At 43.0% G+C, this 121896-nt stretch overlaps 2 protein-coding genes, 1 long non-coding RNA gene and 1 pseudogene across 15 annotated transcripts; 1 reads left to right on the forward strand and 3 right to left on the reverse strand.

Annotated features, from left to right (window-relative positions):
• Positions 1-7659: 7659 nt before the first annotated feature.
• On the reverse strand, positions 7660-35072 carry LOC106560220 (vascular endothelial growth factor receptor 2-like; annotated as a pseudogene). The gene is made up of 20 exons (XR_014378953.1): positions 34692-35072; positions 33427-33514; positions 33012-33226; positions 32595-32782; positions 31773-31827; positions 31382-31518; positions 22365-22697; positions 22066-22202; positions 21823-21954; positions 20443-20532; positions 16109-16222; positions 15472-15560; positions 15067-15229; positions 11490-11590; positions 11279-11406; positions 9815-9920; positions 9525-9680; positions 9277-9411; positions 9103-9188; positions 7660-8972 (listed from the first exon to the last, which is right to left on the reverse strand). The product of XR_014378953.1 is annotated as a vascular endothelial growth factor receptor 2-like (transcript).
• A 6533-nt stretch (positions 35073-41605) lies between these two features.
• Positions 41606-51057, reverse strand: LOC123724403 (uncharacterized). The gene is made up of 2 exons (XR_006756936.2): positions 50886-51057; positions 41606-47431 (listed from the first exon to the last, which is right to left on the reverse strand). It is a non-coding gene; the product is annotated as an uncharacterized LOC123724403 (long non-coding RNA).
• On the forward strand, positions 50287-58136 carry LOC106560271 (putative divalent cation/proton antiporter TMEM165). Its single transcript, XM_014122987.3, has 6 exons — positions 50287-50661; positions 51162-51390; positions 53823-53998; positions 54116-54298; positions 56040-56145; positions 56462-58136. The coding sequence occupies exons 1-6, from the start codon at positions 50512-50514 to the stop codon at positions 56536-56538; spliced, it is 921 nt and encodes a 306-aa protein (XP_013978462.1). The 5' UTR covers positions 50287-50511; the 3' UTR covers positions 56539-58136.
• A 2518-nt stretch (positions 58137-60654) lies between these two features.
• Positions 60655-117486, reverse strand: LOC106560272 (circadian locomoter output cycles protein kaput). Of its 12 annotated transcripts, none has more exons than XM_082956947.1 (24): positions 117386-117481; positions 101420-101525; positions 99870-99936; positions 99416-99517; positions 93598-93689; positions 76700-76762; positions 74422-74570; positions 74203-74294; positions 73950-73979; positions 73776-73865; positions 73556-73676; positions 73252-73365; positions 72984-73102; positions 72731-72813; positions 72185-72291; positions 71906-72053; positions 71653-71734; positions 71096-71249; positions 70891-70985; positions 70639-70797; positions 68970-69116; positions 68326-68765; positions 67924-68164; positions 60655-67828 (listed from the first exon to the last, which is right to left on the reverse strand). In XM_082956947.1, the coding sequence occupies exons 5-24, from the start codon at positions 93615-93617 to the stop codon at positions 67565-67567; spliced, it is 2718 nt and encodes a 905-aa protein (XP_082813073.1). In that variant the 5' UTR covers positions 93618-93689; positions 99416-99517; positions 99870-99936; positions 101420-101525; positions 117386-117481; the 3' UTR covers positions 60655-67564. The 12 variants fall into 12 exon arrangements, with proteins under 12 accessions (XP_082813073.1, XP_082813072.1, XP_013978465.1 ...); XM_082956946.1 differs by having other exon boundaries at positions 99416-99660; XM_014122990.3 differs by having other exon boundaries at positions 99416-99660; positions 101487-101525; positions 117386-117457.
• Positions 117487-121896: the final 4410 nt, after the last annotated feature.

The raw sequence follows: 121896 nt of genomic DNA on the forward strand, positions 1-121896 counted from the left end.
CCATGCATGCCTCCAACTCAATCATCAAGTTTGCAGATGACAAAACAGTAGTGGGCTTGATCACCAATAACGACGAGACCGCCTACAGTGATGAGGTGAGGGCACTCGGAGTGTGGTGTCAGGAAAACAACCTCTCACTCAATGTCAACAAAACAAAGGAGATGATCGTGGAGTTCAGGAAAGAGCAGAGGGAGCACCCCCCATCCACATCGAATGGACAGCAGTGGAGAAGGTGGAAAGATTAATTAAGTTCCTGGGCATACACATCACAGACAAACTGAAATTGTCCACCCACACAAAAGCGCCTCTTCAACCTCAGAAGGCTGAAGAAATTTGGCTTGTCCCCCAAAACCCTGACAAACTTTTACAGATGCACAATCGAGAGCATCCTGTCGGGCTGTATCAGTACAGCAACTGCACCGCCCTCAACCGCAAGGCTCTCCAAAGGGTGATGCGGTCTGCACAACGCATCAACGGGGGCAAACTACATGCCCTCCATGACACCTACAGCACCCGATGTCACAGGAAGGCAAAAAAGATCATCAAGGACAACAACCACCCGAGCCACTGCCTGTTCACACTGCTATCATCCAGAAGGCGAGGTCAGTACAGGTGCATCAAAGCTGGGACCGAAAGATTGAGAAAAAGCTTCTATCTCAAGGCCATCAGACTGCTAAACAGCAATCACTAACTCAGAGAGGCGGCTGCATACATTGAGACCCAATCACTGCACACTTTAATAAATGGATCACTAGTCACTTTAACTTATTTGGGATAGGGGGCAGTATTTTCACGGCCGTATAAAAAACGTACCCGATTTAATCTGGTTACTACTCCTGCCCAGAAACGAGAATATGCATATAATTAGTAGATTTGGATAGAAAACACTCTAATGTTTCTAAAACTGTTTGAATGGTGTCTGTGAGTATAACAGAACTCATATGGCAGGCCAAAACCTGAGAAGATTCCATACAGGAAGTTCCCTGTCTGACAATTGCATCTCAGTATTGACACGGCTGGATAAAAAACATACCCGATTTAATCTGGTTACCACTCCTACCCAGTAACTAGAATATGCATATACTTATTACTTATGGATAGAAAACACCCTACATTTTCTAAAACTGTTTGAATGGTGTCTGTGAGTATAACAGAACTCAAATGGCAGGTCAAAACCTGAGAGATTCCTTTACAGGAAGTGGCCTGTCTGACCATTTCTTGAACTTCTTTTCCATCTCTATCATTTACTAAGGATCTCTGCTCTAACGTGACACTTCCCACGTCGTCCATAGGCGCTCAGAGCCCGGGAAAAAACAGAATGTCGTCATTCCAGCCCCAGGCTGAAACACATTATCGCCTTTCTCAAGTGGCCGATCAAGGGACACAGGCTTATGCGCGTGACCCCGACCGCCCCCGCCTTTGGGATTTTTTCCTCTGTTTGCCGAAAAGGAGATTCCCTGTCGGAATATTATTGCTTTTCTACGAGAAAAGTGTCGTAAAAATTGATTTTAAACAGCGGTTGACATGCTTCGAAGTACGGTAATGGAATATTTAGAATTTTATTGTCACGAATTGCGCCATGCGCGTGACACTTCTTTACTATTTCGGATAGTGTCTGGAACGCACAAACAAAACGCCGCTATTCGGATATAACGATGGATTATTTTGGACCAAACCAACATTTGTTATTGAAGTAGCAGTCCTGGGTGTGTATTCTGACGAAGACAACAAAAGGTAATCAAACTTTTATAATAGTAAATATGATTATGGTGAGTGCTAAACTTGCCGGGTGTCTAAATAGCGAGCCCGTGAAGCCTGGGCTATGTACTTAGAATATTGCAAAATGTGCTTTCACCAAAAAGCTATTTTAAAATCGGACATATCGAGTGCATAGAGGAGGTCTGTATCTATAATTCTTAAAATAATTGTTATGCTTTTTGTGAACGTTTATCGTGAGTAATTTAGTAAAATGTTAGCGAATTCCCCGGAAGTTTGCGGGGGTTATGCTAGTTCTGAACGTCACATGCTAATGTAAAAAGCTGGTTTTTGATATAAATATGAACTTGATTGAACAAAACATGCATGTATTGTAAAACATAATGTCCTAGGGTTGTCATCTGATGAAGATCATCAAAGGTGAGTGCTGCATTTAGCTGTCTTCTGGGTTTTGGTGACATTATATGCTGGCTTGAAAAATGGGTCTCTGATTATTTCTGGCTTGGTACTCTGCTGACATAATCTAATGTTTTGCTTTCGTTGTAAAGCCTTTTTGAAATCGGACAGTGTGGTTAGATTAACGAGAGTCTTGTCTTTAAATAGCTGTAAAATAGTCATATGTTTGAGAAATTGAAGTAATAGGATTTTTAACGTTTTGAAAATCGCGCCACAGGCTGCCAGTGGCTGTTACGTAGGTGGGACGAATTCGTCCTGCCTAGCCCAGAGAGGTTAACAGACTGGAAGCTTCAAAAGGAGGGTGGTGCATGGAATCATTGTTCTTCCTCTGTCAACCATGGTTACCTGCAAGGAAACACGTGCAGTCATCATTGCTTTGCAGAAAAAGGGTTTCACAGGCAAGGATATTGCTGCCAGTAAGATTGCACCTAAATCAACCATGTATCAGATCATCAAGAACTTCAAGGAGAGCGGTTCAATTGTTGTGAAGAAGGCTTCAGGGCGCCCAAGAAAGTCCAGCAAGCGCCAGGACCAGCTACTAAAGTTGATTCAGCTGCGGGATCGGGGCACCACCAGTACAGAGCTTGCTCAGGAATGGCGGCAGGCAGGTGTGAGTGCATCTGCACGTACTGTGAGACGAAGACTTTTGGAGGATGGCCTGGTGTCAAGAAGGGCAGCAAAGAAGCCACTTCTCTCCAGAAAAAACATCAGGGACAGACTGATATTCTGCAAAAGGTACAGGGATTGGACTGCTGAGGACTGGGGTAAAGTCATTTTCTCTGATGAATCCCCTTTCCGATTGTTTGGGGCATCTGGAAAAAAGCTTGCCCGGTGAAGATAAGGTGAGCTCTATCATCAGTCTTGTGTCATGCCAACAGTAAAGCATCCTGAGACCATTCATGTGTGGGGTTGCTTCTCAGCCAAGGGAGTGGGCTCACTCACAATTTTGCCTAAGAACACAGCCACGAATAAAGAATGGTACCAACACATTCTCCGAGAGCAACTTCTCCCAACCATCCAGGAACAGTTTGGTGACGAACAATGCATTTTCCAGCATGATGGAGCACCTTGCCATAAGGCAAAAGTGATAACTAAGTGGCTCAGGGAACAAAACATCAATATTTTGGGTCCATGGCCAGGAAACTCCCCAGACCTTAATCCCATTGAGAACTTGTGGTCAATCCTCAAGAGGCAGGTGGACAAACAAAAACCCACAAATTCTGACAAACTCCAAACATTGATTATGTAAGAATGGGCTGCCATCAGTCAGGATGTGGCCTAGAAGTTAATTGACAGCATGCCAGGGCGGATTGCAGAGGTCTTGAAAAAGAAGGGTCAACACTGCAAATATTGACTCTTTGCATCAACTTCATGTAATTGTCAATAAAAGCCTTTGACACTTATGAAATGCTTGTAATTAAACTTCAGTATTCCATAGTAAGATCTGACAAAAATATCTGAAGACATTGAAGCAGCAAACTTTGTGGAAATTAATATTTGTGTCATTCTCAAAACTTTTGGCCACGACTGTACAGTGTTTGCAAATGGCGTGAGGAGGTAAGGCAATAAATTGGCCATAGTAGCAAAGTAGTTACATTTTAGCAAATTTACACTGGAGTGATAGATGAGCAGATGATGATGTGCAAGTAAAAATACTGGTGTGCAAAAGAGCAGAAAGGTAACTTAAAACAATATGGGGATGAGGTAGGTAGATTTGGTGCGCTATTTACAGATGGGCTATGTACAGCTGCAGCGATTGGTTAGCTGCTCAGATAGCTGATATTTAAAGTTAGTGAGGGAAATATAAGTCTCCAGCTTCAGCGATTTTTGCATTTCGTTCTAGTCATTGGCAGCAGAGAACTGGAAGGAAAGGCGGCCAAAGGACATGTTGGCTTTGGGGATGGCCAGTGAAATATACCTGCTAGAGCGCGTGCTATGGGTGGGTTTTGTTATTGTGACCAGTGAGCTGAGATAAGGTGGGGCTTTACCTAGCATCGACTTATAGATGACCTGGAGCCAGTGGGTCTGGCGACGAATATGTAGCGAGGGCCAGCCGACTAGAGCACACAGCTCGCAGTGGTGAGTGTTACAAGGGGCTTTGGTAAGAAAATGGATGACACTGTGATAGACTGCATCCAGTTTGCTGAGTAGAGTATTGGAAGCTATTTTGTAAATGACATCGCCAAAGTTGAGGATCGGTAGGACAGTCAGTTTTACGAGGGTATGTTTGGTGGCATGTGTGAAGGAGGCTTTGTTGAGAAATAGGAAGCCAATTCTAGATTTAATTTTGGATTGGAGATGTTTAATATGAGTTTGGAAGGAGAGTTTATAGTCTAGCCAGACACCTAGGTATTTGTAGCTGTCCACATATTCTAAGTTAGAACTGTCCAGAGTAGTGATGCTAGTCCGGCAGGCGGGTGTGGGCAGCGAATGGTTGAAAAGCATGCATTTGGTTTTACTAGCGTTTAAGAGCAGTTGGAGACCACGGAAGGAGTGTTGTATGGCATTGAAGCTTGTTTGGAGGTTAGTTAACACAGTGTCCAAGGAAGGGCCAGATGTATACAGAATGGTGTCGTCTGCGTAGTAGTGGATCAGGGAATCACCCACAGCAAGAGCAACATCGTTGATATATACAGAGAAAAGAGTCGGCCCGAGAATTGAACCCCGTGGCACCCCCATTGAGACTGTCAGAGGTCCAGACAACAGGCCCTCCAATTTAACACACTGAACTCTGTCTGAGAAGTAGTTGGTGAACCAGGCGAGGCAGTCATTTGAGAAACCAAGCCTATTGAGTCTGCCGATAAGAATACGGTGATTGACAGAGTCGAAAGCCTTGGCCAGGTCGATGAAGATGGCTGCACAGTACTGTCTTTTATCAATGACGGTTAGATATCGTTTAGGACCATGAGCGTGGCCAAGGTGCACCCGTGACCAGCTCAGAAACCAGATTGCACAGTGGAGAAGGAACGTTGGGATTCGAAATGGTCAGTGATCTGTTTATTGACTTGGCTTTCAAAGACTTTAGAAATGCAGGGCAGGGTGGATATCAGACAGTTTGGGTCTAGAGTGTCACCCCCTTTGAAGAGGTGGATGACCGCGGCAGCTTTCCAATCTTTAGGGATCTCGGATGATATGAAAGTGAGGGTGAACAGACTGGTAATAGGGGTTGCAACAATGGCGGCGGATAATTTTAGGAAGAGAGGGTCCAGATTGTCAATCCCAGCTGATTTGGATAGGTCTAGGTTTTGCAGCTCTTTTAGAACATCTGCTGTCTGGATTTTGGTGAAGGAGAAGCTGGGAGGCTTGGGCAAGTAGCTGCGGGGGGTGCGGAGCTGTTGGCCGGGGTTGGGGTAGCCAGGAGGAAAGCATGGCCAGCCGTAGAGAAATGCTTATTGAAATTCTCGATTATCGTGGATTTATCAGTGGTGACAGTGTTACCTAGCCTCAGTGCAGTGGGCAGTTGGGAGGAGGTGCTGTTATTCTCCATGAACTTTACAGTGTCACAGAGCGTTTTGTAGTTAGAGCTGCAGGATGCAAATTCCTGTTTGAAAAAGCTAGCCTTTGCTTTCCTAACTAACTGTGTATATTGGTTCCTGATTTCCCTGAAAAGTTGCATATCGCGGGGACTATTCGATGCTAGTGCAGTACGCCACAGGATGTTTTTGTGCTGGTCAAGGGCAGTCAAGTCTGGAGTGAAGCAAGGGCTAAATCTGTTCTTAGTTCTACATTTTTTGAAAGGGGCATTGTATTTGTATTTATTATGGATCCCCATTAGATGCTGCCAAGGCAGCAGCTACTCTTCTTGTGGTCCACCAAAATTAAGGCAGTTTATACAATCTTAACATTACAATACATGCACAGATTTCACAACATACTGTGTGCTCTCAGGCCCCTACTCCACCACTACCACATATCTGCAATACAAAATCCGTGCGTACGTGTGTGTATAGTACATATGTTATTGTGCGTATGTGTATGCATGTGTCTGTGCCTACGTTTGTGTTGCTTTACAGTCTTGCTTAGCAGGACAGAAAATGGTCCAATTCACACACTTATCAAGAGAACATCCCTGGTCATTCCTAATGCCTCTGATCTGGCAGACTCACTGAACACAAATGCTTTGTTTGTAAATTATGTCGGAATGTTGGAGTGTGCCCCTGGCGATCTGTAAAAAATATATTAAAAAAAAAATTAAAGGATTGTGCCGTGTGGTTTGCTTAATATAAGGAATCTTTATTATTCATACTTTTACTTTTGATACTTAAGTATATTTTAGTAATTTCATTTACTTTTTATACTTAAGTATATTTAAGACCAAATACTTTTAGACTTTTCCTCAAGTAGTATTTTACTGGATGACTTTCACTTTTACTTCATTTTCTATTAAGATATCTCTACTTTTACTCAAGTATGACTATTGGGTACTTTTTCAACCACTGACCAACAAACACATTTGCGTCGACACATTTGCAGCTTTTCTTTTAGTATTTTGTATTATTTTACCAAAAAATAGACATTACCGGAATTCTGACATAATCACAGACAGACAGACAGACAGACAGACAGACAGACAGACAGACAGACAGACAGACAGACAGACATGGGTTCACAGACACGCACGCATGCATGTGCACTATAAAATGCACACCAGTTCCTCACAGGACCAGAGTAAGACATGTACAGTAGATGTGTGTTCTCCATTAAAACTGCAGAGGTACAGAGGCATCTAGAGTCAATGAGTGGAATTGCATACAGTTGCCTGAAACCCATAAAACGGAACTACCAGATCCTGCAGAACTACGGCTCAGAGTTCCGACTAACGGACGGACGGATGAGAGTTTTGAGGTTGTATATTTATTCCACAGTAGTTTGTGTGGAAGTGGAAAACAAGCTCCTCTTAAGCTGCAAAACATTTCCTCTGGTATGCTATAATTAAACAGAGTGCTGTCGTTGATTGAGGACAAATATTCATTCATGAACACTTACACACACTCCTAGGGAAGCACCTCTATCCTCTTTAACAGTTCCACGGTCACCAGCAGCTCTGACTGCTGTGGTAGTGAGAATGCACTGTTACAAGAGTGTGTGTGCAATTACATGCTCTGAGATGTCCTCAAGGTTATGTAGAGATGCTGTTCTTTGAACTCATCCTTAATGGTGGGTTGTAATAAATAGTCAGAACATTTTCAGCTTTACTTCCTGGCACATTGTGGGTCAGAGGTAAAATAAACCTCAACAGATGCCAGTAAAGATGCCCACTCCCAACAAATAACTGAACACAAAACAGTTACAAACTTGGCACGTTTAGTATCAAGGCTCCAAAGTAGTTGTACAGGTATTATATCTGCATGAATTAAAATGTTTTCTTTACATTGCCCTCACCATTCTGAGCTGTGCCAGCAGAATACACATGCAGAATAGCCTAGGCTGGGAAAGTATTGTCACCTCAGGATAAATTTGACAGACAGTACACGAACGCACATACTGTATATTTGTATATATTTATTTTATAAAAATAGTTACATTTACAAGTTTAGTAAAGTAGATATTGGTTTCAATAAAATAAGCTAATAACTATTACAAATACAAAAATAATTGTAATAAAACTGTACAATTGAGAGGCAAGAACAATCTATAAAAATGGATGAAACCACATGATGTAGACTGGCTTCGTCCAATAAGACACAATTGACAGAAAAGGAAAGAACATTTGCTTATTCAATTGTCCCAAATTCGAGTTGCCATTTCCTGCAATAGAGGAAGTGGGCGGATTGCTTCTCAGGAAGTGGGTGTGGCCCTGTGGCTAGGTTCCACTGACTTTCCATTTTTTGTTTAAACATGATAGTATTCCAAAGGCTCGCTAAAAACAGTGGTCTTTACAAACATGAATTAGCACATATGAAAAAGAGCACCATGTCTCCGAAAGAGGTGTGTGTTAAATAGAGGTACAATCATCCCGATGCCTCTGTTTGAAGGCGTTGTAATGACCAGTAGGAGATGGACGTACAGAACACACATAACACACACACACACACACACACACACACACGGGACGAGTAGAAGTGGTTTGCACTAACGCTAGTGTTTGTCCTCATGCTGTCACTGCTGCTGAAGGTTATGAGAAAGAGGCAGGAATTGGGGATCTGCGACCCCAAATTACTTCCTGTGATTAGCTGACCCCACGGTGTGATAACAGAGCCTAGCAACAGAGGTGTGAAGTGCCAGTTTCTGACCCGCGGGTTTAGGCTCCAGCGGGGGTGGGGTGTCTACTTCGTGCAGTTAGAAGACACAGAGTTGTCTCTGTGTCCCAGGGCCATAGAGAGGGTTTTCTACAGCATACATCTTTTATCATTCCCATTTAATATATTACATTTGTCTCTTATGAAAATACTGCGACAGAATAAACAATTCAATATATAAGGCACTATTACATGTGATGAGATTGTTCCTGATGGTCACCCGAGGGTCCTGCCTAAGGGGAGGGTAAAGACATAGAAAACTGTACAAAAACAGGCTCAAGGAGAGGGGTATATTTTGTGTGCATTCAGAGGAACAGTGCTAGTGATGGTGACCATTAGGGAATAAAAACAGGGGGGGCACTGTGGCGCACCTCAACACTGAACTTGTCTGCTGTTTTGGGCGGCAGCGGCTTCTTCTGGATGCTCCTCTTCATGATCATCTCCTCATTAGCATAATTGGGGGTGTCAATGTCATCTGAGTGGTAGCCTGACTGGTACCCACTCATCTGATTGGATGACTCAGAGGCCAGGGACTCCTTACTCTTACATCGCCGGATGTGGCTGGGGGAGGATGTGAGGAATTTATAACCCAATAAACAAATATAGTAACAAACAAATATACCAACACCATGAGAGTCCAGAGAATCACGCAACACCATTAGGGTTGGGGGTTATGGTCCTGTGAACTCACCTGAAGTTAGGCGTGCGGTGAGGCTGATGGTCCAGACTCTTCATTTCCTCTGGTGATATGCTCATACCGCTGTCTGTCTGACACACCTGTAGGAAACACCCACATGGACTGTTCATTGACTGTTGATATGTGAGGGAGGGGGGGGACACTGTGTGTGACCATGGAGACACTCACCATGACGATGCTATGCTCTACAGGGATGTTGTCAAAACTCTTCACACTGAGAGGTTGATTGCACCTGTCACTCTGCTGGGAGAGCCTATTAGTAGCAGTGAGGGGAGGGTCAACAGCTAGGCCCCACAAGTTAATCTAACAACTAGAAAGTGTTCATACAAATTGTGCAAATTTAGTCCATTAAATGGGGGTTTAATTTGTGACACATCAATGTGATGCTTGGTGTTAATTTGAGCGAGTGTGCATGCTTGCTGACCCGAGGATGATGGGGGTGCGTTGTCATAGTGCATCTGGGGGTCGGGTGTTTCCTCTCTGATGATCCTGGTGAAGGGGTTCCTGGGTTCAGGTCTGAGTGAGTTCCTCTCCACCTCCACTGCTGTCAGAGGGATGTAGTCCTTCCCACCCTAAAGATAAAAACACACCGATTACACTCTCAATCCTCACTCTCTCACCTCATATACACACACACAATAAGATGAAGACACACACATACCTCTTATACCCTAAAAAAGTAACTAACACATGTACACACAGTCACCTGATGAGCGCTGGCCTGTAGGAGGTTTCCCAGATGTTCTACGAGCTCTGTGAAATTTGGTCTCTCTGTGGGTTTGTCCAGCCAGCAGTCCAACATGGTTTGATATCTAAGAGAGCAAATCGCTACATTTAAGCAATAAACGCCCAAGGGTGTGTGGTATATTTCCCATATACCGCAAACCCCTGAGGTGCCCTATTGCTATTATAAACTGTTTACTAGGGATGTGCAAGATTATTCGAATATCCAAACTGACATTAGTTTTCGAATGCTTGCGAGAGTATACATTTTTTTGAATAAAAAAATCATAGGCCTATTTTATCAATTAAAAGTCTTTGTCTAAATTAAATTATTTATGTGACAGGATATACCATGACATTTGAAATTCTCAATTTAATAAAACAAACATTTGAATGTAGTTTTTATGACTTATGGTGCACCCCATAAAAATATATACTCTAGCCTACACGGATTTCACATGTTTGTTGTTATTGTTGGCAAATCAATATGGCACTACAGTCAGAGGCTCCATGTGTAGGAAGGAGACGTGGGAGATCTCTAATCAATACAAATTGGAATAAAAATGACATATTTAAGTTAGCTAATTGAGAAGGAGTAGGCTACAACGAGCAACCATCAGCTATGTTGTTTAATCTGAATGGATTAAACAATGAAACTGAATGGATGGGAAACACAGCAAAATAGCCTCAATTAGCCAAGATAGCCAGGCATGTTAGCCAGCTAACTATCTTAGCTAGCTTCTTTAGATCGATTTGATGCAGTAAAGACAGGCACTACAAGATGGGATGTCTAACTATTGCAAGTCTGTATGGGTAATCTCTCTCCCTCCTGTGTCAAACACACTGACCCCTGCCCATCTCCCGCACTGCTCCAAGCAAACGGAGCTGCACCTCTCCCAAGTGGTGCAGGCTGCGCAGCAAGATAGTTCCCCAACTTATTTTTACACATATTTAAACTTTTAGGATATCTGAAAACATTTCATGATATTATTCAAATAGTGAAATTATTTAAAATGCCCATCCCTATTGGTTGCCAACATAAATAGAACAAACAATTATTTTTGTGTCATACCTGTGGTATATTGTCAGATATATACACTGCTAAAATGCAGTTTCAGCCAATCAGCATCCAGAACCAAAACTACCGGGTTTATAATGCACTATAATACACTAAGTCCACATCAAGTTATCTATAGCCTCATGCAACAATGTTAATATACAAAGTAGGATTCTGTATGTAATAACTCATTAGCCCACTCACATCTCAGTCGTGGCGTAGTCTGGCGCTCTCATCCTGGTCCATTCCTTCAGCCTCATCAATAGAAGGCCTCATCAATACTAACACCAGGGTAGAGCTGTGGTGGAGAGAACAACCATTACAATATCAGTTACAGTTAGGGTTAATCAAATCAAAGTTTGTCACGTGCACAGGACACAACAGTGGTACTGTTGGTAACCTGGCTCACCTAGAGAGATCTCCCAGAGCAGGACCCCAAAGGACCCCACGTCACTCTGTGTGGTATAGACCCGGTCAAAGATGGTCTCAGGAGCCATCCATTTCAGATGGACCCATACCTGTAGAGAGAATCACAATTTATAGCACAGTTTATAAGACATATGTTAGTGACTGAGGTTACGTTGTGGTCTTAGTAACATACTTCTCCCTTGCGGACGTAGTCGGGATCTTTGTAGACGTCTCTGGCCAGACCAAAGTCACAGATCTTTACAATGTTGTTCTCTGAGAGCAGGATGTTCCTAGCTGCCAGGTCCCGATGGATGCACTTGCGAGAGGAGAGGAATTCCATGTCAGTGCCTCCACGGTCAGGTGCTCCTCTCACTCACAACTCTCTGCATGGGGTTAAATTGAGCATTTAGTAAAATCATACATATCATAACAAATACAGTGGTGAGTTTACATCACATCATACATTTTGAAGCGCAGTGGTGGATATACAGTTGAAGTCGGAAGTTTACATACACCTAAGCCAAATACAGTGGGGGAAAAAAGTATTTGATCCCCTGCTGATTTTGTACGTTTGCCCACTTACAAAGAAATGATCAGTCTATAATTTTAATGGTAGGTTTATTTGAACAGTGAGAGACAGAATAACAACCAAAAAATCCAGAAAAAACGCATGTCAGAAATGTTATAAAATGATTTGCATTTTAATGAGGGAAATAAGTATTTGACCCCTCTGCAAAACATGACTTAGTACTTGATGGCAAAACCCTTGTTGGCAATCACAGAGGTCAGACGTTTCTTGTAGTTGGCCACCAGGTTTGCACACATCTCAGGAGGGATTTTGTCCCACTCCTCTTTGCAGATCTTCTCCAAGTCCTTAAGGTTTCGAGGCTGACGTTTGGCAACTCGAACCTTCAGCTCCCTCCACAGATTTTCTATGGGATTAAGGTCTGGAGACTGGCTAGGCCACTCCAGGACCTTAATGTGCTTCTTCCTGAGCAACTCCTTTGTTGCCTTGGCTGTGTGTTTTGGGTCATTGGCATGCTGGAATACCCATCCACGACCCATTTTCAATGCCCTGGCTGAGGGAAGGAGGTTCTCACCCAAGATTTGATGGTACATGGCCCCGTATATTGTCCCTTTGATGCGGTGAAGTTGTCCTGTCCCCTTAGCAGAAGAACACCCCGAAAGCATAACGTTTCCACCTCCATGTTTGACGGTGGAGATGGTGTTCTTGGGGTCATAGGCAGCATTCCTCCTCCTCCAAATACGGCGAGTTGAGTTGATGTCAGAGCTCCATTTTGGTCTCATCTGACCACAACACTTTTACCAGTTGTCCTCTGAGTCATTCAGATGTTCATTGGTAGACTTCAGATGGGCCTGTATATGTATTCTTGAGCAGGGGGACCTTGCGGGTCCGCTGCAGGATTTCAGTCCTTCACGACGTAGTGTGTTACCAATTGTTTTCTTGGTGACTATGGTCCCAGCTGCCTTGAGATCATTGACAAGATCCTCCCATGTAGTTCTGGGCTGATTCCTCACTGTTCTCATGATCATTGCAACTCCACGAGGTGAGATCTTGCATGGAGCCCCAGGCCGAGGGATATTGACAGTTCTTTTGTGTTTCTTCCATTTGCGAATAATCACACCAAATGTTGTCACCTTCTCACCAAGCTGCTTGGTGATGGTCTTGTAGCCCATTCCAGCCTTGTGTAGGTCTACAATCTTGTCCTGACATACTTGGAGAGCTCTTTGGTCTTGGCCATGGTGGAGAGTTTGGAATCTGATTGATTGATTGCTTCTGTGGACAGGTGTCTTTTTTACAGGTAACAAGCTGCGGTTAGGAGCACTCCCTTTAAGAGTGTGCTCCTAATCTCAGCTCGTTACCTGTATAAAAGACACCTGGGAGGCCAGAAATCTTTCTGATTGAGAGGGGGTCAAATACTTATTTCCTTCTTTAAAATGCAAATCAATGTATAACATTTTTGACATGCGTTTTTCTGGATATTTTTGTTGTTATTCTGTCTCTCACTGTTCAAATAAACCTACCATTAAAATTATAGACTGATCCTTTCTTTGTCAGTGGGTAAACGTACAAAATCAGCAGGGGATCAAATACTTTTTCCCCCCACTGTACATTTAAAATCAGTTTTTCACAATTCCTGACATTTAATCCCAGTAAAAATTCCCTGTCTTAGATCACCACTTTATTTTAAGAATGTGAAATGTCAGAATAATATTAGAGAGAATGATATATTTCAGCTTTTATTTCTTTCATCACATTCCCAGTGGGTCAGAAGTTTACATACACTCAATTAGTATTTGGTAGCATTGCCTTTAAATTGTTTAACTCGGGTCAAATGTTTCTGGTAGCCTTCCACAAGCTTCCCACAATAAGTTGGGTGAATTTTGTCCCATTCCTCCTTACAGAGCTGGTGTAACTGAGTCAGGTTTGTTGGTCTCCTTGCTCGCACACGCTTTTTCAGTTCTGCCCACAAATTTTCTATAGGATTGAGGTCAGGGCTTTGTGATGGCCACTCCAATACCTTAACTTTGATGTCCTTAAGCCATTTTGCCACAACTTTGGAAGTATGCTTGGGTTCATTGTCCATTTGGAAGACCCATTCGCGAGCAAGCTTTAACTTCCTGACTGATTCCTTAAGATGTTGCTTCAATATATCCACATAATTGTCCTTCCTCATGGTACCAACTATTTTGTGGAGTGCACCAGTCCCTCCTGCAGCAAAGCACCCCACAACTTGATGCTGCCACCCCTGTGCTTCACGGTTGGGATGGTGTTCTTCCACTTGTAAGCTTCCCCCTTTTTCCTCCAAACTTAACAATCGTCATTATGGACAAACAGTTCTATTTTTGTTTCATCAGACCAGAGGACATTTCTCCAAAAAGTATGATCTTTGTCTCCATGTGCAGTTGCAAACCGTAGTCTGGCTTTTTTCTGATGGTTTTGGAGCAGTGTCTTCTTCCCTGCTGAGCGCCCTTTCAGGTTATGTCGATATAGGACTCATTTTGCTGTGGATATAAATACTTTTGTACCCGTTTCCTCCAGCATCTTCACAAGGTCCTTTGCTGTTGTTCTGGGATTGATTTGCACTTTTCACACCAAAGTACGTTCATCTCTAGGAGACAGAACGCGTCTCCTTCCTGAGCGGTTTGACGGCTGCGTGGTCCCATGGTGTTTATACTTGCGTACTATTGTTTGTACAGATGAACGTGGTACCTTCAGGTGTTTGGAAATTGCTTCCAAGGATGAACCAGACTTGCGGAAGTCTACAATTTGTTTTCTGAGGTTTTGGCTGATTTCTTTTGATTTTCCCATGATGTCAAGCAAAGAGGCACTGAGTTTGAAGGTAGGCTTTGAAATACATCCACAGGTACACCTCCAATTGACTCAAATGATGTCAATTAGCCTTTCAGAAGCTTCTAAAGCCATGCATCATTTTCTGGAATTTTCCAAGTTGTTGAACGGCACAGTCAGCTTTGTATGTAAACTTCTGACCCACTGTAATTGTGATACAGTGAATTATAAGTGAAATAATCTGTCTGTAAACAGTTGTTGGAAAAATTACTTGTGTCATGCACAAAGTAGATGTCCTAACCGAGTTGCCAAAACTATAGTTTGTTAACAAGAAATGTGTGGAGTGGTTGAAAAATGAGTTTTAATGACTCCAACCTAAGTGTATGTAAACTTCCGATCACTGTAGGTGACATGTACAGTATTTGCATGTGGCTAGTATGATTTAGAGCTGCAGTACCACCTTCCTCCTCTATGTGGCTGACAGCACTCTCCTCTCCCTGTCTGGAGCAGACTGCTGTCCCAGTGCAGATATCCAGGTGGGTGCTGGTCCCAAAACCCAGGTCCCCCTCAGTCATGTCCTCCCCCATCCGCTCCAACTGACCACACCGCGGCCTCCTCCTCTGTTACCATGGAGAAGTTGCATGTTAATGGATCAAGGACCAAAAGTCCAAATGAAAAACTGGGCTGGAAAACTCCTATCCCTAACAATACAACATAAAATGGAAGCTATAGTTCAGCGGATCAGGCAGACAATGTGTAGGTGTTGTGGAGAACCGTTGTGTAATGGTCTGGGATCAGTGTAACCACATCAGAGGCTAGCTGGGCTTTATAGGCTGTTGTAGCTGGCGCTCTGCACATTTACTTTGAAGGGGCTGTACTCTCCACGCTTGCTTTGTAAGTAGCTGAAAAGGTTGATCTTTTTACAGTACTCCATAATCACCATCAATGGACCTGAGGGGAGAGGGAGGGACAAAGGGAGATGGAGGGAGAAAATGTTAAATATCAGAGGAAGATCATCACTTCATTGGAGCACTGTAGAATGTTTGTGTGGAGCAAATAAGGAAAGCGAAGAAGTGAGAAAGAGAGAGAGGCCATGGAAACAGAGGCCCTCTTCCCCAATTGCCGGAACATGGCTTCATCTCTGGGGTTGAGGAGATGTACAATTAGGACAGACAGAGCATGCTCGTTAAACTCTGCCTCTCACCGCTAATTAAGTAGATACTTCGTGATGAGTTCCTCTTCTTGAACTGCACTGTTAAGGGCTTGTAAGTAAGCATTTCACGGTAAGGTCTACACTTGTTGTATTCAGCACATGTGACAAATAAAGTTTGATTTGATTTTGATTTGATGAACACAATGTGTAGAACACAAGTGGACGAGGAGCAGGAAGGGGGGTGAAGAAAGGTACAACCAGAGTTGGCGAGAGAGAATATAAATACAAAAGAAAGGTGGAGGGTATTGGCAGGGGAAAAGTGAAATATGTGAGTGTGAAGACTCACTCCCTGGTTTGGTGCAGGCCCCCAGCAGGTTGACCACATTGAGATGGTGGCCAACGTGGATGAGGATCTTCAGCTCTGACATCAGCGCACGGTACTCACTGGAGGTGGCTCCCTCTGTGGTGGGCAGAGATAACACTCAATCAGCTCATTCAGTGTGTATGTTGCTTTCATGTGTGTAGGAGATTATAAGGAGTTGTACTCACCTTTCAGCATCTTGACTGCCACTGTGGTGCAGGTACTGGCCTTCTACATTTACATTTTAGTCATTTAGCAGACGCTCTTATCCAGAGCGACTTACAGTAGTGAATGCATACATTTCATACATTTAATTTAATGTATTTTTTTGTACTGGCCCCCCGTGGGAATTGAACCCACAACCCTGGCGTTGCACACACCATGCTCTACCAAATGAGCCACAGGGGACCAGTACTTCTCTATGCCAAAGGCAGCTGCCTCTACTACCTGTCTAAAGCTCCTCGCCCCAATTGGTCCCCTTTAAAACACACCATATATCATTTCAGAAGTTAGTTCTTCATGTACTCAATGTGATCACACTGTACCTCAGTTATGTCTGGGGTGAGATCGTCTTGTTAACATGGTTGTCTTGTTAACATTTCATAAGGTGTACACCCAATACCTTCGTTAAGGCTGCTGCGCATTTTCATGAGGACAGGAGGTAATCCCTCTACCCATATCATTCCTGTAGAATGGCATAGTTTGGCAAGGGAGCCTTTCAGGGTCTGATTAGCCCTGTCAGTAACTCCCGTTACTCCGCAGGTGATAGATGGACACAAACTTCTGGTCAACACCCATCATTTTGGCTACTTGGGCAACCACATCTCCTATGAGATGGGTCCCATTGTCTGCAGACAAAACCTCAGGCACTCCGGACCTGGGTATGATTTCCCTGACTAGTAATTTTGCAACTGTTCGCATCACAGTTGGTAGTGGGATTTACTTCCACCCACCTGGTAAACCTGTCAATTATCACCAGGCAGTATCTCTTTCTTTCTTTTCGCCCTACCATGTCTATGAAATCCATAGCAATGTGGACAAAAGGTGCTTTTGGAGCGGGGAACTTCCCTGGTTGCAGTGGAGTTCCCTTGTCTATGTTGCATAACAAACATGTTGCGCAATGATAAATGAACTGTTTTACGTGCTGATTCAAATTTGGGCAAAACCATTGGGACAAAATCTTCTCCTCCATTCTCCTCCTCCATATCCCCCCTTGACGAATGGCTCACTCCATGAGCCAATCGGCAAATAGTAGAGATCATGATTGATGGTAAACAGGGCATGCCATACAAAAGATGTAGCCATAAGCCAGACCTAGGACAGAGAGCACACCCTTTCTCCCTCCACACTTGGTGATTGAGAATATCAGCCTGCTGCTGTTTCTCAAGATCAGTAGTTTCAGATGACACAAACGACAAAAAACAAAATGCATGTGTGTGACAACGGGAAGCAGCCATCTTGGCCGCCTCATCAGCTATGCTGTTACCAATACTTAGCATAATCACTCCAACCGGTGTGTGCCTCAACCTTAACAAAAGCCCATGTGTTAGGTTTTCACATAGTTTCAATCAACTGTTCAACATAAGGTCTGTTTTTAATAGGTGTGCCTGTGGTATTAGTAAACCCTCTTGTTCTCCAAACCCCAATAGCATATGCTGTGTCTGAGTAGACAGTAAAGGCTTTCCCTTTCCCCAATTCACAAGCTGTGTTCAGAGCTAATAAATCTGCCTGTTGCGCTGATAAATGTTCTGGTAGGGGCTGTATAACCTCAATATCACCTCCCACATCTACTACAGCAAATCCTACATGTTTCTTCCCTGTGCTTTGATCTATATAAGCAGAACCATCAACGAACAGCACCATGTCAGAGTCAAGCAGAGGTTCATCAAACAAGTCTTTGTCCAGAACACATTCCTGGGCTGTCCCGATGCCCCTGTTATTGTTACAGGTGAGCCTGCAGAAACAACTTGAACAGATGTCTAGGGTCTTCCAGTCTGTTCCTTTTTTGTGAGTTGAGTTGGGGTGGCGAGGGAAATCTCCCTCCAGGAACTGTGCCCCTTTTTTTCTTTCATCCAATTCTATTGTTCTCATGCCGCTTGTTGCTGCTGTTGTGTCATCGACCTCCTTCATCAGTGTCCCCTTGAGGATAATTCATTTTCTTCTGTCAGTGGTATGAGAGGGTAGGTCTGTGTATAGTCACCCGGGGTCCTCTGGGTTGATTTTCATACGGTGGCGCAGTGGGGAGTACTCCTGTTCTGCCTCTGTCCTGACTCATTTCTTTCCTCCCACACTCTATTGTTCTCTCCAGCTTTAGTTTGGTCATGGTAGCCTTGTTCATGAAGATCTGTCCTTCCAGCATCATCATTCCTATCACAGTTTCTGATACAATGGTACTTTTCTTCATCCCCTACTTTTTGTCCATTTTTCTTGTCTTAATTATCTCCTTGACTAAATCCAACTTAGTCTTGTTGAATGAACCATCCCTTGGATATCTATTTTCTCCTGCCATCTCTGTCCAGACATGCCATTTCTTAAAAGTTAATGTAAATTCCACAGCAGGAAACGTCTTTTGCATATATTCAACAGGCATGACAGGCTTCATTGCTCCCATCTCCTCATTCTGGTTTGACTGTGCCATGGTGCTCTGGCTTTTTATTTAGATAGTCTGCATGTAATGTGTTGTCCAATTTCTATAGGGTTATCCTAAAGTGGGTGTAATATGTAGGAATATGCCTATATAAATTATTCTCTATCTCCTTTCAGTGTGTTTTAAACAACAGTGGGTGATACTGTAATCCTAATTCTACTCTCACTTACTCCAGGCTATAGTAAATGGTTCTACTAAACTCAAATATATTTCACACACAGCCTCACAGAGACAACCGCATGATAGACTTAAATTCCTAATATTATATCTTAAGGGTGTAGAGTAACAGTAATATGTTATACACCAGTGTCCCTGGTGATAGCATCACAAAGTAATTTTCTATGAAAATCTCTACAGAACTTCCTTGTAATACTTTTACTGGTATACTAAGGGTTGTACATTTCCTATATGTCCTATGGTAGGAAAGTGTCACTAAAAAATATGTTCAACCTTTTATTCAAATAACTTCTGTCCTACTCCTAACTTTTTATTCCACCATTGGGCCATTACCCAATAAACCCTGCCATAATCCACAGACAAACAAACAATGAAACATACAACGCACTATTCATAACAACTCAACTCATTCACTTGGTAAATTTCACACAGAATTACCACTATTCATAAACAACTCAACTCATTCACTGGGTACCTCTACAAAAATAAAAAATGAACCACCCTCCCATAGGTCAAGGTAGCCTGGGTAATTGTCGCTGAATTACCTCTACAAAATAAAAAATAACTAGTATTCAGTAATGGTCGCTGCATTACTACCCGAAATAAAATAGATGATTAACGCTGAATCACCTCTGCAAAACTAACTAGTATTCAGTAATGGTTGCTGCATTACTACACAAAATAAAATAAAATAGATGAACCACCTCTTCAGAACCAAAGCAACTAGTATTGGGTAATTGTCGCTGAATTACCTCTACAAGAAAAAAAATATATGATTATTATCGCTAAACCACCTCTCCAAAATAGAATAACTAGTATTCAGTAATGCTCACCGCATTACCACCCAAAATAAAATAGAAGAGATGATTATTACAGAACCACCTCTCCAAAACCAAAATATTATTAAGTAATGATCACTGCATTACCTCCCAATATATAATGTATGATTATCGCTGAACTACCTCTTCAAAACCAAAATAATTAGTATTGGGAAATTATCACTGAATTACCTCTACAAAATAAAAAATGTATGATTGTCACTGAACCACCTCTCCAAAATAAAATAACTAGTATTCAGTAACGGTCGCCCGCATTACCACCCAAAATAAAATAGAATAGATGATTATTACAAAACCAACTCTCCAAAACCAAAATAACTAGTATTCAGTAATGGTCACCTGCACTACCACCCAAAATAAAATAGATGATTATTACTGAATCACCTCTCAAAAAATAAAAAACTAGTATTCAGTAATGGTCACCCGCATTACCACCCAAAATAAAAATTAAAATCATCAATCATTCATCATATATTAACATCATGCATTTCACAAATAGCACGTTAAGTAATTTCTCAATTAGAATTCGACTATATCCGATTCAAAGTGTATGTATATATTTTAGAGTGAGTGAGGTGCCACTTACTTGTTAGAGGGAAACCACACCAGTGAATGCCAATTAATTACAGACTTAGATTAAACAGGTGTCTGCTTACCTTGTTTAATTTGGAGCTCTGGCACCATGGTGTAGAATCTCACTCCTGGCAAGCTTGCCAAATGTTGGGGTTCGTTCCTTGTTCCTTGTCAATCATTGGCTCAAAAAATTTGCATTCAGAAAATATATTTAAGTAAATCAATCAAAAACCTTTATTAATGCAATTGCAGACAGAAGTTGACAACGAGAACATAGCACACATGTTTCCGAGGAAGTTCTGCAAAATAGGAAAGGGTCCAAGTAGTTTTATTATGCTTTCAGTCAACCCCTAGTGATGTAACTGCCTACGTCAATACCTTCTACTCATGTGACCAAGCCCATGCATACACAGCTATACAAACAATAGTTGCAGTGTTATCTAAAGGCTCAGCAGTAAATGTCCACTCCCCTAGTCAATTTATAGTGGTATGTCTGACTAGTCTCATCTCTTTCACTCCCCTGCAGGGTTCTGTGTCTATGAATCTCTTTTATCTTTGAGGCGCTTTCTCACAGACACTCTGTTTTGACTTCAATAACTCACACATCTCTCAGACCGTTTCTTATAAGAAGCAGAGACTAGAAAAGAACTGTTGAACAATATTATACCTTATATGCATATATATATATATATTATACCTTATAATGTATATATATATATATATATATATATATATATATATATATATATATATATATATATGCGTCCTCCGCCCACGTATAAGATTAACTTCTCGTTAGTGAGCTGAGGCAGCCTCTGTCCTCTGTCCTTCCTCATTAGTGAGGCTGGCTGTCTGGCGCCTGAGAGACCCTGACCTCTGACTGGGTGACGGGCAGGTGGCCAATGGCCTTTGGCGGGGCCCGGGTCAAGTAACCCCAGGCTGCTCACTCTCTGCACGTCTGTTTGTTTGTTGCTGTGTCCCAGTCTTCTAAAAGAACAGGGGGAGATGAGAGCTGTAGCAGGGGGCCAGGGCCGGCCTCTCCCTTTGTCTTTGCTGGGATTCTCATTGTTTTGTATTCTGAAACTACCAGGAGGATGTGCTCTAACAGGGCCCGCTTCCTGCCCTGTGGTGGAATAGCTATTTATACTCGTAATCTTTGATAGAGCAAAATGTCTTTAGTGGTAGGTGAATCAGGGAACACTTGAGTGAATGGTCGAGCTATATGGGACATTTTGGGTAAGACTGTGAGTTTATGGGAAAGACATCCTCAGTAAAACTTAACAAATTCATTGTGGTATGAATCCCACTTTGGTTAAGGCTGTGCCATCTTTTGGTTATGGTTACACCACCAGAGAACAGAAAATACAGGCATTCTGTAATACTGCATCATGTCTGCAGGGTGATTAGTGGTGTTTCCTGTTCTGTGGTGCTGTGATTCAGTTTCCCGTAGTGGGATCACTGACCTTCAGTGATTAGGTAGGCCTGAGATGCATCGCAGCCACGGCTGTTACAGGCAGTACAAGTATACAGACCACTGTCCTCCTTCTTCACACGCAGGATGGTCAGGGTACGGTTCAATCGGCTCAGAATCACACCTGTAGCAAAAAGAGAATCTGGCATTAATACCAATATCGTACTTGACGTAACACAAAGTAGAAGTGGTAGTAGCAGAAGTGGTATTATTAAAAATTGGGTCATCCCCTTACCTGAGCCCTCCACCAATGTTTGGTCCACGTCATTGTCAGGGTGGGTGTCCCGGTCACCTCACATATTAGTATGGTCGTGGCACTGACATTCACTCTCTGGTCTGTCAAATTGTTCAATATCCTCGCAGCCTCAAGAGCTACAAAAACAAGGAGAAAAGACTAAAGATTCTCATAAACACTAGACTAGATCTGGAAAGATGTGGTGCCCATGAAAGAACTTTGGTTAAGGACTTGTTAGAGTGGTCCAAGTAATTGTGGAGGAGATGATTGATAAATATGGTCCAGGTACAGATCCGTACCTCTGAGGGTGAGGTGTCAGAGGAGGCAGGTCCTCTCCCCAGTCTTGATGTTCTCCACCTGGCAGGCGTATACCCCCTGATCCTCCCGAGACACGTTGGTTAGGGGCAGTTCCAGTGTGACGTTGGTGCCCTGCAGGCCAGACAGGACAGCCTGGGATAGGGGCCCCTGGGACAGGAACAGTGCCTGATAGCGCTGCATGGATGGGACCTGCTCTCGGTCAGACACATTCCCACACGGAACCAGGCTAGCTTTCCATAGATCAGCCTGTCTGCCTTACACCTCAGAACAACCTGGTCCTGCTCAATGGGCTACTGGGACGGAGACACACTCAGCTAAAGACCACCTGTAGAGTCAATAATCACATGCACAAGCGCACACGCACACACACACACACACACACACACACAATCATGAGGTGTTCTAATGCAAGATCAGGCACATGCACAGATAGAGGTCTATGGGTTCTGAACACCTGCCCTTTTGCCCTCCTTTAAGAAAAGTGCACTTTCAGATTGGAGGTGTTTTTTATTATTCAATTTTTAATTCACTTTTAGTCTATGTTCTCTCTGGTTATTTAAATGAATTGCCCATCAAACTAGCTCATTTAGATTGTTCCAACAGCATAGCTAGCTAGCTTGATGAGTGTGATTTGGCAGAAAATAAAGGCCTATGCTAAAATATATATATGCATAAATGTGGCTACAGGACAATTTGATTATTGGGGGGGGGGGGTCACTTTGAGCACCTGCCCCTCCAAAAGAACCGAAGACACATAAAAGGAAGCTTACGTGTCAAATGGAAAAGGATGATTCGTAATCTTGTCCCGCTTTGTTAAAGTCAGGCATCTGTAGAGGGCGTGGAACTTGGCTTTCTGGATCGTTAGAGAAATCACAGTCCGCAGATAAACATGAGCTTTACTGTTATTTTACTTATTCATTGATATCACAAATTACTGAGGTCCCTTAGAGAGGAAGGAATGGTGTTGACCTTATGAAAGTGATCTGTGTTAATGCTAATTCCATCGATAGGATTCTTCTGCCCTGTGTTATTGCTGATGTCCCTCCATTTGGTACAGCCCTCCAGCTTGACCCCAGAGTTCACCACTCCTGACCTGCAGGACAAAACCAAGATCACTCAACTGACACACTGCTATAATCAGACACAGAAGGTCCATATAAGCACATCCCTGTACATACACAAACATAAATAAACATTCACACACAAATGTAAAAAGACGACTAGGATCTTTATTAATACAATATGTAGGTCGCTGGTCTATTGGTTTATTGGTCCCTTTTCTCAGATGGTTATTTCAGGAGAGTTATGTCATTCATTTACAGACTGGAGTGGGTAGGAACGTCAACAAACACATACCACTACAGTAGAGACCAGAACGCAAGCAAAGGAGCAGGAGAAAAGAGTAGCATAGAAATAGACGATAGAGAGAAAGAGAGGTGAACATGTAAATTATCTGTAAAACGGGGAGCCAGAGATGATTGTTGTGATGGTGGTAGTGAGGATGGAGGGAAGATGAGGTAGAGATGGGGTTTCACAGGAAAAAGCCTTTAGACAGAGTAGTGCACTGGGAACAACAGGAAACCCTGACCAGGACTCACGAAGTGCTTGGATGTGCGGGCTGAAGATAAGGCCTTACTGATGGTATCTGCTGTGGACCATACACTGCAACCACTCTATTAACAATCCTCCCATTACTGCATACCTGAGGGGCCCATTCACTAATCACAACCCATTCTTAAGCTCCAGCTCTACCCAATCACAATCTTCCTAAGATACTCAATCACCAAAGTTCTCTTGAATACAAGGCTAAGCATAATCCATGGAGAATACTGGGATCATATGGAAAACACATACAACATCATACAAACACTCCCGAGATAAGGTTGGTCTTCATGTTTTTCTCAGTCTAACTCACCCTGGTGTTGTTAATAACCTGATATGGATAGGGGGCAGTATTTTCACGGCCGGATGAAAAAACATACCCGATTTATACTGGTTACTACTCTTGCCCAGAAACGAGAATATGCATACTATTAGTTGATTTGGATAGAAAACACTCTGAAGTTTCTAAAACTGTTTGAATGGTGTCTGTGAGTATAACAGAACTCATATGGCTGGCAAAAACCTGAAAAAAAGTCAACCAGGAAGTGGAGGATCTGAGAATTGTAGTTCTTCTTTCTAGTCCCTTTCGAAACTACAGTATCTGTGCTGTTACGTTGCACTTTATAAGTGCTGTCTAAAGCCTTCAGAAAGCGGTTTGAGCCTTTTCCTGTCACTGGGCAGAGTATAGGAGCTCAGTTACTGAGTGGTCTGCCTGGTAACAAAGGGATTGGATATGCGCGGTCCCGCGAGCACGCTGTTTTTTATTTTTCTCCTTGAATGAATACGCTATTGTCCGGTTGGAATATTATCGCAATTTTACGTTAAAAATACCATAAAATGTGATTTTAAACAGCGTTTGACATGCTTCTAAGTACGGTAATGGAACATTTTGACTTTTTGTGTCTCGAATTGCGCTCGCGCGTTACCCTTTGGTTAGTGACCTGAACGCACGAACAAAACGGAGGTATTTGGACATAACTATGGATTATTTTGAACAAAAACAGCATTTCTTGTGGAAGTAGCAGTCCTGGGAGTGCATTCTGACGAAGATCAGCAAAGGTGCACTGGGAACAACAGGAAACCCTCATATTTCTAATACTAATTCTGAGTTTAGGTTGCCCCGAACTTGCCGGGTGTCTGTATAGCTTGCCGTGATGGCGAGCTATGTACTCAGAATATTGAAAAATGTGCTTTCTCCGTAAAGCTATTTTAAAATCTGACACAGCGGTTGCATAAAGGAGTTCTGTATCTATAATTCTTAAAATAATTGTTATGTATTTTGTCAATGTTTATGATGAGTATTTTTGTAAATTCACCGGAAGTTTTTGGTGGGAATACATTTTCTGAACATCAGACGCCAATGTAAAATGCTGTTATCCTGTTGAGGCTCGGGGGCAGTATTGAGAAATTTTGAAAAAAATATGTGCCCATTTTTAACTGCCTCCTACACCAACTCAGAAGCTAGGATATGCATATTATTAACACATTCGGATAGAAAACACTATGAATTTTCTAAAACAGTTTGAATGGTGTCTGTAAGTATAACAAAACTCATATTGCAGGCAAAAACCTGTGAAAAATAGATTAAAAACATTTTGAATTTTGTGACTGTACTATTTAGTGTCATTGTTTTATAGATACCATAGTGAGAAAGGATTCATTTCGCAACTCCTACGGCTTCCACTAGATGTCAACGATCTTTATAAAGTTGTTTGAAGCGTCTATGATGAACAGAGACCGGATGACAAGGAAGAGAAGTTGACCTCCCTGGGATGTCGTCACTTCATTATTGGCTGCACCTGCGCAATCATGTGATGCGATACATTTTTCAAAGACGTTTTTCAAGACACAGGAGAGGTCGGGTTGAAACATTACTGATGTTTCACGTTAAAAATGGCTCTAAAGATTGATGCTAAACAACGTTTGACATGTTTGAACAATGTAAATAGATTATTTTTTTTACTTTTCGCCGTGACTCCCCCCCCCCCCGCGCTACTTTTTAGTAGCCTACCGAAGCGCTAACAACATGGAACAACTTGGAGTTATTTGGACATCAATTATGAACTTTGTCAAAAGAAACCACATTTGTAGTGGACCTGGGATTTCTAGAAGTGCCAATGGATGAAGATAATCAAAGGTAAGGGAATATTGACAATAGTAATTTTGATATTACATGGTTACAGATGGTGCTAACCTGTATAGCCTAGCCTATTGTTCTTAGCACAGCACCCGGTTTATTGCAAATTGTGATTTCCCAGTAAAGTTATTTTGAAATCTGGCATTGCAGTAGCATTTACGAAATGTTAAACTATGAATATTTGAATGACAATAATATAATTTACCAATGTTATCGAATAGTAATTTTGTGATTTGTAACGTTGTTCACCGGAAGCATTTGAGAGAAAAAAAAATCTGATTTTCACCGCTTCGGTAAAATGCTGTTTTTGGATATAAATATCAACTTGATGGAACAAAAAATGCATGTATTGTGTAACATAATGTCTTAGGAGTGTCATCTGAGGAAGATTGTCAAAGGTTGGTGCATAATTCTAGCTGGTTATCCGCTTATGGTGACGCCTGTCTTTGAATTGACAAAACATTACACACAGCTATTTTCAATGTACTCTCCTAACATAACCTAACTTTATGCTTTCGCCGTAAAGCCTCTTTGAAATCGGACAATGTGGTTGGATTTAGGAGATGTTTATCTTTCAAATTGTGAGAAATAGTTGATTGTTTGAGAAATTGAAATTATTAGATTCTTGCAGTTTTTGAATTTCCCGCCGTGGTCTCTTGACAATGAATCCCGATATCGGGATAAGATCCCCAACAGGTTAATGGATATAAATATGAACTTGATTGAACAAAACATACATGTATTGTGTAACATAATGTCCTAGGAGTGTCATCTGATGAAGATCATCAAAGGTTAGTGCTTCATTTAGCTGTGTTTTGGGTTTTTGTGACATATATGCTTGCTTGGAAAATGGCTGTGTGGTTATTTTGGTCTATGTACTCTCCTAACATAATCTAATGTTTGCTTTCGCTGTAAAGCCTTTTTGAAATCGGACAATGTGGTTGGATTAAGGAGAAGTGTATCTTTAAAATGGTGTAAAATAGTCGTATGTTTGAGAAATTGAAATTATTATAAATTGAAATTAATTTTTTACATTCAGCATCACTCTGTCAAGGGAAATATAGTATTCTTTCCAACAAAGATACCTACATATATTTTAGGAGGTTGTGTATTCCTGGAAATAGTATGAATTCATGTAAACATTACAGTTTTGAAAACATAGCTTGTCCCCAAAAAGTTGGTCTCTTGGCACAACTTACCCTGGGTTTGGGGTAAGATGAGCCGTGGGACAGGGTAAGTTAAGCTGCATACAAATTTCCGTACTGAATTAAATATTACTACTCCCTTTTTAAAATCATGTGTATTTTTATTTCCCAAACACAATTCAACACAATCACAATCGTTTTTTGGGCTTTTAATCATTTTAAACATATTTTAACACAGGCTTAACACCGAACAAACACTTTGTAGTTTTTTAAACACTTTTAACATAGGCCAAGTCCTGTTGTTACCTCATATCCATCAGGACAGAAGAAAAAGGATATCAAAGTGAAACAGTTCTCTAAAGACACAAGAGACAATAATACAAGAAACAACACTTCTGTAGCTTGTCAACTATGTGTCTGTCTATCCCTGTTCTCTCCTCTCTGCACAGGCCATACAAACGCTTCACACCGCGTGGCCGCTGCCACTCTAACCTGGTGGTCCCAGCGCGCACGACCCACGTGGAGTTCCAGGTCTCCGGCAGCCTCTGGAACTGCCGGTCTGCAGCCAACAAGGCTGAGTTCATCTCAGCCTATGCTACCCTCCAGTCCCTAGACTTCCTGGCGCTGACGGAAACATGGATTACCACAGATAACACTGCTACTCCTACTGCTCTCTCTTCGTCTGCCCACGTGTTCTCGCATACCCCTAGAGCATCGAGCCAGCGGGGTGGTGGCACTGGAATCCTCATCTCTCCCAAGTGGACATTCTCTCTTTCTCCCCTGACCCATCTGTCTATCTCCTCATTTGAATTCCATGCTGTCACAGTTACCAGCCCTTTCAAGCTTAACATCCTTATCATTTATCGCCCTCCAGGTTCCCTTGGAGAGTTCATCAATGAGCTTGACGCCTTGATAAGTTCCTTTTCTGAGGATGGCTCACCTCTCACAGTTCTGGGTGACTTTAACCTCCCCACGTCTACCTTTGACTCATTCCTCTCTGCCTCCTTCTTTCCACTCCTCTCCTCTTTTGACCTCACCCTCTCACCTTCCCCCCCTACTCACAAGGCAGGCAATACGCTTGACCTCATCTTTACTAGATGCTGTTCTTCCACTAATCTCATTGCAACTCCCCTCCAAATCTCCGACCACTACCTTGTATCCTTTTCCCTCTTGCTCTCATCCAACACTTCTCACTCTGCCCCTACTCGGATGGTATTGCGCCGTCCCAACCTTCGCTCTCTCTCTCCCGCTACTCTCTCCTCTTCCATCCTATCATCTCTTCCCTCTGCTCAAACCTTCTCCAACCTATCTCCTGATTCTGCCTCCTCAACCCTCCTCTCCTCCCTTTCTGCATCCTTTGATTTTCTCTGTCCCCTATCCTCCAGGCCGGCTCGGTCCTCCCCTCCTGCTCCGTGGCTCGACGACTCACTACGAGCTCACAGAACAAGGCTCCGGGCAGCCGAGCGGAAATGGAGGAAAACTCACCTCCCTGCGGACCTGGCATCCTTTCACTCACTCCTCTCTACATTCTCCTCTTCTGTCTCTGCTGCTAAAGCCACTTTCTACCACTCTAAATTCCAAGTATCTGCCTCTAACCCTAGGAAGCTCTTTGCTACCTTCTCCTCCCTCCTGAATCCTCCTCCCCCTCCCCCCCCCTCCTCCCTCTCTGCGGATGACTTCGTCAACCATTTTGAAAAGAAGGTTGACGATATCCGATCCTCGTTTGCTAAGTCAAACGACACCGCTGGTCCTGCTCACACTGCCCTACCCTGTGCTTTGACCTCTTTCTCCCCTCTCTCTCCAGATGAAATCTCGCGTCTTGTGACGGCCGGCCGCCCAACAACCTGCCCACTTGACCCTATCCCCTCCTCTCTTCTCCAGACCATTTCCGGAGACCTTCTCCCCTTCCTCACCTCGCTCATCAACTCATCCTTGACCGCTGGCTACGTCCCTTCCGTCTTCAAGAGAGCGAGAGTTGCACCCCTTCTGAAAAAACCTACACTCGATCCCTCCGATGTCAACAACTACAGACCAGTATCCCTTCTTTCTTTTCTCTCCAAAACTCTTGAACGTGCCGTCCTTGGCCAGCTCTCCTGCTATCTCTCTCAGAATGACCTTCTTGATCCTAATCAGTCAGGTTTCAAGACTGGGCATTCAACTGAGACTGCTCTTCTCTGTGTCACAGAGGCTCTCCGCACTGCTAAAGCTAACTCTCTCTCCTCTGCTCTCATCCTTCTAGACCTATCTGCTGCCTTTGATACTGTGAACCATCAGATCCTCCTCTCCACCCTCTCCGAGTTGGGCATCTCCGGCGCGGCCCACGCTTGGATTGCGTCCTACCTGACAGGTCGCTCCTACCAGGTGGCGTGGCGAGAATCTGTCTCCGCACCATGCGCTCTCACCACTGGTGTCCCCCAGGGCTCTGTTCTAGGCCCTCTCCTATTCTCGCTATACACCAAGTCACTTGGCTCTGTCATATCCTCACATGGTCTCTCCTATCATTGCTATGCAGACGACACACAATTAATCTTCTCCTTTCCCCCTTCTGATAACCAGGCGGTGAATCGCATCTCTGCATGTCTGTCAGACATATCAGTGTGGATGACGGATCACCAGCTCAAGCTGAACCTCGGCAAGACGGAGCTGCTCTTCCTCCCGGGGAAGGACTGCCCGTTCCATGATCTCGCCATCACGGTTGACAACTCCCTTGTGTCCTCCTCCCAGAGTGCTAAGAACCTTGGCGTGATCCTGGACAACACCCTGTCGTTCTCCACTAACATCAAGGCGGTGACCCGATCCTGTAGGTTCATGCTCTACAACATTCGCAGAGTACGACCCTGCCTCACACAGGAAGCGGCGCAGGTCCTAATCCAGGCACTTGTCATCTCCCGTCTGGATTACTGCAACTCGCTGTTGGCTGGGCTCCCTGCCTGTGCCATTAAACCCCTACAACTCATCCAGAACGCTGCAGCCCGTCTGGTGTTCAACCTTCCCAAGTTCTCTCACGTCACCCCGCTCCTCCGCTCTCTCCACTGGCTTCCAGTTGAAGCTCGCATCCGCTACAAGACCATGGTGATTGCCTACGGAGCTGTGAAGGGAACGGCACCTCCATACCTTCAGGCTCTGATCAGGCCCTACACCCAAACAAGGGCACTGCGTTCATCCACCACTGGCCTGCTGGCCCCCCTACCTCTGAGGAAGCACAGTTCCCGCTCAGCCCAGTCAAAACTGTTCGCTGCTCTGGCACCCCAATGGTGGAACAAGCTCCCTCACGACGCCAGGACAGCGGAGTCAATCACCACCTTCCGGAGACACCTGAAACCCCACCTCTTTAAGGAATACCTAGGATAGGATAAAGTAATCCTTCTAACCCCCCCCCCCCCCTTAAAAGATTTAGATGCACTATTGTAAAGTGGTTGTTCCACTGGATATCATAAGGTGAATGCACCATTTTGTAAGTCGCTCTGGATAAGAGCGTCTGCTAAATGACTTAAATGTAATGTAAATGTAATATCCCAGTGCCAATGCCTTGCACTACTTCAACCAAAACCTCAACTTACCACAAAGCAAACATTTTGACTAATTTACCCCACACAACAGCAAGGCTGCACTTTCATGCTAGGTTTAGGACCTCATATTGAAGCTTATAGAGACCCCAACTGATATATAGAACAATCTTACAATTATCTACGTTGGTTTAGATACAAGCACCACGAAACCTCTAACACAATAAATTAATTTGTCTTGGTGAATTTTTTTTTTTACCTAACTTGCTTACCAATTTGTCCATGTGTTTCTTCCTTCACATACTCCATGAAATTATGACTTCTTCCTAAATATTTGTTCAAATTATACATTTTGTGTATGGTTTCCTAAAATCAAGGGCGGCTCAACTTAACCCATTTTTCGCAACTTACCCCAGTCTCCCCTAAGTGTACATGAGAATATGAAACCATTAATTACATAACGGCAGCCTTGAACTGAAGTTGTGTTTTTTTTAAAATCTGAAAGCAGTGTGATGAGTAACATGTCTGTCAATAAAGCCTGAGTCAGTGATTTCATGTTAATTTACTTATCTGTCGGTCTATAAGAGTGGGCAATGCAGGGTACTGACCAGGCTGAGAGGGTGTGTCCAGGTAAAGTCAATGGCAACGTTGAGCTCTGTGTTGGCAGTGCAGTTGAGCACCAGTCTCTCCCCCACAGACAGCCTCTCATGTGGCGGGGTCAGGGTGAGGTTATGGATCTTATGTCCTGCGGAGAAGGGAGGGGAGACACAGCGGAGTGTTGAGCAGACTATTGTTCTACTGAGACTCACAAACACACGCACACAGGGTACATGCATGCAGAGAATACACTTAGATAAACACACACATGCATTAAGTTATGTAAACACAAATAAACACAAACTTACATTAACACTTTGAATGACACCTTGGCATATTTAAGTGATGCATACAGTGGATCAAACAGGATTCATACACTAAATGAAAACCTAACCCACTTACCAACAACTGCAACAATGTAGAGAGGTGACTTGTAGGCCTCGTTGTGTATGTGTGTCTGACAGAAGACCACTCCAGTGTAACTGGAGTGTAACTGATCAGGTGACTGGGAACGGAGAACTTCATACTATCCCATAAAATGTCCTTCCTGTTCAGATAGAGTTCTTTCTTGGGAAACTTCTGATGAAAAGTTCATTAAAAAAAAAAAAAAAAATACAGTTACATCACAACATTGCATCGATTTGACAAGACTAAGTAAAGCAGGTTCTATGCTGGTTGACTAAATGTAGTGATGCTGACCGACCAACCCTTACATGGAAATTATGAGTGATGTTTTACCACTTGGTCAGCACTGGCTATGTCAGAGGGTGTTGTGGTTTTTCCAACCTTCATTCTCAGTGAAATGTCCTATGAACTATACAGGCCATCAATGAGGTCCCAGAGATCAGATATTGACTGATGTGGCCAGAAGAAGAGGTGGGAACAACCCAGACATGAAATGGAAACTCAGTTTATTATTTCCCTGATCTGACATGGAAACAATGCAACAAACTCTATTCAGAATCAACATTATCTGCCACTCACATAGCCTGCAATCTAACAAAACATACCTGAGAGAGCAAAGTCTTTACCAACTGGCTTTGTTTGCTATATTATGCAGTTAGACTAGAGGAAAGTTGGTTTGGAAGTGAAGGAGACTTAGTTGTCAACTTTAGACACAATAACGCACGATAGAATACCTTCAGAAAATTTCACTCCATTCAGAACAGAATCTATTGCATGTATCCCATACTGTAATACTGTTCTGTGTTTTAATGTCTTTTAAATATAACAAGTATGCCTTAAAATTTCCCCCCAAAAGGACAATAAAGTCAATGGATCTGTCTTTAAGGTATGTAGCGTGATGTTGAGATCGTCCCCAGACCCTCGGCATGGGATAACCACCTGCACTCCCTCACTGATAAGCACAATCTCATAGTCCTCGTCAAAGGGCACAAATGGCACTTTATAGTCTGAAATAAAACACAAATACATAAAGAAGTTATAAGACATGATGAGAACCAACAACATTCAGTATGTAATTCATGGGTGGAGGTAAAGATCAGGTAGTCCTGCAGCCAATCGTAATTAAAGAAGCTCTACTGTAAGCAGCTCTTGGGTCAGATAGGAAAGATCACCCATTGAGTCACTGTTCAGAGATTCGGTAAGCCTATTTCAGAGTGAGGTAATGATGATTCACACCTTGGACATAGACATAAACAGCCACAGAGGTTTTGCTATCCTCCACTGCCAGGTCTCTGTAGGAGCATCGATACTCTCCAGTCTCGTTGACAGTGGCCAAGGAAATGTGTAATGTGGTGCAGAAGAATCCTGACCCACTGCAGTCTACAGTGGAGAGACGACTGCCGGCATGTATGTGAGTATAGGATGTGGTCCATTCCAGGTACTGACGGCTACTGTAGAAACAAAGAACGGAGTGACAATGATGATCGTTAGCAGGGGAATATTTTGATGGATGGATGACTTGTATGGAGTCTCATTATGTGACGTATCAGATGTAGTTGATATCAGTTTTAAGACCATTTGAGTTACGCTCCTGGCCGTATTTGCCAGACTTCTGTGGGAGAGAGGCCCATCAGGTTCCAGTTTGTCTCACCTGCAGGTGATGTCCAGCGAGTCTGATGTGTTCATCCTGAGGACCTTGTCCTGGATGCTCAGTGTTGGGGGGTCAGGCACTTCTAACGCTGTAGGAATGAAGGGGTAAACAACCAGTCAATCACCCTGATGATTGACTTATCTCAACAGTTCAGTCAGCATTACCACACAGTGGAGATCAATATGAGACTGCTTACTATCACGTCAAATCAACCTTAAATCCTGTGTTTAGAAATGTGTTGAGTTAATGTTTCCAACTATGGTTATTGCTCTCCTATCAAATCCCAGAATCCATGTATAGAGTTGCACTCTGGTAGGGTGATGTCAGACTCCTCAAACATAATAGTTTATTATCTGCAATTAGATTGTTGATAGCCAGAACACAAAATAATACGTTTGTAAGTCAATGATAAAATACAGTTTATTGAATCATCCCAACAGTAGAAACCACAGAGAGGACAAATGTTTTGCACCCATGGTGTGGACTCTATTTACTCTGGGGCTATTCTGCAGCAAATGGCAGAGCGGAGCTGTGTCAAAACAGGAAGCCAAGGCAGATGGGCTGGGTCAGGCTCAATAGCCCAGCTCTGTGTCACCTAAGGTGGGGTTCCTGTTCTAGAGGATACAGCCCTCCAGCCAGTGAGGGCCTGGACACATACGCTACATGCTGAAATGTGGAATATTTAGCCCTTACTGATCAAAGAATATATAAAAAAGAATTGTAGCACCAGACTATTGCGGGGAGGAACATGTGTTGCCTCAATGGTAATTTGCTAAATGCCTCAAGTGAAGTGATTTCCCATCAGAATGGATTGTTAAACGAATTGAGGGCCAAGGCCAGGGGGAATGAGGGCCACAACAGAATGTGGGACCAAGAGGAATTGTAACTGACCTATATGTACAAGAGAATCATAAGACAACACATTGCAATGATCTAATGCATCACATTTTATACCTGGCATGTGCACTGGTGGATGTTACCAATTATTACACATCTTCCACTAATTGATGATCAATCATTCAACTATGTTCTATTATATTGTCTACTGCCCTAGTGAGATAGATATACAAGTCTAAAATCTCAAATGTTCTAACAAAAAAAAATTGAAATTATTATTCTAATAAACATCTAAATACAGTTGTTAGTGTTAGTAACCTTATAATAAAGCACAATTGAAACACATTAAAGGAGCCGTTTAGATGCCAATTTTTTCAGGACATATTAAACTGAATCAATTTGACCAATATTCTTCTGTGTTATCTTACCAATCACCCTGCTGACTCCCATAATAATGCCTATGAGATGTAAAGTCATGACGGATAATGCCTTTGCCATCGTCCTACAATAGATATGGACTGTCCCCACAAGAAAACGCAATACAAGTTCAGTCCAGAAGTAATCCAAGGCTACCCGTTCATAAATCCTCTTGACGCACACGGACACTATTTCTATTCAACTGGACAATGTGACAAAATGCCGAACCAAAAACACACGGAACTGAATAAAATAGGTAAATCTCATTCACAGCAGTGCACTGAGGTCAGTTTGGCGCCTGAGTCAAAGTGGAGTTGATGGTTCGCTCTGAGGAAGGACGGAGCGCAGCTAGGAGCGGACAGTGGAAATGCGCTGTAGCAGAGAGAGGAGGTAGGAAATGCAAGGGAGGAGCAAGCGTCCCCATCTCCTCATCCACCTGCCCGTTATCACTCGACTTAACTGACTTGTTTCAAAGAAACTTGGATAAATCGACCCAAAGAACGAGGACAAATGCTAGATCTATAGCCAAGGTGTATTTCCACACAGTAAGCTACTCAGACGCCATCACTCCACTCCGCACATGTATATGCCTGTATTTTATAAACTCACTTCATAAAATAATTGTTCTATTTACTTTACAAACACACTACATACACATATTTTACCCCTTCAAATGTTTGCTCATAATTACCTGTTATCTATTGAACTAAGAAATTAGGATTTGGCAAAGGTTTAAATCTACTCAATGGGCCTATACTGGAGGGAAAATAACCAAAGTCCATTTGATTGGTAACATGATGAAATAAAAATACTGAGGAGAGGACATGGGAAGAGTACAGGAGTAAAAATGTGCTTAACAAGTCACATAATAAGTTTCATGGTGATTAATAGTGGTTAACATGATTTTTTCATGGACTACCCCATCTCTGTACACCACACATACAATTATCTGTAAGGTCCCCCTCAGTTTAGAACTGAAACAAAGTTTCAACCACAATGCCTCACAAAGAAGGGCAGCTATTGAATACCCCTTTGAGCATGGTGAAGTTATCAGTTACGCTTTGGATAGTGTATCAATACACCCAGTCACACAAAGATACCGGCGTCCTTCCTAACTCAGTTGCCGGAGATGAAGGAAACCACTCAGGGATTTCACCATTGGTGTCACCAATGGTGACTTTAAAACGGTAACAGTGTTTAATGGCTGTGATAGGAGAAAACTGAGGATGGTTCAACAACATTGTTGTTGCTCCACAATACTGAGCTAAATGACAGATTGAAAAGAAGGAAGCCTGTACATGTCACGCCGGTTGTGACAGAATATCCCACCAAGCCAGGACCAAGCAGCGTGCCCAGGAGGTGAAGGAGAGTTGGTCATGGGAAGAGATACTAGGTGGATGCGAGACCCTTCCTTGGCGGGAGTTACCGAGGAGTAAAGGAGGACAGCGACAATGCCGGGGTCCGCGGCAACCCCAAGATTTTGTTTTTTTTTGGGGGGGGGGGGGGGCACAAGGGGTGGTTGGCCAAGCCGAGGAGAGAGCCAGAGACTGTCTGGGAGTCGATGGAGCAGTTTGAGGAGGGATATCGGAGAGAGATGTTGGCTAGGAGTATGCTGCAGCGCAGGCGTTTTGAGGAGCGTGTCATCAGTCCGGTGCAACCTGTGCCGGCTCAATGCACCAGGCCTACAGTGCGCCTCCCCAGCCCAGTACGCCGTGTGCCGGCTCCCCGCACTCGCCCTGAAGAGTGCGTCCCCAGCCCGGTACGTCCTGTGCCGGCTCCTCGCACTCGCCCTGAGGAGCGTGTCATCAGTCTGGTGCAACTTGTGCCGGCTCCATGCACCAGGCCTCCAGTGCGCCTTCCCAGCCCGGTACGTCCTGTGCCGGCTCCCCGCACCCGCCCTGAGGAGCGAGTCATCAGTCCGGTGCAAACTGTGCTGGCTCCACGCACCAGGCCTCCAGTGCGCCTCCCCAGCCTGGTACATCCTGTGCCGGCTCCCCACACTTGTCCACCAGTGTGTGTGTACAGTCCGGAGTCTCCAGCGACGGTCTACAGCCCGGAACCTCCAGCGACGGTTCAAAGTCCAGAGCTTCCAGTGACGGTCCACGGCCCGGAGCTTCCAGTGACGGTCCACGGCCCAGAGCTTCCTGTGCCGGTGCCATCGCTGGAGCCTTCCACTGCGCCGGTGCTCAGTCCAGGCACGGCGTCCAGTCCCGCTCCATGGCTGGAGCCTTCCTCTGCACCGGTGCTCAGTCCAGGCACGGCATCCAGTCCCGCTCTATGGCCGGAGCCTTCCGCTGCGCCGGTGCCCAGTCCAGGCACAGCGTCCAGTCCCGCTCTATGGCCGGAGCCTTCCTCTGCGCCGGTGCCCAGTCCGGTCCCGGCTCCATGGCCGGATCCGCGGTCTGAGCAGGTGCTACGTCCCGCACCGGAGCCGCCACCGACGTTAGTTGCCCACCCTAACCCTCCCCATCTAGTTTCAGGTTTTGCGGTCGGAGTCCGCACCTTTGGGTGGGGGGTACTGTCACGCCCTGACCATAGAGAGCCCTCTGGGTTCTCTATGGTGTTTTAAGTCAGGGCGTAACTAAGGGGGTTTCTAGGTATTATATTTCTATGTTGGTGTGTGTGTGTGTGTGTGTGTGTGTGTGTGTGTGTGTGTGTGTGTGTGTGTGTGTGTGTGTGTGTGTGTGTGTGTGTGTGGTTCCCAATTAGAGGCAGCTGAATATCGTTACCTCTAATTGGGGATCATACTTAGCAGGTGGGAAAAAGGACACTATGTGGGATATTGTTTTGTATGAGTGCCTATGTGCGCTACGTATTTCACGATCGTTATATCTTTGTTGTTTTGGAAGTTTCATTATCATTAAAATGTGGAACTCTACTCACGTTGCGGCTTGGTCCAATGATTCATACGACGGTCGTGACAGTACAGAATAAAAATATTCCAAAACATGCATCCTGTTTGCAACAAGGCACTAAAGTAATTCTGCAAGACAATGTGGCAAATACATTTTTTGGGTCCTGAATACAAAGTGTTATGCAAATCCAACACAACACTTCACTGAGTTCCACTCTTCATATTTTCAAGCATGGTGGTGGCTGCATTATGTTATGGGTATGCTTGTCATCGGTAAAGATTAGGGAAATATTTAGCATAAAAATAAACCTAATAGAGCTAAGCACAAGCAAAATCCTAGAGGAAAACTTGGTTCAGTCTGCTTTCCAACAGAGACTGGGAGACAAATGCACCTTTCAGCAGGACAATAACCTGAAACAGAAGGCCAAATATACACTGGAGTTGTTTACCAAGACAACATTGAATGTTCCTGCTTGGCCTAGTTACAATTTTGACTTAAACTGTCTTGAAAATCTATAGCAAACCATGGAGATGGCTGTAGCTCAGTTGGTAGAGCATGGTAGAGCATGGTGTTTGCAACGCCAGGGTTGTGGGTTCAATTCCCATGGGGGGCCAGCACAGAAAAAAAAAAAAAAATGAAATGTATGCATTCACTACTGTAAGTTGCTCTGGGTAAGAGCGTCTGCTAAATGACTAAAATGTAAATGTAATCAGCAACCAACTTGACAAAGTGATAAAAGAATTTGTATGTTTAAGATAATGACTAAAGTATTCCACTGTGTAACTGTGTGAAATGTGTTAGAATCAGAAGAATATAATCTGGTGATGTCTGTAGCTTGGTTAGAATTATAACTAGGGCATTGTATTCTTTTGTAGCTATGCAAGCAGGGTGCAACTGTGAGACAAGATAACTATGTATGGGGGTAGTGGGAAAAATATTGCCTGCCTAAGCAGGGAGTAGCCTATGATAAGAAACATGTGTGTGCGTGTATAAAAAGACTGGCTCTGCATTTGAGGGGCAGAGCGCTCTCTGAATAAAGTATTGATCTATTGCAGAATCTAATTCTTCATTAACCAGAGCCTTACAACCTCTGGGAATTGGTCAAAGCTTGAGTGATAGTTGAGTTCAACCATTGAGATAGCAAAATTCTCGTGACACAAAAGCTTGAAGATTTTTTTAAAGAATAATGGGCCAATATTGTACAATCCAGGTATGCAAAGCTATTAAAGACTTACCCAAAAACACTCACAGCTGTAATCGCTTCCAAAGGTGTTCTAACATGTATTGACTCAGGGGTTAGAATACTTATCTAATCAAGATATATTAGTGTATTATTTAATTTTTTTGTAAATATAATTTTTCTTCCACTTTGACATTACAGAGTACTGTGTGTGGATTGTTGACAAAAAAGGACAATAAAATACGTTTGAATCCCACTTTGTAGCATAACGACATGTCGTCTCAAAACCAGTCACTATGGTCTGACTCGGAGTAGGCTATGAGGAAGAACATGACTAATTGAAGAAACATTGGTAGTGCTGTCATCTGCCGCATAACTTAGATCCATGTTTAAGATCTCGTTACTGATGATTTTGCAGTTGGAGCTTCAGCCATCCATGGGACAAATTGTTATTTGAAACCTTGTTTTGTTATTTTGCCTGATGAAGCTGATGGGGTGGTGGGATCTGAGCCTCTCTGCTGTTTGCTGTTGGGGGTAGATGTGGGGAGTTGGATGTCAGAATATAGGTCTCCTATCTCCATATGTTTCCTGTCCCGGTCACCTCTGCTAGGACTCTCTGCCACCTGAACTGCCTGCCATCCTAACCAACACTTCCTGGTGGGCACTCAAATCCCGACAGAGCACTTAGAACAGGATCTTTTCTTTTTTTTCTTCTTGTGTTGTTAAATTCACAATAAGAGGTACTAATTGTTCACTCCTCAACAAAGAGAATGAGAGAGAGCTTAAAAGAAGAAGTGATGGTGAAATAGAGAGGGGCAGGGGGTCTTGAGTCTTGAGGGAGAGAGAGAGAAGTTGTACCAGAACAGCAAGATCTTCTATGTTTATGAGGTATTTGGGTGTTGCTGGGTGGCGAACACATATTTCACAGTGGAAAAAACAGGGTTGTGATTCCTGCTAGAGATTTGTGCAAGGTCTTCCAGTGGTTAAAACAAAGAGCACAGCCCTTGTTCTGAATGTGCACTCTGGTCTTCCATCCCTTTGTCACCACTGCCATGTGTCAAAGTCAGACAAAGGTGGGACTCTGCTCCTGTTCGCTCAAGAGACAGGCCTCTGGAGAGGGAAAAAAAGGGAGCAGTGGAAACTCTCAACACTGTGAGGGAAATCTTCTGTTAAACCCTACTAATGCTTGTGTACTAAAATATCCTTCTTTAAGCCTAGGCGTTGGGCTTGAGATAGTTTCTTTAACTAACTCATATAAGATAAGAAAAGTGTGTGTAGAACGACCCATGATGTCTGGGCACTCAGCCAAGAATATGACAGAAACTGACTGGTTCCTCTTGATCCTAGACAGAGTAAAGGTTATATCCTGCACACCGTAACAGAGCTATTGTTCTGTTTTGGAGCCTGTTTCTGGGAAAAAGGTGTGTGTGTGTGTGTGTGTGTGTGTGTGTGTGTGTGTGTGACCAGTACGACCATACATCATCTGGGCCGACAGTCAAAGGCGCTTACTTGCCCAACTTGGGGGAACTGTGGAGCTACAGTTAGAGGAAGCATGTCTGGTTCCTGTCATTCTGGCCCGTTGTCCTCACTCAGTTGTGACAGGCTCACACACACATACACATACACATACATAGGGTCACATGTTTTGCAGATGCTTGCATGGGGTAGCTTAACTATATAATGCTCCTGTACTCTGTCTGTTTTTAGGCTCTCATTCCATCTCACCTGCAGGGGTGGGGAGACCATCCTCCTAATTATAATACATTTTTAATAAAAGTAATACCTTGATTGATTACAGATTTAGCCTCTTCTCGTTATTAGTTAGAATTTCCACCACAACACTAATACAATTTACGTGGGGATACTATAAAACAGATACTGACAGTACTGAGTGGGATAGTAGAAGGACTTTTTCACCCCTTTCAATAGTTAGTTGGTGCAACACACCTTTTATCCAGGCTGTGCCTTGGTCTCTATAAAGGAAGTACACTGTTGTGGGGTCATGGGTGTGACATTAACAGCTTTCATGGCTGTAGAAAGTGTTCAATTGATGTACCCTATGCACATGGCATGTACAGTACAGTCAACACAGACCGTACAGTGCATACCTGAAATGTAGTCATATAACTCTAGCTTGTAAATGAAACTTACTCTACAGTGTTTTACTGTATTGTCCTGGCTTGCATTAGTACCGCTAAGGTTTAGGGCTTGGTCTGTGACTGGAGCCACAAGGGGCCTTTCAAATGTCAGCATCACACTATTCAAAGCGTTGCTGGTGGCGTCTGTCTGTCTGTCTGTCTCTGTGTGTGTGCGTGTGTGCGCGCGCGCATGCATGGTGCGTGAACATGTGTTATAACAATGTTAACAATATCCATGACTTCAGGCAGGAACTTGCTGAGATAGCATTCATCTCAAACTTCGCCACAACGATAAACTGCTAAGAACCTCAAAACACCTTCCACACCTTAAGTTTGGTAAACTTGTGATTGTTCAAAAGTTGCAGTGTGTTTGCTACATCTGGCTCTCGGGCTTTTGAAAACATCATCTTAAGCTTTAATGTTCCTCATACCTCCATAAGTCAGATCAGACAAGTGAAAATAGCACTTTGATCCAAGGTTAGGTCTAGGAATTTTGTTGTTTTAGTACAGCATGCCTTTCATAGGCTATACTAATATGGCACCACTACAAAACACACAGTAAACCTATGACTCTGTACACTATGTCTGGTGGCCCATTCAAACTGTGATTACTATAATTACAGTACAGTTTTATACCTAAGAGATAAAATAGGATACTCCTAAACCTCTGACACACACATTCATATATAGGCTACCTTGCTCAACTGTTAGGAGTGTGTATCGGAGGCGAAGTCAGGTGCAGGACAGCAGAGTGTAGTGAACAGGCGCACTTTTTATTCCGGTCAAAATGACAGCACAAAAGAATAATAAATGTGCCCAAAACACGGAACAAAAAGTAATGTGCGTAACAATATCCACAATATCAAAATACACGTAACACAAACAATCCTACACAAAGACATGATGGGGAACAGAAGAATAAATACATATGAATTGATTGGGGAATGAAAACCAGGTGTGCAGGGAACAAGACAAAACAAATAGATATATGAAAAATGGAGCGGCGATGGCTAGAAAGCCGGTGACGTCGACCGCCGAACGCCGCCCTAACAAGGAGAGGAGCCGACTTCGGCGGAAGTCGTGACATCAACAAACTGCAGAATGTTATTCAATGCCAAGAAAAACTCATTACAGTTGTTTTATCAAGTTTATGTTGGCAATATTCTCCATGAAAAATCGACTGATTCATTGAGCTGAATGTTTTCTAACAACCTATCTTTTAAGACGGACTTCACCTTGTTGCCTCAATCAGATGTTTTGTTTTGAAAGAAAATCTAAATATCAAAAATTGAACATGGGTTCGGGCATTGGATTGATATTGAATAGTTAAACCCTGTACATCAACAGGGTTTATCACAGCCGTTTCTTAAACATCAAACATTCCATATATCCAGTAAAAGTCTAAATGTTACAGTCTTCTCAAACTTCTCATAGTCACATTTTCTGTCTGACTGCACTGGAAAGCTGATGGCTCTTTTCACAACAACAGACTCCAGACCAGTGCCCAAGAGCCTGCTCTGCTGTTACGAAAGCAGAGAGGCAATAGCAAAGCGAGGGAGAGCAAAATCGACCCAATACTCTCTCTCAACTTCATATCCTCCAGTCTTCCCTTAGTCGCTCATCAGGACTGCTGATCCCCAGTTTGTGGTTCTGAGTTCAGTGTCATCCCCGTGTCATGTGTAATTAGGGATGGCTCTCTCAAAGCTGATGGTGGAGGTCTATGAATGCACAGGACAGAGAGATGGCAAATGTGGGCATGGGGCCTAATGAGGCTCCAACTCTGGGCACAATGAGGAGGGTAGGTGGAGGGTAGGGGTTTGGTGGGGAGGGTGTGGGATTGGAGGGCAAGGGAGAGAGAGGGGGACAGGAAACAGTCCACTCTTCCTCAGACAGGATACTGCATCCTGGAATCAAACACTTTAAAGGCAGAACTCTTACACACAAACACACACACTGGCCCTAAACACATTGTCACACTACACAAGGGAGACACATTTGATACAAAAAGATACGTTAAATTCTCTCTCTCACACACACACATAAACACACACTTTCAAACCATGGGGTGAGCTGAACTCTGTCAAACCTAGCAGAGTGATAGTACATATCAATAATTAACCAATCAATAAATAAAAACTTTCCATATCCATCTCACAAACAAAGCCAAGAACACAATGGATATACACAGTAAACATAGATACCTCTCTCTCTCTCACACACACCCATGCACTCACAATAACACACATGCTTGGACTAAAGCAGACCATTCTGCCCTGTTTCCTGTGCTATATTGCTCCCTAATTTAACCTCTGTTGCGCTGCAGACAGACAGTATAGGTAGACGAGAACGGAATTTATATCCTCGTAATGAATTTCAATTGTCATACAGATCATGTCCAGGAAAGGGCTTTATCCTTGAGACAGATAACAACAAAAAGCTACTACCATTAAATCATGTCAGCGTAAGAATAATGGCTATTAAGGCAATGAATGCAATGATGCTATTAATAAGTTCATTAAAATATTATTTTCAGGCCTACAGTGCTTTTATGAACACAGCTCAATGTCATCAATCAATCGAATTCCAATTTCTGTTACAAAATGGAGCTCAGTCAATGTTTTTGATCATTAGAAAGATTTTGTCCCTCCTGTTGCATGCATGCATCCCAAATACATGTTGATGCTGTAAATGGCACTTTGTAAAAGCAGGGACATACCAGCTATTTATTATTTTACTGTATTTATTCAGGGGAGCCCAATTGAAACCAGTCTCTCATTTGCAATGGTGCCCTCAGGACAAAAATTCCATCAACACAACATATATATATTTTTTAAATAACTACAAGACAACAACAGTATAAATATATTACATCAGGTTATTACAACAACTTATAATAGTCAATTGAAACAATTTCAAACTTCTGTAAATTCATTTAACAAGACAGTTTTAAACTTGTCACACCCTGATCTGTTTCACCTGTCCTTGTGATTGGCTCCACCCCCTCCAGGTGTTGCCCATCTTCCCCATTATCCCCTTTGTATTTATACCGGTGTTCTCTGTTTGTCTGTTGCCAGTTAGTCGAGTCAACTGGTGGTTTTGTTCTCAGCGCCTGCTTTTCCCAGTCTCTCTTTTTTCTCGCCCTCCTGGTTTTGACCCTTGCCTGTCCTGACTATGAGGCCGCCTGCCTGACCACTCTGCCTGCCGACCTGTACCTTTGCCCCACCTCTGGATTATTGACCTCTGCATACCCTGAGCCTGCCTGCCGTCCGGTACCGTTGCCCCCCCTCTGGTTGACTGACCCCTAACTGTCTTGACCTGTCTATTGCCTGCCCCTGTTGGAAAATTAAACCATTGTTAATTCGACGTGTCTGCATCTGGGTCTTACCTTGATTCCTGATAAACTATCATATAGGCACCATGGAATCCAGGTGTAATTTGTTTTGTAAGGTATTCCATAACTTTAGTGCGTTAAAACTAAAGGCAGATTCATCAAACTTTGTGGAGATGTGCAGGACTTCAATAGCTTTCTAACCCTGCGAACAGGTTTGGTATCTCATATTTTTATATTGAAACAGGGAAGTGAGGTATATTGGAATCTTGTAGAGAAGAGCTTTGCAAACAAGACGGGAGTAATGAAGTGATCTATGGGGCTTTAGTAAGGTCCAGCCAACCTTCTGAGACAGGATGCAGTGATGAGTATTAAAACTGTCACCTGTAATAAAGTGAAGGGCGCTATGGTAGACTGCATCCAAAGGTTTAAAACTAGGGGCTTCTGCATTCTGGTAAATGCTGTCACCATAGTTAAGAACTGTCAGGAAAGTTGACTGCACAATCTGCTTCCTGCCGTTCATGGAGGGACAAGAGATTTTTCTAAAAAAGAAGCCCAATTTAAATCACAGCATTTTAACTAGCTCATCCGTATTTAAAAAAATAATTAAAAAAATGTACATTATCAATCCAAATGCCCAGATATTTATAGATAGCCATCCAATGAGTGAAGATGTAGCCCAACAGATATTTTTCTGTGAATTAGAGAACATATATTTAGTTTTGCCCACATTAACCAGTTTTAAATCAACGGCTTTCTGTAATGTAACAATCTGATTGCAGCTCCGATAAAGCTTGCACGTAACGTTCTGAGAACCATATATTTCTTAGATGCTGAGAGCAGGGTTGTCCTATGGTTATTTTGCATACAACTTTCTGAGAATGGTGCAGGATAGTTGCTTGGCTTTGGAACATTCTCATCACATTTAAGGAACTTGACAAAAAAAACATTTTCATTACATTAACAGAATGTTTCCTAAAAGTTCAAAAATGGTTACATTTCAATTTTGGTAATGTTCTAGGAATGTTCTGTAACTGGTTTGACATTGGGAATGTTCTCAAATAGTTCAGAACATTAAACAACGTTCTTCTGTGGGAATTTCAGTACGCCGTCATTGCAAATAATTTATTCTTAACTGGCTTGTCTAGTTAAATAAAAATAAACGGTTCTAAAGTCATGTTCTCATTGTTCAGAGAATGTTAAGAAAACGTTCCATAAAAGCCGCAAGAGAGATTGTAATGTTTTTAGAACGTTATAATAATTTTATTTAAACCTACATTCCGTGATTGTTTCCTTTGAACTCAGGTCTGTTTGACCAGCTTTGTATGTGATTAAAAAATAAAATAAAATGACATGCCTACTCCATCCTGGTGGCACAGTGGGCTAAATCCATGTATAGAGAACAGAACTATAGGTTTGAATCTTACTGAATCGCCATGCCACAATAAAATGTTTTTGCATAATTAATGCCTATCTGTGCTTGGATTTTAAGAAAGTTAAGCCAAAATAAGCTAGCGGTGTTAAGTCTTAATGAAACATTGAGTGACGGTTTTAAGGCAGTTATTTTAAAACATTCAGGGAACCAGAGTAAAACATTCTCAGTTCCTCCCTGCAACCTAAAAATAAACATTCCCAGAACAGGCTAACTTTTCACTTCTGTTCTCAGAATGTTTAAAAAATGTAAAGTTTTACCGGTTAGGAAACATATGGCTTTGTTCCCACAACCAATGTGAAACCAAACACATACGTTACCACATCTGCCAAGGAACTAAATGTGCTAGCTGGGATGTGATGTACTGTTGCACCTAAAGTTATTTTGTTATAATGCTCTGTGAATCAAAGTGAGGCAATTGCCTGCACACAAAGCGAATGTCAGCCATCCATCTCATGTTCTCATTTTCGGTTGTCAAAGGCCAAGTCCAAATAAACACAGATCACTAAAATGTCTGGAGTTATGACTGGGTCTTGACTGCTGGAGCTACTGTACCTCTCGTGCTGTCTCAAACAGAAGGCCATTACAGGAAATAAATAAATAGAAACAGTTAACATGCTTCTGGCTACATTCGCTTTACAAAAGCCGAAATATACATTTCAACTGGAAAGCACTATGAATGTGTTCAATGAAAGTTCCCACAGCAACCACTGGATGGCACTATAAGGTTGAGTTAATGTCTGTTTGGGTTTACAATGTGGATTGTCCGTTTGAGCTCTTTTCTCTGGCAGTGGCTCAAAGCAGTCTAGTCAGACAGAAGCTATGTTCAAGAGGTTCAAAACCTAGCTAGATTTCCATTCAATTGGCACAGATGTTCATGCAAATTTTCTAAAAAAATCCGCATAAAAACAATATGCACATTTTCCATTCAAATTGATCTGTTGCAGAAAATTCACTTAGTGACAGAATATGGAGAATGAACAGAGCGCATCTATCTTCAAGACTCAAAATGTATTAAATATGTAAAGGAAAAGATAAAACCTTTACCATTACAAATGTAGACATAGAGGACAGAGAAAAGCCAGCAGCTAATGGGGATCCATAATAAATACAAAATGAATACAGGCCAAGCCAGTTATAGTTTTAAAAGATAAGGATGCAAATGCTTCAATTAGAAACAGCAACGCTATTAATGACAATTTTAAAAGCTTCTATGAAAATCTATACAAATCATAATTAAACAGCAGTTGGACTGATCCTACAGCCTTCTTAGACTCAACAACTCTGAAGCAACTATCAGCAGACAAAAGAATCACAAAAAATAAAAATCACCCACTTCAGACTTTCTTGCAGAGAAAAGCACCAGGTGTGGACAGCATCCCATAGAATTTTACTTAACATTCTGGGACAAGGTAGCGCCCCTATTTACTCAAATGACAATTCAGTGCTTCCTAGTTCCATGTATCAAACAGTTTTCAGTTATATTAAAACCAGGAAGATCTGGAGCTCCTTGCACATTACAGTCCCATAAGTTTAATTAATTGTGACAATGAAATAAACTCAAAAGCAACAGAATGGCAAAAGTCTTACCAGACTTGACACATATTAATCCAACAGGGATTATTAAAAATAGACACTTAACAAATACAAGAACATGTTTCAGTATAATACAATATGCTAAAAAAGAAGATGTAGCTTTATCAATAATGTCAGTTGATGCTGAAAAAGGCTTTCCACCATCTTGAATGGCCTTTTGAATAGAAAACTTTGGCAGCTTGACAATTGAGACATGGACTGTGTATTTGCCAGGCGCACCCTCTGAAAAGGAACATTGAAAAATAGTTAAATAAACAGTGCATTTGGAAAGTATTCAGACTACCAAGAATCAAGGTAAGACCCAGATACAGACAATTTGAATTAACAATGGTTTAATATTCCAACAGGGGCAGGCAATAGACAGGTCAAAGCAGGCAGGGGTCAGTAAACCAGAGGTGGGGCAACAGTACCAGACGGCAGGCCATCGCTCATCCATATATTTACATGTACATATTCTTATTCATCCCTTTACATTTGTGTGTATAAGGTAGTCGTTGTGAATTTGTAAGATTACTTGTTAGATATTACTGCACTGTCAGAACTAGAAGCACGAGCATTAACATCTGCTAACCATGTGTATGTGACCAATCAAATTTGATTTGAACTCATGCTTATGGTTGTGTCTTTACATCTTCGCTCTTCCTACATTTCTGAGGGATATTTTCATCTAGGTCATATGAAACCGCTAGCATTTGCAGTGCACTTTTGAGAACTGTGTTTCCCACTAATTGCATTTTGGAACATTTGCGCTTATAGCTACTGCCGTGTGTGCGCATTGCTGTGCTTATAATGTGAAGAAATAGCCTAATAGTTTATCAACATTTTAAGCTAAACATTCTGATCGGTTGCATCAACCTCATAGCTTTTAAAAGGGTGGTTGTATTAATTTGGATCTATCGCGTCCAACAACAGTCAGAGTATGTTTTAAATATTTATTTCTCACACAGAAGGACAAGCTGACTAATAGAATAGGTCAACTTTTGTACTATGGGATATAGTAGATTGACATAGGCTAGTGGTTTTTCTGTTCCTTACTCATCTTGTTGGCTGATAAAGTAAATGTAGACCGTTCTTCTAACATCTTATCAATATGCGCCTCGGAATTTGATAAGGAGGCGTGCCGTTGCATCCCTGATGTGTCTGTCTTCACTTGTAGCCTACTTTGGAGCTGCAATGCCTGTGAATAGGATCTGATCAGGTGAAGGGCATTGGCTAATAAGAATTGAGATATCTGAAAGAGCCATGTAAGTGAGAGGTGCTTTGGAGCACAGGCAATTGGCAGTCTGGAGAAAGGAATTGTATTCAGCCCAAGGGCACAATGCACAGATCTTGAATGCTTGCTCAGCATCCTACTTCCCACGTCTATGCCTGCAGCACACCTTACAACCACAATGTTATTTAACTGGTCGTTCAGTACATTACCATTCTATACAACATTGCTCACCGTTCTTTCATGCTGAACACACTCCTTCATGGGTTTGCAAGTCTTTTTTTTTTAAATATATATATTTTATTCCTTTTTTTAATTCATAATACAAAATGATCAACAACTTACATCGCTACATCAAACATGTATAACAAAACAAAACACAGGTATAAGAAAATACTTAAATCAAAAAATATATAAATATATAAAACCATTTTTTTTAAAGCATGACAATTGTATACACTCAGAAAAAAATCTCAATATAATGATTCAGGAAGATATTATTTTTGTTATTCACTAGGGATAATGATGATTCAGTCCAATCAAAAATATTTGTCATTTTGGTATAGAATTCTGGAAGTTTTGTTTGTGTATAAAAAACACGGGTAGTGTTCAAAAAGGTAAATAAGTGTTCTGCAAGGTTTTCCCAAAATTCTATCACAGATTTACATTTATAGAACCAGTGAGTTAGATTTTCACATTTTTAGCAGAAAACGCAGATATCATCAATAGCCACAAATTTGGACAACACATGGATATATCTTATGTAGAGTCTTAAAGTGCACTTCCTTAAATGTGTTTGGTATACAATATTTGTAAGGCATCAACCAAGCTTTTTTCCAGACAAGGTCAGGAATAAGCATGTTGCAGAAAAATGTTCCTCTCGGCGTCAGTTGGTTCTGTGAATGGAAAATGTGTCTTATGTATTTATTACAACACGACTTCTCAAGTAAGCCCACACCTTCCAAACTGAGTTCTGGAAAAGCTTTGTGATCATCACCAAAGCTAAGATGAGTTTTCATTAGTGTAGTTAGACCACTGGGAACGGCTCCGATCACAGAAATAAACTCTCTGAAAGGTATTGGAAACTCATTCAATGTTATAAATTGTTCATATGTAAGAATATTACCCCTGTTGTCAAAAACATCAAGAACAAAGTCAATATTCCTCTCATGCCAGCTAGGGTAGAACAATGACTTATTCCTTAAAGTTATGTCTGAAAAAATGTGCAGGAAACATATTTTCCAGGACATTAAAGCTTGTTGGTGAAACCTAGACAATTTAGCGGGTAATCTTTCAGGAATATAATTACATTTCAGTAAAAATGTAAGACCTCCCAATTTATTAAACACATTGTTTGGAATGAAATACCAAATTGATTCTGTATTGACCAAACATCTGGTCAACCAATTGATCTTGAAAGTGTTATTTATGTAAACAAAATCCAACACTTCCAGACCTCCTTCAGGTGATTTATTTGAGAGGACTGACTTTTTTCCGTTTGTAAGAATTATTTTTCCAGATGAAGTCAAGAAAGGTCTTGTTGATCTCTATACAGGTAGAGGGATTTACAAATAAAGATCATGAGAAGTACACAAAGCGAGCCAGTCCCTCTGCCTTGGACAGAAGCACTCTCCCATGCATAAAAAGATCCCAATGAGATCCCAATGATTAAATATATTTTTTCTTAATTTTAGGAGAAATGCTAATGTCTGACTAACATGGGTTTGCAAGTATGTCTAGTGACATTTTCCATGACATCTAAAAATTGAAAGTTGAAATAGCCAATGACAGTACTGCAGAGTAGGTACGTAGGGACATTACATACACGTCCTCCTTTCAGCGGTCCAATCACATAAGTGGTTTGTTTACTAGTCTTTCAGGTACCAACTTCACATCCCGTATGAGTTCGATCAGTCAGTGAGGGACAGATTGCCTTCTCGACTAGCTAGCTATGTAGTTAGGCCGTTTACAGCTAATTATACCGAGTGATTCATGAAGTCAGGGGGCAGTAATTTTGATCATTTAACACATAGCTACGCTACTACAAACTGCCCTTATCAGCATTTTAACACAATCTGCACGCTTCGCTGAAATGCTTCTCCTTGCCGGCGTAAGGGATGGAAGGGCTAACAGAAGTGTGATGTGTGTCCTGCTGCCCATGACTATCGCGGTGTTGCTGTCGGTCGGAGTTGCTGGGATCCAGGAGGAACACAAACATGTCCAAGAACAAACGCCACAAGAGGTAGTTAGCTAGCAATCATCAATAAAATACAATACACCGATGTTTCGCATGCATGCTAACGGTAGCATACTAGCTAACTATGGTTAGCAACTCGAAAGCATTCCACATAGATAGTTAATGCTAACTAGTTAGCCAAAGGAACGTCACCGCCACCAGTACATATTCCCCTAGCCACTGACCTCCTTTCGAGGTTCACGTTTTAGGGAAGACATGGCTAACGTTACCTGTTCCTTTCCAGCTCGTGTGGTGTTCAGTTCCGCGTTGTTCTGTCCATGTCACGAGCCCAAGTCAGGAAGTTGAACTGGCAATGAGTGAAGTTATTGATTCTCATAGCTAACAAGTATTATTGTGCCCCTCCCTCTACGTGACTTGACTACCAGCTTCAATTAGACAGACTTTACACATTCCAAGATACATTATGTGGACATACAAATCATAACATGGTTTTCATGGCCAACCTGTTGTGGACCTGAAGTGACATTTGTTTTCCCCTTCAACAGAAAGCACCTACTGCTCACGCCATTGGCCCCGAGGTCAGTGGAAATGACTCCAGCAAATCCGAGAACCTGGGCTTCATCCATGCCTTTGTAGCTGCCATCTCTGTCATCATTGTCTCTGAGCTGGGAGACAAGACTTTCTTCATCGCTGCCATCATGGCAATGCGCTACAATCGCCTCACCGTGCTGTTGGGGGCAATGCTAGCCCTTGGCTTTATGACCTGCATCTCAGGTTAGTGGATTTATTTTTTTATTTGACCTTTTATTTAACTAAGCAAGTCAGTTAAGAACAAATTCTTATTTTCAATGACGGCATAGGAACAGTGGGTTAACTGCCTTGTTCAGGGGCAGAATGACAGATTTGTACCTTTTCTGATGATCCAGAGTTTTTTTCTGGGGAGGTTTTCTGGTTCAAAATGGTGTATATAGTTGAAGTCGGGAGTTTACATACACTTAGGTTGGAGTCATTAAAATGTGTTTTTCAACCACTCCACACATTTCTTGTTGACAAACTATAGTTTTGGCAAGTCGGTTAGGACATCTACTTTGTGCATGACACAAGTAATTTTTCCAACAATTGTTTACAGACAGATTATTTCACTTATCATTCACTGTATCACAATTACAGTGGGTCAGACGTTTACATACACTAAGTTGACTGTGCCTTTAAACAGCTTGGAAAATTCCTGAAAATTATGTCATGGCTTTAGAAGCTTCTGATAGGCTAATTGACATAATTCGAGTCAATTGGAGGTGTACCTGTGTATGTATTTCAAGGCCTACCTTCAAACTCTGTGCCTCTTTGCTTGACATCATGGGAAAATCAAATGAAATCAGCCAAGACCTCAGAAAACAAATTGTAGACCTCCACATCCTTGGGAGCAATTTCCAAATGCCTGAAGGTACCACGTTCATCTGTACAAACAATAGTACACAAGTATAAACACCGTGGGACCATGCAGCCGTCATACCGCTCAAGAAGGAGACACGTTCTGTCTCCTAGAGATGAACGTACTTTGGTGCGAAAAATGCAAATCAATCCCAGAACAACAGCAAAGGACCTTGTGAAGATGCTGGAGGAAGCGGGTACAAGAGTATCTACATCCACAGTAAAACGAGTCCTACATTGACATAACCTGAAAATCCCGCTCAGCAAGGAAGAAGCCACTGCTCCAAAACCGCCATAAAAAAGCCAGACTGCGGTTTGCAACTGCACATGGGGACAAAGATCGTACTTTTTGGAGAAATGTCCTCTGGTCTGATGAAACAAAAATAATACTGTTTGGCCATAATCACCATCGTTATGTTTGCCGAAGAACACCATCCCAACCGTGAAGCACGGGGATGGCATCATCATGTTGTGGGGGTGCTTTGCTATAGGAGGGACTGGTGCACTTCACAAAATAGATGGCATCATGAGGGAGGAAAATTATGTGCACATATTGAAGCAACATCTCAAGACATCAGTCAGGAAGTTAAAGCTTGGTCGCAAATGGGTCTTCCAAATGAACAATGACCCCAAGCATACTTCCAAAGTTTTGGCAAAATGGCTTAAGGACAACAAATTAAAGGTATTGGAGCGGCCATCACAAAGCCCTGACCTCAATCATATAGAAAATGTGTGAGCAGAACTGAAAAAGCGTGTACAAGCAAGGAAGCCTACAAACCTGACTGTTACACCAGCTCTGTCAGGAGGAATGGGCCAAAATTCACCCAACTTATTGTGGGAAGCTTGTGGAAGGCTACCTGAAACGTTTTACCCAAGTTAAACAATTTAAAGGCAATGCTACCCAATACTATTTGAGTGTATGTAAACTTCTGACCCACTGGGAATGTGGTGAAAGAAATAAAGGCTGAAATAAATCATTCTCTCCACTATGATTCTGACATTTCACATTCTTAAAATAAAGTGGTGATCCTAACTGACCTAAGACAGGGAATTTTTACTAGGATTAAATGTCAGGAATTGTGAAAAACTGAGTTTAAATGTGTTTGGCTAAGGTGTATGTAAACTTCCGACTTCAACTTTAAGTGGTGGGCATGGCAGGGGCGTGGACATGGCCATGGTCAATGGTGCAGTAGGTGACCAAACATTTTAGAGGCCCTCCTGTTTTCTGCAGTGACCCAATTTTGCTGTTTTAAAGCAAATTTTATGCAATTCTACACATTTTGCCATGTGGCGGAGATACAATGTTGCAGTTTGCTAATTTCCTGCAATTTTACACATTTTGCCATGTCTTATTCTATCAGAATGACTCAAACATTATAACAACATCAATGGGGGGCCTCATGCCGTGACCAAAATATTCCTGAAAGCCTAGCTTTTATTTATATTTGTTTAAGTTTACACGGAGAGCTTTACAATCCCAACAATTATTTTCATTTAAATTTTTTTTTTTTACATGTTTTAATGTTTGGACATAGGCGGCCCGAAAAAACACTTAGGTGGCCCACCCAATACCTTTTTATGCAGAAAGCCCCCTGTGATTAGAATGGATGTGACATGGCTTCTAAGTTCATTAATGTATCCCAATTAGTGGAGGTACCACTGATGAATCCTGGGTTTGTCCGAATGTTTGTCTGAATATTTGGATCTGTACAGACAACAGGGCTGTCACCCTGCCTGTTCTTTGTCTAACCAAGATCCTCTTGTGTTTTTCTCAGTGATGTTTGGCTATGCCACCACCATCATCCCCAGGATCTACACATACTACGTGTCTACGGCTCTGTTCGCCATCTTTGGTGTCCGCATGCTGAGAGAGGGGCTGAAGATGAGTCCAGACGAGGGCCAGGAGGAGCTGGAGGAGGTGCAGGCTGATATTAAAAAGAAGGATGAGGAGGTCTGTACACTCACACGGCCCATACCCACATTTGCATATTGTTATGCGTTTTCATATTACCCTGCTGTATCTTGTTCAAGGGATTCAATGTTTGGCTTGTATTCCTATTTCCTATAGCTGCAGATGTCTAAGCTGCTAAATGGGGCTGCAGATGTGGAGTCGGGCTCAGGATCAAGCCATCCTCAGAGGAAGTGGCACAGCTTCATCTCGCCTGTGTTCATCCAGGCCTTTACCCTCACCTTCCTGGCAGAGTGGGGAGACCGCTCTCAGCTCACCACCATCATCCTGGGTGCCCAGGAGGTGAGTCCTGACAGAGCCACTGTCGAGTCTGTCTGCTTGCCTAGTCAAAATGGGACATTCTGGCAAATGTTACACTGACTTCAAACCAAGGCTATAATGCTTAGGTGTGGCTGCAAAGCATTTTACAGTGGATACAAAGTCAGTTAACCTCTATGGGCTAGGTGGGACGCTAGCGTGCCACCCGTGGTGCACTCCATCAACAGCAGGTGCATTTCAAGAGCGGCAAATTTGAATCCAAATAAATGTCAAAATTCAAATTTTTCAAACATACAACTATTTTACACCCTTTGAAAGATAAACATCTCCTTAATCTAACCACGTTTTACGATTTCAAAAAGGTTTTACGGCGAAAGCATAAATTTAGAGTATGTTAGGACAGTACATTTACAAGAGTTGTGTGTAATGTTTTGTCAAGTCAAAGACAGGGCCACCAAAACCATAAAACCAGCTAAAATGATGCACTAACCTTTTACAATCTCCATCAGATGACACTCCTAGGACATTATGTTAGACAATGCATGCATTTTTAGTTCTATCAAGTTCATATTTATATCCAAAAACAGCGTTTTACTATGGCATTGATGTTGAGGAAATCGTTTCCCTCCAATAACCGGCAGTCAAGTAAGCGTCACAAATTAAATAATTAAAATTAGAAAACATTGGTAAAATATTATATTGTCATTTAAAGAATTATAGATTTACATCTCTTGAACGCAATCAACTTGCCAGATTTAAAAATAACCTTACTGGGAAATCACACTTTGCAATAATCTGAGCACTGCGCCCAGAAAAATACGCGTTGCGATACAGACTAGACGTCATGTTGGGGAGATCTAAAATCGAAAATACTATGTAAATAATCCATTACCTTTGATTCTCTTCATCAGATGTCACTTCCAGGTATCACAGGTCCATAACGAATGTAGTTTTGTTCAAAAAAGCTCATCATTTATGTCCAAAAATCTCCGTCTTGTTAGCACATGATCTAAGCCAGCCGGACTTCTCGTCATGAACGAGGGGAAAAAATATATTTACGTTCGTTCAAACATGTCAAACGTTGTATAGCATAAATCATTAGGGCCTTTTTTAACCAGAACATGAATAATATTCAAGGTGGACGAATGCATACTCTTTTATAACGTATTGGAACGAGGGTACCCAACATGAACTCGCGCGCCAGGTGTCTAATGGGCCATCATCGTTCCATGGCTCTTGTTCGGTCAGATCTCCCTCCAGAAGACTCAAAACACTTTGTAAAGGCTGGTGACATCTAGTGGAAGCAATAGGAAGTGCCAAAATATTCCTCAGCCCCTGTGTTTTTCAATGGGATAGGTTTAAAGGTAATACAACACATCAGGTATCCACTTCCTGTCAGAAAATGTCTCAGGGTTTTGCCTGCCAAATGAGTTCTGTTATACTCACAGACACCATTCAAACAGTTTTAGAAAATGTAGGGTGTTTTCTATCCATATGTAATAAGTATATGCATATTCTAGTTACTGGGTAGGAGTGGTAACCAGATTAAATCGGGTATGTTTTTTTTATCCAGCCGTGTCAATACTGCCCCCTAGCCCTAACAGGTTAATGATTATGGTCAGGATGAAGAGTTACTGTTTCTGTGTATACTCAAAAGGAATTATATTGTTAGGGAATTATTGTTGTGTGTTCTTTCTACTGTACTGTCATGCTTTTTGGTTCTGTGAGAATGTTAAAGGTGTCATAAACCAATGCTCTGTCTCAGGATCCTTTTGGAGTGGCGGTGGGTGGTACTCTGGGACACTGTCTATGCACAGGACTGGCTGTGGTTGGAGGAAGGATGATTGCACAGAAGATTTCTGTCAGAACTGGTAATGTTTTATTTTCTTCCTTTCAGTGTTCCTGGTCAAGTAGTCATCATAGCCTATACTGTAATACATGTAGTAGTCATCATAGCCTATACTGTAATACATGTAGTAGTCATCATAGCCTATACTGTAATACATGTAGTAGTCATCATAGCCTATACTGTAATACATGTAGTAGTCATCATAGCCTATACTGTAATACATGTAGTAGTCATCATAGCCTATACTGTAATACATGTAGTAGTCATCATAGCCTATACTGTAATACATGTAGTAGTCATCAGAATTGTGTTATGGACTGTTTTTCTCTCCCCCTCAGTTACAATCATTGGTGGGATCATGTTCCTTGCCTTTGCCTTCTCTGCCCTCTTCATCAAACCGGATGCTGGATTCTAATTGGAGTGAAGACTTTCAGGCAAATGTTGTACATATCTGTAAAGCTCAACTATGTTTATTTAGTGTGTGGGTGGTTGAGAGGGAGAAATATGGAGAATATTCTCTAATGGGACTGAGCGAGTGTGTGTGTGTGATTTCTGTTCTCTTGTCTTACTAAGTCTGTGATCCCTCACCGGTCTGAGTCCTGTGGCCTACACCAAGAACAAGACTTACCTCTCCCTCACACTCAGGCCCATCAGTACTGAGCTTGGGTCTGTTTATTCATTAATTCCCCATCCTTATTATTATATTATGCTTTAAAGTCCTACTCCAGTCTAATTTTCACCTCATTTATAACACCTGATTTACGTAACAGGGGGCGCTTTCCTCATTTGTTCTCTATTGCGCCAGTATTGTTCCTCAAGCAAGCCGGGAGGTCAATGACATCATAGGGCACCATCAGACCAACTCATCAAAAGCCCTTCTCCTTGAAGTTTGCCGTTGTCCCCCCCCAAAAAAACACCTGTGCAAAAAAAAAACTTTTTTTTTTTACCCTTGTGTGTACTTGACTGTATTTATACTTGGGATTTTGCTTTTCAATAGGAAAAGTACAACAACAACAAAATATGCCGGCTGAACACTGACTCCAGGTCTGGCCCATGGAGTGCAGTGTTAAGGCCACTGTGAAGCGATTCAGTCCCTGTGATCTATGGCCAGGCCTCAGGCCAACTCCCATACATTTTGTTCCCCTCAGAATATCATCTGAGAACAGTAACATTGGGCTGCCTTTGTTTTATAAACCCCATAATTAGTTGATCTACCATTTCTCCAGGTGTATCAGGGATGGGAATCTTTTCACGGTTGTGAATATTACTGTTTAGCGATTTCCATCTGCTAGATAGACAAGACATGCCAGTTCTAAGCATCATGGGGATCTTGAAGCAGCAATAACCCATTCAGTGTCAGTATTCTACATTCCGGCCTCAAGGCAGCAGAGGGGGGGAAACACCCCACGGCCAGTCTGTCCCAATGGAGGCTGTGGGGGGAGCTATAGGAGGATGGGCTCAATGTCTGGAATGGAACCGTATCAAACCCCGTTTGACTCCGTTCCATTAATTCCATTTCAGCCATTACAATGAGCCCTTCCTCCTATAGCTCCCCCACCAGCCTCCTCTGGTCTGTCTGCCACTCATATTGCTACTAGGGTTTATTAAGAGGTTGTGTCTGAGGCCTACTGGTGACGAAATCATGGAATAAAATATTTCTTTGCTTCCTCCTAAATTTCACTGCCGATAAAAAGGACCTAAGCCACTAAGTCTACAGCACCTGTCCTGAGTGGTTGGTAATGGTATTTATTTATGACTTTGAGGCACAGATAAGGATTTTGTTCTTGTTAAGTTTTGTATTTTTTTTGAAGGTACTATAGAGAAGAATACCTTTTTTCTTCTTTTTTTTTTAAGTGCACAGGGTAATGTGACTCCATTGTCAATATTTGACCAGTTGTACCCTGTGACGACCGAACAGGCGTGTACATGTACGTGGTTTGCGACAGATTAACTTTTGATTGTTGTAAAGCCTGATCAATGCTTAAATGCTCAATAAAACCTGTCTTGCCTAGACTCTCTTACCTTAACTACTTTTTCAGCTCCTACATTTTATGTACCAAGTTATTCTGGATATTTACATTTGTCATTTAGCAGATGCTCAGTCTTATCCAGAGAGACTTACAGGTGCAATTAGGGTTAAGTGCCTTGCACAAGGGCACAGATGGATTTTTCACCTAGTCAGTTCAGGGATTTGAACTAGCAACCTTTCAGTTACTTGCCGGATATGAGTGATTGCAGCGAATTGCAAGCAGGTTTTTTACCTGACCATTGACACTCGATTTCTGGTTTGCTTTGTCCATTAAATGATTCTTCAACTGAAAACATCAATAGTTGTTTTTATTGAATAAGGGGAGAAAACAGCACTGTTTGCTTTAAAATGTTACATTATGTTTAGTTTATGTAAGATTAGTCTGGCTTTAGAAATTAATTTATAGCAGTACACTCCTTGCAGTGATATTAAAATGCCTTCAGAATATGTGTCTTAAGGTTGTCACACAACTTCATTTAGCTATGCTGCAGAGCAGGGTTAGCACCATAGAAATAAAATGGGTAGAACAGACTGCACTTTAAGTTTAAGTCCACACAGGGTTCAAGGGATGAAACTCCCAAATAAATCAGGCCACCGTAGTGTCTTTTTTAATATGGGAACAGTGAGATAATATGAGAACAATTAAATACAGTTGAAGTCGGAAATTTACATACACCTTAGCCAAACAAACTGACTCAGTTTTTCACAATTCCTGACATTTAATCCTAGTAAAAATTACCTGTCTTAAGTCAGTTAGGATCACCACGTTATTTTATGTGAAATGGCAGAATAATAGTTAAGAATGATTTCAGCTTTTATTTCTTTTATCACATTCCCAGTGGGTCAGAAGTTTACATACACTCAATTAGTATTTGGTAGCATTGCCTTTAAATTGTTTAACTTGGGTCAAATGTTTCGGGTAGCCTTCCACAAGCTTCCCACAATAAGTTGGGTTAATTTTGGCCCATTCCTCCTGACAGCTGGTGTAACTGAGTCAGGTTTGTAGGCCTCCTTGCTCTCACACACTTTTTCAGTTCTGCCCACAAATGTTCTATATGATTGAGGTCAGGGTTTGTGATGGCCACTCCAATACCTTGACTTTGTTGTCCTTAAGCCATTTACTTTGGAAGTATGCTTGGGGTCATTGTTCATTTGGAAGACCCATTTGCGACCAAGCTTTAACTTCCTGACTATTGTCTTGAGATGTTGCTTCAGTATGTCCACATAATTTTCCTCCCTCATGATGCCATCTATTTTGTAAAGTGCACCAGGCCCTTCTGCAGCAAAGCACCCCCACAACGTGATGCTGCCACCCCTGTGCTTCACGGTTGGTATTGTGTTCTTCGGTTTGCAAGCCTCCCCCTTTTTCCTCCAAACATAATGATGGTCATTATGGCCAAACAGTTCTATTTTTGTTTAATCAGACCAGAGGACATTTCTCCAAAAAGTATGATCTTTGTCCCCATGTGCAGTTGCAAACCGTAGTCTGTCTTTTTTTATGGTGGTTTTGGAGCAGTGGCTTCTTCCTTGCTGAGCGGCCTTTCAGATGATGTTGATATAGGACTCAATTTACTGTGGATATAGATACTTTTGTTCCTGTTTCCTCAAGCATCTTCACAAGGTCCTTTGCTGTTGTTCTGGGACTGATTTGCACTTTTCGCACCAAAGTACGTTCATCTCTAGGAGACAGAACGCGTCTCCTTCCTGGGCGGTATGACAGCTGTGTGGTCCCATGGTGTTTATACTTGCATACTATTGTTTGTACAGATGAACGTGGTACCTTCAGGCGTTTGGAAATTGCTCCCAAGGATGGACCAGACTTGTGGAGGTCTACAATTTTTTTCTGAGGATTTTTTTTGATTTTCCCATGATGTCAAGCAAAGAGGCACTGAGTTTGAAGGTAGGCCTTGAAATACATCCACAGGTACACCTCCAATTGACTCAAATTATGTTAACTAGCCTATCAGAAGCTTCTAAAGCCATGACGTCATTTTCTGGAATTTTCCAAGCTGTTTAAAGGCATAGTCAACTTAGTGTATGTAAACGTCTGACCCACTGTAATTGTGATACAATGAATTATAAGTGAAATAATCTGTAAACAATTGTTGGAAAAATGACTTGTGTCATGCACAAAGTAGATGTCCTAACCGACTTGCCAAAACTATAGTTTGTCAACAAGAAATGTGTGGAGTGGTTGAAAAACGAATTTTAATGACTCCAACCTAAGTGTATGTAAACTTCGCACTTCAACTGTATGTTGGTCCGTTCTGCTGATTTCTGGGCACCCTCAAGGATCAATGTGTTTGAATTTTGTGGTTCAACTAATATGGTGTCACAGAACTATCCAGAGATTGTGGAATCTTTTACTTGACTAAAATGATGAGAAATGCATTGAACTACAAACTGTCCATTCTACTTGTTCTAACTCTATAATTAAAAGTATTATGGGTTAGCCCAAGTCAAGAACAGCTGGTGTAAAAAGTGACACATGGCACAATTGAGTCATAGCCAAGGGCTAAAAGATATTGAGTATTAAAACATCATTTTCCAGTTCCAGGTGCTTTCTGCAAAGTGTACTGCACAGATTAATTTCATGAGCCAAAGAAGTGTTCTGCAAAAGAACACCACACATACAAAGATTAAATGATAGAGAGAAGAACACTCACTGATAGACATTCAGAACTTCTAGTGCGTACAGTACCAGTCAAAAGTTTGGACACACCTACTCTTTCCAGGGTTTCTTTATTTTTACTATTTTCTACATTGTAGAATAAATGAAGCATCAAAACTATGAAATAACACATACGGAATCATGTAGTAACCAAAAAAGTGTTAAACAAATGAAAATATTTTATATTAAAGATTCTTCAAAGTAGCCACCCTTTGCCTTGACAGCTTTGCACACTCTTGGCATTCTCTCAACCAGCTTCATGAGGTAGTCACCTAGAATGCATTGTCAATTAACAGGCCTTGTTAAAAGTTAATTTGTGTTATTTCTTTCCTTCTTAATGCGTTTAAGCCAATCAGTTGTGTTGTGACAAGGTAGGGGTGGTATACAGAAGATAGCCCTATTTGGTACAAACCAAGTCCATATTATGGCAAGAACAGCTCAAATAAGCAAAGCGAAACAACAGTTCATTACTTTAAGACATGCAGGTCAGTCAATCTGGAAAATTGCAAGAACTTCTTCAAGTGCAGTTGCAAAAACCATCAAGCACTATGATGAAACTGCCTCTCATGAGGACCACCAAAGGAAAGGAAGACCCAGAGTTACCTCTACTGCAGAGGTGACACTGTCAGTGATTTATTTAGAATTCAAGGCACACTAAACCAGCATGGGCTACCACAGTATTCTGCAGCGACACGCCATCCCATCTGGTTTGTGCTTAGTGGGACTATCTGTTTTTCAACAGGACTATGACACAACACACCTCCATGCTGTGTAAGGGCATCAGACGACCCGCCTCCACAATCACCCGACCCAAACCCAATTGAGATGGTTTGGGAAGAGTTGGGTTGCAGAGTGAAGGAAAAGCAGCTAACAAGTGCACAGAATATGTGGGAACTTCTTCAAGACTGTTGGAAAAGCATTCCAGGTGAATCTGGTTGAGAGAATGCCAAGATTGTGCAAAGCTGTCATCAAAGCAAAGTGTGGCTACTTTGAAAATATATTTTGATTTGTTGAACACTTTTTTTGGTTACTACATGATTCAATGTGTTATTTCATAGTTTTGATGTCTTCACTTTTATTAGACAATGTATAAAATAGTAAAAATATAGAATCACCCTTGAGTGAGTAGGTGTGTCCAAACGTTTGACTGGAACTGTACATTAGAACATTATTCACCACCTTTTACATTGGGCTTCCCATCTGGGTATTAAAACCAGGTATAACATTTATTCCCATCTTTCACTTTGGATACAAAACATCAATACCACTCCCTCCATTTCCCCCACCTCACATAGTCTGGGTTGAATTACCTTATTGTAGCCTTTTGAGATACAACATAGGGGATCCCTACTTTGATACGTCCAATAAACATGTGGATAAGTCTTATATGGGTAATTTGTTAAAAGGGACCATGAATGTGGTCATCCTAGAGATGATCCAAAATATTAAAAACTAGCATTCCTAATTGTTAAAACTTAATAAAAACAAAAACATTTATCTAGTATTCCTCATCACATTTTCAGAGGAATATTTTGAGAGAATTTATAACATTTATTGGGAAAAAGAAACCAATTACATGGGAGGGATATATGATGTTAAATAGGTATTTCTTTAAATATTTCTGTACACCTTTGCATAACCATGAACTCGTGATGAGCTCATGATGAGTTCTGTTTTGGGTACATTAGATCAACAGTCCTCACGCATGTCACAGTTTGTTTAATTCCTTTCTCATTTGAGGTAACTCATTGGGTAGATTTTTGTTTTGCTTTCTTTTCTACACAATGAAAGCAGTATATTACAGTGTATGACGTTATATATCTACTCGCTCAATTCATCGTTTGAGGTCTAGCTTGGCCATAGAAAAATAATCTTAAAATCTGAGGTTTGTTTTCTGTTAAAATACTTTTAACTAAGCCCTCCTCAACTATTAATTTATTTATGCATGACTGTCTTTAGACAGCGATGTTAGCGTTTGATATTGAATTACATTCATTCAAGTATTGCACTGCCTGACCCGGTACTGGTAGCTAGCTGTAAGGTTTATCACGCCATTGGTGGCACAGGTTTACTTTGTGTCCAAAAAAAATATTATAAAATCACAGTGACCAAACAACTTAAGTAAGAGCCACGGACAGTTTCTATACAACGTGTTGAATACATTTGTGTCGATATGCATTACTGGCAAGACAATAACTTTGTGGTTATAAGAAGTACCAGCTTAGTTCTGCTGTACATGGCAATGCACCACCAATAGTCTAGCAGCAGGGACCACCATTTGCACTAAGCGTGAATTTCAAAAAGCAGAAACTAGCAGACTGTGTGACTTACTGCACTGTAAACACAAGGGCCTGGGACAGTTTTACAATGAGGTACTGCAACATTAACATACTGTGCATTTGGAAATTATTCAGACCCCTTGACTTAATCCACATTTTATTACATTACAGGCTTTTTCTAAAATGTATTACATATTTTTTTCCTGATCAATCTACACACAATACCCCATAATGACAAAGTGAAAATAGTTTTTTTGACATTTTGCAAATGTATTAAAAATAAAAGTATTCAGACCCTTTGTTATGAGACTCGAAATTGAGATCAGGTGCATCCTGTTTCCATTGATCATCCTTGATGTTTCTACAACTTGATTGAAGCCCACCTGTGGTAAATTCAATTGACTGGACATGATTTAGAAAGGCACATACCTGTCTATATAAGGTCCCACAATTGACAGTGCATGTCAGTGCAAAAACCAAGCCATGAGATCAAAGGAATTGTCCATAGAGCTCCGAGACAGGATTGTGTCAAGGCACAGATCTGGGGAAGGGTACCAAAACATTTCTGCGTTATTGAAGGTCCCAAAGAACACAGTGGCCTCCATTATTCTTAAATGGAAGAAGTTTGGAACCACCAAGACTCTTCTTAGAGCTAGCCGCCCGGCCAAACTGAGCAATCGGGGGAGAAGGGACTTGGTCTTGGAGGTGACCAAGAACCCGATGTCACTGACAGAGCTCTAGAGTTCCTTTGTGGAGATGGGTGAACCTTCCAGAAGAACAACCATCTCTGCAGCACTCCACCAATCAGGCTTTTATGGTAGAGTGGCCAGACAGAAGTCACTCTTCAGTAAAAGACACATGGCAGCCCGCTTGGAGTTTGCCAAAAGGCACCTATAGACTCTCAGACCATGAGAAACAAGCTTCTCTGTTCTGATGAAACCAAGATTGAACTCTTTGGCCTGAATGCCAAGTGTCACATCTGGAGGAAACCTGGCACCATCCCTTCAGTGAAGCATGGTGGTGGCAGCATCATGCTGTGGGGAGGTTTTTCAGCGGCAGGGACTGGGAGACTAATCAGGATCGAGGTAAAGATGAATGGATAAATGTACAGAGCACCTTGATGAAAACCTGCTCCAGGGCGCTCAGGACCTCAGACTGGGGTGAAGGTTCACCTTCCAACAGGACAACGACCTTACGCAGACAGCCAAGACAATGCAGGAGTGGCTTCGGGACAAGTCTCTCAGTGGCCCAGCCAGAGCCCGGACTTGAACCCAATAGAATATCTCTGGAGAGACCTGAAAATAGCTGTGCAGCAACACTCCCCATCCAACCTGACAGAGCTTAAGAGGATCTGCAGAGAAGAATGGGAGAAACTCCCCAAATACAGGTGTGCCAAGCTTGTAGCGATCATACCCAAGAAGACTCGAGGCTGTAATCGTTGCCAAAGGTACACACAAAGTACTGAGTGAAGGGTTTGAATACTTATGTAAATGTACTATTTTTTATTTTATACATTTGCTAAAATAAAAAATAAAATGTTTTTGCTTTGTCATTATGGGGTATTGTGTGTAGATTGAGGAGGAAAAAAACGATTTAATACATTTTAGAATAAGGCTGTGACGTAACAGAATTAGAAAAAAAGTCTAGGGGTCTGAATACTTTCCCAATGCACTGTAGATTGGAGCAGACAGCCTTGTTAGAGACCGGAGCAAGAAATGACCCCTAGAGGGCCCAGACATTCTACATAGTGTTGTGCTGTGATACCAGAGAGGTTTGATATGTGATTTTCTTCCACCAATAAACTTCCACCAATAAAAAGTGAAATAATGTAGGTTTCACACAGTCCTCAATAAAAATGTTTTGCCATCTATTAAGAAAAGTCAATTGAAATCGAACAGACCACAAAGATAAATGCTACCAATTAAACAATAACTTATTTCTGACCACATGATTGAGGATTGTCACACTGAAAATCGAGGAATGAGGGAAATGCCCAAGCAAGCATAACTAAATAGTTTGGCAATAGTTTTTTTCTTGAGATGAACATAACTAGTCCTGTCCCTTACCATGACAAGCTAACATTCAATACGACTACTACTAAAGTGCCATTCTACAGAGGCCCCTGACAAGAAATGAGCAGCTTGGAAAACCAGAGGCTCGATCCCCAAGAGCCCCACTCCACAACAGTTACAATAGAAACCTGGAAATCCCCTATGGAAGTTAATATGGCAATGTACAGTACAACCAGTTCATAGGACCCCACTCAACAAACATCATTTTAAATTTGCCATGGCAAGCGACACCCCATCAGCACGACAATCAAACCAACACCTTATAACGCAGTTACATGGGGATACGTACTGTCTGACAGAAGCGGCAGAGGAGCAGGAGCAGAAAAACTTAAAACATACCACATCTGTTATCCGTATGATCAATTGTTTCAATTCATTCTCTTGGCAGGTCCAACTAACACCAGTTTCACTTATTTCAGAGGTAATTTGTGTTCTAGGTCATGGATCAAATAGCCTTAGCATTCGCTCTATTCTTGTCTGGACTGGGCTTAGCCATAGTACACATTAGGAAACATTTTTGTAGTTTCTCTCCTCCCATTCAAACAACTGAGAAGCGGAGAATACTGTCTGTAAGGGATACTTAGTGTTAGAGAGGTATAAATAAGTGCTATATGTTTACTTTAATGACCCCAGCAGCTCAGATTAGCATTTTATAATCTCATGGTTAAAACAGTAACCCCCCCATCCCACCACACACTATAATGCCTCCAGCACTGTCTGACTGGCTTTAGATAAAACAGACAAACTCACTTTATTAACACATGAAGATTAACTCAGATCACAATTGCTAGCAGCATTCTGTCCAAACACTTATTTGATGAGATCCACCATCATTTAATGTTCTAAAGAGGAGAGATATCACTAATTTGTTTGTTCTGACATTGCCAACCCATAAAAAGCTTAATAGGAGATAAGCATGCTATAGTTGCAAGTGACAGGAGAAAGTAGGAGCATTTCATTCATAGAACAGACACTAGATTTCTAATGGCGCAAATAGGATAATGTGCAGAAATATCACTGTGTGAATTGCATTTCTGAGTTTAAGGTAATTTTTGTGGCCATTTAAAATGTAATTGAATATATATTTATATGAGAATACTAATTTTTCTACACAAGCCTTTAGGGCTAAAAAAGTACAGTATTGTAAAGCACTAGTATAGTCTGTACCTAGAGGTACTTTGCATGCATCGCTATGAGCGTTACAAGACCACTCTAAAACAGTCATAATGCCTCATATTTAAAGCAACTAATGATAAACACTAAGGACTTTTTAAAAGTAAAAAATGTTTATGAATAGCTATGGTAAATGTTATGAGGCATGATGGCAGAGAAAATAATGAGCTCATAAGCTTTCCATAGGATACATTTAAAGTCTATTTGGTAAACTTTGGGTCTTTGCTTTATTTACAATTTAAAATATTGTTCTGAGTAAAATCATGTATCTATTTAGTCCTCAACATGTCGCTTTGGACCACAATATATATTCTAAAAAAATACTGTAACTTTAAAACATTTCTGTTTTTAATCTCAATAGAGGAGTTTTATTAAAACTACGAAAGTGAGGAAGAGAATGAAACAAACTGTGACACGACCAGCAGCATCAACTACACAGACACCCACGGCCCCAAAAAGACACCTGGCCCACGGGAAGAAAAGATCAGCCATTAAGTGTGTTTAGGTTTCCTTTTTTCCATAGAGTACTAGAAAAAAAGGTATATTCAAAGCTACAAATAACAGACTATGCTTTTCATTTCATGCATCATATAAAATATTAGTCATTTTTCTTTTTTCCCCATATATTTACATATTATTTTTTGTTCTGTACAATAAAAGTTCAATCCACATGACATTCTTAAAAATATTTTCTGACCCATAATTACTTTGACATGAAAAACAATATGAGAAAAACAGAAAACAAACGAGGCGTCTGTCTGCTGTCTGTAGGACTTCTTTGAAGCCTTGATTGAAGCTCCAGAATGGATCGTCCTGCATAAATAAAATCTGTGAGGGTGACGGGAGCACACACTGAACACACAAGAAGAGGGCAGGGTAGGAGACAAGCACTGGCCCCTGTCACAGTGGTGAGGGGACCTTGACAGAGTGGAGGTCTCTGTGGGAAAGTTCTGAGCATGGCCATGAAGTGGAGCGACTCCGTGCTCACTGTGAGCACAGCATTGTTTTCAATCTGACGCGCCAGTGGCTCATGAGTTCAGTGCAGGCAGCCAGAGACCCATCTATTGATCCATCCATCACTAACTCTACAGACCAAGTTGAAGCAGGGTAGCCTCAGAGGCATAGTCTCAATACTGCTTCCTCAACCGATCTCTTCACCCCATCACACAGACAAATAGACTTGGTTCAGTCCACATGTCTGATCGGATGTTGCCAGGTTACTGGGGCTGTGTGCTGGAGCGGCCTGACATGCTATCTGCCCTGTGAGAGGCCAGCTGCTGCTCCTGTTGCTGCTGTTGTTGGAGCTGTTGTTGCTGTTGTTGTTGCTGCTGCTGGAGCTGTTGCTGCTGCTGCTGATGTTGCTGTTGTAGCTGCTGCTGCTGCTGGTGTTGTGTGCTGGCGAAGGCTCCTTGCTGCTGCAGTGGGAACGCTGTTTGCAGGATCAACTGGGTGGACTGGTTTCCATGGAGCAGCCGAGGGCCCTAGAAAGGAAGAACAGAAAGGTGAGTGGCTGGTCAGAATAGGGACAAGTACCGGATCTACCTTTAGAAACGGTACTCTCTGGTGGTCACCTCACCTGGAGGAACTGTGTTTGTTGCTGGGCCAGCCCTTGCTGTGTGGCTTCGGCCTGAGACTGAGCCTGCTGCTCCTGCTGCTGAGGCTGCTGCTGGGCGATGCTGATGGTCTGAGTCTGGCCCTGCTGAGGAGCGAACGCGGTCACCACCTGGCCCATGAACATGGTTGTAGGGACCATGACCGCTCCACACGCCATCGGCCCAGTCACCAGCTTAGTCAGCAACTGAGAGCCAGCAGGGAACCTGAGAGAGATGAGGGAGTGAGCGTGGTAATGAATGAGCAACAGATTTAAAAAAACAAAACAGACACATGAAAATGTATGCAAATCCCGTGGATAATTAGCATATTTCTCAGTAACATCAGCCGCTGAGTGTGGCGCATACCGAGTGAGAGGAGAACATACCCTGTTGGTGGCATCGTGTACCTGATCTGTCCCGAGCGGTCCTGGGCAAAGTTTGCCATGGCAGCTGTGTTGTTGCTGCTGTTCTGGGCCAGGCTGGTGGCGATCTGGACCACATTGGCCTGGTTGGGCTGAGAGATCATCATGGTGTTGTAGAGGGAGGCTGGCAGGGCACTCTGCTGGGGCGGCAGAGAGTGAGTCGACCGCACTGAAGACTGTGAGAGGACAGAGCTGGTGTCTCGTAACAGGTTCTGTTGTTGGGGCTGGGACTGCTGCTGGGGTTGTTGTTGGACCGTATGCTGCTGTGGGGTGCTGCCCTGCAGACTGCCTGCAGACACCACTTGGCCCTGCATGGTGAGAGCACCCCCTGGCTGCATGGTGGTCCCGTGGGCCAGCTGCACAGAGCCCAGGCTCAGCCCACTTGTACCCGGCTGGAGAAACATCTGCACCAGAGCAAATACCACAGAGTAAGACAAATCTCCTTTCATAGACAAACACAGGCATAGTGACACATACATGCATCCATGCAAATGTGCAGACCTTTTGGTTCAAGTACTTACACAGTTCTACATAAGAGGGCAGTGGTGGTTAGTATATGAGGCCCTATAGCGCTGTTCCCCAGACAGACAGTAGGGGGCAGTGCTCACCTGTAGGCCATGGCCCTGCACCTTGTTGAGCTCTTCCTGGATCTGCCTGAGCTCCAGCTGCTGCCTCTGGATGTTGGCCTCGATCATCCTGGTCCTCTGCTCCAGCTGATCCTTCAGGTGCTGCATTGCGTCCAGCTGGGTGGAAAACTGTACCATGGGCTAACAAAGTTACCTGTCTTTCAAAGATAATTTGTAAAAATCCAAATAACTTCACAGATCTTCATTGTAAAGGGTTTAAACACTGTTTCCCATGCTTGTTCAATGAACCATAAATAATTAACAAACATGCACCTGTGAAACAGTTGTTAAGACACTAACAGCTTACAGACGGTAGGCAATTAAGGTCACAGTTATGAAAACTTAGGACACTAAAGAGGCCTTTTTACTGACTCAAAAACACCAAAAGAAAGATGCCCAGGGTCCCTGCTCATCTGTGTGAACGTGCCTTAGGCATGCTGCAAGGAGGCATGAGGACTGCAGATGTGGCCAAGGCAATAAATTGCAATGTTCGTACTGTGAGACGCCTAAGACAGCGCTACAGGGAAACAGGATGGACAGCTGATCATCCTCGCAGTGGCAGACCACATGTAACAACACCTGCACAGGATTGGTACATCTGAACATCACACCTGCGGGACAGGTACAGGATGGCAACAACAACTGCCTGAGTTACACCAGGAATGCACAATCCCTCCATCAGTGCTCAGACTGTCCGCAATAGGCTGAGAGAGGATGGACTGAGGGCATGTAGGCCTGTTGTAAGGCAGGTCCTCACCAGACATCACCGGCAACAATGTCGCCTATGGGCACAAACCCACCGTCGCTGGACCAGACAGGACTGGCAAAAAGTGCTCTTCACTGATGAGTCGCGGTTTTGTCTTACCAGGGGTGATGGTCAGATTTGTGTTTATCGTTGAAGGTATGAGCATTACACCGAGGCCTGTACTCTGGAGCGGGATCGATTTTGAGGTGGAGGGTCCGTCGTGGTCTGGGGCGGTGTGTCACAGCATCATCGGACTGAGCTTGTTGTCATTGCAGACAATCTCAACGCTGTGCGTTACAGGGAAGACATCCTCCTCCCTCATGTGGTACCCTTCCTGCAGGTTCATCCTGACATGACCCTCCAGCATGACAGTGCCACCAACCACATTGCTCATTCTGTGCATGATTTCCTGCAAGACAGGAATATCAATGTTCTGCCATGGCCAGCGAAGAGCCCGGCTCTCAATCCCATTGAGCACGTCTGGGACCTGTTGGATCGGAGGGTGAGGGCTAGGGCCATTCCCCCCAGAAATGTCCGGGAACTTGCAGTTGCCTTGGTGGAAGAGTGGGGTAACATTTCATAGCAAGAACTGGCAAGTCTGGTGCAGTCCATGAGGAGGAGATGCACTGCAGTACTTAACGCAGCTGGTGGCCACACCAGATACTGACTGTTACTTTTGATTTTGACCCCCCTTTGTTCAGGGACACATTATTCCCTTTCTGTTAGTCACAGTTTATGTCTCAGTTGTTGAATCTTATGTTCATACAAACATTTACACATGTTAGGTTTGCTAAAAATAAACGCAGTTGACAGTGAGAGGATGTTTTTTTGTTGTTGCTGAGTTTCTGTGTCACTGACTCTAGCAAAAGAAACTGCCAAATTACCATCATGAGGAAGATTTCTCACCTGGACACTGGGCTGGATCTGAAGCTGCTGCTGCTGCTGTTGTGGTGGTGGTTGCTGCTGTTGCAGCTGTTGTTGCTGCTGCTGCGGTTGTTGTTGTGGAACCATGGATGGGGCCATGTTCTGCCCCGTGTTCTGGGTGTGCTGGGAGCTCATCGATTGCTGTTGGATACAAGCACAGGAACTACATTAGGAACCAAATCACTATCAAATATAGAGAGGCTTGACCGCAAGCTGAAAGAAACCCACTCTGACCTGACTGCTGATGGATGATCTTCGCTGTGATGTCATCTCAATAGCAGAGACGGACTGGCATCCCGGTGTACCCCTGTCTGTCTTAAGCTTAGGTGCTGAGAAGGAAAAAACAAACACCTTACTCTTGGGATCAAAGAAGCTCTCAGGACAGATGACATCATATTAGACAAGATGGATGTAGTAACGTCATGTGGTCAGCGCTTACAGGCTGGGTTGGAGATGGCAGTGTGGGACGAGGACTTGCGGGAGCTGTGTGAGGAGGCCGAGGGCGTGCGGCTGCGGTCAAAGCCCTCTAGGGCCTCCTTCAGACTGGAGGTGTTGAGCTGGTGTTGAGATTCAGAACCAGAGTCCTGAGACTGCTGTGAGATGAGAGAGCAGAGAGAACAGTCAGTAGAGACTCACTACTAGAACTCCCAAGCCTTGTTAGGACACTTGGGAAATACATCCTTCCTTCCTCCCTTGCATGAGGTAATCACTGATCTAACACAGTTGGATTGGTGTAAAGAAGGATCGTACAACTGGGATTGAAGGACGCATTCAAAACCCATAACCCCGCTGTTTGCTCACCAAAGATGTTTTATCATCATCCTTGTTGTCTGAGCACTTAACCATGTCTTACTCCAGTGAGAGTCACAGACAGTGAGACATCTTATCCCTTAAACTGAACAAGACCTCATTAACCAAACTCAGCCACCTCTTTATTCCTGGACTAAGTGATTTCTTATATTCAGCAAGTTCGCACATTGGTCTGATGTGTCTCACCTTATCTACCGCAGAGATCTCTGGCGGTGACTCCTCAACAATCCCCAGCTCTCTGCGCTGTTCAGCCCTCACCTCAGCATAGCTGCTCCACAAGAGAGAGACAGGGTTGAACATCATGCCTGATGGTAGTGTATGTGATAGTGTTTAGGATATCAATGCAATACTGCTGGTTATATGTGGTATGACTGACACATTGATACTTGTTGCGAGATATGCATATGAATATCCTTTTTTGTGATTAGTCGATCTTCACCTGACGACAGTGTGCGTGCAGACGATGAACTCGGGCCTGGAGTTCCACTGGTGGTAGGTGATGTAGTAATGGGTCTGGAGCCAGATCCACTGCTGCCCTTTGGTGAGAAACCTGTAGTAGCACGATTTCCCCTTCCCATACTGCATTACTGCAGAACACAGCAAGAGAGAGAGAGGAGAAAGATGATGTCACAGATCTGTACATGGGACAGTAAAACACAAACACACTCATAAAATGTGCACTTACAAAATACACAAATGTGACAAAAAAATGACTCACAGTGTTCGTGGCATTTGGCCAGTGTCTCCAGGTCATCTACATGGTAGTAGTCATATCCAGATGTACCCAGAACCTCAAACGGCAGGTAACCTATTATGGGCGGAGCCCTGGGGAGAAAAACAAGCAATGTTATTAATGTGACAGCATAACCCATTCAAATACAATGATATACAGTTTCTCAGCCTTTTAAGCAGTAATAACACATTAAAACCCCATACAAAGCATTGTATTACCCTCTGGACAGTGTCTACAAAGGTCCGTATAATAGAGGTTTTCAGTAGCAGTGAAACACTAAGTACTCCATCTAGTGCTGTTGCTCCCAAACACGGTTGAGACTCAGAGCTGTCTCCTCTAGAGAGCAAGCCGACTGACTGGCCCAGATATAGAACACAGCAGCCAGCTAACAGAGTTGAACCAAACACACTCTCACTGGGACTGTGTTCTGACTGCTGTGCTGAGTCTCACACAGCTGGAGGCTAACTCTCTCTTGCATGACATAGGCAAGTAAGCACACACACAGACATGGATATAGACAGCACACATTACCTGTGGTCCAAGAAGAGGAACTTCCATTCTAAGCTGTGTCTAGAGGTGAATTCTTCATTGGGTTCTTCAACAGTGCACATCTCCTGTGGGGTGAGTGAAGAAAAACTAGATGTTTACATCTCATACAAAGAAAATAATTTACAGTGCTCCTACTAAGAACACTTTACAGTACAACATGAGACATACTTGGTTACCTAGCTACCGAAATATGCCGTCTGTGATATATAAGTCTCTAGAATTCCAATTGTCTTACCTTGATAAACTGTGGTTTGGCTAATCTCACAGTTGCTATGAAACAGACTCGGTCCTCAAAAGCGGGCCGGAGTGACCGCTGGATCACCCCTTCCAAGCCATTTCGAGTTGAGTTAGGCACTATAGGAGAAAGGGAAAATTACAACTTAGTCATTGTTGCCTTTTGGTCGGTCTAAGTGCATTTATGGTCACAAACCAAATACAGACCAGCTACTTGTGTACTACATTCAAAGCCTAATTTTTCCTAAATCAATATAATGAAAATTTACCATTATTCAGGGACTTGAAGTTTCCGATGAACTTAACATACTCATACACAGGAGGCTCTTTGGGGTCGATCGTCCCTCGGAGCATGTGGCAACAGAATTCTAACTGGTTTTTCGCTGAAAACAAATGAAATCATACAATAAAGCAGAGTACAATTTGATAGACTTGGTTTAAATAAACTCATCTAGTTCTGAAACAAATCATCTGCTCATGGCATGCTGTGGCCAAATAAACTTGACATAGGCCATTTAGACCATGAACATGATAGAAACTACTAGACAATACAGAAACACCTCCAGTACTTACTCTTGAGATACTCTGGCGTTAGCGTCTCTCCCTCCAGTATGTGAGACGACAGGGCTTTATACACGTCTGAATGTTCCACCAGGGGCAGGAAGTTCAACAGGTTCTGATCCACCAGGTCAGACTGAAACAAACACACACATGTATGTCATCCTTGGTCATGGATGTCAACCTTACATACTGTAGGCATTAACTCATGTATATGTATGGAGTGAATACTTACAGGAAGATGTTCCAGTAGAGATGTAACACTCTCTGAGACATAGATTATGTTCCCATCTGTCATAATTGCTAGGAAGAAGCCGTCTAATGCCTAACAGATACAGAACAGTGTGTTAAAACACCATCTACTTGCAAAATAGAATGTGAGAAAGTGAACTATGTAGAAAACAGGTACCATTGCGCTCAACCTTGAACTTGAATAGTCCTTGGTGCGTTAAACCAAAAAGGGTGGGGGGGTTTTCTTGCTTACACAGCAGGCAGGGAAAAAAATTCACAGACGTTTCGTTGTCAACCTTCTTCAGTTAACTACAAAAACAGTACAGAATGTTGCTACTGATATCCTTGGACTGACATCCTTTCTTTCTAGATACTTCTTAGTGAAAGGATGTGAAAACTACTGTACTTTCAGTGTGTCAAGTGCCACTGACCTCCAGCATCAGCTGTGTGAACTCTTCATTACTAAGAAAAGGAGGTTTCCAGTCCTGTCGGATCTCACTCGACTCTGACTGCGCAGCTATTTCTGACAGAAACACAGATGGGGGAGTAACTAATGTGAAATACTCAGACAGCTTGGTAAAAACACAGAAATGTTCCTATTCTTCCAGACATGTTGATATCCGAGGGCTAGGAGGAGGAGAGGTCCTTACCTTTATGCTTGCGCAGGAAGTCGATGCTCTTCTGTAAGATGGTGGACTTGTCCATCTTCCGGGTGTTACCTGGCAGCATGGTACCCAGCTCCTTGATGAGGACATTGAACTGGTCCCTGCGCTTCTTCTCAGACTTGTTACGGGATACTCTGGAGGGTTGGACATGAGAAAGAAGAATACACATACTAAGATGCCAACAAAAACAACACAATGATTACAGGCAACATTCGCACTGAGCTAAAGGGTAGAGCTGCCACTTTCAAGGAGCGGGACTCTAACCCGGAAGCTTATAAGAAATCCCGCTATGCCCTCAGACGAACCATTAAACAGACAAAGCGTCAATACAGGACTAAGATCTAATCGTACTACACCGGCTCTGATGCTCGTCGGATGTGGCAGGGCTTGCAAACTATTAGAGACTACAAAGGGAAGCACAGTCGAGAGCTGCCCAGTGACACGAGCCTACCAGACGAGCTAAATAACTTCTTTGCTCGTGTCGAGGCAAGTAACACTGAAACTTGCATGAGAGCATCAGTTGTTCCGGACGACTGTGTGATCATGCTCCCCGCAGCCGATGTGTATAAGACCTTTAAACAGGTCAACATTCACAAGGCCGCAGGGCCAGACGGATTACCAGGACATGTACTCCAAGCATGTGCTGACCAACTGGCAAGTGTCTTTACTGACATTTTCAACCTCTCCCTGTCTGAGTCTATAATACCAACATGTTTCAAGCAGACCACCATAGTCCCTTTGCCCAAGAACACTAAGGTAACCTGCCTAAATGACTACCGACCCGTAGCACTCATGTCTGTAGCCATGAAGTACTTTGAAAGGCTGGTCATGGCTCAAATCAACACCATTATCCCAGAAACCCTAGACCCTCTCCAACTTGCACACCACACCAACAGATCCACAGATGATGCCATCTCTACTGCACTCCACACTGCCCTTTCACACCTGGACAAAAGGAACACCTATGTGAGAATGCTATTCATTGACTACAGCTCAGTGTTCAACACCATAGTGCCCTCAAAGCTCATCACTAAGCTAAGGACCCTGGGACTAAACACCTCCCTCTGAAACTGGATCCTGGACTTCCTGACGGGCCGCCCCCAGGTGGTAAGGGTAGGTAACAACACAGCCGCCACGCTGATCCTCAACACTTGGGCCCCTCGGGGGTTTGTGCTAAGCCCCCTCCTGTACTCCCTGTTCACTCATGACTGCACGGCCAGGCACAACTCCAACACCATCATTAAGTTTGCTGATGACACAACAGTGGTAGGCCTGATCACCGACAACAATGAGACAGCCTATAGGGAGGAGGTCAGAGACCTGACCGTGTGGTGCAAGGACAACAACCTCTCCCTCAACGTGATCAAGACAAAGGAGATGATTGTGGACTACAGGAAAAGATGGATCGAGCACACCCCCATTCTCATCGACGAGGCTGCAGTGGAGCAGATTGAGAGTGTCAAGTTCCTTGGTGTCCACATCACTAACAAACTATCATGGTCCAAACACACTAAGATAGTCATGAAGAGGGCACGACAAAGCCTATTCCCTCTCAGGAGACTGAACTTTTTTTGGCATGGGTCCTCAGATCCTCAAAAGGTTTTATAGCTGCACCATCGAGAGCATCCTGATGGGTTGCATCACTGCCTGGTATGGCAACTGCTCGGCCTCCGACCGCAAGGCACTACAGAGGGTAGTGCGTACGGCCCAGTACATCACAGAGGCCAAGCTTCCTGCCATCCTGGACCTCTATACCAGGCGGTGTCAGAAGAAGGCCCGAAAAATTGTCAAAGACTCCAGCCACCCTAGTCATAGACTGTTCTCTCTGCTACCACACATCTAGGTCAAAGATGCTCCTAAATAGCTTCTACCCCCAAGCCATAAGACTCCTTAACAGCTAATCTAATGTCAACCCATAATGCTGCTGCTACTCTCTGTTATTATCTATGCATAGTCACTTTAATAACTCTACCTACATGTACATATTACCTCAGCAGCGGTGCCACCACACATTGACATTGTACCGGTACCCCCTGTATATAGCCCCGCTATTGTTATTTCCTGCTGCTCTTTAATTATTTGTTATTCTTATTTATTACTTTTTCTTTGGGTATTTTCTAAAAACTGCATTGATGGTTCTGGGCTTGTAAGTAAGCATTTGTATTCGGCGCATGAGACAAATAAAATGTGTTTTCATTTGATCAAACTAAGCCTACGTACAGAGTTGTCTTTAATGTAGTGCTTGAGCTCATAAAGACCTCACCGTTTTGCTTTGTCCTTTTCATCTTCTTCCATTAACCCATCAAAGATACTGCTGGCATCATCCCTGAAAAACAAACAACCAACCATTTTTATTTCGGGCCAAAACACTGGTGCAGATAGCGTTGGTCAGACTGCTACCCCAGCCCAGTCCGTAGAGGGCAGTGTGAAGCATAGTCTAAATTTAGACAGAGCCCATGCTCGATGACTCAGCTGGTATTGAGGCAGAATGACCAGGAATGCAACTCATTTGCCTTGGAAGGCAGAACCTTTTACTTACTCAGCAGACTAGAACTGACGTCACTAACATGTAGGTCAGATGGTCATTATTAGAACCTTGACAAGTGGCATTGCTAATGTTCTGCCTGCAGTTAGAAAATAATAATCCTGAAGTAGTGTCAGCATGGATGTGACCTATTGTAGCCTATGGTGTTGTGTACGTGCCAGTATGCATGTAGCTGTGTGTATATAAGTGTGTACACCCAGTAAATGTCAATATATACCTCCAAGAACAGAATTAAAGCGCTCGTCTGTCTGTTTGCATGCGTGGATATTCAGGTGCACTTTCCTCAGGTCCAGGTGAGCGGTCACTGTGCTCCTCAGTCCTTCCAATCAGTTCTACATAGTTTTTATATACACTACATGGCCAAAAGCATATGGACGCCTGCTTGTCGACCATCTCATTCCAAAATCATGGGCATTAATATAAAGTTGGTCCCCCCTTTGCTGCTATAACAGCCTCCGCTCTTCTGGGAAGGATTTCCACTAGATGTTGGAATATTGCGGCAGGGATTTGCTTCCATTCAGCAACAGCAGCATTAGTGAGGTCGGGCACTGATGTTGGACGATTAGGCCTGGCTCGCAGTCGGCGTTCGAAATACATCCCAAAGGTGTTCGATGGGGTTGAGGTCAGGGCTCTTTGCAGGCCAGTCAAGTTCTTCCAAACCGATCTCGACAAACCATTTCTGTATGGACCTCTGTTTGTTCATGGGAGCATTGTCATGCTGAAACAGGAAAGGGCCTTCCCCAACTGTTGCCACAAAGTTGAAAGGTCATAATTGTCTAGAATGTCATTGTATGCAGTAGCGTTAAGATTTCCCTTTATTGGAACTATTCCTCCTCCAAACTTTACAGTTGGCACTATGCTTTGGGGCAAGTAGCGTTCTCCTGGCATCTGCCAAACCCAGATTCGTCTGTTGGACTGCCAGATGGTGAAGCGTGATTCATTTTTCCATAGAACGCGATTCCACTGCTCCAGAGTCCAATGGCGGCAAGCTTTACACCACTCCAGCCGACGCTTGGCATTGCGCATGGTGATCTTAGGCTTGTGTGCGGCTGCTCGGCCATGGAAATCCATTTCATTAAGCTCCCGACTAACAGTTCTTGTGCGGACGTTGCTTCCAGAGGCAGTTTGGAACCCGGTAGTGAGTGATACAACAGAGGACAGATGATTTTTACACACTACACGTTTCAGCACTTGTTGATCTCGTTCTGTGAGCTTATGTGGCCTACCACTTCGCGGCTGAGCCGTTGTTGCTCCTAGCTCTAGCAGGGCCGAAATTTGACGAACTGACTTGTTGGAAAGGTGGCATCCACATTGAAAGTCACTGAGCTCTTCAGTAAGGACATTTTATTTCCAATGTTTGTCTATGGAAACTGCATGGCGGTGTGCTTCATTTTATACACCGTCAGCAACGGGTGTGACTGAAATAGCTGAATCCACTAATTTGAAGGGGTGCCCACATACTTTTGTGTGTGTGTGTATGTATATTTGTCATAGTTTTTTTCATACACTCCAGATACAAACCACCCATGCTATCCCAATAATAAATTATTCGATTTTTCCATTGTGTCAATGATGGCAGATTGATTGACTTCCAAGTTTTTTCAAGATGAGAAGAGAATCATCCAGCCCATTGCGTATCTCACTACACCCAGTGCTTGACTTGGGATGGAAGAATTGCAGGAGCTGTCTTTTTCCAAGTCGGTACATTAGACTATGTTCACAAATTGCATTATGCTATATAGACCTCTATACTTTGAACCATATTTTCATGACTTATTATAGCCTACATGAAAAAGTAAACATTACTGACACTGGAAAACTTTTGTCTGATCCCATGTAGATATACCAACTCCTGCCGTTGATCAAGGCACTTAACCCCCACATAGAACTGCACTGTTAGTCACATGTTATCAACATGTGGCCAACCCTCCATCAGGAGAGCTCCTGGGTGTGCAGGCTTTACTTTTTCAGCATCACAACCAAATACTTTTGTCTTTATAAAATTATTTCTTCATTCAATAAATCAGGGATCAAATGGATAAGGTAGGCTACATCAAAGCAAGATGTCTAACTAGATGACGGACAGACGGATCAAAGCAAAAGTTTGGACACCTACTCATTCAAGGGTTTTTCTTTATTTGTAGAATAATAGTAAAGACATCAAAACTATGAAATAACACATATGGAATCATGTAGTAACCAAAAAAAAACATGTATTTGAGATTCTTCAAAGTAGCCACCCTTTGCCTTTATGACAGCTTTGCACACTCTTGGCATTCTCTCAACCAGCTTCATGAGGTAGTCATCTGGAATGCATTTCAATTAACCTTATAGCTTGTTAAAAGTTAATGTGCAAATTTCTTTCCTTCTTAATGCGTTTGAGCCAATCAGTTGTGTTGTGACAAGGTAGGGGTGGTATACAGAAGATGGTCTTTTACCAAATAGGGCTAAGTCCATATTATGGCAAGAACAGCTCAAATAAGCAAAGAGAAACGACAGTCCATCATACCTTTAAGACATGCAGGGCAGTCAATATGGAACATTTCAAGTGCAGTTGCAAAAACCATCAAGCGCTATGATGAAACTGGCTCTCATGAGTACCTCCATGTCACAAAAAGAGCCGTGTTGAATAGACCAAACTGCAGCGGGAATATGGATGCTCATGTTTTAATTCAAAAAAGGAGTAACGCATCCACTGGAAAACAATATACACGACAGGAACAGTTTTGCAGGCACACAACACGCAGTGCAAAAACAAACCACCCACAACCCCAAAGAAAAACACACACACCTATATAGGACTTCCAATCAAAGGCAACTATACACACCTGCCTTCAATTGGAAGTCCCAATCATCCACCCAACATTTAACCAATACAAACATGCCACGTCCTGACCCCAAAACTAAAACACTAGCTCCATCTGCTGGTCAGGACGTGACAGTACCCCCCCCCCTCAAGGTGCAGACCCCGGAATGCACCTACCAACAAAAAAAAAACAACACAAAACCCATAAACAATAACCCTAAAACAATAAGGGAGGGAAGGGAGGGTGGCTGCCGTCACCGACGGCACTGTGCTACACCCTCCCTCCCCAACCCACCTATCCTGGAGGTGGCTCAGGTGCAGGGCGGGGACCTTGCTCCACCGTCGGCGTAGCCCACTTCGGTGGCGCTGCTAACTGCGCCGGGCAGATGGGCCACTTGGGCTGACCCTGGCAGACGGACCACTCGTGCTGGGCCGGGGGACAGGAGGACCCCTCGGGCTGGGCCGGGGGACAGGAGGGCCCCTCGGGCTGGGCCGGGGGACAGGAGGGCCACTCGGGCTGGGCCGGGGGACATGAGGGCCACTCGGGCTGGGCCGGGGGACATGAGGGCCACTCGGGCTGGGCCGGGGGACATGAGGGCCACTCGGGCTGGGCCGGGGGGCAGGAGGGCCACTCGGGCTGGGCCGGGGGGCAGGAGGGCCACTCGGGCTGGGCCGGAGGGCAGGAGGGCCACTCGGGCTGGGCCGGAGGGCAGGAGGGCCACTCGGGCTGGGCCGGAGGGCAGGAGGGCCCCTCGGGCTGGGCCGGAGAGCAGGAGGGCCCCTCGGGCTGGGCCGGAGAGCAGGAGGGCCCCTCGGGCTGGGCCGGAGAGCAGGAGGGCCCCTCGGGCTGGGCCGGAGAGCAGGAGGGCCCCTCGGGCTGGGCCGGAGAGCAGGAGGGCCCCTCGGGCTGGGCCGGAGAGCAGGAGGGCCCCTCGGGCTGGGCCGGAGAGCAGGAGGGCCCCTCGGGCTGGGCCGGAGGGCAGGAGGGCCACTCGGGCTGGGCCGGAGGACAGGAGGGCCACTCGGGCCGATCCTGACAGGCAGGGCACCCTGGCAGATCCGGGCAGGCGGGCACCTCTGGCAGAACCGGGCAGTCTGGCCACCCTGGCACGTCAGGGCAGTCTGGCCACCCTGGCAGTTCAGGGCAGTCTGGCCACCCTGGCAGTTCAGGGCAGTCTGGCCACCCTGGCAGTTCAGGGCAGTCTGGCCACCCTGGCAGTTCAGGGCAGTCTGGCCACCCTGGCAGTTCAGGGCAGTCTGGCCACCCTGGCAGTTCAGGGCAGTCTGGCCACCCTGGCAGTTCAGGGCAGTCTGGCCACCCTGGCAGTTCAGGGCAGTCTGGCCACCCTGGCAGTTCAGGGCAGTCTGGCCACCCTGGCAGTTCAGGGCAGTCTGGCCACTCTGGCAGTTCAGGGCAGTCTGGCCACTCTGGCAGTTCAGGGCAGTCTGGCCACTCTGGCAGTTCAGGGCAGTCTGGCCACTCCGGCAGTTCAGGGCAGTCTGGCCACTCCGGCAGTTCAGGGCAGTCTGGCCACTCCGGCAGTTCAGGGCAGTCTGGCCACTCCGGCAGTTCAGGGCAGTCTGACCTCTCTGGCGACTGTTGACTGGCGGGCAGCTCTGGCGACTGTTGACTGGCGGGCAGCTCTGGCGACTGTTGACTGGCGGGCAGCTCTGACGACTGTTGACTGGCGGGCAGCTCTGACGACTGTTGACTGGCGGGCAGCTCTGACGACTGTTGACTGGCGGGCAGCTCTGACGACTGTTGACTGGCGGGCAGCTCTGACGACTGTTGACTGGCGGGCAGCTCTGACGACTGTTGACTGGCGGGCAGCTCTGACGACTGTTGACTGGCGGGCAGCTCTGACGACTGTTGACTGGCGGGCAGCTCTGGTGACTGTTGACTGGCGAGGCTGGGTTGACACACTAGACTCCTGATGCGTGGGGCTGGTATAGGACGTGCCAGCCTGGAGACACGCACCTCCATGCTAGTGCATCTGGCGGGAAACACCGGACCGAAAGGGCGCACTGGCGGTCTTGAGCGCAGGGTTGGCATCACCCCTTCCGGCTCGATGCCTACTTCGCCCTGGCACATGCGGGGCGCTGGTACCTTGCCTACCGGCCTGAAAATCCCAGGCCTCACCACAGCCCCAACCCCAAAGCACGGGACCTGTCCAGTCTGCCCTACAAGGGTACGGGGAGCTGGCCTGGGGCTGTAATCTCGCCCCGCCAAATAGCCCTTGTGCCCCCCCCTAAAAAATTCTTGGGGCTGCCTCCAACATTCCTCCCTCACTTGCCTCTGTCCTCTTCTCCGCTGCTTGGTCCTTTGGTGGTGGGTAGTTCTGTCACAAAAAGAGCCGTGTTGAATAGACCAAACTGCAGCGGGAATATGGATGCTCATGTTTTAATTCAAAAAAGGAGTAACGCATCCACTGGAAAACAATATACACAACAGGAACAGTTTTGCAGGCACACAACACGCAGTGCAAAAACAAACCACCCACAACCCCAAAGAAAAACACACACACCTATATAGGACTTCCAATCAAAGGCAACTATACACACCTGCCTTCAATTGGAAGTCCCAATCATCCACCCAACATTTAACCAATACAAACATGCCACGTCCTGACCCCAAAACTAAAACACTAGCTCCATCTGCTGGTCAGGACGTGACACTCCACAGGAAATGAAGACCCAGAGTCACCTCTGCTGCAGAGGATATGTTCATTAGAGTTACCAGCCTCAGAAATTGCAGCCCAAATAAATACTTCACAGAGTTCAAGTAAGACACATACACATCAACTGTTCAGAGACTGCGTGAATCAGGCCTTCATGGTTGAATTGCTGCAAAGAAACCACTACTGAAGGACCCCAATAAGAAGAAGAGACTTGCTTGGGCATAGAAACACAAGCAATGGACATTCGACCGGTGGAAATCTGTCCTTTGGTCTGATGAGTCCAAATTTGAGATTTATGGTTCCAACCGCCGTGTCTTTGTGAGACGCAGAGTAGGTGAACGGATGATCTCCATATCTGTGGTTCCCACCGTAAAGCATGGAGGAGGTGGTGTGATGGTGCTTTGCTGGTGACATTGTCTGTGATTTATTTAGAATTCAAGGCACACTTAACCAGCATGGCTGCCACAGCTTTCTGCAGTGATACGCCATCACATCTGGTTTGCGCTTAGTGGGACATTCATTTGTTTTCAACAGGACAATGACCTAACACACCTCCAGGCTGTGTAAGGGCTATTCGACCAAGGAGGAGAGTGATGGAGTGCTGTATCAGATGACCTGCCCTCCACAATCACCCAACCTCAACCCAACTGGGATGAGTTGGACCGCAGAGTGAAAGAAAAGCAGCCAACAAGTGCTTAGCATATTTGGGAACTCCTTCAAGACTGTTGGAAAAGCATTCCAGGTGAAGCTGGTTGAGAGAATGCCAAGCGTGTGCTAAGTTTTTATATCTGAAATAAATACATTTTATGGGGAAAAACTCATTCTGATTGGCTCTCCAGTGGGTGGGCCTATGCCCTCCAAGGCCCACCCATGGCTGCACCCCTGCCCAGTCATGTGAAATCCATAGCCTAATGAATTTATTTCAATTGACTGATTTCCTTACATGAACTCTAACTCAGTAAAATCTTTGAAATTGCTGCATGTTGTGTTTATATTTTTGTTCAGTATAGTTAGTCCGCAATTATTTTATACCTGCTACTGAAATGACGCACTCTCTCCCCTCGGGCAACGGCCCACTCACACTGGCACACTCGCAGCACTGAAGGGCCATTCCGATAATGGCTGATATGTGCTTTCATGAATTACATGAACAACAATTATGAAACTAATTTCCATGGACTTTTCCTGACTTTACAAACCCTCATCTGGCACATTTTTAATTAGTGCAATCTCGAACAGCCTACTGTCACTCAAGGATTCACAGACTAACGGCAAATAAACTTGAACAAACCGTAAATCAGGAAATGAATGCCCACTCTCCATTGCTATTCAATGAAGATCCCGCCTTCATTCCACTTTGATCAACCTTTTTTGCCAGGGTGTGTGAATCTGGGTCAGCAAAAGGCCAGTACGCAATACCCCAAAAATTGAAAGTGCCAGTATGGTGTTCCGGACAGCTCCGGCCCAAGTCAAGCACTGAATACACACCCATAGGCAAATGTCTTAAGATATGCAGGCAGACAGATTAAAAGTACATTTACATTGTAATACTTCTGACAGCCAACTTTCTAGCGCTGCCCACAACTTCCAGACTTTATAGCATTACCAGAAAGCATGAATTATTGAGTCATTATTAGTTTTACACTTAAGACATGACTCTGCAGTTGTGCTGTAGAATTAGTGAATTCTCTCATGTATAATAAATTCCATACATTAGTTTATACTGGATTAAGCATATATTTTCATTAACCGTAATTTTGTTAGTTATGCGCCAACTTTCCCTCCATCTTGTGCCAACATCAGTTACTTTGTCTTTTTTCCTAAGAGATTGTCAGTTGGATATGCTCTCTGCAAGGTTTTCTATATCTTCCCTGTCATATGAACATCATTTTCTGATTCAAATAAGATTCCCTCAAGGTTGCTCCCTCCAAGGTCTATTTTCACTACACACTTCTCATTGAACAATAATTAATGGACCACTAACCAAGAGTCCTTGGAGTGGTGGGGGGGTGCTGATCTGAGCGTATGACATTCTGTAGAATGACGTATACTGGCACGCTTTTCTGTATGTGTGCATCTGTGCCTAATTTGCCTTCATGCGTTTCTGTGCATGCTGTGTGAGCATGAGAATAATGTGGTGCTTGTGTTTTTGTTTTTTTACCTCAGGGCTACTTCAAACAAATCAGCTTCAGTTACACTCACCAATGCTATTTTTAGACAAACCCATTATAGTCAACAATGTAGAAACACAATAGTTTAATAGCAAACAACAAATACAGTAATGAAGAGTAAAAAAGCATTTTACAACCATGTGCTGGGCGATATGGACCAAAAGTAATATAATAAAATGTAACTATTTTGCTTGATAGTGATAAATACAACGATATATAAATAAATACGTTGATATGTATATATATATATTTTGTTTTTAAATGGACAATTAGGCCTACTTTCCATTCGTGGCAGTTTTTTGTTGTTATGCCAAGACAAGTAACTGAGATGGTATAGCCTATGATAGAAAACGTAAATTATTTCCAGGGAATGCATGATTGATATTTTGATGTGCAACCTGTCAAAATAGGATCCAGAATGATCAGATTTGTTTTGAGGTCTTCAGAGATGAATTTGCTGATGCCTAATTGACCTCGGCCACAGGTGTCAAATTTATTCCAGGGAGGGCCGAGATGTTTGCAGGTTTTCACTCCTCCTTTGTACTTAATTGATGAATGATGGTCACTAATTAGTAAGGAACTCCCCACACCTGGTTGTCTAGGGCTTAATTGAAAGGAAAAACCAAAAACCTGTAGACATTAGGCCCTCCATGGAATGTGTTTGACACCCCTGTTCTAGGCTATATTATTCACCACGTGTGGAAGTGAGAACTCAAAACACTTAGCTAGATTGCTAACTCTAAATATGATCTTGTTGCTAGATTTTTTTTTATTAGCTTATATTAGCCTATATGGCTATCAGTAAATGTAATGTCCAACAAAACTTTCCAGTACTAGGCCTAGGCTACTTGATGTAAGCCTATTCAGCTCAAATGGTGCACTCCGCTCGGTGGGCACATCAAAACCATACTCCGGTTGTAAAGTGGTGGCATGAACTCAATATTAAGAGGTGAGAAATAAACAGTAGTACCTTTGAAAACAGTCTGTCCTGCAATTGCATTTGGAGAATTGGTCATATGCTTGTGCTTATCAGAAAGCATCCCTCCCTCCTCTGTGTGCACAGTGGGGAGAGGGAGAGATCACCGTTGGCCAAATAATAGTTTTAGAACAAAAAAAGATGTGCAGGAACGTTGTGTAGAAAAATCTATGAAAATTACCGACCTAAGCAAACTGCTCCGGTAAGAGGGCAATGTCAGTGTGGGTAATTTGGGGTTTATCATCCCAGCTCTATTGTACATCCCACACCAAGCCAAAGATAAGTGTAGTCAGGCTCTGGCTTATCATTTACCCTAATGGTGTTTGCTCTCATATGAGAATGGGACTCGGGAGAAATGTGAACTGATATGGACGGAAAGAAGAACTTTCTTATTACATTCCCCTTCCTGGAGGTATCAGAGCTTTAACAACATGCCCTTAAAGATGCCACATGACCAAATGAAATTCCACCCATAGCACACAATTAGATTAGGCCACCTAAAGCTGCCAGTGTTTTAATATGATGCCATGTAAAGCCTGAGGATTGTGTATTTAAGATGGTGGTAAGTGTTTGTCAGCTCTAACCTTTGCCTCCTACAGAGGACCTGAGGGCTCTATGGGTGTGGCAACAAAACCCTATTCTCCAAGGGACAATGAGCAACAGGCCCTGCTCACACAAAACATACTTACACAACTGCCATCAACATACAGTCGTATGAAAAAGTTTGGGCACCCCTGTGAGGCTGCATAATAATTTACTCTGTTGTCACAGAAATTTATCACAGTGGCATGCCATTCATTTTCTAATAAAAGCTGAGTACTGGGGTATTGTCCAGACTAAGATTTTTAGTGTAGCAATATTAAGTTGTATCAAATTAAATCAGATGTGAAAAATAGGCTATGCAAAAATTTGGGCACCCTTGTCATTCTGTTGATTTGAATACCTGTAACTACTTAGCACTGATTAATTGGAACACACAATTGGTTTGGTGAGCTCATTAAGCCTTGAACTTCATAGACAAGTGCATCCAATCATGAGAAAAGGTATTTAAGGTGGCCAATTGCAAGTTGTTGTTCTCTTTGACTCTCCTCTGAAGAGTGGCAACATGGGGGCCTCAAAACAAGTCTCAAATGACCTGAAAACAAAGATTGTTCAACATTATGGTTTAGAGGAAGGCTACAAAAAGCTATCGCAGAGATGTAAGCTGTCAGTGTCCACTGTAAGGAACATAGTGAGGAAATGGAAGACCACAGGCACAGTTCTTGTTAAGGCCAGAAGTGGCAGGCCAAGTAAAATATCGGAGAGACAAAGGCGAAGGATGGTGAACGGTCAAAAACAGCCCAGACCACCTCCAAAGACCTACAACATCATCTTGCTGCAGATGGTGTCACTGTGCATCGTTCAACAATTCAGCGCACTTTGCACAAGGAGAAGCTGTATGGGAGAGTGATGCGGAAGAAGCCTTTTCTGCACACACGCCACAAACAGAGTCGCTTGAGGTATGCAAACGCACATTTGGACAAGCCAGCTTCCTTTTGGAATAAGGTGCTGTGGACTGATGAAACAAAGATTGAGTTATTTGGTCATAACAAGGGACGTTATGCATGGCGGCAAAAGAACACAGCGTTCCAAGAAAAACACTTGCTACCCACAGTAAAATTTGGTGGGGGTTCCATCATGCTGTGGGGCTGTGTGGCGGTACTGGGAATCTTGTTAACATTTTACATTTTAGTCATTTAGCAGATGCTCTTATCCAGAGCGACTTACAGTAGTGAATGCATACATTTCATACATTTTTTTCCTGTACTGGTCCCCCGTGGGAACAAGTACAATGTTGAGGGTCGCATGGATTCCACTCAATATCAGCAGATTCTTGGGAATAATGTTGTAGAATCAGTCAAAGTTGAAGTTACGCCGAGGCTGGATATTTCAACAAGACAACGACCCAAAACACTGCTAAACATCTACCCAGGCATTTATGCAGAGGAACAAGTACAATGTTCTGGAATGGCCATCCCAGTCCCCAGACCTGAATATCATTGAGAATCTGTGTGATGATTTGAAGCAGGCTGTCCATGCTCGGCAACCATCAAACCTAACTGAACTGGAGATGTTTTGGAAGGAGGAATGGTCCAAAATACCTTCATCCAGAATCCAGACACTCATTAGAGGCTATAGGAAGCGTCTAGAGGCTGTTATTTTAGCAAAAGGAGGCTCTACTAAATATTGACGTGATTTTTCTATTGGGGTGCCCAAATTTATGGTCCTGTCTAATTTTGTTTTGATGCATATTGAACATTTTCTGTTGATCCAATAAACCTAATTTCACTACTGAAATATTACTGTGTCCATCAGTTATTTGATAGATCAAAATGAAATTGCTGATCCAAACACCCAATTATTTATAAATGGAAATCTTGGAAATTCAGGGGTGCCCAAACATTTTCATACGACTGTACCTTAGACCACGTGTCAAACTCAAGGCCCATTTCAATCTTGTTTTTCAGGGGAAAATTGAATGAAATGACAAAAACCACATGGAAACTGTGTAGAAATAATGGACCTACATTTATAGTCTCTTCACTCTGTCCAGCGTGCTATTAGTCATTGAAACGAAAGCTAGACAGTCAGGGAACGTAGAAAATTCCAGAAGCGATTGATAAGAGGACAATTTTTTGCACGTTTTGATGGCGAGGAAATATCAACATTATGTGCAGCCCTCAACCTCAGTGAAGACCAAATGCAGCCCACAGGTCAAATGAGTTTGACACCCCTGCTAAACTATCAACATACCTTACACAAAACTAACAAAGGACTTTTGACAAAGGGTATTTCTATAGCGGTTGTGCAGTTTGTTTTCAATCCTTACAAATCATTACCATTTATTCCTTTAAGTAGCAGCTAGTGTGAATAAGTAAATGGATTTAAAAATGTTCTAACCTCTATTCAACCCCATACACTTGCTGGAGTTGTCCTATATGAATAGGGCTAAATTGAAATGTTTCTTACAGAAGAAATATGGAAAGCATATGCATAACCATGGCAGCAATTTAAAGGAGAACATTTAGGAGATTATGGGAAAATTATTAGACTAAAAGGTGAGGACAAAACAGTTCATCTGACAAGACTGAATCCAAACATTACACTGTTGGTTATATATGCATTTTACATTTGCTGTACTTTCATTGCATTTGTTAACGAAATCTGACAATACTCTGGATACAGTCAGTAACATGATAAGACTATTCATGGCAAATTTGGGGTAGGTGCAAAATAAGAAACAAAATGACAAGGGTTTGAGTGAGAGGTCTAACTGGTGTCTCCAAGTGACCACATACAGTGTCTTCAGAAAGTATTCATAACTCTTTACTTTTTCAAAATGTTGTTGTGTTACAGCCTGAATTTCAAATTGATTACATTTTGATTTTGTGTTTCTGATATACACACAATAAGCCCATAATGTCAAGTGGAATTGTCTTTGTAGAACATTTTCAAAATTATGAAAACTTACAAGCGGAAATGTTCAGGAGTAAAAATGTGCTTAAAATCACATAAGATGCATGGACTTATTCTGTGTTCAATAATAGTGGTTAACATGATTTTTGAATGACTAGCCCATCTCTGTACCGCACACATAAAAATAATTGTAAGGTCCCTCAAATCGAGTAGTGAATTTCAAGCACAGATTCAACCAAAGACCAGGGAGGTTTTTCAATACCTAACAAAGAAGGGCACCGATTGGTAGATGTCTAAAAAATTTAAAAAAGCAGACACTGAAAATCCCTTTGAGCATGGTAAACTTATTAATTAGACTTTGGATGATGTATCAATACACCCAGTCACAACAACGATGCAGACGTCCTTCCTACCTCAGTTGCCAGAGAGGAAGGAAACTGCTCAGGGATTTCACCATGAGGCCAACGGCAATTTTAAAACGGAGTTTAATGATTGTGATATGAAAAAAATGGAGGATGGATCAACAACATTGTTTGGTGCAAATCCAACACATAACTGAGTACCGCTATTCATATTTACAAGCATGGTGGTGGCTGCATCATGTTATTGGTATGCTTGTCATCGGAAAGGGAGTTTTTTAGGATAGAAAGTAACAGAATACAGCTATGCACAGTCAAAATCCTAGAGAAAAACCTGGTCCAGTCTTCTTTCCAACTGACACTGGGAGACAAATTTACCTTTCAGCAGGACAATAACCTAAAACACAAGGCCAAATCTACACTGGAGTTGCTTACCAAGACGACATTGAATGTTCCTGAGTGACCTAGTTAGTTTTGACTTAAAATCAACTTGAAAATCTATGGCAAGACTTGGAAATAGCATTTTAGCAATAACCAACTTGACAGAGCTTGAAGAATTTTATATTGTGCAATCCAGGTGTGCAAAGCTCTTAGAGACGTATCCTAAAAGATTCACAGCTGTAGTCACTGCCAAAGGTGTTTCTAACATGTATTGTCTCAAGATATATTCATGTTTTATTTTTCATATTTTTTGTTAGAATTATTCTTCCACTTTGACAGAGTATTTTGTGTAGACCGTTAGCAAAAATCACAATTATATCAATTTTAATCCCACTTTAACATGTGGAAAAAGTTGAGGGGTGTGAATACTTTCAGAAGGCACTGTACCTCTCCAAAGTGTGCACTGTTCCTACATAATTTCAATGTACTTTTATGACTCAAAGAAGAGTCAACTATAAAAGGTGCTATTTTGAGCTCTCAGGTGTGCTGTCGAGGAACTAGAGCAAGCAGACTTGTTTGTTTTCTTTTGGAACACAGCCCAGCATCCCCACCATCACACAATTACTGTTGTTGTTTATGCATTCCAAAAATGGTCCATTATAATTCACAATCCGGTCTGGTGGGCATCATTTGAAAGCATGTTCTATTGCCAACATGGCTAACTAAGTTGTAAAATACGATCTTACAGTGTTAGGCTTTCACAGGGAAAGTGCACATACAGTGGATTCGGAACGTATTCAGACTCCTTGACTTTTTCCACTTTGTTACGTTACAGCCTTATTCTAAAATCGATTTTTTTTATTTATTTCCCCTTCATCAAACTCCACACAATACCCCATAATGACAAAGCAAAAAAAACAAGTGTAGAAATTTTTGCAAGTTCATTAAACATAAAAAACTGAAATATACATTTACATAAGTATTCAGACCCTTTACTCAGTAATTTGTTGAAGCACCTTTGGCAGTGATTACAGCATCGAGTCTTCTTATGATGCTACAAGCTTGGCACACCTGTATTTGGGGAGTTGCTCCCACTCTTCTCTGCAGATCCTCTTAAGCTGTGTCATGTTGGATGGGGAGCATCGCTGGACAGCTATTTTCAGAGCCCGGACTTGATGAAACCAATCAAGGAAACCAATCTTGGTTTCATCAGACCAGATAATCTTGTTTCTCACGGTCTGAGAGTCATTTAGGTGCCTTTTACTGAGTAGCGGCTTCCGTCTGGCCACTACCATAAAGGCCTGATTGGTGGAGTGCTGCAAAGATGGTTGTCCTTCAGGAAGGTTCTCCCATCTCCACAGAAGAAATCTGTAGCTCTGTCAGAGTGACCATCAGGTTCTTGGTCTCCTCCCTGACCAAATCCCTTCTCCCCCGATTGCTCAGTTTGGCCGTGTGGCTAGTTTTAGGAAGAGTCTTGGTGGTTACAAACTTCTTCCATTTAAGAATGATGGAGGCCACTGTGTTCTTGGGGACCTTCAATGCTGCAGAAATGTTTTGGTACCCTTCCCCAGATCTGTGCCTTGACACAATCCTGTCTCGGAGCTCTACGGACAATTCCTTCGACCTCATGGCTTGGTTTTTTCGCTGACATGCACTGTCAACTGTGGGACCTTATATAGACAGGTGTGTGCCTTTCCAAATCATGTCCAAACAATTAAAAATTTACCCCAGGTGGATTCTAATCAAGTTGTAGAAACATCAAGGATGATCAATGGAAACAGGATGAACTTGAGCAAAATTTCAAGTCTCAACACAAATGGTCTGAATACTTATGTGAATAAGATTGTTCTGTTTTTTTATTTTTAATACATTTGCATTAAAAAAATAACTGTTTTCACTTCGTCATTATGGGGTATTGTGTGTAGGTTGAGGAGGAAAAAATGTATTCAATACATTTCAGAATAAGGCTGTAACGTAAAACAAAATGTGGAAAAAGTCAAGGGGTCTGAATACTTTCTGAATGCACTGTAGAAAAGAGTGACGAGCGCATTCAGATGAGTGTTCCCTGCCAAATGTCTTCACAATAAGACAAGCATAGGCTCATTCTGTTCAGGACAACCCAGTGTATGACACCATGTCATCTTGTAACTGTACATCAAGCAGAGTGATCATAAATGTTGATACTATGAAATTTGTTTTATGATATGGAAATGTGAAGTGCAGATTTAGACTAACGGGTGTTTGGCCTGCTTGTATGACATCAAAGTGGTATTGATTATAATCCTTAACGACTCAATATATTTTGAAAGATGAGACCTCTATTCAGAGCATTTCCTTTACTCAGACAACAACAAAAAACTGCAGGAGGTGGGGCAACTTCTTGTCACACACAGTGTTCACGTTCAGAACGGCTGTCTGTCAAAACCAATACTGAGCTGTAAAGCGGAGACCTTGAGTTGACATCATATATAGCATGTTTTTGTACACCCACTGCATTTCAATTTAGGCATTTATCAGCATCCAAATCTGCTATTTTAACCCTTATACGGGTATGAGTGTAAAGAGTTAACCAGGCAAGTCCATTAAGAACAACTTCTTATTTACAATGACGACCTGGCAAGGTATAGTATATCCCTTCCAGAAGGGAATGAGTATACTCTCCATAGTGAATAACAGCCATAAACTCAGCTGGGTACTTCTAGCAACCCAACTTCTCCTTCTAGGAAACTATTTGCCTTTGATTGGCCAAATTAAGCCCCTCCTTCAGCATGAGGTCATGTTCCATACTCTCTACTGACCACCCACCGCACCCCTGCCTCCCCTGCTCTAATGACAGTAAAGGGGGAGTTCAGTGGTGCCAACAGAAGCCCCAGCCCCTGGGACGGCACACACACACACACACACACACATCAGGGGAAGAGTAAAAACACCAACCATGGCCTCCCGAGTGGCGCAGTGGTCTAAGGAACTGCATCACAGTGCTAGCTGTGCCACTAGAGATTCTGGATTCAAGTCTAGGCTCTGTCGCAGCCGGCTGCGACCGGGAGACCCATGGGGCGGTGCACAATTGTCCCAGCGTCGTCTGGGTTAAGAGAGGGTTTGGCCGGCAGGGATGTCCTTGTCCCATCGCACACTAGCGTCTCCTGTGGCGGGCTGGGTCAAGTGCACGCTGACACGGTCACCAGGTGTACAGGGTTTCCTCCGACACATTGGTGTGGCTGGCTTCCGGGTTAAGTGGGCATTGTGTCAAGAATCAGTGCAGCTTGGTTGGGTTGTGTTTCGGAAAATGCACGCCTCTCCCGAGTCCGTACGCGAGTTGCAGCGATGACACAATTGGATACCACGAAAAAGGGGTAAAACATTTTTTTTTTCATAAATATATATATATTTTTTTAAAAGCAAAAAACAAACAAAAAAAAAAAACACTCAAAACGGAGCAGGGTTGAGCGACATGCTAATCCTGGGATGAAGGCGGGAGATCCCGTGCTGGTGGGACATTCCTGCTGTCACTCAGCTACCCCAGCCAGTTAAAACAGGTCCAGAGCCACAGAGTCCACCCACACACAGGTCAATCACACACACCTAAAAGGTCCACCAAATGTTGCTTGAAATCACCATGACGACTAAATCCAGGCAAAGTAAAGCACAGATTGAGAACATTTAAAAAACGTTTTATTTTATAGATTGTTAGTCACAGATGATTTGACAGACAGCTACCAGTTAGATGAGCAGGTAGGGTAGGATATCAATCTCTCTCAAGTGTAGGAGGAGATTGGTAGACTAACTCACCCGCCTATACTGGAAGTCATCTTGAAGCCTGTTCAGGGTCGCAGTTATGGAGAGGGGCCTTTTAATCGTGAGGTAGACATTTGTGAATGAACCTGTCAGAAAAAGCGAGATTAACAGGGAAATTACAGTACATGGCCTGAAACTAAAAATAATGTACAGTACCAGTCAAAAGTTTGGACACACCTACTCATTCAAGGGTTTTCCTTTATTTTTACTATTTTCTACACTATAGAATAATAGTGAAGACATCAAAACTATGAAATAACATATATGGGATCATGAAGAAACCAATTAAAAGTTATTTTGTGGAATTTCTTTCCTTCTTAATATGCATTAAGAAGGAAAGAAATTCCACAAAATAAGCCAATCAGTTGTGTTGTGACTCCTTCAAGACTGTTGGAAAAGCATTCCTCAAGAAACAAAATGTTGGACTCATCAGACCTGGGTCTTCCTTTCCTGTGGCGGTCCTCATGACAGCCAGTTTCATCATAGCGCTTGATGGTTTTTGCAAATGCACTTGAAGAAACTTTCCAAGTTGTTGAAATGTTTCGTATTGACTGACCTTCTTGTCTTAAAGTAATGATGGACTGTCATTTCTCTTTGCTTATTTGAGCTGTTCTTGCCATTATATGGTATTTTACCAAATAGAGCTCTCTCTGTATACCACCCCGACCTTGTCACAACACAACTGATTGGCTCAAACTCATTAAGAAGGATAGAAATTCAACACATTAACTTTTAACAAGGCACAAATGTTAATTGAAATGCATTCCAGGTGACTACCCTACTGTGTATGTGTGTGTGAGATATATATATATATATATATATATATATATATATACTGCTCAAAAAAATAAAGGGAACACTTAAACAACACAATGTAACTCCAAGTTATTCACCCTTCTGTGAAATCAAACTGTCCACTTAGGAAGCAACACTGATTGACAATACATTTCACATGCTTTTGTGCAAATGGAATAGACAACAGGTGGAAATTATAGGCAATTAGCAAGACACCCCCAATAAAGGAGTGGTTCTGCAGGTGGTGACCACAGACCACTTCTCAGTTCCTATGCTTCCTGGCTGATGTTTTGGTCACTTTTGAATGCTGGCGGTGCTTTCACTCTAGTGGTAGCATGAGACAGAGTCTACAACCCACACAAGTGGCTCAGGTAGTGCAGCTCATCCAGGATGGCACATCAATGCGAGCAGTGGCAAGAAGGTTTGCTGTGTCTGTCAGCGTAGTGTCCAGAGCATGGAGGCGCTACCAGGAGACAGGCCAGTACATCAGGAGACGTGGAGGAGGCCATAGGAGGGCAACAACCCAGCAGCAGGACCGCTACCTCCGCCTTTGTGCAAGGAGGAGCAGGAGGAGCACTGCCAGAGCCCTGCAAAATGACCTCCAGCAGGCCACAAATGTGCATGTGTCTGCTCAAACGGTCAGAAACAGACTCCATGAGGGTGGTATGAGGGCCCGACGTCCACAGGTGGGGGTTGTGCTTATAGCCTAACACCGTGCAGGACGTTTGGCATTTGCCAGAGAACACCAAGATTGGCAAATTCGCCACTGGCGCCCTGTGCTCTTCACAGATGAAAGCAGTGAGCACATGTGACAGACGTGACAGAGTCTGGAGACGCCGTGGAGAACGTTCTGCTGCCTGCAACATCCTCCAGCATGACCGGTTTGGCGGTGGGTCAGTCATGGTGTGGGGTGGCATTTCTTTGGGGGGCCGCACAGCCCTCCATGTGCTCGCCAGAGGTAGCCTGACTGCCATTAGGTACCGAGATGAGATCCTCAGACTCCTTGTGAGACCATATGCTGGTGCGGTTGGCCCTGGGTTCCTCCTAATGCAAGACAATGCTAGACCTCATGTGGCTGGAGTGTGTCAGCAGTTCCTTCAAGAGGAAGGCATTGATGCTATGGACTGGCCCGCCCGTTCCCCAGACCTGAATCCAATTGAGCACATCTGGGACATCATGTCTCGCTCCATCCACCAACGCCACGTTGCACCACAGACTGTCCAGGAGTTGGCGGATGCTTTAGTCCAGGTCTGGGAGGAGATCCCTCAGGAGACCATCCGCCACCTCATCAGGAGCATGCCCAGGAATTGTAGGGAGGTCATACAGGCACGTGGAGGCCACACACACTACTGAGCCTCATTTTGACTTGTTTTAAGGACATTACATCAAAGTTGGATCAGCCTGTAGTGTGGTTTTCCACTTTAATTTTGAGTGTGACTCCAAATCCAAACCTCCATGGGTTGATAAATTGGATTTCCATTGATTATTTTTGTGTGATTTTGTTGTCAGCACATTCAACTATGTAAAGAAAAAAGTATTTAATAACATTATTTCATTCATTCAAATCTACGATGTGTTATTTTAGTGTTCCCTTTATTTTTTTGAGCAGTGTATATATATAAAATAAATAGATAAATAGATATATATATATATATATATATATATATATATATATATATATATATATATATATATAGTTGAAGTCGGAAGTTTACATACACTTAAGTTGGAGACATTAAAAATCATTTTTCAACCAATCCACAAATTTCTTGTTAACAAACTATAATTTTGGCAAGTCGGTTAAGACATCTACTGTGTGCATGACAAGTAATTTTTCCAACAATTGTTTACAGACAGATTATTTCCCTGCATCACAATTCCAGTGGGTCAGAAGTTTACATACACTAAGTTGACTGTGCCTTTAAACAGCTTGGAAAATTCCAGAAAATGATATCACGGCTTTAGAAGCTTCTGATAGCTTCTGATAGGCTAATAGACATCATCTGCGTACCTGTGGATGTATTTCAAGGCCTACCTTCAAACTCAGTGCCTCTTTGCGTGACATCATTGGAAAATCAAAATAAATCAGCCAAGACCTCAGAAAAAATGTATAGACCTCCACAAGTCTGGTTCATCCTTGGGAGCAATTTCCAAATGCCTTAAGGTACCACGTTCATCTGTACAAACAATAGTACGCAAGTATAAACACCATGGGACCACGCAGCTGTCATACCCCTCAGGAAGGAGACGCGTTCTGTCGCCAAGAGATGAACGTACTTTGGTGCGAAAAGTGCAAATCAATCCCAGAACAACAGCAAAGGACCTTGTGAAGATGCTGGACGAAACAGGTACAAAAGTATCTATATCCACAGTAAAAAGAGTCCTATTTCAACATAACCTGAAAGGCCACTCAGCAAGGAAGAAGCCACTGCTCCGAAACCACCATAAAAAAGACAGACTACGGTTTAAAACTGCACATGGGGACAAAGATCATACTTTTTGGAGAAATGCCCTCTGGTCTGATGAAACAAAAAAAGAACTGTTTGGCCATAATGACCATCATTATGTTTGGAGGAAAAAGGGGGGAGGCTTGCAAGCCGAAGTACACCATCCCAACAGTGAAGCACGTGGCGGCAGCATCATGTTGTGGGGGTGCTTTGCTGCAGGAGGGACTGGTGCACTTCACAAAATAGATGGCATCATGAGGGAGGAAAATTATGTGGATATATTGAAGCAACATCTCAAGACATCAGTCAGGAAGTTAAAGCTTGGTCGCAAATTGGTCTTTCAAATAGACAATGACCCCAAGCATACTTCCAAAGTTGTGGCAAAATGGCTTAAGGACAACAAAGTCAAGGTATTGGAGTGGCCATCACAAAGCCCTGACCTCAATTCTATAGAACATTTGTGGGCAGATCTGAAAAAGCGTGTGCGAGCAATGAGGCCTACAAACCTGACTCAGTTACACCAGCTCTGTCAGGAGGAATGGGCCAAAATTCACCCAACTTATTGTGGGAAGCTTGTGGAAGGCTACCCTAAAACGTTTGACCCGAGATAAACAATTTAAAGGCAATGCTACCAAATACTAATTGAGTGTATGTAAACTTCTGATCCACTGGGAATGTGATGAAAGAAATAAAAGCTGAAGTAAATCATTCTCTCTACTATGATTCTGATATTTCACATTCTTAAAATAAAGTGGTGATCCTAACTGACCTAAGACAGGGAAATTTTACTAGGATTAAATGTCAGGAATTGTGAAAAACTGAGTTTAAATGTATTTGGCTGAGGTGTATGTAAACTTCCGACTTCAACTGTGTGTGTGTGATATATATATATATATATATATATATACTGCTCAAAAAAATAAAGGGAACACTTAAACAACACATTCTAGATCTGAATGAAAGAAATAATCTTATTAAATACTTTTTTCTTTACATAGTTGAATGTGCTGACAACAAAATCACACAAAAATAATCAATGGAAATCCAATTTATCAACCCATGGAGGTCTGGATTTGGAGTCACACTCAAAATTAAAGTGGAAAACCACACTACAGGCTGATCTAACTTTGATGTAATGTCCTTAAAACAAGTCAAAATGAAGCTCAGTAGTGTGTGTGGCCTCCACGTGCCTGTATGACCTCCCTACAACGCCTGGGCATGCTCCTGATGAGGTGGCGGATGGTCTCCTGAGGGATCTCCTCCCAGACCTGGACTAAAGCATCCGCCAACTCCTGGACAGTCTGTGGTGCAACGTGGCGTTGGTGGATGGAGCGAGACATGATGTCCCAGATGTGCTCAATTGGATTCAGGTCTGGGGAACGGGGGGGCCAGTCCATAGCATCAATGCCTTCCTCTTGCAGGAACTGCTAACACACTCCAGCCACATGAGGTCTAGCATTGTCTTGCATTAGGGTGAACCCAGGGCCAACTGCACCAGCATATGGTCTCACAAGGGGTCTGAGGATCTCATCTCGGTACCTAATGGCAGTCAGGCTACCTCTGGCGAGCACATGGAGGGCTGTGCGGCCCCCCAAAGAAATGCCACCCCACACCATGACTGACCCACCGCCAAACCGGTCATGCTGGAGGATGTTGCAGGCAGCAGAACGTTCTCCACGGCGTCTCCAGACTCTGTCACGTCTGTCACATGTGCTCAGTGTGAACCTGCTTTCATCTGTGAAGAGCACAGGGCGCCAGTGGAGAATTTGCCAATCTTGGTGTTCTCTGGCAAATGCCAAACGTCCTGCACGGTGTTGGGCTGTAAGCACAACCCCCACCTGTGGACGTCAGGCCCTCATACCACCCTCATGGAGTCTGTTTCTGACCGCTTGAGCAGACACATGCACATTTGTGGCCTGCTGGAGGTAATTTTGCAGGGCTCTGGCAGTGCTTCTCCTGCTCCTCCTTGCACAAAGGCGGAGGTAGCGGTCCTGCTGCTGGGTTGTTGCCCTCCTACGGACTCTTCCACATCTCCTGATGTACTGGCCTGTCTCCTGGTAGCGCCTCCATGCTCTGGACACTACGCTGACAGACACAGCAAACCTTCTTGCCACAGCTCACATTGATGTGCCATCCTGGATGAGCTGCACTACCTGAGCCACTTGTGTGGGTTGTAGACTCCGTCTCATGCTACCACTAGAGTGAAAGCACCGCCAGCATTCAAAAAGTGACCAAAACATCAGCCAAGAAGCATAGGAACTGAGAAGTGGTCTGTGGTTATCACCTGCAGAACCACTCCTTTATTGGGGGTGTCTTGCTAATTGCCTATAATTTCCACCTGTTGTCTATTCCATTTGCACAACAGCATGTGAAATGTATTGTCAATCAGTGTTGCTTCTTAAGTGGACAGTTTGATTTCACAGAAGTGTGATTGACTTTGAGTTACATTGTGTTGTTTAAGTGTTCCCTTTATTTTTTTGAGCAGTATATATAATATATTATATATATCTCACACAGAATACCCCACAGCCTCTATTCCTGAAGGGCAGCAGCACCCGGCCCAACCTTACCTCCTGTCTAGCAGACTGTGTGGGAGGATGAGGAGTGTGGTGTAGGATGAAGGTCCACCCTATGTGTAGGCACTGTGGGGATGGCAGAGGTCTGTGTGCCCCCTAGGGGAGGGGGGAAGTTACAAGAGTCACTGGGAGGATCCTTTGTCAAAGGCCAGTGGTTGTCAACGGCTCCTTGCTGAGCTGAGCATTCCACCGTGCTCGGCTGTGGACGTACCACATGACAGCTACATCGGATGCTCTAACTGGTTACAAAACAGAAGACATTACATGAGTTAACCTGTAAAGTGTTCTATTTACTCAAGCCCGATTCAACCATAGACAAGAACCTACGGTACAGAGGCTATCTGAAATGAATTTATTCGATAAATGTTAAATGGCAAAAATTCCACTTAGCATATCAGGGGGCTAAGCAGAGCTATATGTTTAGAACAGAGCAGAGGTGAGCACTTACCGATCACATGGTTTGTCTGGAGCCGCTATGGCACTGGAATAGAAAAGAGACGTTTTCCTTCAGGGATCTAAAATAAGAAAACACACACATCCTTAAACCCTGCAACAGACACACAAATAACCTTACATATAGACGTACACATGACCTTATATCCTTAGTGATGACGCATGATTATGGAAAAGCTGATTCAACCGATCGCTGCAGCTGTACATAGCCCATCTGTAAATAGCCCACCCAATCTAACTACCTCATCCCCATATTGTTTTTATGACTTTTCTGCTCTTTTGCACACCAGTACTTCTACATCATCATCTGCTCATCTATAACTCCAGTGTTAATTTGCTAAACTGTAATTACTTCACTACTGTGGCCTATTTTTTGCCTTACCTCCTCACGCCATTTGCACACACTGTATATAGACTTTCTTTTTTTCTATCGTGTTACTGACTGTACGCTTGTTTATTCCATGTGTAACTCTGTGTTGTTGTTTGTGTCGCAGTGCTTTGCTTTATCTTGGCCAGGTCGCAGTTGTAAATGAGAACTTGTTCTCAACTAGTTTACCTGGTTAAATAAAGGTGAAATAAATTAAAAGAGCCAGAAAGGTCATGACAGCCACAGCCTCAAATACGCAACCAAAAACACAAACTGGCATGATAAAATCCTGGTTTAGACACAGGCCCTAGTCTCTAAACTGGTTAGGGATCCTAATCATGCCTATTTGTGCCAATGCAAGGACGTCAACAGTGGAGCTCGACTGACCAATATAAATCTGTAATAGTGAGCTGAACATATTTTTGGGAAAGAAAGAGAGCGACCAAGAGAAACAAAGACACAGAGACAGACATTGGGGTGTGGTGGCTGTGGCGGAGTGTCTAGGTGAATGAGGGGAGCGCTGGGAAATCTATAGAGCATCTACAGATGGACTACCCAAATAAAGTGTGACCCCAAGTGCCTGAAAGGAAGGGGGAGGGGCCATTGTCACAGCCCATTGACTTCAGCTATGCCCATTTTTCTGCTCTCTGGATGTGACTTAAATGCAAGTAAAACTAAATGCATGCTATTCAATCAATCACTGCCCGCACCTGCCCGCCCGTCCAGCATCACTACTCTGGACGGCTCTGACTTAGAATACGTGGACAACTACAAATACCTAGGTGTCTGGTTAGACTGTAAACTCTCCTTCCAGACTCATATTAAGCATCTCCAATCCAAAATTAAATCTAGAAAAAGCCACCTTCACTCACGCTGCCAAACATACCCTCGTAAATCTGACCATCCTACCAATCCTCGACTTCGGCGATGTCATCTATAAAATAGCCTCCAACACTCTACTCAACAAATTGGATGCAGTCTATCACAGTACCATCCGTTTTGTCACCAAAGCCCCATACACTACCCACCACTGCGACCTGTACGCTCTCGTTGGTTGGCCCTCACTTCATACTCGTCGGCAAACCCACTGGCTACAGGTTACCTACAAGTCTCTGCTAGGTAAAGCCCCGCCTTATCTCGCCTTATCTCAGCTCACTGGTCACCATAGCAGCACCCACTCGTAGCACGCGCTCCAGCAGGTATATCTCACTGGTCACCCCCAAAGCCAATTCCTCCTTTGGTCACCTTTCCTTCCAGTTCTCTGCTGCCAATGACTGGAATGAACTGCAAAACAAACAAAAAAAATAGTAAAAACAAATTACTAAAAAAAAAAAAATCACTGAAGCTGGAGACTCATATCTCCCTCACTAGCTTTAAGCACCAGCTGTCAGAGCAGCTCACAGATCACTGCACATAGCCCATCTGTAAACAGCCCATCTACCTCATCCCCATACTGTATTTATTTATTTATTGCTCCTTTGCACCCCAGTATCTCTACTTGCACATTCATCTTCTGCACATCTACCATTCCAGTGTTTAATTGCTATATTGTAATTACTTCGCCACCATGGCCTATTTATTGCCTTAACTCCCTTATCTTACCTCATTTGCACTCACTGTATATAGACTTTTTGTTTTCTTTTTTTCTACTGTATTATTGACTGTATGTTTTGTTTATTCCATGTGTAACTCTGTTGTTGTATGTGTCGAATTGTTATGCTTTATCTTGGCCAGGTCGCAGTTGCAAATGAGAACTTGTTCTCACCTAGCCTACCTGGTTAAATAAAGGTGAAATAAATAAAAAACAGATACATTTGACCTGCACAAGCAGCAGGACACACAGGCTCTCACACCACAAACACATCACACAGAGAACGACGACTCTGTCCATAACATAAAATGTGAGGGTCTCTGTCGATAACATAAGGTTACAGGTTTAATAAATTCTCAACATGACCATGTATGTAACAGCAGCAGCAGAGTTTCTATCCACCTTATGTAACCTGGCAACAACGGCGCCATCTGATTGGTCCAGAAACCGATGGGTTGGGCCAGAGCCAGAACACGTGGACAAGCAGCGATTTGAAAATTGGTCATTGGCTTTGATACTCATTGGTTAGAGATGCTCAAAAATCGCTGTTGACGCCTCTCGTCACCACAAACGACTTCAATGATGGCCGTCTCACACTCAAGCATGTGGCAAACAACAGAGCAGCGGAAGAAATGAGTGTGAGTGATCAGGCTATAAATAAAGTGCACAGAATTGAAAGATATGGTAATTTCATGGTGGGGAAAAACATTGAAAAATGTGTTTTCGTAGTATAAGCACTCGGAAGCCGACATTAGCATAATTAGCATTCCCATAAAGTTAACATGGCAGGTTAGCTAGTTAGCTTTGAGGCACAACAGAAAATATCCTAATGTTATTTACATAAAACATTTTGGCACTGTTTGTCTTTTGTCATTGATATTCTGCATTAACGACATTGTCCAGTCAAGCATTGATTGAAAAAAATATGTCTAACATTTAAAATGTTTTCATACATTTTCCTCAACAGATAATAATTAACATATTTCAGATTCTGTGCACATTATTTAATAGTTTTGACAAATGTAATTCATATTTTACAATGGTTTTTCTTGTGTGTCAATGCGCAGGAATTTGAAAGACAAACGCGTTCAAAATAGCTTGGGTCAAGTGGGCAGGGCTACATAAGGGGAATATGGGTCACAGCAAGTGAGTGGTGTCTCATCTCACCTACAGCTTTTGGAGGGGTAATCAGACCAAAGCAGAGAGCACTGTTTCATTCATACACTGTTCTTTTAAAAGCTGACAATCACTAAAACTTTGTCAACACTGAAAAGAGTCAGTGTTGACAGTGGGAAAAGACATGCAGACAAAGCATTATGTGAGAGCAGAGGAATGATAGGAAGTAGGGTTAATAGCAACATTTCTGTTTCCTTTAAAGCAGCAATAGTTGCAGTAGCAGCAGCAACACAAGCGGTAGCTGCAGCAAAAAGCTGTGCTTGTATAACTGCACTCAGTGCTTCACTGACCTGCTGACACAATGACCTACTTTCTTCCTCCTTCCCCTTTAAACTTCATCACAGCTCCACAGGCAGCCAATAACAGAGCACTTTCAGTCACCGTAAAACCCTGAGCAGCCAACCAGTGAGCAGAGTATGTCACCATGAGCCCTGAACAACCAATCAAGTCCCTAACCGGCATTTTACAACATTTGGAAGCCAATCACACAGTAACCAAATGCATCCTGGCTTCCCCGGGGCAGTAGTGAGACAAAGGAACTACGAAGAGAAGAGATGGAGGGAAATGGAAAATGAATTGTTGGAAGGGAAAGAGAAATGTTTAAAGAAGCCACTCAAATCACTGACGCCGCAAATGTTCTCTTTCTCCCTCATATACACCCAAACAGATAAATACACCTCCCACACAGAAGCCCCTTCATCATTTCTCAGTAGCCTCAAATACATAGCTTCTCGCACTCACAAAATCTCACCATTTCTACACACACAAATTGTGCTGATGTGCTGTGCGTGAAGTGGATCCTCGGTGCCGCTTGTCGTCACGCACTCATAGCGACGGTGCCCATCGGCAAAGCCATAGCAACCGCCCGCGCCTTGCAGGGTAAAAATAGCCTAGCTGAATTCCTCTACAGTTGAGACTCCATCACGGAGTGAGCCTCCCCTATTCTAAAATAGAGCAGAGAGAGAATCCCTTTATATCTGGCTGAGGCTGCCCTATGATGGTCTAACTACCGCAGAGAGGACCTACCTCCATCACTGGATGCTGCTTGCTAGCAGTCTAAACCATCCATTACCGTTTGAGTGTTCCGTAATGCTATAGAGAAGAGACTGTCTCCATACGTGTGCTTTCTATGTTATACAGTAGAAACTCCCTGTTTTTAATGAGAGAGAGAGAGAGAGAGAGAGAGAGAGAGAGAGAGAGAGAGAGAGACTCAATCACCAAGCATGCCCACCCCCTGCCATTATACAGCAGAAACTCTTTCCATCAAGGAAAGTGCTTTCCCCATTCTGGTCTAGAATAATTGTAAAAATAAAACAGGGTTAAAATGAATATAGCAGGGTAAACAGAGCAGAACAAAGGAATACAGAAAATAAAGGTAAGGAAAACAGAACCAAAAAAAACGTACCTAGATTAAACAAAAAAATCTGATCCGGATCATATGGACCTTGGCATACAGAACGGGTCCTCTCTAAACTGAGCCTAAGCCTGTATGTACCAGTCCTGACACCTGAAACCAATGAGGATTTGTGGTCCATTTATTAATGAGTGGGTAGGAAAGCCCGAGTGTCGACATCTGAAAAGTAGCAGCAGGGAGCTTACAGTAGGGATGGGAAAAATGAGTCCGCCATAGCCATAGAAACGGGTCCATCGGCTCGCATCGCCAACATTTAAAACCTTCAGACAATAAACTGGAGGAGAGGTTGTGCTCTATGGCTGCGTTGACACAGGCAGCCCAATTCTGATACATTTTTTTCACTAATTGGTCTTTTGACCAATCAGATCAGCTCTGATATGATGTGAAATGATCTGATGTGATTGGTCAAAAGACCAATTAGTGGGAAAAAAATATCAGAATTGGGCTGCCTGTGTAAACGCAGCTATTGTGGCAGAGAATCCCTCATTAATCTAATGCAGTCAAAAACCACCAACGAGCATCAACACATTCACTGCTGGGAACTGCAACCAAATACACATTTACACACACTTTGCATATACAACTTCTCTCTCTCCCGCTATCAGATCGGAGGCTGCACCTCTCCCTGTTAATCACGTTCAGACAATAAGAGAGGGTGTGCCTGCTACAGTGCACACTGTAGTTAATGGCTTATAATTAGTAGGCTGACATTTCCAAGAAAACAGAGAATACAGTGGATTTCTTGGTAAGTGGAGTTACTGACAAACAGCAGCAGGCTTGATTCTTCTGATGGTCATTGACCCATACTGTAGCTGGGCTTAGGCTAAAGCCTAGGTCTGGAGCTATTCCTCTATCCATGCTGCTACCCAGTGCCCTGCCCACCCCAGCCAGTCTCTCCACCACTGGGCAGCTGAAACCCCCCAAAGTTGGGCAGCTGAAGCCCCCCAGAGCTGGGCAGCCAGCTGTGTTCCACCCAAGAACATACATCCGCAGCCCCGGGCAGCACAAAAGGAGTCTTTGCTTGCATGTGTCCCACAGCCCACAGACAGGAATGTCTGAGAGTAGAGCAGTGGTTTCCACCAGCAGCGGGAGAAGGGAGAGGCTGGCAGGGGTCCCACCACTGTCCCACAGGGGCCTGAACCATACCAAGGGTCCCGCACTGCAGCCAACTGGGTCAGTGGGGTTAAAAAAAAGAGAGAAAGAGGGGGAATGAGCACTGCCAGGCCAGCACATGAAAGGAGGAAATGAAAAGATGCCATGCCAACTGGTCACCACCTACCCCCATATGCATCATGAGTGTAGGCCTACATGAGCGTTTTTTTCTGCATGTGAAAAAGTCCTGCAGACACGCCTGGTCCAAAGGTAGTCTTTATTGGCTGGGGTCAAACAGACTAACAAAAACATTTCCAATTTCATAGTCACCTGCTACACTAGCATGACTCATCAGACAACAGAGTCAACAAACACCTCACCTACTGCACACACCTATGGCAACAATACCTCCATGACACTGATTCTCAACACGGGGGCCCCACATGGGTGCATCCTCAGTTCCCTCCTGTACTCCCTGTGTACCTGGGCACGCCCCCATCCTCAAATCTAATTTTATTGGTCACATACACATATTTACCAGATGTTATTGGGGGTGTAGCAAAATGCTTATGTTCCTAGCTCCAACAGTGCAGTAGTATCTAACAATTCACTCATCTAAAAGTAAAAGAATAGAATAAAGAAATATATAAATATTAGGACAAGCAATGTCAGAGTGGCATTGACTAAAACACAGTAGAATAGAACACAGTATACACATGAGATGAGTAAAACAGTATGTAAACATTATTAAAGTGACTAGTGTTCTATTATTAAAGTGACCACTGATTCCATGTCTATGTTTATAGGGCAGCAGCCTCTAAGGTGCAGGGTTGAGTAGCCGGGTTGAGACAGAAGCTGTTTTTCAGTCTCTCGGCCCCAGCTTTGATGCACCTGTACCGACTTCGCCTTCTGGACGATAGCCGGGTGAACAGGCAGTGGCTCGGGTGGTTGATGTTCTTGATGATCTTTTTGGCGAGCCTGTGACATCGGGTGCTGTAGGTGTCCTGGAGGGCAGGCAGTGTGCCCCCGGTGATGCATTGGGCAGACCGTACCACCCATTGGTGAGCCCTGCGGTTGCAGGCTGTGCGCCCCCGGTGATGCATTGGGCAGACCGTACCACCCATTGGTGAGCCCTGCGGTTGCAGGCTGTGCAGTTGCCATACCAGGCGGTGATACAGCTTGACAGAATGCTCTCAATTGTGCATCTGTAAAAGTTTCAGAGGGTCTTAGGGGCCAAGACAAATTTCTTCAGCCTCCTGAGGTTGAAGAGGTGAGTACAGGAGGGGGCTGAGCACACACCCTTGTGGGGCCCCTGTGATGAGGATCACATAGTGGAGGTGTCGTTTCCTACCTTCACCATCTGGGGGCGGCCCGTCAGGAAGTCCAGGACCCAGTTGCACAGGGCGGGGTTCAGACCCAGGGCCCCGAGCTTAATGATGAATTTGAAGGGTACTATGGTGTTAAATGAACAGCGTTCCTACATAGGTATTCCTCTTGTCCAGATGGGATAGGGCAGTGTGCATTGCGATGGCGATTGAATCGTCTGTGGATCTATTGAGTCGGTAAGGGAAATTAAGTGTGTCTAGGGTGTCAGGTAAGGTGGAGGTAATATGATCTGTCATGACGTTGGTCTGTTGGGGGAGGTTTATGACCCCCATAAATACCTTTCCCCTTTTCTCTCTTTCTACTTTATAGAGTTGACTCTTGTAAAGCCTTTGTAACAAAAAGAGTCTGGTAACATCAAAAGGTGGGAAACGGAACCATACCAAACTCTGCTCACTCAGAGGCCCCGCCCAAGTGAACAGACATTGGTTGTAAACTATGAAACACGCCCTTCTTTCACCACTATATAAACCCGTTGACGAAAATTAAACTTTCTGTTCCAAGGACGTGAGGACTTGACGTTGAAAGGACAAAGATCACCTACAGAACTAAGCCAACCTCCGCGTGAGCTCTGGTTGAACGACAAGAACCTAATGAAATTAGCATCGAATTTCAACGTGAAGATGACGATCAACACGACGAAAGGATGAATTTCGACTATACCAGCCAGAATATAGCACGAGCTTAAAAGTATGGCAACTTGGTTTGAACTCTGATTCACTCCAGAAGTGATACCTCCTAGCCGTTGAATTAGCAGCAGCCGCTGTAAACGTGGGCTATGAAAGGACGGACGACGTATCCAGTCTAACACACACACACACACACACACACACACACACACACACACACACACACACACACACACACACACAACGATACTACAACGTAACCAGTTTACCACCAGAGACATTCTTCAGAGGACAAGAGATCCATGCTGGACAACCCGGCTTTCTATCTACGACCAATCTACCGAAGCGCAGCTCAGAGTAAATATTTATTGCACTTTCCTTTTTCAAATGGCCGGTTATTTAGAATGCATAAGATACTATATTTACGATAGCATAGCTGCCTACGGCCCGATAGAGACAAAATCTTTTTGTTCCTCAGTCTTCCCGCTCTTTCACTCTAACCCAACCCCCTTTCTTTGTGTAACCAGCCATCATATCTGTTCCGTCCGCAAGGGACATTTTCCTTTATGGCATAATTTGTAGTCAATGTATGATCCATTCTGTGTAGATGTAATTCTGTGTGATTATTTATGTATTTAGTAAATAAATAATTAACCCCAAATTTTGTATTGCTGATTCAACTTGTTAGCCAGGGTTCGTAAATTCCAAGAATTTACAACTTTCAGATGAGACTGAATAAGGTGAGGATTAAATATTGACTGCTACTGATGTAAAAGATTACTAGGTCTTTAAGAGTTTATTCGGAAGATAACAGCTCTATAATCATTCTTTCATGGTGCCCCGACTTTCTAGTTAATTACATTTACCTGATTAGCTTAGTCAGGTAATATTAATTACAGAGAAATTATTTTATAGAATAGCATTTCATATCACTTAATCCGACATAGCCAAAGACACGACAGATCCTTAACTAGCCTCTCAAAGTACTTCATAATGACAGAAGTGAGTGCTTCGCGGCGATAGACATTTCGTTCAGTTGACTTTGCTTTCTTTGGTACAGGAACAACTGTGGACATCTTGATGCAAGTGGGGACAGCAGACTGTGATAGGGAGAGATTGAATATGCCCGTAACACTACAGCCAGCTGGTCTGCACATGCTCTGAGGACGCGGCTTGGGATGCTGTCTGGGCCGGGTTAACATGCCTTGTGAGGGTTAACACGCTTTAATGTCTTACTCACGTCGGCCACGGAAAATGAGAGCCCACAGTACTTGGGAGCGGGCCGCGTCGGTGGCACTGTGTGATCCTCAAAACGGGCGAAGGCATTTAGCTTGTCTAGGAGCAAGACGTCCTCAACGTGGCTGGTTTTCCCTTTGTAATCTTGTGATGGTCTGTAGACCCTGCCACATACGTCTCATGTCTGAGCTGTTGAATTGCAACTCCACTTTGTCTCTGTACTGACGTTTTGCTTGTTTGATTGCCTTACGGAGGGAATAACTACACGGTTTGTTTTCAACCATATTCTCAGTCACGTTGCCATGGTTAAATGCGGTGGTTCGCGCTTTCAGTTTTGCGAGAATGTTGCCATCCATCCACGGTTTGGGTAGGTTTTAATAGACACCGTGGGAACAACATCCCTATACACTTCCTGATGAACTCAGTCACGGTGTCCGGGTAAACATCAATGTTATTCTCTGAAGCTACCCGGAACATATCCCAGTTCGCATGATGAAAACAATCTTGAAGCATGTATTCCTATTGGTCAGACCAGACTTGAATAGTCCTTAGCACGGGTACTTCCTGTTCAAGTTTCTGCCTATTGGAAGGGAGGAGCAAAATGGAGTTGTGATCTGATTTGCCAATTGGAGGGTGGGGGATTGCCTTGTAGGTGAGTAGCAGGGACCTAATGTTTTTCCTAAGCGAGTACTACAGTCAATGTGTTGATAGAACTTCGGTAGAGTTTTTCTCAAAATGGGATTTGTTAAAATCCCCAGCACCAGTAAATGCAGCCTCGGGATGTAGTTCCCAGTTTGCATAAAGTCCAGTGTAGTTCCTTGAGGGCCGTTGTGGTATCGGCTTGAGGGGGAATATACACGGCTGTGACTATAACTGAAGAGTATTCTCTTGGAAGGTAATATGGTCGGCATTTTATTGTGAGGTATTCTAGGTCGGGTGAACAAAAAGGACTTGAGTTTCTGTATGTTATCACAATCACACCATGAGTAGTTAATCATGAAACATACACCCCTGCCTTTCTTCCCAGAGAGTTCTTTATTCCTGTCTGCACGATGAACTGAGAACTCAGATGGCTGTATGGATGGGGACAGTATAACCCGAGAGAGCCATGATTCTGTATGTTACAGTCCCTGATGTCTCTCTGGAAGGAGATCCTCGACCTGAGCTTGTCTACTTTATTGTCCAGAGACTGAACATTAGCGAGTAATCTAATCGGAAGCGGTGGATGGTGTGCCCGCCTCCTGAGTCGGACTAGAAGTCCACCCCGAATACCCCTTCTCTGCCGACGGCGTCTTGGAGCAGCCTCTGGGATAAGTTCAATTGCCCTGGGGGGTACGAACAAAGGATCCAATTCTGGAAAGTCGTATTCCTGGTCATCAACGGGATCAAAAACTAAGTTCCTCAGCGTACACATCTCCAAGGAGCTGAGATGGTCAAACCACACCAACACCATGGTGAACTAGTCACGACAGAGTCTTCAACCTCAGGATGCTGAAGAAATGTAGACTGTCTCCGAGGGCACTTCTTGTTCTACAGGGGCACCATCGAGAGCATACTGTCGGGCTGCATCACAGCCTGGTACGGCAACTCCACAGCCAGGGACCGCAAAGCACTACAGAGGGTGGTACGCTCAGCCAAACACTGCCTGCCTATGACAATTAAACTTCTAATCTAATCATCATAAAAACACTGGAGTGCACAGCAGCATATAGGCTAGCATCACAGCCAATGGTGATGATGATCAGGGATGTCAATTTATCAAAGCCTCAGTTTTGAGCCTTTAATCCCAATACTTGTTGCTTAGTTTTCTTCCAAAATCCGTTTGCCACATACATCCCAAAAGGTTTAAATTTACCCTACAGATGACCAACTACAGCCCAGCAACAATGTATTCCTGCTGAGATCAACTCCATTAGGCCTAATGTTCATATCATCAAGCTCAGTCATGGGGCTGAATGGAGGGAGGGTGGAAGGAGACATCAGTTCAGTGGTTGTCTGTCTGCTGTAGCCCAGACAGTGAGATCATTGGCTATAGGGGAAATTCCCACAGTTACAGACTGCTGAATGAGGAAGAGTGTGCTCTCTGGAGATGCAAGATACAGATAGACTGCTCTGGCAAAGTCATCAAGGAGCCCTCAGTATGTCCAAGCTTTCTAAGACTAGTCTATATCATATCACTACACCAACAACACAAACAAAAACAAGTACAACAGTAGACAATCACACCAACATCAGAAACAGTATACAATAGATGTTTTACCTATTTATCTCAAGATATTCAGGCTATCATAATTTTTTTGGGTTTATATTTTTGTTGTTTTAAAAATCAGGCCATGATCCCAAAACACTTACGTAACACCATTTTCACTTATTACCTGGACACATTTTACCAACGACTTTACTTTGGCAAACCCAAAGACCAGCACTGAGAAACCCATCCCCCAATTGGCTGCCACATAGCTAGATCATCAAATCTAAATTACATATACACATAACTTAAATTCGTCACAGCGTTTATGCAGAAATTATTCAGACCGTCACACCAATGGTGCCAGTCTAAATTGAATCCTTGCATACAGACTGTACATTCCTCAAAATCCATGCAGCCTTTTTCCTCATCTCCTTACTTCCTTCACTTTAAGAGATGCCTTGTAAGGCAACTAACCCTCTGCAGCCTGTGATCTCAGCACATCCGCCTTGTTCAAAACGTCCACATGGAAAATAGCAACAAAAAAAAGGCCAATGATAATCACACTCAAATGATATCAAGATTGCCCTGTGGTTTGGGATAGTCTACATGGTAGGAATATGAAACAGTTGTTACCTAACATTCTTGTGACGTGACCCTCCTGAAGCTTCTCAAATGTCCTTGTGACCAGCCAAAGAAACAAACAATGTATCGTGCCAGAATGCAGTCTTTAGCAGGCAGAGACCCAGAGGGAATTGGATACTAGCCTAATACAATCCACTATTTGGGAAAACAGCCTCAAAACACCCATCACATTCTTTAAGTCCGCAGTTTTGGTTTATATTAATCCAATAAGCTGTTGGACCGAGGATGGTGTTATGGTGTCGATTTGGGTTTCATCGGCGTTGGCTGTGGTGGACTGTGTATGTTTTCAGAGGACAAGGTGGTGCCATGTGAGAGAAGCGCAGTGCTGACGGTTCTGTTCTAGAACAGAAATTTGGCTAAAGGCTTGCTATTCCAGACAATGGTCAAAGACGTGAAATATTGTTGTCGGTGACGAAAGCTTTGGTGCTGTGCTATAACAAATGTAATTTCAGGCAGCACCACAATAGCGTACAAATGCCATAGACAGGCTTATGCTAGAAGAAAAGGCCATCTGCGTCCATTTCTGCCTGAACATCATGACATAGAGTGGTCAGTTCGCATCAAACAGTTGACATTCATCCCAAGAAGAGAGGTGGTGTACCACACTGAGTTAGACCTAGATACATTACTGGGAAAAAAACACCTCTATACCTAAAAAGGGGACAGAAGTGTCAAGTAGGCTTATTGGAACGAGCTGGATTTGCATATTAGCCTCCATTCTACTGGAAGATCATAATGAAAATGAGGGTAAGTTCAGAGTAGCTACACAAGGGATGTGGGCTTACAGCTATACTACCACGTGCCTGTTTCTATCTCTCCTCACTCTGCCACCTTTAAAAAGGACATTCTGTTTGTGTGTTTCCTCATTAATTATTTCCAACAAAGTCATCACACCCCCACATCATGGATCAATTCCCGAACTCCACAGCTTATTATGTACACATTTCATAAAGGTTTGGATCGATTGTTTAACACTGCAATTGATTTCAAGAGAGTCAAAGGTCTTTTGCAGTGAAGAACTAGTAACACGCTCCAAGATCAAAAGCCCTAAGGACATAGTACTCAGGCTGTAATGTAACTGTAGTCGGTGGGCATACGATCTGAGCTGCCATGCCCTGCTGCAGTGAATCAACTGTCAGGTTCAGCTTAGAGATCCCTAGGCTGTTGTGTTGTGCTTCTGTAAAAGCAAAAGACTGGCAATCAACTAGCCAGCTAATTCACCCCACCTTCAAATCAATGGGACTTGTAACAGAGAGCATCCTGACTCATTGCATCACTGCCTGGTACGGCAACTGCTCGGCCTCCGACCGCAAGGCACTACAGAGGGTAGTGTGTAAGGCCCAGTACATCACTGGGGCTAAGCTGCCTGCCATCCAGGACCAGGTGGTGTCAGAGGAAGGCCCTAAAAATTGTCAAAGACCCCAGCCATCCCAGTCATAGACTGTTCTCTCTACTACCACATGGCAAGTGGTACCGGAGTGCCAAAAGGCGTCTCAACAGCTTTTACCCCCAAGCCATAAGACTCCTGAACAGGTAATCAAATGGCTACCCGGACTATTTGCATTGTGTGCCCCCCCCCCCCAACCCCCAACCCAACCGCTCTTTTACGCTGCTGCTACTCTCCGTTTATCATATATGCATAGTCACTTTAACTATACATTCATGTACATACTACCTCAATTAGTGCCCCCGCACATTGGCTAACCGGGCTATCTGTATTGTGTCCCGCCACCCACCACCCGCCAACCCCTCTTTTACGCTACTGCTACTCTCTGTTCATCATATGTATAGTCACTTTAACCATATCTACATGTACATACTACCTCAATCAGCCCGACTAACCGGTGCCTGTATATAGCCTCGCTACTGTTATAGCCTCACTACTGTTATTTTTCACTGTCTTTTTACTGTTGTTTTTATTTTTTACTTACCTATTGTTCACCTAATACCTTTTTTTATTTTTTATTTTTTTATTTAATTGCACTGTTGGAAAGAGCCTGTAAGTAAGCATTTCACTGTAAGGTTTACACCTGCTATTTTCGGCACACGTGACAAATAAACTTTGATTTGCCATGGCGGAGATCGTTGTGGGCTATACTCGGCCTTGTCTTAGGACGGTAAGTTGGTGGTTGGAGACATCCCTCTAGTGGTGTGGGGGCTGTGCTTTGGCAAAGTGGGTGGGGTTATATCCTGCCTGTTTGGCCCTGTCCGGGGGTATCATCGGATGGGGCCACAGTGTCTTCTGATCCCTCCTGTCTCAGCCTCCAGTATTTATGCTGCAGTAGTTTATGTGTCGGGGGGCTAGGGTCAGTCTGTTACATCTGGAGTATTTCTCTTGTCTTATCCGGTGTCCTGTGTGTATTTAAATATGCTCTCTCTAATTCTCTCTTTCTCTCTTTCTGTCTTTCTCTCGGAGGACCTGAGCCCTAGGACCATGCCTCAGGACTACCTGGTATGATGACTCCTTGCTGTACCCAGTCCACCTGGCCGTGCTGCTGCTCCAGTTTCAACTGTTCTGCCTGCGGCTATGGAACCCTGACCTGTTCACCGGACGTGCTTGTTGCACCCTCGACAACTACTATGATTATTATTATTTGACCATGCTGGTCATTTATGAACATTTTAACATTTTAACATTTTGACCATGTTCTGTTTTAATATCCACCCTGCACAGCCAGAAGAGGACTGGCCACCCCTCATAGCCTGGTTCCTCTCTAGGTTTCTTCCTAGGTTTTTGGCCTTTCTAGGGAGTTTTTCCTAGGGAGTTTTTCCTAGCCACCGTGCTTCTTTCACATGCTTTGCTTGCTGTTTGGGGTTTTAGGCTGGGTTTCTGTACAGCACTTTGAGAATATCAGCTGATGTACGAAGGGCTATATAAAAATAAATTTGATTTGATTTGATTTGATTTGACTTAATCTTGGCATCAAATGAACAACATCATACGTCACTCCATCTGAGGGCAGCTAATATTGTATGCCGGAGTCTAGGTGTCAAAATGCACATCGCCTCAAACATATTTCCTTACTGTGCAGTTTCTAAGAATACAAGGTTTAGGCAAAGAAATAAACAGTGTACTATTTGGGGAGTGACTGACACACCTAACTTGGCCACAGTCAAACCAAAAGTCACTGTGCAGTTTCTAGAATTCAGACAACAGGCTACTGTGCAGCAGGTTATGGCTTCCTGCCCAATATTGTGTGAGAGCTGTGACGTGGCACCCAATGATGGTTTGAGGGAAGAGAGCTGCCAAGGGCCATAAAGACCATGCTCTGTGCAGTACTCAAGGACAACTTCTCCACGAACTCCTAAACACAAACAACAACACTAAGGTCACTCAGACAAGTCACACGGACACAACACTAAAGATATCACAAGATGCAGGGCAAAGTATGTATCTCTAGTACTGTCAACAAAACAGATACAGCTCAGAGTGGATAACTATTAAGAATGATAAGAATGTGTATGCTCTGATGAAGGTCTTGCAACTGAAAGCTTAGCCTAATTAAATTAGTGCATTGATCCTGAGTGTGCGGAATCTTTATTTCATTACGGAATAAGAATTACTAACCATGGCCTGCCCTCAACTTGTTCAACTATAGAGCCACTGAACAACTTGTTATTCCATTTGCGTGGTTAAATGGATGTTTCAGCATTGGTTACACGCTGCGTCCGTCAGTGCAGATATTGGATCGGCATAAGTCAGAGGGCAACTTATCAATAACAGATGACGTATCCATCCTGGACTAGACAAACATTGGCCATTGTTAGATGATACTGGGCAATTCCATGGTAACAGAGTGCAGATGCAAAGTTTAGTAACAATGACTGCACAACCAGTGCATCACTCTGTTACTAAAATTGTGTATAGAGTTGTATGGTTTGTTTAACTTTGCAATCATTGGTTTTTGTTTAACGTACATTTTAAAGTGAAAAATCACTGTTACCTACCATGGAATTGCTTGTTTTACAGCTGATTAAGAAACATATCGGTATGTTTTCAAGGCTGTCCAACACTACTGAGCATCACAGGAGCCAGTGAACCCAAATTGCCTTTGTCAGGCATTCCGTGCATAAATAAACAACATTTGTAGTCTACATCAAGGCAGTAAAATAATAGAATGAAGATGGTCAGATAGTTCTAGTAAACCAATCAGTTGAGTAACCTATAGCCATTTAGACTTTTACCAGTTGAATACATTGTAGCCGAGTCAAAAGCCATATACACTGAACAAAAATATCAACTCAACACATAGTGTTGATTTCATGAGCTGAATTTTTTTTTTAAAGACCAGAAATGTTTCAAATTTCTCTCAAAATCTCCACCAATTTGAGCATTGCTACTTTGCCAAGATAATCCATTCACCTGACAGGTGTGGCATATCAAGAAGCTGATTAAACAGCATGATCATTACACAAGTGCACCTTGTGCTGGGGACAATAAAAGGCAACTCTAAAATGTGCAGTTTTGTCAAACAACACAATGCCACAGATGTCTCAAGTTGAGGGAGCGTGCAATTGGCATGCTGACTGCAGGAATGTCCACCAGAGCTGTTGCCAGAGAATTGAGAGTTAATTTCTCTACCATACGCTGAGGAGTATTTCTGTCTGTAATAAAGCCATTTTGTGGGGGAAAACTAATTCTGATTTGCTGGGCCTGGCTCCCCAGTGGGTGGGCCTATGCCCACCAAGGCCCACCCATGGCTGCACCCCTGTCCAGTCATGTGAATTCCATAGATTAGGGCCTGATGAATTTATTTTAATTGACTGATTTCATTATATGATGTGTAACTCAGTAAAATATTTGAAATTGTTTCATGTTGCATTTATATTTGTGTTCAGTATACATGCTCAAAATGTTGCTTACAAGAGCCACTGTATCTGCTTACAACTATAAGTGGTCTGGATTTTTTTTACCCATAGCCTACATTGTGTATTTTTCTCAAATGTTCCAAACTGCAGCTATTTAGTTTACTGGTGCACAATGCGCCAGTAAACTATGAGCCAAAATCCGAGGTTCGAATTGTAACTGTAGCTCATTCTTGATTACAGTGTCCATTATGCCCATTGGCAGCATATCTGATCACTGACAAACCCATTCAAGCTCATGCTAAATGTTCATCCCCGTTATAGACAACTGATTTCCTCTGCATAATATTGATTGGAATTCCTCACTGGATCAACCCGCTCGCTACGTTTACAGGTTGCGTCCGCGGAACCTGGGTGAAAATGTTCTGGGTAACTTGGATTTGTTTCACACGGGAGAGCCCAAATCCATGAGAAAGCATCCGATTGCACAGTAAAAACGTAACAATCGCATCCACAGCTAATGGCCACTTCGCTGCACAACCGCAGCGTTCAACCCCAAAATGACCATCGCTAGAAATTACTGTGAAACAGACGCAACTGTGCTGTCATTCCAAACGCGCACCCGAAACCAACTGCGCGTTTCATCACTCCAAAACAGCGGTCACTGCGAGCAACCAGGTTAAATATAGAAACAAAGTTAACACATTATGCGACAGATATATCAACAATATTACAGAAGATTGTAAACATACGAAACCCGAGGATTATTTAAACAGCAAAAACATCTGCGGCATTCTGCTGCTCACTCTCCGGTATTTGTAGCCTAGATTATGAATGTGGGTCACCAGGCCTTCTGAATCAAGCAAACATAGCAACAACAAAAAAACATCTCCGTTTACTCCTCTTCAATATGACTGCGTCCGCACTATGACAGGCGCGTTTCCAAATTATTGTGGATTTTGTCGGTGAAAATGTAATTCTTACCTTCTCTGTTCATCGGGATTTTCCTGCTCCTTGTTTTTCTGCGCTGGGTTGAACTGGAGTTGGATAAACAGCAGGGCCTACCGCGGTCTCCTGACGCGCATGCGCATTTTTACTGAGCATTCAATTTGGCACAATAAACTCATCAATATCTTACAAATATTGTAAGACGTTTGAGTGAATTATGTTTCGCTTAGATAATAACACAAAGCATATAGCCTAGCACAACAACCATAACCATAATAGTTTTGTTGTTGAATTATTATATTTTTGGAAAGAAGTAGCCTATACATTTTGGAGGCACTTCAAGAAAGTGTTCTGCGTATAGGCATATATACGGAATTATTAACTTTAAAGTCAACATGGATAAATGGCTAATTTAGTATTTTATCGGAATATTAAATACAAAACCAGATGTTTCATATAAATCCTATATATTCAATGATTTATTAGGTTTCATAGTTTATATTAGTGGTCCATTATCTGTAAACTAAAAGGATTAACACCACACAGCCAAACACATTTTTGTTTCTTCCATGCAATATTGTAAAGTAATATTATTTTTGTGTCTTCTTGTCATATTTACTTTAATTTTATTATAGTTGTTGTGTATCTATAACGGGTCTATTGCTGCGTTTATGCACTATCCGAGATATTGGAAGTTCCTAGTTCCTACTCGTAAGTTTCACTTGAAAGACCCTTCAAGTCTGAATAAGTTTACAAGTGGGGAACAAAAGATGATAACAAATCCGTTTTAAACAACTACAGATATTGTCATTGTTAAGAAAGCTAGATAAGTTAACTATAAGCAACGTTAGCTAGCCTATCAACCTTATCAAGATAGCTAAAGTCTTATTATAGGTTGAAGAATTGTTCCCGACCAAAAAGTACATGAATGAAACGAAGTCGTATTTCCGACATCACAGGTAGGAAATAGGAAGCTCCGACAAGCATATGAACGCAGCACATAGCCTATTATTTGTTGCTACTGAACACTTTTTCTCATAATAGCCTACCCTACAAACATTTTCTTCATGTAGGCCTATGTAAACTGAACAAAAATATAAACACAACATGAAAAGTGTTGGTCCCATGTTTCATGAGCTGAAATAAAAGATTACAGAAATGTTCCACATGTAAGTGGTATATTTTCAAAGCTCTGAACAAAAATATAAACACAACATGTAAAGTGTTGGTCCCATGTTTCATGAGCTGAAATAAAAGATTACAGAAATTTTCCACACACACAAAAATCTTATTTCTCTAAAATGTTGGGCACAAATTTGTTTACATCCCTGTTAGTGAGCATTTCTCCTTTTCCAAGATAATCCATCCACCTGACAGGTGTGGCATATCAAGAAGCTGATTAAGCAGCATGATCATTACACAGGTGCTGGGGACAATAAAAGGCATTACACTGGGGACAATAAAAGGCAACTCTAAAATGTGCAGTTTTGTCACACAACACAATGCCACAGATGTCTCAAGTTTTGATGGAGCATACATTTGGCATGCTGACTGCAGGAATGTCCAATAGAGCTGTTGCCAGAGAATTGAATGTCAATTTCTCTACTATAAACCACCTCCAACGTAATTTTATATAATTTGGCTGTACATCCAACCAGCCTCACAACCGCAGACCACATGTACCCACGCCAGCCCAGGAACTCCACATCCAGCTTCTTCACCTGCTGGATTATCTGAGTAAAATCTTTGAAATTGTTGCATTTTGCATTTATATTTTTGTTCATTATTGAAATGTGCTTTTAGTTGTATATATACTTATCATAAAACAGAATGACAGCAAACACAATCCTTATTTTGCTATTAGATGGTGTTAACAACATGTTGGCTACTATGTTTGTTTCATGTGAATCTTTTTAAGAATGGTCAGGTTTTTGGCTACGCACGCGCTCTCTGAATTCCTGTTATACAAACGTTCCAAATCTTTGGCCTTCATGAGCGCTCACAGCGTTGGCAGAGTGCCAATTAGGTCAAACTCACGAGTCAACCAACCTTTACTGTGCGCGCGGGAAAATAGATGCTTGGCAGCTGATGTGTCGTATCACTGGATTGTGCGTTTTCACAACAGGATTTACGTCAAACAGAACGTCCCTTTAAAAGTTGGGCACGAGCTTTCAATATTTTTGGTTATTTTATAGCTCAATGGTTCCTACAGTTAAAATTGAAAGCAATTTAAGAAAAGCTCCTGCATTTTAGGACAAAGTGGGAGCTAGCGTCACTATTTCAACTATCCGTTTCTTAGATTTCTGAACAAATAAGAGTGGAACAAGGAGAGATATACTGTATAATCGAAATGTACCAGGACTATTGTTCAGCTCAGTTGTAAACCCACACAATCCATCGAAATAACAAAGCCAGTAAGACAATATTAGCCTACTACAGAACTTAATATTTATGTGTGGTCTTCAGACATGATCTGACCTGGTTATTTGAAAATGATGGACTTTTGTTTTAGCAATTGTTATCACCATATTATAGCCTACTCTGAAATGTATCCCATTGATAAGGGTATAAAGTACAGCAAGAACATGAAATCTGGCACAGTACTTGAACTATGGTCTTTATTGTGTTATCACTATTGACCTCACATTCCATTAATGATAGCTCTCTGGGGCATAGTTCAGTGCAAAGTCAGTTTGCAGGTTTGCAAGCTGACAAATAAACTGTATTTAGGCTACTGTTTTACTAAAGGTTTTGCAGCATGCTGGATGTGGGAGATGTACTGTATAGGCCTACATAGTCATTGTAATAAGAATGTGTTCTTAACTGACTTGCCTAGTTTAATAAAGGTTAAATAAAACAATGTTTAAAATAATAATAAACATAGTAATAATAGTGTAGGACTACTGGACCTAACTACCATCATGACGCAAAGTTCTGTCTGCTTTAGGATATTCTGTGGCCCCTGCTAAAATGTACTGTTGCCCTGAATGAATTGAGAAAAAACAAACAAGCACTCAGAACCTGACCCAATAGCTGAGAAAAAACAAACACTTTATTTTGTATGGTTTTCAACCCTATGATAATAATCTTAAACAAATGTACACAATTTCTAAATGAGGGAACATTTTGATGTTTCTCTCATTGTAGAACCGTATTAATCTGAAACTACTAGTGGCATAATTGCTATGAGAAATGTCTGCTAAGTGAGTTGATGAAGCATATAATATTTTGCTGCAGTTCTATGCTTTCCAAGGGCGGCTTTAGCTGATGGAAATTATATCCATTTAAGAAACGGTGTTTAAGTACATACATTTGCAACTAGTGAAGTTTTATTTGTTGCAGCATGTGGATATCTACTGTTCAGAGGAAGAACTGCGCCTTGGCTTGGAGCAGCTATCTTCTATTTCTTTTATCCCCTCCACAAAACAAAGGATTTGTCAAATCAGTTTGATCAAGCGAAGAGACCAGCCTATCTCCATTTAGGGTCAAGGTTTTCAACAGTCTTAAATGAAAGGAAATGTACCATTTCCTTGGGATAAGCTTGGTGCTGAAGAGAGAAGGACTATGTTCTTTTTGCAACCACCAGATAGCGCTATTATCAAATATTATTTCAACACAAACAGTTTTTTTCAGTCATTCTGGTACATTTTTCAGATGTAAGTGGTATATTTTCAAAGCTCTAAGTACAAAACTCTGAACTTATAACACTTGTAATGCCTCTTATCTTATGTTCAGAACCTTTGATTGAGCATTTATTGGGGTTTCAAACATCTTTCAAAAGTAATTCATGCAAAATCAGTTTTGCTGAGAAATTGTTGTCACCAATTCATCAGATAAGGATAAATAGGCTCACCATGTAGTGACTGATTAACTACCATTTAATCTAATAGCTAAAAATACAAGGTAGACACTTCAAAACTGTTATTTTTAAAGTGATGAATAGAAATAGACGGTAAATATCATTTTCTATACAGTATTTTCTATAACTTGACATGCACAATTTCTTTATAATTTGTATCCAATGGCAGGTTGTGAGCATGTTGTAAATATGTCTTACAGTGTCATTATCCTTATACAGTACATACAGTTGAAGTCTGAAGTTTACATACACCTTAGCCAAATACATTTAAACTCAGTTTTTCACAATTCCTGACATTTAATCCTGTTTTAGGTCAGTTAGGGTCACCACTTTATTTTAAAAATGTGAAATGTCAGAATAATAGTAGAGAGAATGATTTATTTCAGCTTTTATTTCTTTCATCACATTCCCAGTGGGTCAGCAGTTTACACACACTCAATTAGTATTTGGTAGCGTTGCCTTTAAAATGTTTAACTTGGGTCAAATGTTTTGGGTAGCCTTCGACAAGCTTCCCACAATAAATTGAGTGAATTTTGTCCCATTCCTCCTGACAGAGCTGGAGTAACAGTCAGCTTTGTAGGCCTCCTTGCTCGCACACACTTTTTCAGTTCTGCCCACACATTTTCTATAGGATTGAGGTCAGGGCTTTGTGATTGCCAATCCAATACCTTGACTTTGTTGTCCTTAA

Source organism: Salmo salar, chromosome 10 (genome assembly GCF_965601325.2).
Source record: "Salmo salar chromosome 10, fSalSal1, whole genome shotgun sequence".
In the NCBI taxonomy this organism is placed as follows: domain Eukaryota; kingdom Metazoa; phylum Chordata; class Actinopteri; order Salmoniformes; family Salmonidae; genus Salmo; species Salmo salar.

Bases quoted from the DNA above. Each gene is read 5' to 3' on its own strand.
- LOC106560271 (XM_014122987.3), top strand. From the start codon at position 50,512: ATGCTTCTCCTTGCCGGCGTAAGGGATGGAAGGGCTAACAGAAGTGTG. The intron at 51,391-53,822 runs GTTAGTGGATTT...TGTTTTTCTCAG, and splicing joins CTTTATGACCTGCATCTCAG to TGATGTTTGGCTATGCCACC. The intron at 53,999-54,115 runs GTCTGTACACTC...TATTTCCTATAG, and splicing joins TTAAAAAGAAGGATGAGGAG to CTGCAGATGTCTAAGCTGCT.
- LOC106560272 (XM_014122993.3), bottom strand. From the start codon at position 93,617: ATGACTTCCAGTATAGGCGG. The intron at 73,103-73,251 runs GTAAATTTTCAT...TTTCTCCTATAG, and splicing joins CTTCAAGTCCCTGAATAATG to TGCCTAACTCAACTCGAAAT. The intron at 72,292-72,730 runs GTAATGTGTGCT...TTTTCTCCCCAG, and splicing joins TTCCTCTTCTTGGACCACAG to GGCTCCGCCCATAATAGGTT.